We start from the raw sequence: 133,718 nt of genomic DNA, 5'->3' as shown, positions 1-133,718 counted from the left end.
AGCGTTCATGTTGGTGGTAGGGTAGTAGTTTCTTTGATAGAAGTAGGAGCGCTCGTTGTGTTGGTAGGAGGAGTAGTGTCTATGGTAGAGGGAGGAGAGCTCATGGTGTTTCTTGGAGTAATAGTGTCTGGGGTAGAAGTAGGAGCGCTCGTGATGGTGTTAGGCATAGTAGTGTCGGTGGTAGATGTAGTTCGTTCGTGGTGGTGGTAGGAGCAGTAGTTTCTGCAGTAGAAGTAGGAGTGTTCGTTGTGGTGGTTGGAGTAGTGGTTTCTGTGGTAGAAGTAGGAGTGCTCTTGGTGGTGGTAGGAGTCACAGGGTCTGTGGAACTAGTAGGTGCTCTTGTGGTGGAGGTAGGAGTAGTAGTTTCTGTGGTAGAAGGACTGGTGATTGTGTGGTTGGTAGGAGTAGTAATGACTTTCGTAGACATATGTGCAGTCATGGTGGTGGTAGGAATAGTAGTTTCAGTGGTAGTAGTAGTTGCACTCGTGATGGTGGTAGGAGTAGTAGTGTCTGTGGCAGAAGTAGGAGAGCTCGTGGTGGTGGTAGCAATAGTACTGTCTGTGGTAGAAGTTGTTGTACTCGTTCCCGTGGTATTAGTAGTAGTTCCTGTGGTAGAAGTAGGAGCGTTCCTGGTTGTGTTAGGAGTACTAGTGTCTGTTGTAGAAGTAGGGGCGCTCGTGGTGCTGGTGGGAGTTTTTGTTTCTGTGGTTGAATTAGGAGCGCTCATTGTGGTGGTAGGAGTTGCAGTGCCTGTGGTAGAAGTAGGTGCTCTCAGGGTGGTGTTACGAGTAGCAGGTCTCTGTTAGAAGTAGTTTTGCTCGTGGTGGTGGTAGGAGCAGCATGTTCTGTTTGAGAAGTAGGAGCGCATTTGGTGGTGGTAGGAGTTGCACAGTCTGTGGAAGAAATAGGAGCGCTCGTGGTCTTGGTAGTAGTAGTTCCTCTAGTAGAAGTAGGAGAGCTCGTGGTGGTGTTCAGAGTACTAGATACTTTGTTAGAGGTACGAGCGCTCGTGGTGGTGGTAGGGTAATAGTTTCCTTGATAAAAGTAGGAGCGCTTGTTGTGTTGTTAGGAGGAGTAGTGTCTGTGGTAGAGGGAGGAGATCGCTCATGGTGCTTCTTGGAGTAATAGTGTCTGTGGTAGAAGTAGGAGCGCTCGTGATGGTGTTAGGAGTAGTAGTGTCTGTGGTAGATGTAGTTCGCTCGTGGTGGTGATAGGAGCAGTATTTTCTGCAGTAGAAGTCGGAGTGTTCGTTGTGGTGGTTGGAGTAGTAGTTTCTGTGGTAGAAGTAGGAGTGCTCTTGGTGGTGGTAGGAGTAACAGGGTGTGTGGTACAAGGAGGTGTTCTTCTGTTGGTGGTAGGTGTAGTAGTTTCTGTGGTTGAAGGACTGGTGATCGTGGGGCAGGTAGGAGTAGTAAAGTCTTTTGTAGAAATATGCGCACTCGTGGTGGTGGTAGGAGTAGTAGTGTCAGTGGTAGTAGTAGTTGCACTCGTGCTGGTGGTAGGAGTAGTAGTTTATGTGCTAGAAGTACTTGTGCTCGTGGTGGAGGTAGTAGTATTGTCTGTGGTAGAAGTACGGGAACTCGTGGTGGTGGTAGGAATAGTTCTGTCTGTGGTAGAAGTTGTTGTGCTCCTTCCTGTGGTATTGGTATTAGTTTCTGTGGTAGAAGTAGGAGCGTTCCTGTTGGTGGTAGGAGTACTAGAGTCTGTACTAGAAGTAGGGGCGCTCGTGGTGCTGGTGGGTGTTTTAGTTTCTGTGGTTGAATTAGGAGCGCTCATTGTGGTGGTAGGAGTTGCCGTGCCTGTGGTAGAAGTAGGTGCTCTCGTGGTGGTACGAGTAGCAGGGTCTCTGTTAGAAGTAGTTTTGCTCGTGGTGGTGGTAGGAGCAGCATGTTCTGTGTTAGAAGTAGGAGCGCACTTGGTGGTGGTAGGAGTTGCACAGTCTGTGGAAGAAGTAGGAGCGTTCGTGGTCTTGGTAGTAGTCGTTTCTCTAGTAGAATTAGGAGAGCTCGTGCTGGTGTTCAGAGTACTAGATACTTCCTTAGAGGTAGGAGCGCTCGTGGTGGTGGTAGGAGTAGGACTGTCTGTGGTAGAAGTAGGAGCGCTCGTGGTGTTGGTGGGAGTAGTGGTGACTGTGGTAGAAGTAGGAGCACTCATCTTGGTTGTAGGTGTATTAGTGTCTGTAGTAGAAGTTGTTGCGCTCGTGCTGGTGGTAGGAGTAGTAGTTTCTGTGGTAGAAGCAGGAGCGCTTGTGGTGGTGTTAGGAGTAGTTGATTCTGTGGTAGAAGTAGGATTGCTCGTGGTGGTGGTAGGTGTAGTAGTGTCTGTGGTAGAAGTAGGATCGCTCGTGGTGGTGGTAGGCATAACAGGTTTTGTGGTAGAACAAGAAGCACTCGTGGTGTTTGTGGTAGTAGTAGTTTCTAGGGTAGAAGTAGTGGCTCTCGTTCTGGTGGTAGGAGTAGTAGTGCTCTGGTAGAAGTAGTTGTGCTCGTGGGGGTGGGAGAACTAGTAGTTTCTGTGGTGGAAGTAGGAGCACTCTTGGTGGTAGGAGCAGTAGATTCTGGGGTAGAAGTATGATCGCTCGTGATGGAGGTAGGAGTAGCAGGGCCTGTGGTAGAAGTAGGTGCTCTCGTCGTGTTGGAAGGAGTAGCATATTTTGTGGTACAAGTAGTTGCACTCGTGGTGGTGGTAGGAGTAGCAGGTTTTGTGCTAGAAGTAGTATCGCCTGTGGTGGTGCTTGGAGTTGCATGTTCTGTGGTAGAAGTAGGAGTGCTCATGGTGCTGGTAGGGTAGTAGTTTCTTTGGTAGAAGTAGGAGTGCTCATTTTGTTGGTAGGAGTAGTAGTGTCTGTGGTAGATGTAGGAGTGCTCGTGGAGGTGCTTGGAGTAGTAGTGTCTGTGGTAGAAGTAGGGGCACTGGTGGTGGTGGTAAGAGTAGTGTTCTCTGTGGTAGTAGAAGCTGTGCTCGTGGTGGAGGGAGAATTAGTAGTTTCCGTGGTAGAAATAGGAGTGCTCGTGTTGGTGGTAGTAGTAGTAGTTTCTGTGGTAGAAGTAGGAGCGCTCAGGGTGTTGGTAGGAATATCAGGGTCTGTGGTAGAAGTAGGTGCTCCCGTGGTTGTGGTAGAATTAGTAGTGTTTGTGATAGCAGTAGTGGTGGTCGTAGTGGTTCTAGGAGTAATAATGTCTTTGGTAGAAGTATGAGCGCTCGTGGTGGTTGAAGGTGTAGTAGTGTCTTTGGTAGAAGTATGAGCGCCCATGGTGGTGTTACGAGTAGTAGTTTCTGTGGTAGAAGTCGCAGTGCTCGTGGTGGTGATAGGAATAGCAGGGTCTGTGGTACACATAGGTTCTCTCGTGATAGTGGTAAGAGTAGTAGTGTCTGTGTTAGAAGCAGTGGTTCTCGTGGGGGTGGTAGGAGTAGTATTCTGTTTCGTATTTGTATGAGCATTCGTGGTGGTGACAGGAGTTGTAGTGTCTGTGGTAGAAGTAGTTGTGCTCATGGTGGTGGTAGAAGTAGCAGGTATGGTGGTAGAAGTAGGAGGGCTAGTGATGGAGGTAGGCGTAGTAGTGTCTGTGTTAGAAGGAAGAGCGCTAGTCCTCCTGGTAGTAATTGCACGGTCTCTGATAGAAGTAGGAGGCTCATGGTTGTGATAGCAGTAGAAATGTCTGTGGTAGAAGTAGTTGCGCTCGTGGTGGGTGTAGGAGTAGTAGTTTCTGTGGTAGAAGTACTGGCACCAGTGTTGGTGGTAGGAACACTAGTGTCTGTGGTAGAAGTATTTGCACTCGTGGTGGTGGTAAGAGCAGTAGTGTCTGTGGTAGAAGTACTTACACTCGGGGTGGTGGTAGGAGTAGTACGGTCTGTGGTAGAAGTAGTTGCGCTCGTGGTGGTAGTAGGAATAGTAGTTTCTGTAGAAGAAGTAGGAGCTCTCTTCCTGTTGGTAGGAGTAGTAGTTTCTGTTGTAGAAATAGGATCGCTCGTGATGGAGGTAGAGGTAGCAGGGCCTGTGGTAGAAGTAGGTGCTCTCGTTGTGTTGGTAGGAGTAGAAGGTTTTGGGGTACAAGAAGATCCACTCGCGGTGGTGGTGGGAGAAGCAGGTATTGTGGTAGAAGTAGTAACACTTGTGGTGGTGGTATGCGTTGCATGTTCTGTGGTAGAAGTAGGAGCGTTCATGGTGGTGGTAGGGTAGTAGTTTCTTTGATAGAAGTAGGAGCGCTCGTTGTGTTGGTAGGAGGAGTAGTGTCTATGGTAGAGGGAGGAGAGCTCATGGTGTTTCTTGGAGTAATAGTGTCTGGGGTAGAAGTAGGAGCGCTCGTGATGGTGTTAGGCATAGTAGTGTCGGTGGTAGATGTAGTTCGTTCGTGGTGGTGGTAGGAGCAGTAGTTTCTGCAGTAGAAGTAGCAGTGTTCGTTGTGGTGGTTGGAGTAGTGGTTTCTGTGGTAGAAGTAGGAGTGCTCTTGGTGGTGGTAGGAGTCACAGGGTCTGTGGAACTAGTAGGTGCTCTTGTGGTGGAGGTAGGAGTAGTAGTTTCTGTGGTAGAAGGACTGGTGATTGTGTGGTTGGTAGGAGTAGTAATGACTTTCGTAGACATATGTGCAGTCATGGTGGTGGTAGGAATAGTAGTTTCAGTGGTAGTAGTAGTTGCACTCGTGATGGTGGTAGGAGTAGTAGTGTCTGTGGCAGAAGTAGGAGAGCTCATGGTGGTGGTAGCAATAGTACTGTCTGTGGTAGAAGTTGTTGTACTCGTTCCCGTGGTATTAGTAGTAGTTCCTGTGGTAGAAGTAGGAGCGTTCCTGGTTGTGTTAGGAGTACTAGTGTCTGTTGTAGAAGTAGGGGCGCTCGTGGTGCTGGTGGGAGTTTTTGTTTCTGTGGTTGAATTAGGAGCGCTCATTGTGGTGGTAGGAGTTGCAGTGCCTGTGGTAGAAGTAGGTGCTCTCAGGGTGGTGTTACGAGTAGCAGGTCTCTGTTAGAAGTAGTTTTGCTCGTGGTGGTGGTAGGAGCAGCATGTTCTGTTTGAGAAGTAGGAGCGCATTTGGTGGTGGTAGGAGTTGCACAGTCTGTGGAAGAAATAGGAGCGCTCGTGGTCTTGGTAGTAGTAGTTCCTCTAGTAGAAGTAGGAGAGCTCGTGGTGGTGTTCAGAGTACTAGATACTTTGTTAGAGGTACGAGCGCTCGTGGTGGTGGTAGGGTAATAGTTTCCTTGATAAAAGTAGGAGCGCTTGTTGTGTTGTTAGGAGGAGTAGTGTCTGTGGTAGAGGGAGGAGATCGCTCATGGTGCTTCTTGGAGTAATAGTGTCTGTGGTAGAAGTAGGAGCGCTCGTGATGGTGTTAGGAGTAGTAGTGTCTGTGGTAGATGTAGTTCGCTCGTGGTGGTGATAGGAGCAGTATTTTCTGCAGTAGAAGTCGGAGTGTTCGTTGTGGTGGTTGGAGTAGTAGTTTCTGTGGTAGAAGTAGGAGTGCTCTTGGTGGTGGTAGGAGTAACAGGGTGTGTGGTACAAGGAGGTGTTCTTCTGTTGGTGGTAGGTGTAGTAGTTTCTGTGGTTGAAGGACTGGTGATCGTGGGGCAGGTAGGAGTAGTAAAGTCTTTTGTAGAAATATGCGCACTCGTGGTGGTGGTAGGAGTAGTAGTGTCAGTGGTAGTAGTAGTTGCACTCGTGCTGGTGGTAGGAGTAGTAGTTTATGTGCTAGAAGTACTTGTGCTCGTGGTGGAGGTAGTAGTATTGTCTGTGGTAGAAGTACGGGAACTCGTGGTGGTGGTAGGAATAGTTCTGTCTGTGGTAGAAGTTGTTGTGCTCCTTCCTGTGGTATTGGTATTAGTTTCTGTGGTAGAAGTAGGAGCGTTCCTGTTGGTGGTAGGAGTACTAGAGTCTGTACTAGAAGTAGGGGCGCTCGTGGTGCTGGTGGGTGTTTTAGTTTCTGTGGTTGAATTAGGAGCGCTCATTGTGGTGGTAGGAGTTGCCGTGCCTGTGGTAGAAGTAGGTGCTCTCGTGGTGGTACGAGTAGCAGGGTCTCTGTTAGAAGTAGTTTTGCTCGTGGTGGTGGTAGGAGCAGCATGTTCTGTGTTAGAAGTAGGAGCGCACTTGGTGGTGGTAGGAGTTGCACAGTCTGTGGAAGAAGTAGGAGCGTTCGTGGTCTTGGTAGTAGTCGTTTCTCTAGTAGAATTAGGAGAGCTCGTGCTGGTGTTCAGAGTACTAGATACTTCCTTAGAGGTAGGAGCGCTCGTGGTGGTGGTAGGAGTAGGACTGTCTGTGGTAGAAGTAGGAGCGCTCGTGGTGTTGGTGGGAGTAGTGGTGACTGTGGTAGAAGTAGGAGCACTCATCTTGGTTGTAGGTGTATTAGTGTCTGTAGTAGAAGTTGTTGCGCTCGTGCTGGTGGTAGGAGTAGTAGTTTCTGTGGTAGAAGCAGGAGCGCTTGTGGTGGTGTTAGGAGTAGTTGATTCTGTGGTAGAAGTAGGATTGCTCGTGGTGGTGGTAGGTGTAGTAGTGTCTGTGGTAGAAGTAGGATCGCTCGTGGTGGTGGTAGGCATAACAGGTTTTGTGGTAGAACAAGAAGCACTCGTGGTGTTTGTGGTAGTAGTAGTTTCTAGGGTAGAAGTAGTGGCTCTCGTTCTGGTGGTAGGAGTAGTAGTGCTCTGGTAGAAGTAGTTGTGCTCGTGGGGGTGGGAGAACTAGTAGTTTCTGTGGTGGAAGTAGGAGCACTCTTGGTGGTAGGAGCAGTAGATTCTGGGGTAGAAGTATGATCGCTCGTGATGGAGGTAGGAGTAGCAGGGCCTGTGGTAGAAGTAGGTGCTCTCGTCGTGTTGGAAGGAGTAGCATATTTTGTGGTACAAGTAGTTGCACTCGTGGTGGTGGTAGGAGTAGCAGGTTTTGTGCTAGAAGTAGTATCGCCTGTGGTGGTGCTTGGAGTTGCATGTTCTGTGGTAGAAGTAGGAGTGCTCATGGTGCTGGTAGGGTAGTAGTTTCTTTGGTAGAAGTAGGAGTGCTCATTTTGTTGGTAGGAGTAGTAGTGTCTGTGGTAGATGTAGGAGTGCTCGTGGAGGTGCTTGGAGTAGTAGTGTCTGTGGTAGAAGTAGGGGCACTGGTGGTGGTGGTAAGAGTAGTGTTCTCTGTGGTAGTAGAAGCTGTGCTCGTGGTGGAGGGAGAATTAGTAGTTTCCGTGGTAGAAATAGGAGTGCTCGTGTTGGTGGTAGTAGTAGTAGTTTCTGTGGTAGAAGTAGGAGCGCTCAGGGTGTTGGTAGGAATATCAGGGTCTGTGGTAGAAGTAGGTGCTCCCGTGGTTGTGGTAGAATTAGTAGTGTTTGTGATAGCAGTAGTGGTGGTCGTAGTGGTTCTAGGAGTAATAATGTCTTTGGTAGAAGTATGAGCGCTCGTGGTGGTTGAAGGTGTAGTAGTGTCTTTGGTAGAAGTATGAGCGCCCATGGTGGTGTTACGAGTAGTAGTTTCTGTGGTAGAAGTCGCAGTGCTCGTGGTGGTGATAGGAATAGCAGGGTCTGTGGTACACATAGGTTCTCTCGTGATAGTGGTAAGAGTAGTAGTGTCTGTGTTAGAAGCAGTGGTTCTCGTGGGGGTGGTAGGAGTAGTATTCTGTTTCGTATTTGTATGAGCATTCGTGGTGGTGACAGGAGTCGTAGTGTCTGTGGTAGAAGTAGTTGTGCTCATGGTGGTGGTAGAAGTAGCAGGTATGGTGGTAGAAGTAGGAGGGCTAGTGATGGAGGTAGGCGTAGTAGTGTCTGTGTTAGAAGGAAGAGCGCTAGTCCTCCTGGTAGTAATTGCACGGTCTCTGATAGAAGTAGGAGGCTCATGGTTGTGATAGCAGTAGAAATGTCTGTGGTAGAAGTAGTTGCGCTCGTGGTGGGTGTAGGAGTAGTAGTTTCTGTGGTAGAAGTACTGGCACCAGTGTTGGTGGTAGGAACACTAGTGTCTGTGGTAGAAGTATTTGCACTCGTGGTGGTGGTAAGAGCAGTAGTGTCTGTGGTAGAAGTACTTACACTCGGGGTGGTGGTAGGCATAGTACGGTCTGTGGTAGAAGTAGTTGCGCTCGTGGTGATAGTAGGAATAGTAGTTTCTGTAGAAGAAGTAGGAGCTCTCTTCCTGTTGGTAGGAGTAGTAGTTTCTGTTGTAGAAATAGGATCGCTCGTGATGGAGGTAGAGGTAGCAGGGCCTGTGGTAGAAGTAGGTGCTCTCGTTGTGTTGGTAGGAGTAGAAGGATTTGGGGTACAAAAAGATCCACTCGCGGTGGTGGTAGGAGAAACAGGTATTGTGGTAGAAGTAGTAACACTTGTGGTGGTGGTCTGAGTTGCATGTTCTGTGGTAGAAGTAGGAGCGTTCATGTTGGTGGTAGGGTAGTAGTTTCTTTGATAGAAGTAGGAGCGCTCGTTGTGTTGGTAGGAGGAGTAGTGTCTATGGTAGAGGGAGGAGAGCTCATGGTGTTTCTTGGAGTAATAGTGTCTGGGGTAGAAGTAGGAGCGCTCGTGATGGTGTTAGGCATAGTAGTGTCGGTGGTAGATGTAGTTCGTTCGTGGTGGTGGTAGGAGCAGTAGTTTCTGCAGTAGAAGTAGCAGTGTTCGTTGTGGTGGTTGGAGTAGTGGTTTCTGTGGTAGAAGTAGGAGTGCTCTTGGTGGTGGTAGGAGTCACAGGGTCTGTGGAACTAGTAGGTGCTCTTGTGGTGGAGGTAGGAGTAGTAGTTTCTGTGGTAGAAGGACTGGTGATTGTGTGGTTGGTAGGAGTAGTAATGACTTTCGTAGACATATGTGCAGTCATGGTGGTGGTAGGAATAGTAGTTTCAGTGGTAGTAGTAGTTGCACTCGTGATGGTGGTAGGAGTAGTAGTGTCTGTGGCAGAAGTAGGAGAGCTCGTGGTGGTGGTAGCAATAGTACTGTCTGTGGTAGAAGTTGTTGTACTCGTTCCCGTGGTATTAGTAGTAGTTCCTGTGGTAGAAGTAGGAGCGTTCCTGGTTGTGTTAGGAGTACTAGTGTCTGTTGTAGAAGTAGGGGCGCTCGTGGTGCTGGTGGGAGTTTTTGTTTCTGTGGTTGAATTAGGAGCGCTCATTGTGGTGGTAGGAGTTGCAGTGCCTGTGGTAGAAGTAGGTGCTCTCAGGGTGGTGTTACGAGTAGCAGGTCTCTGTTAGAAGTAGTTTTGCTCGTGGTGGTGGTAGGAGCAGCATGTTCTGTTTGAGAAGTAGGAGCGCATTTGGTGGTGGTAGGAGTTGCACAGTCTGTGGAAGAAATAGGAGCGCTCGTGGTCTTGGTAGTAGTAGTTCCTCTAGTAGAAGTAGGAGAGCTCGTGGTGGTGTTCAGAGTACTAGATACTTTGTTAGAGGTACGAGCGCTCGTGGTGGTGGTAGGGTAATAGTTTCCTTGATAAAAGTAGGAGCGCTTGTTGTGTTGTTAGGAGGAGTAGTGTCTGTGGTAGAGGGAGGAGATCGCTCATGGTGCTTCTTGGAGTAATAGTGTCTGTGGTAGAAGTAGGAGCGCTCGTGATGGTGTTAGGAGTAGTAGTGTCTGTGGTAGATGTAGTTCGCTCGTGGTGGTGATAGGAGCAGTATTTTCTGCAGTAGAAGTCGGAGTGTTCGTTGTGGTGGTTGGAGTAGTAGTTTCTGTGGTAGAAGTAGGAGTGCTCTTGGTGGTGGTAGGAGTAACAGGGTGTGTGGTACAAGGAGGTGTTCTTCTGTTGGTGGTAGGTGTAGTAGTTTCTGTGGTTGAAGGACTGGTGATCGTGGGGCAGGTAGGAGTAGTAAAGTCTTTCGTAGAAATATGCGCACTCGTGGTGGTGGTAGGAGTAGTAGTGTCAGTGGTAGTAGTAGTTGCACTCGTGCTGGTGGTAGGAGTAGTAGTTTATGTGCTAGAAGTACTTGTGCTCGTGGTGGAGGTAGTAGTATTGTCTGTGGTAGAAGTACGGGAACTCGTGGTGGTGGTAGGAATAGTTCTGTCTGTGGTAGAAGTTGTTGTGCTCCTTCCTGTGGTATTGGTATTAGTTTCTGTGGTAGAAGTAGGAGCGTTCCTGTTGGTGGTAGGAGTACTAGAGTCTGTACTAGAAGTAGGGGCGCTCGTGGTGCTGGTGGGTGTTTTAGTTTCTGTGGTTGAATTAGGAGCGCTCATTGTGGTGGTAGGAGTTGCCGTGCCTGTGGTAGAAGTAGGTACTCTCGTGGTGGTACGAGTAGCAGGGTCTCTGTTAGAAGTAGTTTTGCTCGTGGTGGTGGTAGGAGCAGCATGTTCTGTGTTAGAAGTAGGAGCGCACTTGGTGGTGGTAGGAGTTGCACAGTCTGTGGAAGAAGTAGGAGCGTTCGTGGTCTTGGTAGTAGTCGTTTCTCTAGTAGAAGTAGGAGAGCTCGTGGTGGTGTTCAGAGTACTAGATACTTCCTTAGAGGTAGGAGCGCTCGTGGTGGTGGTAGGAGTAGGACTGTCTGTGGTAGAAGTAGGAGCGCTCGTGGTGTTGGTGGGAGTAGTGGTGACTGTGGTAGAAGTAGGAGCACTCATCTTGGTTGTAGGTGTATTAGTGTCTGTAGTAGAAGTTGTTGTGCTCGTGCTGGTGGTAGGAGTAGTACTTTCTGTGGTAGAAGCAGGAGCGCTTGTGGTGGTGTTAGGAGTAGTTGATTCTGTGGTAGAAGTAGGATTGCTCGTGGTGGTGGTAGGTGTAGTAGTGTCTGTGGTAGAAGTAGGATCGCTCGTGGTGGTGGTAGGCATAACAGGTTTTGTGGTAGAACAAGAAGCACTCGTGGTGTTTGTGGTAGTAGTAGTTTCTAGGGTAGAAGTAGTGGCTCTCGTTCTGGTGGTAGGAGTAGTAGTGCTCTGGTAGAAGTAGTTGTGCTCGTGGGGGTGGGAGAACTAGTAGTTTCTGTGGTGGAAGTAGGAGCACTCTTGGTGGTAGGAGCAGTAGATCCTGGGGTAGAAGTATGATCGCTCGTGATGGAGGTAGGAGTAGCAGGGCCTGTGGTAGAAGTAGGTGCTCTCGTCGTGTTGGAAGGAGTAGCATATTTTGTGGTACAAGTAGTTGCACTCGTGGTGGTGGTAGGAGTAGCAGGTTTTGTGCTAGAAGTAGTATCGCCTGTGGTGGTGCTTGGAGTTGCATGTTCTGTGGTAGAAGTAGGAGTGCTCATGGTGCTGGTAGGGTAGTAGTTTCTTTGGTAGAAGTAGGAGTGCTCATTTTGTTGGTAGGAGTAGTAGTGTCTGTGGTAGATGTAGGAGTGCTCGTGGAGGTGCTTGGAGTAGTAGTGTCTGTGGTAGAAGTAGGGGCACTGGTGGTGGTGGTAAGAGTAGTGTTCTCTGTGGTAGTAGAAGCTGTGCTCGTGGTGGAGGGAGAATTAGTAGTTTCCGTGGTAGAAATAGGAGTGCTCGTGTTGGTGGTAGTAGTAGTAGTTTCTGTGGTAGAAGTAGGAGCGCTCAGGGTGTTGGTAGGAATATCAGGGTCTGTGGTAGAAGTAGGTGCTCCCGTGGTTGTGGTAGAATTAGTAGTGTTTGTGATAGCAGTAGTGGTGGTCGTAGTGGTTCTAGGAGTAATAATGTCTTTGGTAGAAGTATGAGCGCTCGTGGTGGTTGAAGGTGTAGTAGTGTCTTTGGTAGAAGTATGAGCGCCCATGGTGGTGTTACGAGTAGTAGTTTCTGTGGTAGAAGTCGCAGTGCTCGTGGTGGTGATAGGAATAGCAGGGTCTGTGGTACACATAGGTTCTCTCGTGATAGTGGTAAGAGTAGTAGTGTCTGTGTTAGAAGCAGTGGTTCTCGTGGGGGTGGTAGGAGTAGTATTCTGTTTCGTATTTGTATGAGCATTCGTGGTGGTGACAGGAGTCGTAGTGTCTGTGGTAGAAGTAGTTGTGCTCATGGTGGTGGTAGAAGTAGCAGGTATGGTGGTAGAAGTAGGAGGGCTAGTGATGGAGGTAGGCGTAGTAGTGTCTGTGTTAGAAGGAAGAGCGCTAGTCCTCCTGGTAGTAATTGCACGGTCTCTGATAGAAGTAGGAGGCTCATGGTTGTGATAGCAGTAGAAATGTCTGTGGTAGAAGTAGTTGCGCTCGTGGTGGGTGTAGGAGTAGTAGTTTCTGTGGTAGAAGTACTGGCACCAGTGTTGGTGGTAGGAACACTAGTGTCTGTGGTAGAAGTATTTGCACTCGTGGTGGTGGTAAGAGCAGTAGTGTCTGTGGTAGAAGTACTTACACTCGGGGTGGTGGTAGGCATAGTACGGTCTGTGGTAGAAGTAGTTGCGCTCGTGGTGGTAGTAGGAATAGTAGTTTCTGTAGAAGAAGTAGGAGCTCTCTTCCTGTTGGTAGGAGTAGTAGTTTCTGTTGTAGAAATAGGATCGCTCGTGATGGAGGTAGAGGTAGCAGGGCCTGTGGTAGAAGTAGGTGCTCTCGTTGTGTTGGTAGGAGTAGAAGGATTTGGGGTACAAAAAGATCCACTCGCGGTGGTGGTAGGAGAAACAGGTATTGTGGTAGAAGTAGTAACACTTGTGGTGGTGGTCTGAGTTGCATGTTCTGTGGTAGAAGTAGGAGCGTTCATGTTGGTGGTAGGGTAGTAGTTTCTTTGATAGAAGTAGGAGCGCTCGTTGTGTTGGTAGGAGGAGTAGTGTCTATGGTAGAGGGAGGAGAGCTCATGGTGTTTCTTGGAGTAATAGTGTCTGGGGTAGAAGTAGGAGCGCTCGTGATGGTGTTAGGCATAGTAGTGTCGGTGGTAGATGTAGTTCGTTCGTGGTGGTGGTAGGAGCAGTAGTTTCTGCAGTAGAAGTAGCAGTGTTCGTTGTGGTGGTTGGAGTAGTGGTTTCTGTGGTAGAAGTAGGAGTGCTCTTGGTGGTGGTAGGAGTCACAGGGTCTGTGGAACTAGTAGGTGCTCTTGTGGTGGAGGTAGGAGTAGTAGTTTCTGTGGTAGAAGGACTGGTGATTGTGTGGTTGGTAGGAGTAGTAATGACTTTCGTAGACATATGTGCAGTCATGGTGGTGGTAGGAATAGTAGTTTCAGTGGTAGTAGTAGTTGCACTCGTGATGGTGGTAGGAGTAGTAGTGTCTGTGGCAGAAGTAGGAGAGCTCGTGGTGGTGGTAGCAATAGTACTGTCTGTGGTAGAAGTTGTTGTACTCGTTCCCGTGGTATTAGTAGTAGTTCCTGTGGTAGAAGTAGGAGCGTTCCTGGTTGTGTTAGGAGTACTAGTGTCTGTTGTAGAAGTAGGGGCGCTCGTGGTGCTGGTGGGAGTTTTTGTTTCTGTGGTTGAATTAGGAGCGCTCATTGTGGTGGTAGGAGTTGCAGTGCCTGTGGTAGAAGTAGGTGCTCTCAGGGTGGTGTTACGAGTAGCAGGTCTCTGTTAGAAGTAGTTTTGCTCGTGGTGGTGGTAGGAGCAGCATGTTCTGTTTGAGAAGTAGGAGCGCATTTGGTGGTGGTAGGAGTTGCACAGTCTGTGGAAGAAATAGGAGCGCTCGTGGTCTTGGTAGTAGTAGTTCCTCTAGTAGAAGTAGGAGAGCTCGTGGTGGTGTTCAGAGTACTAGATACTTTGTTAGAGGTACGAGCGCTCGTGGTGGTGGTAGGGTAATAGTTTCCTTGATAAAAGTAGGAGCGCTTGTTGTGTTGTTAGGAGGAGTAGTGTCTGTGGTAGAGGGAGGAGATCGCTCATGGTGCTTCTTGGAGTAATAGTGTCTGTGGTAGAAGTAGGAGCGCTCGTGATGGTGTTAGGAGTAGTAGTGTCTGTGGTAGATGTAGTTCGCTCGTGGTGGTGATAGGAGCAGTATTTTCTGCAGTAGAAGTCGGAGTGTTCGTTGTGGTGGTTGGAGTAGTAGTTTCTGTGGTAGAAGTAGGAGTGCTCTTGGTGGTGGTAGGAGTAACAGGGTGTGTGGTACAAGGAGGTGTTCTTCTGTTGGTGGTAGGTGTAGTAGTTTCTGTGGTTGAAGGACTGGTGATCGTGGGGCAGGTAGGAGTAGTAAAGTCTTTCGTAGAAATATGCGCACTCGTGGTGGTGGTAGGAGTAGTAGTGTCAGTGGTAGTAGTAGTTGCACTCGTGCTGGTGGTAGGAGTAGTAGTTTATGTGCTAGAAGTACTTGTGCTCGTGGTGGAGGTAGTAGTATTGTCTGTGGTAGAAGTACGGGAACTCGTGGTGGTGGTAGGAATAGTTCTGTCTGTGGTAGAAGTTGTTGTGCTCCTTCCTGTGGTATTGGTATTAGTTTCTGTGGTAGAAGTAGGAGCGTTCCTGTTGGTGGTAGGAGTACTAGAGTCTGTACTAGAAGTAGGGGCGCTCGTGGTGCTGGTGGGTGTTTTAGTTTCTGTGGTTGAATTAGGAGCGCTCATTGTGGTGGTAGGAGTTGCCGTGCCTGTGGTAGAAGTAGGTGCTCTCGTGGTGGTACGAGTAGCAAGGTCTCTGTTAGAAGTAGTTTTGCTCGTGGTGGTGGTAGGAGCAGCATGTTCTGTGTTAGAAGTAGGAGCGCACTTGGTGGTGGTAGGAGTTGCACAGTCTGTGGAAGAAGTAGGAGCGTTCGTGGTCTTGGTAGTAGTCGTTTCTCTAGTAGAAGTAGGAGAGCTCGTGGTGGTGTTCAGAGTACTAGATACTTCCTTAGAGGTAGGAGCGCTCGTGGTGGTGGTAGGAGTAGGACTGTCTGTGGTAGAAGTAGGAGCGCTCGTGGTGTTGGTGGGAGTAGTGGTGACTGTGGTAGAAGTAGGAGCACTCATCTTGGTTGTAGGTGTATTAGTGTCTGTAGTAGAAGTTGTTGTGCTCGTGCTGGTGGTAGGAGTAGTACTTTCTGTGGTAGAAGCAGGAGCGCTTGTGGTGGTGTTAGGAGTAGTTGATTCTGTGGTAGAAGTAGGATTGCTCGTGGTGGTGGTAGGTGTAGTAGTGTCTGTGGTAGAAGTAGGATCGCTCGTGGTGGTGGTAGGCATAACAGGTTTTGTGGTAGAACAAGAAGCACTCGTGGTGTTTGTGGTAGTAGTAGTTTCTAGGGTAGAAGTAGTGGCTCTCGTTCTGGTGGTAGGAGTAGTAGTGCTCTGGTAGAAGTAGTTGTGCTCGTGGGGGTGGGAGAACTAGTAGTTTCTGTGGTGGAAGTAGGAGCACTCTTGGTGGTAGGAGCAGTAGATCCTGGGGTAGAAGTATGATCGCTCGTGATGGAGGTAGGAGTAGCAGGGCCTGTGGTAGAAGTAGGTGCTCTCGTCGTGTTGGAAGGAGTAGCATATTTTGTGGTACAAGTAGTTGCACTCGTGGTGGTGGTAGGAGTAGCAGGTTTTGTGCTAGAAGTAGTATCGCCTGTGGTGGTGCTTGGAGTTGCATGTTCTGTGGTAGAAGTAGGAGTGCTCATGGTGCTGGTAGGGTAGTAGTTTCTTTGGTAGAAGTAGGAGTGCTCATTTTGTTGGTAGGAGTAGTAGTGTCTGTGGTAGATGTAGGAGTGCTCGTGGAGGTGCTTGGAGTAGTAGTGTCTGTGGTAGAAGTAGGGGCACTGGTGGTGGTGGTAAGAGTAGTGTTCTCTGTGGTAGTAGAAGCTGTGCTCGTGGTGGAGGGAGAATTAGTAGTTTCCGTGGTAGAAATAGGAGTGCTCGTGTTGGTGGTAGTAGTAGTAGTTTCTGTGGTAGAAGTAGGAGCGCTCAGGGTGTTGGTAGGAATATCAGGGTCTGTGGTAGAAGTAGGTGCTCCCGTGGTTGTGGTAGAATTAGTAGTGTTTGTGATAGCAGTAGTGGTGGTCGTAGTGGTTCTAGGAGTAATAATGTCTTTGGTAGAAGTATGAGCGCTCGTGGTGGTTGAAGGTGTAGTAGTGTCTTTGGTAGAAGTATGAGCGCCCATGGTGGTGTTACGAGTAGTAGTTTCTGTGGTAGAAGTCGCAGTGCTCGTGGTGGTGATAGGAATAGCAGGGTCTGTGGTACACATAGGTTCTCTCGTGATAGTGGTAAGAGTAGTAGTGTCTGTGTTAGAAGCAGTGGTTCTCGTGGGGGTGGTAGGAGTAGTATTCTGTTTCGTATTTGTATGAGCATTCGTGGTGGTGACAGGAGTTGTAGTGTCTGTGGTAGAAGTAGTTGTGCTCATGGTGGTGGTAGAAGTAGCAGGTATGGTGGTAGAAGTAGGAGGGCTAGTGATGGAGGTAGGCGTAGTAGTGTCTGTGTTAGAAGGAAGAGCGCTAGTCCTCCTGGTAGTAATTGCACGGTCTCTGATAGAAGTAGGAGGCTCATGGTTGTGATAGCAGTAGAAATGTCTGTGGTAGAAGTAGTTGCGCTCGTGGTGGGTGTAGGAGTAGTAGTTTCTGTGGTAGAAGTACTGGCACCAGTGTTGGTGGTAGGAACACTAGTGTCTGTGGTAGAAGTATTTGCACTCGTGGTGGTGGTAAGAGCAGTAGTGTCTGTGGTAGAAGTACTTACACTCGGGGTGGTGGTAGGAGTAGTACGGTCTGTGGTAGAAGTAGTTGCGCTCGTGGTGGTAGTAGGAATAGTAGTTTCTGTAGAAGAAGTAGGAGCTCTCTTCCTGTTGGTAGGAGTAGTAGTTTCTGTTGTAGAAATAGGATCGCTCGTGATGGAGGTAGAGGTAGCAGGGCCTGTGGTAGAAGTAGGTGCTCTCGTTGTGTTGGTAGGAGTAGAAGGTTTTGGGGTACAAGAAGATCCACTCGCGGTGGTGGTGGGAGAAGCAGGTATTGTGGTAGAAGTAGTAACACTTGTGGTGGTGGTATGCGTTGCATGTTCTGTGGTAGAAGTAGGAGCGTTCATGGTGGTGGTAGGGTAGTAGTTTCTTTGATAGAAGTAGGAGCGCTCGTTGTGTTGGTAGGAGGAGTAGTGTCTATGGTAGAGGGAGGAGAGCTCATGGTGTTTCTTGGAGTAATAGTGTCTGGGGTAGAAGTAGGAGCGCTCGTGATGGTGTTAGGCATAGTAGTGTCGGTGGTAGATGTAGTTCGTTCGTGGTGGTGGTAGGAGCAGTAGTTTCTGCAGTAGAAGTAGCAGTGTTCGTTGTGGTGGTTGGAGTAGTGGTTTCTGTGGTAGAAGTAGGAGTGCTCTTGGTGGTGGTAGGAGTCACAGGGTCTGTGGAACTAGTAGGTGCTCTTGTGGTGGAGGTAGGAGTAGTAGTTTCTGTGGTAGAAGGACTGGTGATTGTGTGGTTGGTAGGAGTAGTAATGACTTTCGTAGACATATGTGCAGTCATGGTGGTGGTAGGAATAGTAGTTTCAGTGGTAGTAGTAGTTGCACTCGTGATGGTGGTAGGAGTAGTAGTGTCTGTGGCAGAAGTAGGAGAGCTCATGGTGGTGGTAGCAATAGTACTGTCTGTGGTAGAAGTTGTTGTACTCGTTCCCGTGGTATTAGTAGTAGTTCCTGTGGTAGAAGTAGGAGCGTTCCTGGTTGTGTTAGGAGTACTAGTGTCTGTTGTAGAAGTAGGGGCGCTCGTGGTGCTGGTGGGAGTTTTTGTTTCTGTGGTTGAATTAGGAGCGCTCATTGTGGTGGTAGGAGTTGCAGTGCCTGTGGTAGAAGTAGGTGCTCTCAGGGTGGTGTTACGAGTAGCAGGTCTCTGTTAGAAGTAGTTTTGCTCGTGGTGGTGGTAGGAGCAGCATGTTCTGTTTGAGAAGTAGGAGCGCATTTGGTGGTGGTAGGAGTTGCACAGTCTGTGGAAGAAATAGGAGCGCTCGTGGTCTTGGTAGTAGTAGTTCCTCTAGTAGAAGTAGGAGAGCTCGTGGTGGTGTTCAGAGTACTAGATACTTTGTTAGAGGTACGAGCGCTCATGGTGGTGGTAGGGTAATAGTTTCCTTGATAAAAGTAGGAGCGCTTGTTGTGTTGTTAGGAGGAGTAGTGTCTGTGGTAGAGGGAGGAGATCGCTCATGGTGCTTCTTGGAGTAATAGTGTCTGTGGTAGAAGTAGGAGCGCTCGTGATGGTGTTAGGAGTAGTAGTGTCTGTGGTAGATGTAGTTCGCTCGTGGTGGTGATAGGAGCAGTATTTTCTGCAGTAGAAGTCGGAGTGTTCGTTGTGGTGGTTGGAGTAGTAGTTTCTGTGGTAGAAGTAGGAGTGCTCTTGGTGGTGGTAGGAGTAACAGGGTGTGTGGTACAAGGAGGTGTTCTTCTGTTGGTGGTAGGTGTAGTAGTTTCTGTGGTTGAAGGACTGGTGATCGTGGGGCAGGTAGGAGTAGTAAAGTCTTTCGTAGAAATATGCGCACTCGTGGTGGTGGTAGGAGTAGTAGTGTCAGTGGTAGTAGTAGTTGCACTCGTGCTGGTGGTAGGAGTAGTAGTTTATGTGCTAGAAGTACTTGTGCTCGTGGTGGAGGTAGTAGTATTGTCTGTGGTAGAAGTACGGGAACTCGTGGTGGTGGTAGGAATAGTTCTGTCTGTGGTAGAAGTTGTTGTGCTCCTTCCTGTGGTATTGGTATTAGTTTCTGTGGTAGAAGTAGGAGCGTTCCTGTTGGTGGTAGGAGTACTAGAGTCTGTACTAGAAGTAGGGGCGCTCGTGGTGCTGGTGGGTGTTTTAGTTTCTGTGGTTGAATTAGGAGCGCTCATTGTGGTGGTAGGAGTTGCCGTGCCTGTGGTAGAAGTAGGTGCTCTCGTGGTGGTACGAGTAGCAGGGTCTCTGTTAGAAGTAGTTTTGCTCGTGGTGGTGGTAGGAGCAGCATGTTCTGTGTTAGAAGTAGGAGCGCACTTGGTGGTGGTAGGAGTTGCACAGTCTGTGGAAGAAGTAGGAGCGTTCGTGGTCTTGGTAGTAGTAGTTTCTCTAGTAGAAGTAGGAGAGCTCGTGGTGGTGTTCAGAGTACTAGATACTTCCTTAGAGGTAGGAGCGCTCGTGGTGGTGGTAGGAGTAGGACTGTCTGTGGTAGAAGTAGGAGCGCTCGTGGTGTTGGTGGGAGTAGTGGTGACTGTGGTAGAAGTAGGAGCACTCATCTTGGTTGTAGGTGTATTAGTGTCTGTAGTAGAAGTTGTTGCGCTCGTGCTGGTGGTAGGAGTAGTAGTTTCTGTGGTAGAAGCAGGAGCGCTTGTGGTGGTGTTAGGAGTAGTTGATTCTGTGGTAGAAGTAGGATTGCTCGTGGTGGTGGTAGGTGTAGTAGTGTCTGTGGTAGAAGTAGGATCGCTCGTGGTGGTGGTAGGCATAACAGGTTTTGTGGTAGAACAAGAAGCACTCGTGGTGTTTGTGGTAGTAGTAGTTTCTAGGGTAGAAGTAGTGGCTCTCGTTCTGGTGGTAGGAGTAGTAGTGCTCTGGTAGAAGTAGTTGTGCTCGTGGGGGTGGGAGAACTAGTAGTTTCTGTGGTGGAAGTAGGAGCACTCTTGGTGGTAGGAGCAGTAGATTCTGGGATAGAAGTATGATCGCTCGTGATGGAGGTAGGAGTAGCAGGGCCTGTGGTAGAAGTAGGTGCTCTCGTCGTGTTGGAAGGAGTAGCATATTTTGTGGTACAAGTAGTTGCACTCGTGGTGGTGGTAGGAGTAGCAGGTTTTGTGCTAGAAGTAGTATCGCCTGTGGTGGTGCTTGGAGTTGCATGTTCTGTGGTAGAAGTAGGAGTGCTCATGGTGCTGGTAGGGTAGTAGTTTCTTTGGTAGAAGTAGGAGTGCTCATTTTGTTGGTAGGAGTAGTAGTGTCTGTGGTAGATGTAGGAGTGCTCGTGGAGGTGCTTGGAGTAGTAGTGTCTGTGGTAGAAGTAGGAGCACTGGTGGTGGTGGTAAGAGTAGTGTTCTCTGTGGTAGTAGAAGCTGTGCTCGTGGTGGAGGGAGAATTAGTAGTTTCCGTGGTAGAAATAGGAGTGCTCGTGTTGGTGGTAGTAGTAGTAGTTTCTGTGGTAGAAGTAGGAGCGCTCAGGGTGTTGGTAGGAATATCAGGGTCTGTGGTAGAAGTAGGTGCTCCCGTGGTTGTGGTAGAATTAGTAGTGTTTGTGATAGCAGTAGTGGTGGTCGTAGTGGTTCTAGGAGTAATAATGTCTTTGGTAGAAGTATGAGCGCTCGTGGTGGTTGAAGGTGTAGTAGTGTCTTTGGTAGAAGTATGAGCGCCCATGGTGGTGTTACGAGTAGTAGTTTCTGTGGTAGAAGTCGCAGTGCTCGTGGTGGTGATAGGAATAGCAGGGTCTGTGGTACACATAGGTTCTCTCGTGATAGTGGTAAGAGTAGTAGTGTCTGTGTTAGAAGCAGTGGTTCTCGTGGGGGTGGTAGGAGTAGTATTCTGTTTCGTATTTGTATGAGCATTCGTGGTGGTGACAGGAGTCGTAGTGTCTGTGGTAGAAGTAGTTGTGCTCATGGTGGTGGTAGAAGTAGCAGGTATGGTGGTAGAAGTAGGAGGGCTAGTGATGGAGGTAGGCGTAGTAGTGTCTGTGTTAGAAGGAAGAGCGCTAGTCCTCCTGGTAGTAATTGCACGGTCTCTGATAGAAGTAGGAGGCTCATGGTTGTGATAGCAGTAGAAATGTCTGTGGTAGAAGTAGTTGCGCTCGTGGTGGGTGTAGGAGTAGTAGTTTCTGTGGTAGAAGTACTGGCACCAGTGTTGGTGGTAGGAACACTAGTGTCTGTGGTAGAAGTATTTGCACTCGTGGTGGTGGTAAGAGCAGTAGTGTCTGTGGTAGAAGTACTTACACTCGGGGTGGTGGTAGGAGTAGTACGGTCTGTGGTAGAAGTAGTTGCGCTCGTGGTGGTAGTAGGAATAGTAGTTTCTGTAGAAGAAGTAGGAGCTCTCTTCCTGTTGGTAGGAGTAGTAGTTTCTGTTGTAGAAATAGGATCGCTCGTGATGGAGGTAGAGGTAGCAGGGCCTGTGGTAGAAGTAGGTGCTCTCGTTGTGTTGGTAGGAGTAGAAGGATTTGGGGTACAAAAAGATCCACTCGCGGTGGTGGTAGGAGAAACAGGTATTGTGGTAGAAGTAGTAACACTTGTGGTGGTGGTCTGAGTTGCATGTTCTGTGGTAGAAGTAGGAGCGTTCATGTTGGTGGTAGGGTAGTAGTTTCTTTGATAGAAGTAGGAGCGCTCGTTGTGTTGGTAGGAGGAGTAGTGTCTATGGTAGAGGGAGGAGAGCTCATGGTGTTTCTTGGAGTAATAGTGTCTGGGGTAGAAGTAGGAGCGCTCGTGATGGTGTTAGGCATAGTAGTGTCGGTGGTAGATGTAGTTCGTTCGTGGTGGTGGTAGGAGCAGTAGTTTCTGCAGTAGAAGTAGCAGTGTTCGTTGTGGTGGTTGGAGTAGTGGTTTCTGTGGTAGAAGTAGGAGTGCTCTTGGTGGTGGTAGGAGTCACAGGGTCTGTGGAACTAGTAGGTGCTCTTGTGGTGGAGGTAGGAGTAGTAGTTTCTGTGGTAGAAGGACTGGTGATTGTGTGGTTGGTAGGAGTAGTAATGACTTTCGTAGACATATGTGCAGTCATGGTGGTGGTAGGAATAGTAGTTTCAGTGGTAGTAGTAGTTGCACTCGTGATGGTGGTAGGAGTAGTAGTGTCTGTGGCAGAAGTAGGAGAGCTCGTGGTGGTGGTAGCAATAGTACTGTCTGTGGTAGAAGTTGTTGTACTCGTTCCCGTGGTATTAGTAGTAGTTCCTGTGGTAGAAGTAGGAGCGTTCCTGGTTGTGTTAGGAGTACTAGTGTCTGTTGTAGAAGTAGGGGCGCTCGTGGTGCTGGTGGGAGTTTTTGTTTCTGTGGTTGAATTAGGAGCGCTCATTGTGGTGGTAGGAGTTGCAGTGCCTGTGGTAGAAGTAGGTGCTCTCAGGGTGGTGTTACGAGTAGCAGGTCTCTGTTAGAAGTAGTTTTGCTCGTGGTGGTGGTAGGAGCAGCATGTTCTGTTTGAGAAGTAGGAGCGCATTTGGTGGTGGTAGGAGTTGCACAGTCTGTGGAAGAAATAGGAGCGCTCGTGGTCTTGGTAGTAGTAGTTCCTCTAGTAGAAGTAGGAGAGCTCGTGGTGGTGTTCAGAGTACTAGATACTTTGTTAGAGGTACGAGCGCTCGTGGTGGTGGTAAGGTAATAGTTTCCTTGATAAAAGTAGGAGCGCTTGTTGTGTTGTTAGGAGGAGTAGTGTCTGTGGTAGAGGGAGGAGATCGCTCATGGTGCTTCTTGGAGTAATAGTGTCTGTGGTAGAAGTAGGAGCGCTCGTGATGGTGTTAGGAGTAGTAGTGTCTGTGGTAGATGTAGTTCGCTCGTGGTGGTGATAGGAGCAGTATTTTCTGCAGTAGAAGTCGGAGTGTTCGTTGTGGTGGTTGGAGTAATAGTTTCTGTGGTAGAAGTAGGAGTGCTCTTGGTGGTGGTAGGAGTAACAGGGTGTGTGGTACAAGGAGGTGTTCTTCTGTTGGTGGTAGGTGTAGTAGTTTCTGTGGTTGAAGGACTGGTGATCGTGGGGCAGGTAGGAGTAGTAAAGTCTTTCGTAGAAATATGCGCACTCGTGGTGGTGGTAGGAGTAGTAGTGTCAGTGGTAGTAGTAGTTGCACTCGTGATGGTGGTAGGAGTAATAGTTTATGTGCTAGAAGTACTTGTGCTCGTGGTGGAGGTAGTAGTATTGTCTGTGGTAGAAGTACGGGAACTCGTGGTGGTGGTAGGAATAGTTCTGTCTGTGGTAGAAGTTGTTGTGCTCGTTCCCGTGGTATTAGTAGTAGTTTCTGTGGTAAAAGTAGGAGCGTTCCTGTTGGTGGTAGGAGTACTAGAGTCTGTACTAGAAGTAGGGGCGCTCGTGGTGCTGGTGGGTGTTTTAGTTTCTGTGGTTGAATTAGGAGCGCTCTTTGCGGTGGTAGGAGTTGCCGTGCCGGTGGTAGAAGTAGGTGCTCTCGTGGTGGTACGAGTAGCAGGGGCTCTGTTAGAAGTAGTTTTGCTCGTGGTGGTGGTAGGAGCAGCATGTTCTGTGTGAGAAGTAGGAGCACACTTGGTGGTGGTAGGAGTTGCACAGTCTGTGGAAGAAATAGGAGCGTTCGTGGTCTTGGTAGTAGTAGTTCCTCTAGTAGAAGTAGGAGAGCTCGTTGTGGTGTTCAGAGTACTAGATACTTTGTTAGAGGTACGAGCGCTCGTGGTGGTGGTAGGGTAATAGTTTCTTTGATAGAAGTAGGAGCGCTTGTTGTGTTGTTAGGAGGAGTAGTGTCTGTGGTAGAGGGAGGAGATCACTCATGGTGCTTCTTGGAGTAATAGTGTCTGTGGTAGAAGTAGGAGCGCTCGTGATGGTGTTAGGAGTAGTAGTGTCTGTGGTAGATGTAGTTCGCTCGTGGTGGTGATAGGAGCAGTATTTTCTGCAGTAGAAGTAGGAGTGTTCGTTGTGGTGGTTGGAGTAGTAGTTTCTGTGGTAGAAGTAGGAGTGCTCTTGGTGGTGGTAGGAGTAACAGGGTGTGCGGTACAAGGAGGTGTTCTTCTGTTGGTGGTAGGTGTAGTAGTTTCTGTGGTTGAAGGACTGGTGATCGTGGGGCAGGTAGGAGTAGTAAAGTCTTTCGTAGAAATATGCGCACTCGTGGTGGTGGTAGGAGTAGTAGTGTCAGTGGTAGTAGTAGTTGCACTCGTGCTGGTGGTAGGAGTAGTAGTTTATGTGCTAGAAGTACTTGTGCTCGTGGTGGAGGTAGTAGTATTGTCTGTGGTAGAAGTACGGGAACTCGTGGAGGTGGTAGGAATAGTTCTGTCTGTGGTAGAAGTTGTTGTGCTCGTTCCCGTGGTATTAGTAGTAGTTTCTGTGGTAGAAGTAGGAGCGATCCTGTTGGTGGTAGGAGTACTAGAGTCTGTACTAGAAGTAGGGGCGCTCGTGGTGCTGGTGGGTGTTTTAGTTTCTGTGGTTGAATTAGGAGCGCTCATTGTGGTGGTAGGAGTTGCCGTGCCTGTGGTAGAAGTCGGTGCTCTCGTGGTGGTACGAGTAGCAGGGTCTCTGTTAGAAGTAGTTTTGCTCGTGGTGGTGGTAGGAGCAGCATGTTCTGTGTTAGAAGTAGGAGCACACTTGGTGGTGGTAGGAGTTGCGCAGTCTGTGGAAGAAGTAGGAGCGTTCGTGGTCTTGGTAGTAGTAGTTTCTCTAGTAGAAGTAGGAGAGCTCGTGGTGGTGTTCAGAGTACTAGATACTTCCTTAGAGGTAGGAGCGCTCGTGGTGGTGGTAGGAGTAGGACTGTCTGTGGTAGAAGTAGGAGCGCTCGTGGTGTTGGTGGGAGTAGTGGTGACTGTGGTAGAAGTAGGAGCACTCATCTTGGTTGTAGGTGTATTAGTGTCTGTAGTAGAAGTTGTTGCGCTCGTGCTGGTGGTAGGAGTAGTACTTTCTGTGGTAGAAGCAGGAGCGCTCGTGGTTGTGTTAGGAGTAGTTGATTCTGTGGTAGAATTAGGATTGCTCGTGGTGGTGGTAGGTGTAGTAGTGTCTGTGGTAGAAGTAGGATCGCTCGTGGTGGTGGTAGGCATAACAGGTTTTGTGGTAGAAGAAGAAGCACTCGTGGTGTTTGTGGTAGTAGTAGTTTCTAGGGTAGAAGTAGTGGCTCTCGTTCTGGTGGTAGGAGTAGTAGTGTTCTGGTAGAAGTAGTTGTGCTCGTGGGGGTGGGAGAACTAGTAGTTTCTTTGGTAGAAGTAGGAGCACTCTTGGTGGTAGGAGCAGTAGATTCTGGGGTAGAAGTATGATCGCTCGTGATGGAGGTAGGAGTAGCAGGGCCTGTGGTAGAAGTAGGTGCTCTCGTCGTGTTGGAAGGAGTAGCATATTTTGTGGTACAAGTAGTTGCACTCGTGGTGGTGGTAGGAGTAGCAGGTTTTGTGCTAGAAGTAGTATCGCCTGTGGTGGTGCTTGGAGTTGCATGTTCTGTGGTAGAAGTAGGAGTGCTCATGGTGCTGGTAGGGTAGTAGTTTCTTTGGTAGAAGTAGGAGTGCTCATTTTGTTGGTAGGAGTAGTAGTGTCTGTGGTAGATGTAGGAGTGCTCGTGGAGGTGCTTGGAGTAGTAGTGTCTGTGGTAGAAGTAGGGGCACTGGTGGTGGTGGTAAGAGTAGTGTTCTCTGTGGTAGTAGAAGCTGTGCTCGTGGTGGAGGGAGAATTAGTAGTTTCCGTGGTAGAAATAGGAGTGCTCGTGTTGGTGGTAGTAGTAGTAGTTTCTGTGGTAGAAGTAGGAGCGCTCAGGGTGTTGGTAGGAATATCAGGGTCTGTGGTAGAAGTAGGTGCTCCCGTGGTTGTGGTAGAATTAGTAGTGTTTGTGATAGCAGTAGTGGTGGTCGTAGTGGTTCTAGGAGTAATAATGTCTTTGGTAGAAGTATGAGCGCTCGTGGTGGTTGAAGGTGTAGTAGTGTCTTTGGTAGAAGTATGAGCGCCCATGGTGGTGTTACGAGTAGTAGTTTCTGTGGTAGAAGTCGCAGTGCTCGTGGTGGTGATAGGAATAGCAGGGTCTGTGGTACACATAGGTTCTCTCGTGATAGTGGTAAGAGTAGTAGTGTCTGTGTTAGAAGCAGTGGTTCTCGTGGGGGTGGTAGGAGTAGTATTCTGTTTCGTATTTGTATGAGCATTCGTGGTGGTGACAGGAGTCGTAGTGTCTGTGGTAGAAGTAGTTGTGCTCATGGTGGTGGTAGAAGTAGCAGGTATGGTGGTAGAAGTAGGAGGGCTAGTGATGGAGGTAGGCGTAGTAGTGTCTGTGTTAGAAGGAAGAGCGCTAGTCCTCCTGGTAGTAATTGCACGGTCTCTGATAGAAGTAGGAGGCTCATGGTTGTGATAGCAGTAGAAATGTCTGTGGTAGAAGTAGTTGCGCTCGTGGTGGGTGTAGGAGTAGTAGTTTCTGTGGTAGAAGTACTGGCACCAGTGTTGGTGGTAGGAACACTAGTGTCTGTGGTAGAAGTATTTGCACTCGTGGTGGTGGTAAGAGCAGTAGTGTCTGTGGTAGAAGTACTTACACTCGGGGTGGTGGTAGGCGTAGTACGGTCTGTGGTAGAAGTAGTTGCGCTCGTGGTGGTAGTAGGAATAGTAGTTTCTGTAGAAGAAGTAGGAGCTCTCTTCCTGTTGGTAGGAGTAGTAGTTTCTGTTGTAGAAATAGGATCGCTCGTGATGGAGGTAGAGGTAGCAGGGCCTGTGGTAGAAGTAGGTGCTCTCGTTGTGTTGGTAGGAGTAGAAGGATTTGGGGTACAAAAAGATCCACTCGCGGTGGTGGTAGGAGAAACAGGTATTGTGGTAGAAGTAGTAACACTTGTGGTGGTGGTCTGAGTTGCATGTTCTGTGGTAGAAGTAGGAGCGTTCATGTTGGTGGTAGGGTAGTAGTTTCTTTGATAGAAGTAGGAGCGCTCGTTGTGTTGGTAGGAGGAGTAGTGTCTATGGTAGAGGGAGGAGAGCTCATCGTGTTTCTTGGAGTAATAGTGTCTGGGGTAGAAGTAGGAGCGCTCGTGATGGTGTTAGGCATAGTAGTGTCGGTGGTAGATGTAGTTCGTTCGTGGTGGTGGTAGGAGCAGTAGTTTCTGCAGCAGAAGTAGCAGTGTTCGTTGTGGTGGTTGGAGTAGTGGTTTCTGTGGTAGAAGTAGGAGTGCTCTTGGTGGTGGTAGGAGTCACAGGGTCTGTGGAACTAGTAGGTGCTCTTGTGGTGGAGGTAGGAGTAGTAGTTTCTGTGGTAGAAGGACTGGTGATTGTGTGGTTGGTAGGAGTAGTAATGACTTTCGTAGACATATGTGCAGTCATGGTGGTGGTAGGAATAGTAGTTTCAGTGGTAGTAGTAGTTGCACTCGTGATGGTGGTAGGAGTAGTAGTGTCTGTGGCAGAAGTAGGAGAGCTCGTGGTGGTGGTAGCAATAGTACTGTCTGTGGTAGAAGTTGTTGTACTCGTTCCCGTGGTATTAGTAGTAGTTCCTGTGGTAGAAGTAGGAGCGTTCCTGGTTGTGTTAGGAGTACTAGTGTCTGTTGTAGAAGTAGGGGCGCTAGTGGTGCTGGTGGGAGTTTTTGTTTCTGTGGTTGAATTAGGAGCGCTCATTGTGGTGGTAGGAGTTGCAGTGCCTGTGGTAGAAGTAGGTGCTCTCAGGGTGGTGTTACGAGTAGCAGGTCTCTGTTAGAAGTAGTTTTGCTCGTGGTGGTGGTAGGAGCAGCATGTTCTGTTTGAGAAGTAGGAGCGCATTTGGTGGTGGTAGGAGTTGCACAGTCTGTGGAAGAAATAGGAGCGCTCGTGGTCTTGGTAGTAGTAGTTCCTCTAGTAGAAGTAGGAGAGCTCGTGGTGGTGTTCAGAGTACTAGATACTTTGTTAGAGGTACGAGCGCTCGTGGTGGTGGTAGGGTAATAGTTTCCTTGATAAAAGTAGGAGCGCTTGTTGTGTTGTTAGGAGGAGTAGTGTCTGTGGTAGAGGGAGGAGATCGCTCATGGTGCTTCTTGGAGTAATAGTGTCTGTGTTAGAAGTAGGAGCGCTCGTGATGGTGTTAGGAGTAGTAGTGTCTGTGGTAGATGTAGTTCGCTCGTGGTGGTGATAGGAGCAGTATTTTCTGCAGTAGAAGTCGGAGTGTTCGTTGTGGTGGTTGGAGTAGTAGTTTCTGTGGTAGAAGTAGGAGTGCTCTTGGTGGTGGTAGGAGTAACAGGGTGTGTGGTACAAGGAGGTGTTCTTCTGTTGGTGGTAGGTGTAGTAGTTTCTGTGGTTGAAGGACTGGTGATCGTGGGGCAGGTAGGAGTAGTAAAGTCTTTTGTAGAAATATGCGCACTCGTGGTGGTGGTAGGAGTAGTAGTGTCAGTGGTAGTAGTAGTTGCACTCGTGCTGGTGGTAGGAGTAGTAGTTTATGTGCTAGAAGTACTTGTGCTCGTGGTGGAGGTAGTAGTATTGTCTGTGGTAGAAGTACGGGAACTCGTGGTGGTGGTAGGAATAGTTCTGTCTGTGGTAGAAGTTGTTGTGCTCCTTCCTGTGGTATTGGTATTAGTTTCTGTGGTAGAAGTAGGAGCGTTCCTGTTGGTGGTAGGAGTACTAGAGTCTGTACTAGAAGTAGGGGCGCTCGTGGTGCTGGTGGGTGTTTTAGTTTCTGTGGTTGAATTAGGAGCGCTCATTGTGGTGGTAGGAGTTGCCGTGCCTGTGGTAGAAGTAGGTGCTCTCGTGGTGGTACGAGTAGCAGGGTCTCTGTTAGAAGTAGTTTTGCTCGTGGTGGTGGTAGGAGCAGCATGTTCTGTGTTAGAAGTAGGAGCGCACTTGGTGGTGGTAGGAGTTGCACAGTCTGTGGAAGAAGTAGGAGCGTTCGTGGTCTTGGTAGTAGTCGTTTCTCTAGTAGAATTAGGAGAGCTCGTGCTGGTGTTCAGAGTACTAGATACTTCCTTAGAGGTAGGAGCGCTCGTGGTGGTGGTAGGAGTAGGACTGTCTGTGGTAGAAGTAGGAGCGCTCGTGGTGTTGGTGGGAGTAGTGGTGACTGTGGTAGAAGTAGGAGCACTCATCTTGGTTGTAGGTGTATTAGTGTCTGTAGTAGAAGTTGTTGCGCTCGTGCTGGTGGTAGGAGTAGTAGTTTCTGTGGTAGAAGCAGGAGCGCTTGTGGTGGTGTTAGGAGTAGTTGATTCTGTGGTAGAAGTAGGATTGCTCGTGGTGGTGGTAGGTGTAGTAGTGTCTGTGGTAGAAGTAGGATCGCTCGTGGTGGTGGTAGGCATAACAGGTTTTGTGGTAGAACAAGAAGCACTCGTGGTGTTTGTGGTAGTAGTAGTTTCTAGGGTAGAAGTAGTGGCTCTCGTTCTGGTGGTAGGAGTAGTAGTGCTCTGGTAGAAGTAGTTGTGCTCGTGGGGGTGGGAGAACTAGTAGTTTCTGTGGTGGAAGTAGGAGCACTCTTGGTGGTAGGAGCAGTAGATTCTGGGGTAGAAGTATGATCGCTCGTGATGGAGGTAGGAGTAGCAGGGCCTGTGGTAGAAGTAGGTGCTCTCGTCGTGTTGGAAGGAGTAGCATATTTTGTGGTACAAGTAGTTGCACTCGTGGTGGTGGTAGGAGTAGCAGGTTTTGTGCTAGAAGTAGTATCGCCTGTGGTGGTGCTTGGAGTTGCATGTTCTGTGGTAGAAGTAGGAGTGCTCATGGTGCTGGTAGGGTAGTAGTTTCTTTGGTAGAAGTAGGAGTGCTCATTTTGTTGGTAGGAGTAGTAGTGTCTGTGGTAGATGTAGGAGTGCTCGTGGAGGTGCTTGGAGTAGTAGTGTCTGTGGTAGAAGTAGGGGCACTGGTGGTGGTGGTAAGAGTAGTGTTCTCTGTGGTAGTAGAAGCTGTGCTCGTGGTGGAGGGAGAATTAGTAGTTTCCGTGGTAGAAATAGGAGTGCTCGTGTTGGTGGTAGTAGTAGTAGTTTCTGTGGTAGAAGTAGGAGCGCTCAGGGTGTTGGTAGGAATATCAGGGTCTGTGGTAGAAGTAGGTGCTCCCGTGGTTGTGGTAGAATTAGTAGTGTTTGTGATAGCAGTAGTGGTGGTCGTAGTGGTTCTAGGAGTAATAATGTCTTTGGTAGAAGTATGAGCGCTCGTGGTGGTTGAAGGTGTAGTAGTGTCTTTGGTAGAAGTATGAGCGCCCATGGTGGTGTTACGAGTAGTAGTTTCTGTGGTAGAAGTCGCAGTGCTCGTGGTGGTGATAGGAATAGCAGGGTCTGTGGTACACATAGGTTCTCTCGTGATAGTGGTAAGAGTAGTAGTGTCTGTGTTAGAAGCAGTGGTTCTCGTGGGGGTGGTAGGAGTAGTATTCTGTTTCGTATTTGTATGAGCATTCGTGGTGGTGACAGGAGTCGTAGTGTCTGTGGTAGAAGTAGTTGTGCTCATGGTGGTGGTAGAAGTAGCAGGTATGGTGGTAGAAGTAGGAGGGCTAGTGATGGAGGTAGGCGTAGTAGTGTCTGTGTTAGAAGGAAGAGCGCTAGTCCTCCTGGTAGTAATTGCACGGTCTCTGATAGAAGTAGGAGGCTCATGGTTGTGATAGCAGTAGAAATGTCTGTGGTAGAAGTAGTTGCGCTCGTGGTGGGTGTAGGAGTAGTAGTTTCTGTGGTAGAAGTACTGGCACCAGTGTTGGTGGTAGGAACACTAGTGTCTGTGGTAGAAGTATTTGCACTCGTGGTGGTGGTAAGAGCAGTAGTGTCTGTGGTAGAAGTACTTACACTCGGGGTGGTGGTAGGAGTAGTACGGTCTGTGGTAGAAGTAGTTGCGCTCGTGGTGGTAGTAGGAATAGTAGTTTCTGTAGAAGAAGTAGGAGCTCTCTTCCTGTTGGTAGGAGTAGTAGTTTCTGTTGTAGAAATAGGATCGCTCGTGATGGAGGTAGAGGTAGCAGGGCCTGTGGTAGAAGTAGGTGCTCTCGTTGTGTTGGTAGGAGTAGAAGGTTTTGGGGTACAAGAAGATCCACTCGCGGTGGTGGTGGGAGAAGCAGGTATTGTGGTAGAAGTAGTAACACTTGTGGTGGTGGTATGCGTTGCATGTTCTGTGGTAGAAGTAGGAGCGTTCATGGTGGTGGTAGGGTAGTAGTTTCTTTGATAGAAGTAGGAGCGCTTGTTGTGTTGGTAGGAGGAGTAGTGTCTATGGTAGAGGGAGGAGAGCTCATGGTGTTTCTTGGAGTAATAGTGTCTGGGGTAGAAGTAGGAGCGCTCGTGATGGTGTTAGGCATAGTAGTGTCGGTGGTAGATGTAGTTCGTTCGTGGTGGTGGTAGGAGCAGTAGTTTCTGCAGTAGAAGTAGCAGTGTTCGTTGTGGTGGTTGGAGTAGTGGTTTCTGTGGTAGAAGTAGGAGTGCTCTTGGTGGTGGTAGGAGTCACAGGGTCTGTGGAACTAGTAGGTGCTCTTGTGGTGGAGGTAGGAGTAGTAGTTTCTGTGGTAGAAGGACTGGTGATTGTGTGGTTGGTAGGAGTAGTAATGACTTTCGTAGACATATGTGCAGTCATGGTGGTGGTAGGAATAGTAGTTTCAGTGGTAGTAGTAGTTGCACTCGTGATGGTGGTAGGAGTAGTAGTGTCTGTGGCAGAAGTAGGAGAGCTCATGGTGGTGGTAGCAATAGTACTGTCTGTGGTAGAAGTTGTTGTACTCGTTCCCGTGGTATTAGTAGTAGTTCCTGTGGTAGAAGTAGGAGCGTTCCTGGTTGTGTTAGGAGTACTAGTGTCTGTTGTAGAAGTAGGGGCGCTCGTGGTGCTGGTGGGAGTTTTTGTTTCTGTGGTTGAATTAGGAGCGCTCATTGTGGTGGTAGGAGTTGCAGTGCCTGTGGTAGAAGTAGGTGCTCTCAGGGTGGTGTTACGAGTAGCAGGTCTCTGTTAGAAGTAGTTTTGCTCGTGGTGGTGGTAGGAGCAGCATGTTCTGTTTGAGAAGTAGGAGCGCATTTGGTGGTGGTAGGAGTTGCACAGTCTGTGGAAGAAATAGGAGCGCTCGTGGTCTTGGTAGTAGTAGTTCCTCTAGTAGAAGTAGGAGAGCTCGTGGTGGTGTTCAGAGTACTAGATACTTTGTTAGAGGTACGAGCGCTCGTGGTGGTGGTAGGGTAATAGTTTCCTTGATAAAAGTAGGAGCGCTTGTTGTGTTGTTAGGAGGAGTAGTGTCTGTGGTAGAGGGAGGAGATCGCTCATGGTGCTTCTTGGAGTAATAGTGTCTGTGGTAGAAGTAGGAGCGCTCGTGATGGTGTTAGGAGTAGTAGTGTCTGTGGTAGATGTAGTTCGCTCGTGGTGGTGATAGGAGCAGTATTTTCTGCAGTAGAAGTCGGAGTGTTCGTTGTGGTGGTTGGAGTAGTAGTTTCTGTGGTAGAAGTAGGAGTGCTCTTGGTGGTGGTAGGAGTAACAGGGTGTGTGGTACAAGGAGGTGTTCTTCTGTTGGTGGTAGGTGTAGTAGTTTCTGTGGTTGAAGGACTGGTGATCGTGGGGCAGGTAGGAGTAGTAAAGTCTTTTGTAGAAATATGCGCACTCGTGGTGGTGGTAGGAGTAGTAGTGTCAGTGGTAGTAGTAGTTGCACTCGTGCTGGTGGTAGGAGTAGTAGTTTATGTGCTAGAAGTACTTGTGCTCGTGGTGGAGGTAGTAGTATTGTCTGTGGTAGAAGTACGGGAACTCGTGGTGGTGGTAGGAATAGTTCTGTCTGTGGTAGAAGTTGTTGTGCTCCTTCCTGTGGTATTGGTATTAGTTTCTGTGGTAGAAGTAGGAGCGTTCCTGTTGGTGGTAGGAGTACTAGAGTCTGTACTAGAAGTAGGGGCGCTCGTGGTGCTGGTGGGTGTTTTAGTTTCTGTGGTTGAATTAGGAGCGCTCATTGTGGTGGTAGGAGTTGCCGTGCCTGTGGTAGAAGTAGGTGCTCTCGTGGTGGTACGAGTAGCAGGGTCTCTGTTAGAAGTAGTTTTGCTCGTGGTGGTGGTAGGAGCAGCATGTTCTGTGTTAGAAGTAGGAGCGCACTTGGTGGTGGTAGGAGTTGCACAGTCTGTGGAAGAAGTAGGAGCGTTCGTGGTCTTGGTAGTAGTCGTTTCTCTAGTAGAATTAGGAGAGCTCGTGCTGGTGTTCAGAGTACTAGATACTTCCTTAGAGGTAGGAGCGCTCGTGGTGGTGGTAGGAGTAGGACTGTCTGTGGTAGAAGTAGGAGCGCTCGTGGTGTTGGTGGGAGTAGTGGTGACTGTGGTAGAAGTAGGAGCACTCATCTTGGTTGTAGGTGTATTAGTGTCTGTAGTAGAAGTTGTTGCGCTCGTGCTGGTGGTAGGAGTAGTAGTTTCTGTGGTAGAAGCAGGAGCGCTTGTGGTGGTGTTAGGAGTAGTTGATTCTGTGGTAGAAGTAGGATTGCTCGTGGTGGTGGTAGGTGTAGTAGTGTCTGTGGTAGAAGTAGGATCGCTCGTGGTGGTGGTAGGCATAACAGGTTTTGTGGTAGAACAAGAAGCACTCGTGGTGTTTGTGGTAGTAGTAGTTTCTAGGGTAGAAGTAGTGGCTCTCGTTCTGGTGGTAGGAGTAGTAGTGCTCTGGTAGAAGTAGTTGTGCTCGTGGGGGTGGGAGAACTAGTAGTTTCTGTGGTGGAAGTAGGAGCACTCTTGGTGGTAGGAGCAGTAGATTCTGGGGTAGAAGTATGATCGCTCGTGATGGAGGTAGGAGTAGCAGGGCCTGTGGTAGAAGTAGGTGCTCTCGTCGTGTTGGAAGGAGTAGCATATTTTGTGGTACAAGTAGTTGCACTCGTGGTGGTGGTAGGAGTAGCAGGTTTTGTGCTAGAAGTAGTATCGCCTGTGGTGGTGCTTGGAGTTGCATGTTCTGTGGTAGAAGTAGGAGTGCTCATGGTGCTGGTAGGGTAGTAGTTTCTTTGGTAGAAGTAGGAGTGCTCATTTTGTTGGTAGGAGTAGTAGTGTCTGTGGTAGATGTAGGAGTGCTCGTGGAGGTGCTTGGAGTAGTAGTGTCTGTGGTAGAAGTAGGGGCACTGGTGGTGGTGGTAAGAGTAGTGTTCTCTGTGGTAGTAGAAGCTGTGCTCGTGGTGGAGGGAGAATTAGTAGTTTCCGTGGTAGAAATAGGAGTGCTCGTGTTGGTGGTAGTAGTAGTAGTTTCTGTGGTAGAAGTAGGAGCGCTCAGGGTGTTGGTAGGAATATCAGGGTCTGTGGTAGAAGTAGGTGCTCCCGTGGTTGTGGTAGAATTAGTAGTGTTTGTGATAGCAGTAGTGGTGGTCGTAGTGGTTCTAGGAGTAATAATGTCTTTGGTAGAAGTATGAGCGCTCGTGGTGGTTGAAGGTGTAGTAGTGTCTTTGGTAGAAGTATGAGCGCCCATGGTGGTGTTACGAGTAGTAGTTTCTGTGGTAGAAGTCGCAGTGCTCGTGGTGGTGATAGGAATAGCAGGGTCTGTGGTACACATAGGTTCTCTCGTGATAGTGGTAAGAGTAGTAGTGTCTGTGTTAGAAGCAGTGGTTCTCGTGGGGGTGGTAGGAGTAGTATTCTGTTTCGTATTTGTATGAGCATTCGTGGTGGTGACAGGAGTTGTAGTGTCTGTGGTAGAAGTAGTTGTGCTCATGGTGGTGGTAGAAGTAGCAGGTATGGTGGTAGAAGTAGGAGGGCTAGTGATGGAGGTAGGCGTAGTAGTGTCTGTGTTAGAAGGAAGAGCGCTAGTCCTCCTGGTAGTAATTGCACGGTCTCTGATAGAAGTAGGAGGCTCATGGTTGTGATAGCAGTAGAAATGTCTGTGGTAGAAGTAGTTGCGCTCGTGGTGGGTGTAGGAGTAGTAGTTTCTGTGGTAGAAGTACTGGCACCAGTGTTGGTGGTAGGAACACTAGTGTCTGTGGTAGAAGTATTTGCACTCGTGGTGGTGGTAAGAGCAGTAGTGTCTGTGGTAGAAGTACTTACACTCGGGGTGGTGGTAGGAGTAGTACGGTCTGTGGTAGAAGTAGTTGCGCTCGTGGTGGTAGTAGGAATAGTAGTTTCTGTAGAAGAAGTAGGAGCTCTCTTCCTGTTGGTAGGAGTAGTAGTTTCTGTTGTAGAAATAGGATCGCTCGTGATGGAGGTAGAGGTAGCAGGGCCTGTGGTAGAAGTAGGTGCTCTCGTTGTGTTGGTAGGAGTAGAAGGTTTTGGGGTACAAGAAGATCCACTCGCGGTGGTGGTGGGAGAAGCAGGTATTGTGGTAGAAGTAGTAACACTTGTGGTGGTGGTATGCGTTGCATGTTCTGTGGTAGAAGTAGGAGCGTTCATGGTGGTGGTAGGGTAGTAGTTTCTTTGATAGAAGTAGGAGCGCTCGTTGTGTTGGTAGGAGGAGTAGTGTCTATGGTAGAGGGAGGAGAGCTCATGGTGTTTCTTGGAGTAATAGTGTCTGGGGTAGAAGTAGGAGCGCTCGTGATGGTGTTAGGCATAGTAGTGTCGGTGGTAGATGTAGTTCGTTCGTGGTGGTGGTAGGAGCAGTAGTTTCTGCAGTAGAAGTAGCAGTGTTCGTTGTGGTGGTTGGAGTAGTGGTTTCTGTGGTAGAAGTAGGAGTGCTCTTGGTGGTGGTAGGAGTCACAGGGTCTGTGGAACTAGTAGGTGCTCTTGTGGTGGAGGTAGGAGTAGTAGTTTCTGTGGTAGAAGGACTGGTGATTGTGTGGTTGGTAGGAGTAGTAATGACTTTCGTAGACATATGTGCAGTCATGGTGGTGGTAGGAATAGTAGTTTCAGTGGTAGTAGTAGTTGCACTCGTGATGGTGGTAGGAGTAGTAGTGTCTGTGGCAGAAGTAGGAGAGCTCATGGTGGTGGTAGCAATAGTACTGTCTGTGGTAGAAGTTGTTGTACTCGTTCCCGTGGTATTAGTAGTAGTTCCTGTGGTAGAAGTAGGAGCGTTCCTGGTTGTGTTAGGAGTACTAGTGTCTGTTGTAGAAGTAGGGGCGCTCGTGGTGCTGGTGGGAGTTTTTGTTTCTGTGGTTGAATTAGGAGCGCTCATTGTGGTGGTAGGAGTTGCAGTGCCTGTGGTAGAAGTAGGTGCTCTCAGGGTGGTGTTACGAGTAGCAGGTCTCTGTTAGAAGTAGTTTTGCTCGTGGTGGTGGTAGGAGCAGCATGTTCTGTTTGAGAAGTAGGAGCGCATTTGGTGGTGGTAGGAGTTGCACAGTCTGTGGAAGAAATAGGAGCGCTCGTGGTCTTGGTAGTAGTAGTTCCTCTAGTAGAAGTAGGAGAGCTCGTGGTGGTGTTCAGAGTACTAGATACTTTGTTAGAGGTACGAGCGCTCGTGGTGGTGGTAGGGTAATAGTTTCCTTGATAAAAGTAGGAGCGCTTGTTGTGTTGTTAGGAGGAGTAGTGTCTGTGGTAGAGGGAGGAGATCGCTCATGGTGCTTCTTGGAGTAATAGTGTCTGTGGTAGAAGTAGGAGCGCTCGTGATGGTGTTAGGAGTAGTAGTGTCTGTGGTAGATGTAGTTCGCTCGTGGTGGTGATAGGAGCAGTATTTTCTGCAGTAGAAGTCGGAGTGTTCGTTGTGGTGGTTGGAGTAGTAGTTTCTGTGGTAGAAGTAGGAGTGCTCTTGGTGGTGGTAGGAGTAACAGGGTGTGTGGTACAAGGAGGTGTTCTTCTGTTGGTGGTAGGTGTAGTAGTTTCTGTGGTTGAAGGACTGGTGATCGTGGGGCAGGTAGGAGTAGTAAAGTCTTTTGTAGAAATATGCGCACTCGTGGTGGTGGTAGGAGTAGTAGTGTCAGTGGTAGTAGTAGTTGCACTCGTGCTGGTGGTAGGAGTAGTAGTTTATGTGCTAGAAGTACTTGTGCTCGTGGTGGAGGTAGTAGTATTGTCTGTGGTAGAAGTACGGGAACTCGTGGTGGTGGTAGGAATAGTTCTGTCTGTGGTAGAAGTTGTTGTGCTCCTTCCTGTGGTATTGGTATTAGTTTCTGTGGTAGAAGTAGGAGCGTTCCTGTTGGTGGTAGGAGTACTAGAGTCTGTACTAGAAGTAGGGGCGCTCGTGGTGCTGGTGGGTGTTTTAGTTTCTGTGGTTGAATTAGGAGTGCTCATTGTGGTGGTAGGAGTTGCCGTGCCTGTGGTAGAAGTAGGTGCTCTCGTGGTGGTACGAGTAGCAGGGTCTCTGTTAGAAGTAGTTTTGCTCGTGGTGGTGGTAGGAGCAGCATGTTCTGTGTTAGAAGTAGGAGCGCACTTGGTGGTGGTAGGAGTTGCACAGTCTGTGGAAGAAGTAGGAGCGTTCGTGGTCTTGGTAGTAGTCGTTTCTCTAGTAGAATTAGGAGAGCTCGTGGTGGTGTTCAGAGTACTAGATACTTCCTTAGAGGTAGGAGCGCTCGTGGTGGTGGTAGGAGTAGGACTGTCTGTGGTAGAAGTAGGAGCGCTCGTGGTGTTGGTGGGAGTAGTGGTGACTGTGGTAGAAGTAGGAGCACTCATCTTGGTTGTAGGTGTATTAGTGTCTGTAGTAGAAGTTGTTGCGCTCGTGCTGGTGGTAGGAGTAGTACTTTCTGTGGTAGAAGCAGGAGCGCTTGTGGTGGTGTTAGGAGTAGTTGATTCTGTGGTAGAAGTAGGATTGCTCGTGGTGGTGGTAGGTGTAGTAGTGTCTGTGGTAGAAGTAGGATCGCTCGTGGTGGTGGTAGGCATAACAGGTTTTGTGGTAGAACAAGAAGCACTCGTGGTGTTTGTGGTAGTAGTAGTTTCTAGGGTAGAAGTAGTGGCTCTCGTTCTGGTGGTAGGAGTAGTAGTGCTCTGGTAGAAGTAGTTGTGCTCGTGGGGGTGGGAGAACTAGTAGTTTCTGTGGTGGAAGTAGGAGCACTCTTGGTGGTAGGAGCAGTAGATTCTGGGGTAGAAGTATGATCGCTCGTGATGGAGGTAGGAGTAGCAGGGCCTGTGGTAGAAGTAGGTGCTCTCGTCGTGTTGGAAGGAGTAGCATATTTTGTGGTACAAGTAGTTGCACTCGTGGTGGTGGTAGGAGTAGCAGGTTTTGTGCTAGAAGTAGTATCGCCTGTGGTGGTGCTTGGAGTTGCATGTTCTGTGGTAGAAGTAGGAGTGCTCATGGTGCTGGTAGGGTAGTAGTTTCTTTGGTAGAAGTAGGAGTGCTCATTTTGTTGGTAGGAGTAGTAGTGTCTGTGGTAGATGTAGGAGTGCTCGTGGAGGTGCTTGGAGTAGTAGTGTCTGTGGTAGAAGTAGGGGCACTGGTGGTGGTGGTAAGAGTAGTGTTCTCTGTGGTAGTAGAAGCTGTGCTCGTGGTGGAGGGAGAATTAGTAGTTTCCGTGGTAGAAATAGGAGTGCTCGTGTTGGTGGTAGTAGTAGTAGTTTCTGTGGTAGAAGTAGGAGCGCTCAGGGTGTTGGTAGGAATATCAGGGTCTGTGGTAGAAGTAGGTGCTCCCGTGGTTGTGGTAGAATTAGTAGTGTTTGTGATAGCAGTAGTGGTGGTCGTAGTGGTTCTAGGAGTAATAATGTCTTTGGTAGAAGTATGAGCGCTCGTGGTGGTTGAAGGTGTAGTAGTGTCTTTGGTAGAAGTATGAGCGCCCATGGTGGTGTTACGAGTAGTAGTTTCTGTGGTAGAAGTCGCAGTGCTCGTGGTGGTGATAGGAATAGCAGGGTCTGTGGTACACATAGGTTCTCTCGTGATAGTGGTAAGAGTAGTAGTGTCTGTGTTAGAAGCAGTGGTTCTCGTGGGGGTGGTAGGAGTAGTATTCTGTTTCGTATTTGTATGAGCATTCGTGGTGGTGACAGGAGTCGTAGTGTCTGTGGTAGAAGTAGTTGTGCTCATGGTGGTGGTAGAAGTAGCAGGTATGGTGGTAGAAGTAGGAGGGCTAGTGATGGAGGTAGGCGTAGTAGTGTCTGTGTTAGAAGGAAGAGCGCTAGTCCTCCTGGTAGTAATTGCACGGTCTCTGATAGAAGTAGGAGGCTCATGGTTGTGATAGCAGTAGAAATGTCTGTGGTAGAAGTAGTTGCGCTCGTGGTGGGTGTAGGAGTAGTAGTTTCTGTGGTAGAAGTACTGGCACCAGTGTTGGTGGTAGGAACACTAGTGTCTGTGGTAGAAGTATTTGCACTCGTGGTGGTGGTAAGAGCAGTAGTGTCTGTGGTAGAAGTACTTACACTCGGGGTGGTGGTAGGCGTAGTACGGTCTGTGGTAGAAGTAGTTGCGCTCGTGGTGGTAGTAGGAATAGTAGTTTCTGTAGAAGAAGTAGGAGCTCTCTTCCTGTTGGTAGGAGTAGTAGTTTCTGTTGTAGAAATAGGATCGCTCGTGATGGAGGTAGAGGTAGCAGGGCCTGTGGTAGAAGTAGGTGCTCTCGTTGTGTTGGTAGGAGTAGAAGGATTTGGGGTACAAAAGATCCACTCGCGGTGGTGGTAGGAGAAACAGGTATTGTGGTAGAAATAGTAACACTTGTGGTGGTGGTCTGAGTTGCATGTTCTGTGGTAGAAGTAGGAGCGTTCATGTTGGTGGTAGGGTAGTAGTTTCTTTGATAGAAGTAGGAGCGCTCGTTGTGTTGGTAGGAGGAGTAGTGTCTATGGTAGAGGGAGGAGAGCTCATGGTGTTTCTTGGAGTAATAGTGTCTGGGGTAGAAGTAGGAGCGCTCGTGATGGTGTTAGGCATAGTAGTGTCGGTGGTAGATGTAGTTCGTTCGTGGTGGTGGTAGGAGCAGTAGTTTCTGCAGTAGAAGTAGCAGTGTTCGTTGTGGTGGTTGGAGTAGTGGTTTCTGTGGTAGAAGTAGGAGTGCTCTTGCTGGTGGTAGGCGTCACAGGGTCTGTGGAACTAGTAGGTGCTCTTGTGGTAGAGGTAGGAGTAGTAGTTTCTGTGGTAGAAGGACTGGTGATTGTGTGGTTGGTAGGAGTAGTAATGACTTTCGTAGACATATGTGCAGTCATGGTGGTGGTAGGAATAGTAGTTTCAGTGGTAGTAGTAGTTGCACTCGTGATGGTGATAGGAGTAGTAGTGTCTGTGGCAGAAGTAGGAGAGCTCGTGGTGGTGGTAGCAATAGTACTGTCTGTGGTAGAAGTTGTTGTACTCGTTCCCGTGGTATTAGTAGTAGTTCCTGTGGTAGAAGTAGGAGCGTTCCTGGTTGTGTTAGGAGTACTAGTGTCTGTTGTAGAAGTAGGGGCGCTCGTGGTGCTGGTGGGAGTTTTTGTTTCTGTGGTTGAATTAGGAGCGCTCATTGTGGTGGTAGGAGTTGCAGTGCCTGTGGTAGAAGTAGGTGCTCTCAGGGTGGTGTTACGAGTAGCAGGTCTCTGTTAGAAGTAGTTTTGCTCGTGGTGGTGGTAGGAGCAGCATGTTCTGTTTGAGAAGTAGGAGCGCATTTGGTGGTGGTAGGAGTTGCACAGTCTGTGGAAGAAATAGGAGCGCTCGTGGTCTTGGTAGTAGTAGTTCCTCTAGTAGAAGTAGGAGAGCTCGTGGTGGTGTTCAGAGTACTAGATACTTTGTTAGAGGTACGAGCGCTCGTGGTGGTGGTAGGGTAATAGTTTCCTTGATAAAAGTAGGAGCGCTTGTTGTGTTGTTAGGAGGAGTAGTGGCTGTGGTAGAGGGAGGAGATCGCTCATGGTGCTTCTTGGAGTAATAGTGTCTGTGGTAGAAGTAGGAGCGCTCGTGATGGTGTTAGGAGTAGTAGTGTCTGTGGTAGATGTAGTTCGCTCGTGGTGGTGATAGGAGCAGTATTTTCTGCAGTAGAAGTCGGAGTGTTCGTTGTGGAGGTTGGAGTAGTAGTTTCTGTGGTAGAAGTAGGAGTGCTCTTGGTGGTGGTAGGAGTAACAGGGTGTGTGGTACAAGGAGGTGTTCTTCTGTTGGTGGTAGGTGTAGTAGTTTCTGTGGTTGAAGGACTGGTGATCGTGGGGCAGGTAGGAGTAGTAAAGTCTTTCGTAGAAATATGCGCACTCGTGGTGGTGGTAGGAGTAGTAGTGTCAGTGGTAGTAGTAGTTGTACTCGTGCTGGTGGTAGGAGTAGTAGTTTATGTGCTAGAAGTACTTGTGCTCGTGGTGGAGGTAGTAGTATTGTCTGTGGTAGACGTACGGGAACTCGTGGTGGTGGTAGGAATAGTTCTGTCTGTGGTAGAAGTTGTTGTGCTCCTTCCTGTGGTATTGGTATTAGTTTCTGTGGTAGAAGTAGGAGCGTTCCTGTTGGTGGTAGGAGTACTAGAGTCTGTACTAGAAGTAGGGGCGCTCGTGGTGCTGGTGGGTGTTTTAGTTTCTGTGGTTGAATTAGGAGCGCTCATTGTGGTGGTAGGAGTTGCAGTGCCTGTGGTAGAAGTAGGTGCTCTCAGGGTGGTGTTACGAGTAGCAGGGTCTCTGTTAGAAGTAGTTTTGCTCGTGGTGGTGGTAGGAGCAGCATGTTCTGTGTGAGAAGTAGGAGTGCACTTGGTGGTGGTAGGAGTTGCACAATCTGTGGAAGAAATAGGAGCGCTCGTGGTCTTGGTAGTAGTAGTTCCTCTAGTAGAAGTAGGAGAGCTCGTGGTGGTGTTCAGAGTACTAGATACTTCCTTAGAGGTAGGAGTGCTCGTGGTGGTGGTAGGAGTAGGACTGTCTGTGGTAGAAGTAGGAGCGCTCGTGGTGTTGGTGGGAGTAGTGGTGACTGTGGTAGAAGTAGGAGCACTCATCTTGGTTGTAGGTGTATTAGTGTCTGTAGTAGAAGTTGTTGCGCTCGTGCTGGTGGTAGGAGTAGTACTTTCTGTGGTAGAAGCAGGAGCGCTCGTGGTGGTGTTAGGAGTAGTTGATTCTGTGGTAGAAGTAGGATTGCTCGTGGTGGTGGTAGGTGTAGTAGTGTCTGTGGTAGAAGTAGGATCGCTCGTGGTGGTGGTAGGCATAACAGGTTTTGTGGTAGAACAAGAAGCACTCGTGGTGTTTGTGGTAGTAGTAGTTTCTAGGGTAGAAGTAGTGGCTCTCGTTCTGGTGGTAGGAGTAGTAGTGCTCTGGTAGAAGTAGTTGTGCTCGTGGGGGTGGGAGAACTAGTAGTTTCTGTGGTGGAAGTAGGAGCACTCTTGGTGGTAGGAGCAGTAGATTCTGGGGTAGAAGTATGATCGCTCGTGATGGAGGTAGGAGTAGCAGGGCCTGTGGTAGAAGTAGGTGCTCTCGTCGTGTTGGAAGGAGTAGCATATTTTGTGGTACAAGTAGTTGCACTCGTGGTGGTGGTAGGAGTAGCAGGTTTTGTGCTAGAAGTAGTATCGCCTGTGGTGGTGCTTGGAGTTGCATGTTCTGTGGTAGAAGTAGGAGTGCTCATGGTGGTGGTAGGGTAGTAGTTTCTTTGGTAGAAGTAGGAGTGCTCATTTTGTTGGTAGGAGTAGTAGTGTCTGTGGTAGATGTAGGAGTGCTCGTGGAGGTGCTTGGAGTAGTAGTGTCTGTGGTAGAAGTAGGAGCACTGGTGGTGGTGGTAAGAGTAGTGTTCTCTGTGGTAGTAGAAGCTGTGCTCGTGGTGGAGGGAGAATTAGTAGTTTCCGTGGTAGAAATAGGAGTGCTCGTGTTGGTGGTAGTAGTAGTAGTTTCTGTGGTAGAAGTAGGAGCGCTCAGGGTGTTGGTAGGAATATCAGGGTCTGTGGTAGAAGTAGGTGCTCCCGTGGTTGTGGTAGAATTAGTAGTGTTTGTGATAGCAGTAGTGGTGGTCGTAGTGGTTCTAGGAGTAATAATGTCTTTGGTAGAAGTATGAGCGCTCGTGGTGGTTGAAGGTGTAGTAGTGTCTTTGGTAGAAGTATGAGCGCCCATGGTGGTGTTACGAGTAGTAGTTTCTGTGGTAGAAGTCGCAGTGCTCGTGGTGGTGATAGGAATAGCAGGGTCTGTGGTACACATAGGTTCTCTCGTGATAGTGGTAAGAGTAGTAGTGTCTGTGTTAGAAGCAGTGGTTCTCGTGGGGGTGGTAGGAGTAGTATTCTGTTTCGTATTTGTATGAGCATTCGTGGTGGTGACAGGAGTCGTAGTGTCTGTGGTAGAAGTAGTTGTGCTCATGGTGGTGGTAGAAGTAGCAGGTATGGTGGTAGAAGTAGGAGGGCTAGTGATGGAGGTAGGCGTAGTAGTGTCTGTGTTAGAAGGAAGAGCGCTAGTCCTCCTGGTAGTAATTGCACGGTCTCTGATAGAAGTAGGAGGCTCATGGTTGTGATAGCAGTAGAAATGTCTGTGGTAGAAGTAGTTGCGCTCGTGGTGGGTGTAGGAGTAGTAGTTTCTGTGGTAGAGTACTGGCACCAGTGTTGGTGGTAGGAACACTAGTGTCTGTGGTAGAAGTATTTGCACTCGTGGTGGTGGTAAGAGCAGTAGTGTCTGTGGTAGAAGTACTTACACTCGGGGTGGTGGTAGGAGTAGTACGGTCTGTGGTAGAAGTAGTTGCGCTCGTGGTGGTAGTAGGAATAGTAGTTTCTGTAGAAGAAGTAGGAGCTCTCTTCCTGTTGGTAGGAGTAGTAGTTTCTGTTGTAGAAATAGGATCTCTCGTGATGGAGGTAGAGGTAGCAGGGCCTGTGGTAGAAGTAGGTGCTCTCGTTGTGTTGGTATGAGTAGAAGGTTTTGGGGTACAAGAGGATCCACTCGCGGTGGTGGTAGGAGAAGCAGGTATTGTGGTAGAAGTAGTAACACTTGTGGTGGTGGTCTGAGTTGCATGTTCTGTGGTAGAAGTAGGAGCGTTCATGTTGGTGGTAGGGTAGTAGTTTCTTTGATAGAAGTAGGAGCGCTCGTTGTGTTGGTAGGAAGAGTAGTGTCTATGGTAGAGGGAGGAGAGCTCATGGTGTTTCTTGGAGTAATAGTGTCTGTGGTAGAAGTAGGAGCGCTCGTGATGGTGTTAGGCATAGTAGTGTCAGTGGTAGATGTAGTTCGTTCGTGGTGGTGGTAGGAGCAGTAGTTTCTGCAGTAGAAGTAGCAGTGTTCATTGTGGTTGTTGGAGTAGTGGTTTCTGTGGTAGAAGTAGGAGTGCTCTTGGTGGTGGTAGGAATAACAGGGTGTGTGGTACAAGGAGGTGTTCTTCTGTTGGTGGTAGGTGTAGTAGTTTCTGTGGTTGAAGGACTGGTGATCGTGGGGCAGGTAGGAGTAGTAAAGTCTTTCATAGAAATATGCGCACTCGTTGTGGTGGTAGGAGTAGTAGTGTCAGTGGTAGTATTAGTTGCACTCGTGGTGGTGGTAGGAGTAGTAGTTTATGTGCTAGAAGTACTTGTGCTCGTGGTGGAGGTAGTAGTATTGTCTGTGGTAGAAGTACGGGAACTCGTGGTGGTGGTAGGAATAGTTCTGTCTGTGGTAGAAGTTGTTGTGCTCGTTCCCGTGGTATTAGTAGTAGTTTCTGTGGTAGAAGTAGGAGCGTTCCTGTTGGTGGTAGGAGTACTAGAGTCTGTACTAGAAGTAGGTGCGCTCGTGGTGCTGGTGGGTGTTTTAGTTTCTGTGGTTGAATTAGGAGCGCTCATTGTGGTGGTAGGAGTTGCCGTGCCTGTGGTAGAAGTAGGTGCTCTCGTGGTGGTACGAGTAGCAGGGTCTCTGTTAGAAGTAGTTTTGCTCATGGTGGTGGTAGGAGCAGCATGTTCTGTGTGAGAAGTAGGAGCGCACTTGGTGGTGGTAGGAGTTGCACAGTCTGTGGAAGAAATAGGAGCGTTCGTGGTCTTGGTAGTAGTAGTTCCTCTAGTAGAAGTAGGAGAGCTCGTGGTGGTGTTCAGAGTACTAGATACTTTGTTAGAGGTACGAGCGCTCGTGGTGGTGGTAGGGTAATAGTTTCTTTGATAGAAGTAGGAGTGCTTGTTGTGTTGTTAGGAGGAGTAGTGTCTGTGGTAGAGGGAGGAGATCGCTCATGGTGCTTCTTGGAGTAATAGTGTCTGTGGTAGAAGTAGGAGCGCTCGTGATGGTGTTAGGAGTACTAGTGTCTGTGGCAGATGTAGTTCGCTCGTGGTGGTGATAGGAGCAGTAGTTTCTGCAGTAGAAGTAGGAGTGTTGGTTGTGGTGGTTGGAGTAGTAGTTTCTGTGGTAGAAGTAGGAGTGCTCTTGGTGGTGGTAGGAGTAACAGGGTGTGTGGTACAAGGAGGTGTTCTTCTGTTGGTGGTAGGTGTAGTAGTTTCTGTGGTTGAAGGACTGGTGATCGTGGGGCAGGTAGGAGTAGTAAAGTCTTTCGTAGAAATATGCGCACTCGTGGTGGTGGTAGGAGTAGTAGTGTCAGTGGTAGTAGTAGTTGCACTCGTGGTGGTGGTAGGAGTAGTAGTTTATGTGCTAGAAGTACTTGTGCTCGTGGTGGAGGTAGTAGTATTGTCTGTGGTAGAAGTACGGGAACTCGTGGTGGTGGTAGGAATAGATCTGTCTGTGGTAGAAGTTGTTGTGCTCGTTCCCGTGGTATTAGTAGTAGTTTCTGTGGTAGAAGTAGGAGCGTTCCTGTTGGTGGTAGGAGTACTAGAGTCTGTACTAGAAGTAGGGGCGCTCGTGGTGCTGGTGGGTGTTTTAGTTTCTGTGGTTGAATTAGGAGCGCTCATTGTGGTGGTAGGAGTTGCCGTGCCTGTGGTAGAAGTAGGTGCTCTCGTGGTGGTACGAGTAGCAGGGTCTCTGTTAGAAGTAGTTTTGCTCGTGGTGGTGGTAGGAGCAGCATGTTCTGTGTGAGAAGTAGGAGCACACTTGGTGGTGGTAGGAGTTGCACAGTCTGTGGAAGAAGTAGGAGCGTTCGTGGTCTTGGTAGTAGTAGTTTCTCTAGTAGAAGTAGGAGAGCTCGTGGTGGTGTTCAGAGTACTAGATACTTCCTTAGAGGTAGGAGCGCTCGTGGTGGTGGTAGGAGTAGGACTGTCTGTGGTAGAAGTAGGAGCGCTCGTGGTGTTGGTGGGAGTAGTGGTGACTGTGGTAGAAGTAGGAGCACTCATCTTGGTTGTAGGTGTATTAGTGTCTGTAGTAGAAGTTGTTGCGCTCGTGCTGGTGGTAGGAGTAGTACTTTCTGTGGTAGAAGCAGGAGCGCTCGTGGTGGTGTTAGGAGTAGTTGATTCTGTGGTAGAAGTAGGATTGCTCGTGGTGGTGGTAGGTGTAGTAGTGTCTGTGGTAGAAGTAGGATCGCTCGTGGTGGTGGTAGGCATAACAGGTTTTGTGGTAGAACAAGAAGCACTCGTGGTGTTTGTGGTAGTAGTAGTTTCTAGGGTAGAAGTAGTGGCTCTCGTTCTGGTGGTAGGAGTAGTAGTGCTCTGGTAGAAGTAGTTGTGCTCGTGGGGGTGGGAGAACTAGTAGTTTCTTTGGTAGAAGTAGGAGCACTCTTGGTGGTAAGAGCAGTAGATTCTGTGGTAGAAGTATGATCGCTCGTGATGGAGGTAGGAGTAGCAGGGCCTGTGGTAGAAGTAGGTGCTCTCGTCGTGTTGGAAGGAGTAGTATATTTTGTGGTACAAGTAGTTGCACTCGTGGTGGTGGTAGGAGTAGCAGGTTTTGTGCTAGAAGTAGTATCGCCTGTGGTGGTGCTTGGAGTTGCATGTTCTGTGGTAGAAGTAGGAGTGTTCATGGTGGTGGTAGGGTAGTAGTTTCTTTGGTAGAAGTAGGAGTGCTCATTTTGTTGGTAGGAGTAGTAGTGTCTGTGGTAGATGTAGGAATGCTCGTGGAGGTGCTTGGAGTAGTAGTGTCTGTGGTAGAAGTAGGAGCACTGGTGGTGGTGGTAAGAGTAGTGTTCTCTGTGGTAGTAGAAGCTGTGCTCGTGGTGGAGGGAGAATTAGTAGTTTCCTTGGTAGAAATAGGAGTGCTCGTGTTGGTGGTAGTAGTAGTAGTTTCTGTGGCAGAAGTAGGAGCGCTCAGGGTGTTGGTAGGAATATCAGGGTCTGTGGTAGAAGTAGGTTCTCCCGTGGTTGTGGTAGAATTAGTAGTGTTTGTGATAGCAGTAGTGGTGGTCGTAGTGGTTCTAGGAGTAATAATGTCTTTGGTAGAAGTATGAGCGCTCGTGGTGGTTGAAGCTGTAGTAGTGTCTTTGGTAGAAGTATGAGCGCCCATGGTGGTGTTACGAGTAGTAGTTTCTGTGGTAGAAGTCGCAGTGCTCGTGGTGGTGATAGGAATAGCAGGGTCTGTGGTACACATAGGTTCTCTCGTGATAGTGGTAAGAGTAGTAGTGTCTGTGTTAGAAGCAGTGGTTCTCGTGGGGGTGGTAGGAGTAGTATTCTGTTTCGTATTTGTATGAGCATTCGTGGTGGTGACAGGAGTCGTAGTGTCTGTGGTAGAAGTAGTTGTGCTCATGGTGGTGGTAGAAGTAGCAGGTATGGTGGTAGAAGTAGGAGGGCTAGTGATGGAGGTAGGCGTAGTAGTGTCTGTGTTAGAAGGAAGAGCGCTAGTCCTCCTGGTAGTAATTGCACGGTCTCTGATAGAAGTAGGAGGCTCATGGTTGTGATAGCAGTAGAAATGTCTGTGGTAGAAGTAGTTGCGCTCGTGGTGGGTGTAGGAGTAGTAGTTTCTGTGGTAGAAGTACTGGCACCAGTGTTGGTGGTAGGAACACTAGTGTCTGTGGTAGAAGTATTTGCACTCGTGGTGGTGGTAAGAGCAGTAGTGTCTGTGGTAGAAGTACTTACACTCGGGGTGGTGGTAGGAGTAGTACGGTCTGTGGTAGAAGTAGTTGCGCTCGTGGTGGTAGTAGGAATAGTAGTTTCTGTAGAAGAAGTAGGAGCTCTCTTCCTGTTGGTAGGAGTAGTAGTTTCTGTTGTAGAAATAGGATCGCTCGTGATGGAGGTAGAGGTAGCAGGGCCTGTGGTAGAAGTAGGTGCTCTCGTTGTGTTGGTAGGAGTAGAAGGATTTGGGGTACAAAAGATCCACTCGCGGTGGTGGTAGGAGAAACAGGTATTGTGGTAGAAATAGTAACACTTGTGGTGGTGGTCTGAGTTGCATGTTCTGTGGTAGAAGTAGGAGCGTTCATGTTGGTGGTAGGGTAGTAGTTTCTTTGATAGAAGTAGGAGCGCTCGTTTTGTTGGTAGGAGGAGTAGTGTCTATGGTAGAGGGAGGAGAGCTCATGGTGTTTCTTGGAGTAATAGTGTCTGGGGTAGAAGTAGGAGCGCTCGTGATGGTGTTAGGCATAGTAGTGTCGGTGGTAGATGTAGTTCGTTCGTGGTGGTGGTAGGAGCAGTAGTTTCTGCAGTAGAAGTAGCAGTGTTCGTTGTGGTGGTTGGAGTAGTGGTTTCTGTGGTAGAAGTAGGAGTGCTCTTGGTGGTGGTAGGCGTCACAGGGTCTGTGGAACTAGTAGGTGCTCTTGTGGTAGAGGTAGGAGTAGTAGTTTCTGTGGTAGAAGGACTGGTGATTGTGTGGTTGGTAGGAGTAGTAATGACTTTCGTAGACATATGTGCACTCATGGTGGTGGTAGGAATAGTAGTTTCAGTGGTAGTAGTAGTTGCACTCGTGATGGTGATAGGAGTAGTAGTGTCTGTGGCAGAAGTAGGAGAGCTCGTGGTGGTGGTAGCAATAGTACTGTCTGTGGTAGAAGTTGTTGTACTCGTTCCCGTGGTATTAGTAGTAGTTCCTGTGGTAGAAGTAGGAGCGTTCCTGGTTGTGTTAGGAGTACTAGTGTCTGTTGTAGAAGTAGGGGCGCTCGTGGTGCTGGTGGGAGTTTTTGTTTCTGTGGTTGAATTAGGAGCGCTCATTGTGGTGGTAGGAGTTGCAGTGCCTGTGGTAGAAGTAGGTGCTCTCAGGGTGGTGTTACGAGTAGCAGGTCTCTGTTAGAAGTAGTTTTGCTCGTGGTGGTGGTAGGAGCAGCATGTTCTGTTTGAGAAGTAGGAGCGCATTTGGTGGTGGTAGGAGTTGCACAGTCTGTGGAAGAAATAGGAGCGCTCGTGGTCTTGGTAGTAGTAGTTCCTCTAGTAGAAGTAGGAGAGCTCGTGGTGGTGTTCAGAGTACTAGATACTTTGTTAGAGGTACGAGCGCTCGTGGTGGTGGTAGGGTAATAGTTTCCTTGATAAAAGTAGGAGCGCTTGTTGTGTTGTTAGGAGGAGTAGTGGCTGTGGTAGAGGGAGGAGATCGCTCATGGTGCTTCTTGGAGTAATAGTGTCTGTGGTAGAAGTAGGAGCGCTCGTGATGGTGTTAGGAGTAGTAGTGTCTGTGGTAGATGTAGTTCGCTCGTGGTGGTGATAGGTGCAGTATTTTCTGCAGTAGAAGTCGGAGTGTTCGTTGTGGAGGTTGGAGTAGTAGTTTCTGTGGTAGAAGTAGGAGTGCTCTTGGTGGTGGTAGGAGTAACAGGGTGTGTGGTACAAGGAGGTGTTCTTCTGTTGGTGGTAGGTGTAGTAGTTTCTGTGGTTGAAGGACTGGTGATCGTGGGGCAGGTAGGAGTAGTAAAGTCTTTCGTAGAAATATGCGCACTCGTGGTGGTGGTAGGAGTAGTAGTGTCAGTGGTAGTAGTAGTTGTACTCGTGGTGGTGGTAGGAGTAGTAGTTTATGTGCTAGAAGTACTTGTGCTCGTGGTGGAGGTAGTAGTATTGTCTGTGGTAGACGTACGGGAACTCGTGGTGGTGGTAGGAATAGTTCTGTCTGTGGTAGAAGTTGTTGTGCTCCTTCCTGTGGTATTGGTATTAGTTTCTGTGGTAGAAGTAGGAGCGTTCCTGTTGGTGGTAGGAGTACTAGAGTCTGTACTAGAAGTAGGGGCGCTCGTGGTGCTGGTGGGTGTTTTAGTTTCTGTGGTTGAATTAGGAGCGCTCATTGTGGTGGTAGGAGTTGCAGTGCCTGTGGTAGAAGTAGGTGCTCTCAGGGTGGTGTTACGAGTAGCAGGGTCTCTGTTAGAAGTAGTTTTGCTCGTGGTGGTGGTAGGAGCAGCATGTTCTGTGTGAGAAGTAGGAGTGCACTTGGTGGTGGTAGGAGTTGCACAATCTGTGGAAGAAATAGGAGCGCTCGTGGTCTTGGTAGTAGTAGTTCCTCTAGTAGAAGTAGGAGAGCTCGTGGTGGTGTTCAGAGTACTAGATACTTCCTTAGAGGTAGGAGTGCTCGTGGTGGTGGTAGGAGTAGGACTGTCTGTGGTAGAAGTAGGAGCGCTCGTGGTGTTGGTGGGAGTAGTGGTGACTGTGGTAGAAGTAGGAGCACTCATCTTGGTTGTAGGTGTATTAGTGTCTGTAGTAGAAGTTGTTGCGCTCGTGCTGGTGGTAGGAGTAGTACTTTCTGTGGTAGAAGCAGGAGCGCTCGTGGTGGTGTTAGGAGTAGTTGATTCTGTGGTAGAAGTAGGATTGCTCGTGGTGGTGGTAGGTGTAGTAGTGTCTGTGGTAGAAGTAGGATCGCTCGTGGTGGTGGTAGGCATAACAGGTTTTGTGGTAGAACAAGAAGCACTCGTGGTGTTTGTGGTAGTAGTAGTTTCTAGGGTAGAAGTAGTGGCTCAGGTTCTGGTGGTAGGAGTAGTAGTGCTCTGGTAGAAGTAGTTGTGCTCGTGGGGGTGGGAGAACTAGTAGTTTCTGTGGTGGAAATAGGAGCACTCTTGGTGGTAGGAGCAGTAGATTCTGTGGTAGAAGTATGATCGCTCGTGATGGAGGTAGGAGTAGCATGGCCTGTGGTAGAAGTAGGTGCTCTCATCGTGTTGGAAGGAGTAGCATATTTTGTGGTACAAGTAGTTGCACTCGTGGTGGTGGTAGGAGTAGCAGGTTTTGTGCTAGAAGTAGTATCGCCTGTGGTGGTGCTTGGAGTTGCATGTTCTGTGGTAGAAGTAGGAGTGCTCATGGTGGTGGTAGGGTAGTAGTTTCTTTGGTAGAAGTAGGAGTGCTCATTTTGTTGGTAGGAGTAGTAGTGTCTGTGGTAGATGTAGGAGTGCTCGTGGAGGTGCTTGGAGTAGTAGTGTCTGTGGTAGAAGTAGGAGCACTGGTGGTGGTGGTAAGAGTAGTGTTCTCTGTGGTAGTAGAAGCTGTGCTCGTGGTGGAGGGAGAATTAGTAGTTTCCGTGGTAGAAATAGGAGTGCTCGTGTTGGTGGTAGTAGTAGTAGTTTCTGTGGTAGAAGTAGGAGCGCTCAGGGTGTTGGTAGGAATATCAGGGTCTGTGGTAGAAGTAGGTGCTCCCGTGGTTGTGGTAGAATTAGTAGTGTTTGTGATAGCAGTAGTGGTGGTCGTAGTGGTTCTAGGAGTAATAATGTCTTTGGTAGAAGTATGAGCGCTCGTGGTGGTTGAAGGTGTAGTAGTGTCTTTGGTAGAAGTATGAGCGCCCATGGTGGTGTTACGAGTAGTAGTTTCTGTGGTAGAAGTCGCAGTGCTCGTGGTGCTGATAGGAATAGCAGGGTCTGTGGTACACATAGGTTCTCTCGTGATAGTGGTAAGAGTAGTAGTGTCTGTGTTAGAAGCAGTGGTTCTCGTGGGGGTGGTAGGAGTAGTATTCTGTTTCGTATTTGTATGAGCATTCGTGGTGGTGACAGGAGTCGTAGTGTCTGTGGTAGAAGTAGTTGTGCTCATGGTGGTGGTAGAAGTAGCAGGTATGGTGGTAGAAGTAGGAGGGCTAGTGATGGAGGTAGGCGTAGTAGTGTCTGTGTTAGAAGGAAGAGCGCTAGTCCTCCTGGTAGTAATTGCACGGTCTCTGATAGAAGTAGGAGGCTCATGGTTGTGATAGCAGTAGAAATGTCTGTGGTAGAAGTAGTTGCGCTCGTGGTGGGTGTAGGAGTAGTAGTTTCTGTGGTAGAGTACTGGCACCAGTGTTGGTGGTAGGAACACTAGTGTCTGTGGTAGAAGTATTTGCACTCGTGGTGGTGGTAAGAGCAGTAGTGTCTGTGGTAGAAGTACTTACACTCGGGGTGGTGGTAGGAGTAGTACGGTCTGTGGTAGAAGTAGTTGCGCTCGTGGTGGTAGTAGGAATAGTAGTTTCTGTAGAAGAAGTAGGAGCTCTCTTCCTGTTGGTAGGAGTAGTAGTTTCTGTTGTAGAAATAGGATCTCTCGTGATGGAGGTAGAGGTAGCAGGGCCTGTGGTAGAAGTAGGTGCTCTCGTTGTGTTGGTATGAGTAGAAGGTTTTGGGGTATAAGAGGATCCACTCGCGGTGGTGGTAGGAGAAGCAGGTATTGTGGTAGAAGTAGTAACACTTGTGGTGGTGGTCTGAGTTGCATGTTCTGTGGTAGAAGTAGGAGCGTTCATGTTGGTGGTAGGGTAGTAGTTTCTTTGATAGAAGTAGGAGCGCTCGTTGTGTTGGTAGGAAGAGTAGTGTCTATGGTAGAGGGAGGAGAGCTCATGGTGTTTCTTGGAGTAATAGTGTCTGTGGTAGAAGTAGGAGCGCTCGTGATGGTGTTAGGCATAGTAGTGTCAGTGGTAGATGTAGTTCGTTCGTGGTGGTGGTAGGAGCAGTAGTTTCTGCAGTAGAAGTAGCAGTGTTCATTGTGGTTGTTGGAGTAGTGGTTTCTGTGGTAGAAGTAGGAGTGCTCTTGGTGGTGGTAGGAATAACAGGGTGTGTGGTACAAGGAGGTGTTCTTCTGTTGGTGGTAGGTGTAGTAGTTTCTGTGGTTGAAGGACTGGTGATCGTGGGGCAGGTAGGAGTAGTAAAGTCTTTCGTAGAAATATGCGCACTCGTTGTGGTGGTAGGAGTAGTAGTGTCAGTGGTAGTAGTAGTTGCACTCGTGGTGGTGGTAGGAGTAGTAGTTTATGTGCTAGAAGTACTTGTGCTCGTGGTGGAGGTAGTAGTATTGTCTGTGGTAGAAGTACGGGAACTCGTGGTGGTGGTAGGAATAGTTCTGTCTGTGGTAGAAGTTGTTGTGCTCGTTCCCGTGGTATTAGTAGTAGTTTCTGTGGTAGAAGTAGGAGCGTTCCTGTTGGTGGTAGGGTAGTAGTTTCTTTGATAGAAGTAGGAGCGCTCGTTTTGTTGGTAGGAGGAGTAGTGTCTATGGTAGAGGGAGGAGAGCTCATGGTGTTTCTTGGAGTAATAGTGTCTGGGGTAGAAGTAGGAGCGCTCGTGATGGTGTTAGGCATAGTAGTGTCGGTGGTAGATGTAGTTCGTTCGTGGTGGTGGTAGGAGCAGTAGTTTCTGCAGTAGAAGTAGCAGTGTTCGTTGTGGTGGTTGGAGTAGTGGTTTCTGTGGTAGAAGTAGGAGTGCTCTTGGTGGTGGTAGGCGTCACAGGGTCTGTGGAACTAGTAGGTGCTCTTGTGGTAGAGGTAGGAGTAGTAGTTTCTGTGGTAGAAGGACTGGTGATTGTGTGGTTGGTAGGAGTAGTAATGACTTTCGTAGACATATGTGCACTCATGGTGGTGGTAGGAATAGTAGTTTCAGTGGTAGTAGTAGTTGCACTCGTGATGGTGATAGGAGTAGTAGTGTCTGTGGCAGAAGTAGGAGAGCTCGTGGTGGTGGTAGCAATAGTACTGTCTGTGGTAGAAGTTGTTGTACTCGTTCCCGTGGTATTAGTAGTAGTTCCTGTGGTAGAAGTAGGAGCGTTCCTGGTTGTGTTAGGAGTACTAGTGTCTGTTGTAGAAGTAGGGGCGCTCGTGGTGCTGGTGGGAGTTTTTGTTTCTGTGGTTGAATTAGGAGCGCTCATTGTGGTGGTAGGAGTTGCAGTGCCTGTGGTAGAAGTAGGTGCTCTCAGGGTGGTGTTACGAGTAGCAGGTCTCTGTTAGAAGTAGTTTTGCTCGTGGTGGTGGTAGGAGCAGCATGTTCTGTTTGAGAAGTAGGAGCGCATTTGGTGGTGGTAGGAGTTGCACAGTCTGTGGAAGAAATAGGAGCGCTCGTGGTCTTGGTAGTAGTAGTTCCTCTAGTAGAAGTAGGAGAGCTCGTGGTGGTGTTCAGAGTACTAGATACTTTGTTAGAGGTACGAGCGCTCGTGGTGGTGGTAGGGTAATAGTTTCCTTGATAAAAGTAGGAGCGCTTGTTGTGTTGTTAGGAGGAGTAGTGGCTGTGGTAGAGGGAGGAGATCGCTCATGGTGCTTCTTGGAGTAATAGTGTCTGTGGTAGAAGTAGGAGCGCTCGTGATGGTGTTAGGAGTAGTAGTGTCTGTGGTAGATGTAGTTCGCTCGTGGTGGTGATAGGTGCAGTATTTTCTGCAGTAGAAGTCGGAGTGTTCGTTGTGGAGGTTGGAGTAGTAGTTTCTGTGGTAGAAGTAGGAGTGCTCTTGGTGGTGGTAGGAGTAACAGGGTGTGTGGTACAAGGAGGTGTTCTTCTGTTGGTGGTAGGTGTAGTAGTTTCTGTGGTTGAAGGACTGGTGATCGTGGGGCAGGTAGGAGTAGTAAAGTCTTTCGTAGAAATATGCGCACTCGTGGTGGTGGTAGGAGTAGTAGTGTCAGTGGTAGTAGTAGTTGTACTCGTGGTGGTGGTAGGAGTAGTAGTTTATGTGCTAGAAGTACTTGTGCTCGTGGTGGAGGTAGTAGTATTGTCTGTGGTAGACGTACGGGAACTCGTGGTGGTGGTAGGAATAGTTCTGTCTGTGGTAGAAGTTGTTGTGCTCCTTCCTGTGGTATTGGTATTAGTTTCTGTGGTAGAAGTAGGAGCGTTCCTGTTGGTGGTAGGAGTACTAGAGTCTGTACTAGAAGTAGGGGCGCTCGTGGTGCTGGTGGGTGTTTTAGTTTCTGTGGTTGAATTAGGAGCGCTCATTGTGGTGGTAGGAGTTGCAGTGCCTGTGGTAGAAGTAGGTGCTCTCAGGGTGGTGTTACGAGTAGCAGGGTCTCTGTTAGAAGTAGTTTTGCTCGTGGTGGTGGTAGGAGCAGCATGTTCTGTGTGAGAAGTAGGAGTGCACTTGGTGGTGGTAGGAGTTGCACAATCTGTGGAAGAAATAGGAGCGCTCGTGGTCTTGGTAGTAGTAGTTCCTCTAGTAGAAGTAGGAGAGCTCGTGGTGGTGTTCAGAGTACTAGATACTTCCTTAGAGGTAGGAGTGCTCGTGGTGGTGGTAGGAGTAGGACTGTCTGTGGTAGAAGTAGGAGCGCTCGTGGTGTTGGTGGGAGTAGTGGTGACTGTGGTAGAAGTAGGAGCACTCATCTTGGTTGTAGGTGTATTAGTGTCTGTAGTAGAAGTTGTTGCGCTCGTGCTGGTGGTAGGAGTAGTACTTTCTGTGGTAGAAGCAGGAGCGCTCGTGGTGGTGTTAGGAGTAGTTGATTCTGTGGTAGAAGTAGGATTGCTCGTGGTGGTGGTAGGTGTAGTAGTGTCTGTGGTAGAAGTAGGATCGCTCGTGGTGGTGGTAGGCATAACAGGTTTTGTGGTAGAACAAGAAGCACTCGTGGTGTTTGTGGTAGTAGTAGTTTCTAGGGTAGAAGTAGTGGCTCAGGTTCTGGTGGTAGGAGTAGTAGTGCTCTGGTAGAAGTAGTTGTGCTCGTGGGGGTGGGAGAACTAGTAGTTTCTGTGGTGGAAATAGGAGCACTCTTGGTGGTAGGAGCAGTAGATTCTGTGGTAGAAGTATGATCGCTCGTGATGGAGGTAGGAGTAGCATGGCCTGTGGTAGAAGTAGGTGCTCTCATCGTGTTGGAAGGAGTAGCATATTTTGTGGTACAAGTAGTTGCACTCGTGGTGGTGGTAGGAGTAGCAGGTTTTGTGCTAGAAGTAGTATCGCCTGTGGTGGTGCTTGGAGTTGCATGTTCTGTGGTAGAAGTAGGAGTGCTCATGGTGGTGGTAGGGTAGTAGTTTCTTTGGTAGAAGTAGGAGTGCTCATTTTGTTGGTAGGAGTAGTAGTGTCTGTGGTAGATGTAGGAGTGCTCGTGGAGGTGCTTGGAGTAGTAGTGTCTGTGGTAGAAGTAGGAGCACTGGTGGTGGTGGTAAGAGTAGTGTTCTCTGTGGTAGTAGAAGCTGTGCTCGTGGTGGAGGGAGAATTAGTAGTTTCCGTGGTAGAAATAGGAGTGCTCGTGTTGGTGGTAGTAGTAGTAGTTTCTGTGGTAGAAGTAGGAGCGCTCAGGGTGTTGGTAGGAATATCAGGGTCTGTGGTAGAAGTAGGTGCTCCCGTGGTTGTGGTAGAATTAGTAGTGTTTGTGATAGCAGTAGTGGTGGTCGTAGTGGTTCTAGGAGTAATAATGTCTTTGGTAGAAGTATGAGCGCTCGTGGTGGTTGAAGGTGTAGTAGTGTCTTTGGTAGAAGTATGAGCGCCCATGGTGGTGTTACGAGTAGTAGTTTCTGTGGTAGAAGTCGCAGTGCTCGTGGTGCTGATAGGAATAGCAGGGTCTGTGGTACACATAGGTTCTCTCGTGATAGTGGTAAGAGTAGTAGTGTCTGTGTTAGAAGCAGTGGTTCTCGTGGGGGTGGTAGGAGTAGTATTCTGTTTCGTATTTGTATGAGCATTCGTGGTGGTGACAGGAGTCGTAGTGTCTGTGGTAGAAGTAGTTGTGCTCATGGTGGTGGTAGAAGTAGCAGGTATGGTGGTAGAAGTAGGAGGGCTAGTGATGGAGGTAGGCGTAGTAGTGTCTGTGTTAGAAGGAAGAGCGCTAGTCCTCCTGGTAGTAATTGCACGGTCTCTGATAGAAGTAGGAGGCTCATGGTTGTGATAGCAGTAGAAATGTCTGTGGTAGAAGTAGTTGCGCTCGTGGTGGGTGTAGGAGTAGTAGTTTCTGTGGTAGAGTACTGGCACCAGTGTTGGTGGTAGGAACACTAGTGTCTGTGGTAGAAGTATTTGCACTCGTGGTGGTGGTAAGAGCAGTAGTGTCTGTGGTAGAAGTACTTACACTCGGGGTGGTGGTAGGAGTAGTACGGTCTGTGGTAGAAGTAGTTGCGCTCGTGGTGGTAGTAGGAATAGTAGTTTCTGTAGAAGAAGTAGGAGCTCTCTTCCTGTTGGTAGGAGTAGTAGTTTCTGTTGTAGAAATAGGATCTCTCGTGATGGAGGTAGAGGTAGCAGGGCCTGTGGTAGAAGTAGGTGCTCTCGTTGTGTTGGTATGAGTAGAAGGTTTTGGGGTATAAGAGGATCCACTCGCGGTGGTGGTAGGAGAAGCAGGTATTGTGGTAGAAGTAGTAACACTTGTGGTGGTGGTCTGAGTTGCATGTTCTGTGGTAGAAGTAGGAGCGTTCATGTTGGTGGTAGGGTAGTAGTTTCTTTGATAGAAGTAGGAGCGCTCGTTGTGTTGGTAGGAAGAGTAGTGTCTATGGTAGAGGGAGGAGAGCTCATGGTGTTTCTTGGAGTAATAGTGTCTGTGGTAGAAGTAGGAGCGCTCGTGATGGTGTTAGGCATAGTAGTGTCAGTGGTAGATGTAGTTCGTTCGTGGTGGTGGTAGGAGCAGTAGTTTCTGCAGTAGAAGTAGCAGTGTTCATTGTGGTTGTTGGAGTAGTGGTTTCTGTGGTAGAAGTAGGAGTGCTCTTGGTGGTGGTAGGAATAACAGGGTGTGTGGTACAAGGAGGTGTTCTTCTGTTGGTGGTAGGTGTAGTAGTTTCTGTGGTTGAAGGACTGGTGATCGTGGGGCAGGTAGGAGTAGTAAAGTCTTTCGTAGAAATATGCGCACTCGTTGTGGTGGTAGGAGTAGTAGTGTCAGTGGTAGTAGTAGTTGCACTCGTGGTGGTGGTAGGAGTAGTAGTTTATGTGCTAGAAGTACTTGTGCTCGTGGTGGAGGTAGTAGTATTGTCTGTGGTAGAAGTACGGGAACTCGTGGTGGTGGTAGGAATAGTTCTGTCTGTGGTAGAAGTTGTTGTGCTCGTTCCCGTGGTATTAGTAGTAGTTTCTGTGGTAGAAGTAGGAGCGTTCCTGTTGGTGGTAGGAGTACTAGAGTCTGTACTAGAAGTAGGTGCGCTCGTGGTGCTGGTGGGTGTTTTAGTTTCTGTGGTTGAATTAGGAGCGCTCATTGTGGTGGTAGGAGTTGCCGTGCCTGTGGTAGAAGTAGGTGCTCTCGTGGTGGTACGAGTAGCAGGGTCTCTGTTAGAAGTAGTTTTGCTCATGGTGGTGGTAGGAGCAGCATGTTCTGTGTGAGAAGTAGGAGCGCACTTGGTGGTGGTAGGAGTTGCACAGTCTGTGGAAGAAATAGGAGCGTTCGTGGTCTTGGTAGTAGTAGTTCCTCTAGTAGAAGTAGGAGAGCTCGTGGTGGTGTTCAGAGTACTAGATACTTTGTTAGAGGTACGAGCGATCGTGGTGGTGGTAGGGTAATAGTTTCTTTGATAGAAGTAGGAGTGCTTGTTGTGTTGTTAGGAGGAGTAGTGTCTGTGGTAGAGGGAGGAGATCGCTCATGGTGCTTCTTGGAGTAATAGTGTCTGTGGTAGAAGTAGGAGCGCTCGTGATGGTGTTAGGAGTAGTAGTGTCTGTGGCAGATGTAGTTCGCTCGTGGTGGTGATAGGAGCAGTAGTTTCTGCAGTAGAAGTAGGAGTGTTGGTTGTGGTGGTTGGAGTAGTAGTTTCTGTGGTAGAAGTAGGAGTGCTCTTGGTGGTGGTAGGAGTAACAGGGTGTGTGGTACAAGGAGGTGTTCTTCTGTTGGTGGTAGGTGTAGTAGTTTCTGTGGTTGAAGGACTGGTGATCGTGGGGCAGGTAGGAGTAGTAAAGTCTTTCGTAGAAATATGCGCACTCGTGGTGGTGGTAGGAGTAGTAGTGTCAGTGGTAGTAGTAGTTGCACTCGTGGTGGTGGTAGGAGTAGTAGTTTATGTGCTAGAAGTACTTGTGCTCGTGGTGGAGGTAGTAGTATTGTCTGTGGTAGAAGTACGGGAACTCGTGGTGGTGGTAGGAATAGTTCTGTCTGTGGTAGAAGTTGTTGTGCTCGTTCCCGTGGTATTAGTAGTAGTTTCTGTGGTAGAAGTAGGAGCGTTCCTGTTGGTGGTAGGAGTACTAGAGTCTGTACTAGAAGTAGGGGCGCTCGTGGTGCTGGTGGGTGTTTTAGTTTCTGTGGTTGAATTAGGAGCGCTCATTGTGGTGGTAGGAGTTGCCGTGCCTGTGGTAGAAGTAGGTGCTCTCGTGGTGGTACGAGTAGCAGGGTCTCTGTTAGAAGTAGTTTTGCTCGTGGTGGTGGTAGGAGCAGCATGTTCTGTGTGAGAAGTAGGAGCACACTTGGTGGTGGTAGGAGTTGCACAGTCTGTGGAAGAAGTAGGAGCGTTCGTGGTCTTGGTAGTAGTAGTTTCTCTAGTAGAAGTAGGAGAGCTCGTGGTGGTGTTCAGAGTACTAGATACTTCCTTAGAGGTAGGAGCGCTCGTGGTGGTGGTAGGAGTAGGACTGTCTGTGGTAGAAGTAGGAGCGCTCGTGGTGTTGGTGGGAGTAGTGGTGACTGTGGTAGAAGTAGGAGCACTCATCTTGGTTGTAGGTGTATTAGTGTCTGTAGTAGAAGTTGTTGCGCTCGTGCTGGTGGTAGGAGTAGTACTTTCTGTGGTAGAAGCAGGAGCGCTCGTGGTGGTGTTAGGAGTAGTTGATTCTGTGGTAGAAGTAGGATTGCTCGTGGTGGTGGTAGGTGTAGTAGTGTCTGTGGTAGAAGTAGGATCGCTCGTGGTGGTGGTAGGCATAACAGGTTTTGTGGTAGAACAAGAAGCACTCGTGGTGTTTGTGGTAGTAGTAGTTTCTAGGGTAGAAGTAGTGGCTCTCGTTCTGGTGGTAGGAGTAGTAGTGCTCTGGTAGAAGTAGTTGTGCTCGTGGGGGTGGGAGAACTAGTAGTTTCTTTGGTAGAAGTAGGAGCACTCTTGGTGGTAAGAGCAGTAGATTCTGTGGTAGAAGTATGATCGCTCGTGATGGAGGTAGGAGTAGCAGGGCCTGTGGTAGAAGTAGGTGCTCTCGTCGTGTTGGAAGGAGTAGCATATTTTGTGGTACAAGTAGTTGCACTCGTGGTGGTGGTAGGAGTAGCAGGTTTTGTGCTAGAAGTAGTATCGCCTGTGGTGGTGCTTGGAGTTGCATGTTCTGTGGTAGAAGTAGGAGTGCTCATGGTGGTGGTAGGGTAGTAGTTTCTTTGGTAGAAGTAGGAGTGCTCATTTTGTTGGTAGGAGTAGTAGTGTCTGTGGTAGATGTAGGAGTGCTCGTGGAGGTGCTTGGAGTAGTAGTGTCTGTGGTAGAAGTAGGAGCACTGGTGGTGGTGGTAAGAATAGTGTTCTCTGTGGTAGTAGAAGCTGTGCTCGTGGTGGAGGGAGAATTAGTAGTTTCCGTGGTAGAAATAGGAGTGCTCGTGTTGGTGGTAGTAGTAGTAGTTTCTGTGGCAGAAGTAGGAGCGCTCAGGGTGTTGGTAGGAATATCAGGGTCTGTGGTAGAAGTAGGTGCTCCCGTGGTTGTGGTAGAATTAGTAGTGTTTGTGATAGCAGTAGTGGTGGTCGTAGTGGTTCTAGGAGTAATAATGTCTTTGGTAGAAGTATGAGCGCTCGTGGTGGTTGAAGGTGTAGTAGTGTCTTTGGTAGAAGTATGAGCGCCCATGGTGGTGTTACGAGTAGTAGTTTCTGTGGTAGAAGTCGCAGTGCTCGTGGTGGTGATAGGAATAGCAGGGTCTGTGGTACACATAGGTTCTCTCGTGATAGTGGTAAGAGTAGTAGTGTCTGTGTTAGAAGCAGTGGTTCTCGTGGGTGTGGTAGGAGTAGTATTCTGTTTCGTATTTGTATGAGCATTCGTGGTGGTGACAGGAGTCGTAGTGTCTGTGGTAGAAGTAGTTGTGCTCATGGTGGTGGTAGAAGTAGCAGGTATGGTGATAGAAGTAGGAGGGCTAGTGATGGAGGTAGGCGTAGTAGTGTCTGTGTTAGAAGGAAGAGCGCTAGTCCTCCTGGTAGTAATTGCACGGTCTCTGATAGAAGTAGGAGGCTCATGGTTGTGATAGCAGTAGAAATGTCTGTGGTAGAAGTAGTTGTGCTCGTGGTGGGTGTAGGAGTAGTAGTTTCTGTGGTAGAGTACTGGCACCAGTGTTGGTGGTAGGAACACTAGTGTCTGTGGTAGAAGTATTTGCACTCGTGGTGGTGGTAAGAGCAGTAGTGTCTGTGGTAGAAGTACTTACACTCGGGGTGGTGGTAGGAGTAGTACGGTCTGTGGTAGAAGTAGTTGCGCTCGTGGTGGTAGTAGGAATAGTAGTTTCTGTAGAAGAAGTAGGAGCTCTCTTCCTGTTGGTAGGAGTAGTAGTTTCTGTTGTAGAAATAGGATCTCTCGTGATGGAGGTAGAGGTAGCAGGGCCTGTGGTAGAAGTAGGTGCTCTCGTTGTGTTGGTAGGAGTAGAAGGCTTTGGGGTACAAGAAGATCCACTCGCGGTGGTGGTAGGAGAAGCAGGTATTGTGGTAGAAGTAGTAACACTTGTGGTGGTGGTCTGAGTTGCATGTTCTGTGGTAGAAGTAGGAGCGTTCATGGTGGTGGTAGGGTAGTAGTTTCTTTGATAGAAGTAGGAGCGCTCGTTGTGTTGGTAGGAGGAGTAGTGTCTATGGTAGAGGGAGGAGAGCTCATGGTGTTTCTTGGAGTAATAGTGTCTGTGGTAGAAGTAGGAGCGCTCGTGATGGTGTTAGGCATAGTAGTGTCGGTGGTAGATGTAGTTCGTTCGTGGTGGTGGTAGGAGCAGTAGTTTCTGCAGTAGAAGTAGCAGTGTTCATTGTGGTTGTTGGAGTAGTGGTTTCTGTGGTAGAAGTAGGAGTGCTCTTGGTGGTGGTAGGAGTAACAGGGTGTGTGGTACAAGGAGGTGTTCTTCTGTTGGTGGTAGGTGTAGTAGTTTCTGTGGTTGAAGGACTGGTGATCGTGGGGCAGGTAGGAGTAGTAAAGTCTTTCGTAGAAATATGCGCACTCGTGGTGGTGGTAGGAGTAGTAGTGTCAGTGGTAGTAGTAGTTGCACTCGTGGTGGTGGTAGGAGTAGTAGTTTATGTGCTAGAAGTACTTGTGCTCGTGGTGGAGGTAGTAGTATTGTCTGTGGTAGAAGTACGGGAACTCGTGGTGGTGGTAGGAATAGTTCTGTCTGTGGTAGAAGTTGTTGTGCTCGTTCCCGTGGTATTAGTAGTAGTTTCTGTGGTAGAAGTAGGAGCGTTCCTGTTGGTGGTAGGAGTACTAGAGTCTGTACTAGAAGTAGGGGCGCTCGTGGTGCTGGTGGGTGTTTTAGTTTCTGTGGTTGAATTAGGAGTGCTCATTGTGGTGGTAGGAATTGCCGTGCCTGTGGTAGAAGTAGGTGCTCTCGTGGTGGTACGAGTAGCAGGGTCTCTGTTAGAAGTAGTTTTGCTCATGGTGGTGGTAGGAGCAGCATGTTCTGTGTGAGAAGTAGGAGCGCACTTGGTGGTGGTAGGAGTTGCACAGTCTGTGGAAGAAATAGGAGCGTTCGTGGTCTTGGTAGTAGTAGTTCCTCTAGTAGAAGTAGGAGAGCTCGTGGTGGTGTTCAGAGTACTAGATACTTTGTTAGAGGTACGAGCGCTCGTGGTGGTGGTAGGGTAATAGTTTCTTTGATAGAAGTAGGAGCGCTTGTTGTGTTGTTAGGAGGAGTAGTGTCTGTGGTAGAGGGAGGAGATCGCTCATGGTGCTTCTTGGAGTAATAGTGTCTGTGGTAGAAGTAGGAGCGCTCGTGATGGTGTTAGGAGTAGTAGTGTCTGTGGCAGATGTAGTTCGCTCGTGGTGGTGATAGGTGCAGTAGTTTCTGCAGTAGAAGTAGGAGTGTTGGTTGTGGTGGTTGGAGTAGTAGTTTCTGTGGTAGAAGTAGGAGTGCTCTTGGTGGTGGTAGGAGTAACAGGGTGTGTGGTACAAGGAGGTGTTCTTCTGTTGGTGGTAGGTGTAGTAGTTTCTGTGGTTGAAGGACTGGTGATCGTGGGGCAGGTAGGAGTAGTAAAGTCTTTCGTAGAAATATGCGCACTCGTGGTGGTGGTAGGAGTAGTAGTGTCAGTGGTAGTAGTAGTTGCACTCGTGGTGGTGGTAGGAGTAGTAGTTTATGTGCTAGAAGTACTTGTGCTCGTGGTGGAGGTAGTAGTATTGTCTGTGGTAGAAGTACGGGAACTCGTGGTGGTGGTAGGAATAGTTCTGTCTGTGGTAGAAGTTGTTGTGCTCGTTCCCGTGGTATTAGTAGTAGTTTCTGTGGTAGAAGTAGGAGCGTTCCTGTTGGTGGTAGGAGTACTAGAGTCTGTACTAGAAGTAGGGGCGCTCGTGGTGCTGGTGGGTGTTTTAGTTTCTGTGGTTGAATTAGGAGCGCTCATTGTGGTGGTGGGAGTTGCCGTGCCTGTGGTAGAAGTAGGTGCTCTCGTGGTGGTACGAGTAGCAGGGTCTCTGTTAGAAGTAGTTTTGCTCGTGGTGGTGGTAGGAGCAGCATGTTCTGTGTTAGAAGTAGGAGCACACTTGGTGGTGGTAGGAGTTGCACAGTCTGTGGAAGAAGTAGGAGCGTTCGTGGTCTTGGTAGTAGTAGTTTCTCTAGTAGAAGTAGGAGAGCTCGTGGTGGTGTTCAGAGTACTAGATACTTCCTTAGAGGTAGGAGTGCTCGTGGTGGTGGTAGGAGTAGGACTGTCTGTGGTAGAAGTAGGAGCGCTCGTGGTGTTGGTGGGAGTAGTGGTGACTGTGGTAGAAGTAGGAGCACTCATCTTGGTTGTAGGTGTATTAGTGTCTGTAGTAGAAGTTGTTGCGCTCGTGCTGGTGGTAGGAGTAGTACTTTCTGTGGTAGAAGCAGGAGCGCTCGTGGTGGTGTTAGGAGTAGTTGATTCTGTGGTAGAAGTAGGATTGCTCGTGGTGGTGGTAGGTGTAGTAGTGTCTGTGGTAGAAGTAGGATCGCTCGTGGTGGTGGTAGGCATAACAGGTTTTGTGGTAGAACAAGAAGCACTCGTGGTGTTTGTGGTAGTAGTAGTTTCTAGGGTAGAAGTAGTGGCTCTCGTTCTGGTGGTAGGAGTAGTAGTGCTCTGGTAGAAGTAGTTGTGCTCGTGGGGGTGGGAGAACTAGTAGTTTCTGTGGTGGAAATAGGAGCACTCTTGGTGGTAGGAGCAGTAGATTCTGTGGTAGAAGTATGATCGCTCGTGATGGAGGTAGGAGTAGCAGGGCCTGTGGTAGAAGTAGGTGCTCTCATCGTGTTGGAAGGAGTAGCATATTTTGTGGTACAAGTAGTTGCACTCGTGGTGGTGGTAGGAGTAGCAGGTTTTGTGCTAGAAGTAGTATCGCCTGTGGTGGTGCTTGGAGTTGCATGTTCTGTGGTAGAAGTAGGAGTGCTCATGGTGGTGGTAGGGTAGTAGTTTCTTTGGTAGAAGTAGGAGTGCTCATTTTGTTGGTAGGAGTAGTAGTGTCTGTGGTAGATGTAGGAGTGCTCGTGGAGGTGCTTGGAGTAGTAGTGTCTGTGGTAGAAGTAGGAGCACTGGTGGTGGTGGTAAGAGTAGTGTTCTCTGTGGTAGTAGAAGCTGTGCTCGTGGTGGAGGGAGAATTAGTAGTTTCCGTGGTAGAAATAGGAGTGCTCGTGTTGGTGGTAGTAGTAGTAGTTTCTGTGGTAGAAGTAGGAGCGCTCAGGGTGTTGGTAGGAATATCAGGGTCTGTGGTAGAAGTAGGTGCTCCCGTGGTTGTGGTAGAATTAGTAGTGTTTGTGATAGCAGTAGTGGTGGTCGTAGTGGTTCTAGGAGTAATAATGTCTTTGGTAGAAGTATGAGCGCTCGTGGTGGTTGAAGGTGTAGTAGTGTCTTTGGTAGAAGTATGAGCGCCCATGGTGGTGTTACGAGTAGTAGTTTCTGTGGTAGAAGTCGCAGTGCTCGTGGTGGTGATAGGAATAGCAGGGTCTGTGGTACACATAGGTTCTCTCGTGATAGTGGTAAGAGTAGTAGTGTCTGTGTTAGAAGCAGTGGTTCTCGTGGGGGTGGTAGGAGTAGTATTCTGTTTCGTATTTGTATGAGCATTCGTGGTGGTGACAGGAGTCGTAGTGTCTGTGGTAGAAGTAGTTGTGCTCATGGTGGTGGTAGAAGTAGCAGGTATGGTGGTAGAAGTAGGAGGGCTAGTGATGGAGGTAGGCGTAGTAGTGTCTGTGTTAGAAGGAAGAGCGCTAGTCCTCCTGGTAGTAATTGCACGGTCTCTGATAGAAGTAGGAGGCTCATGGTTGTGATAGCAGTAGAAATGTCTGTGGTAGAAGTAGTTGCGCTCGTGGTGGGTGTAGGAGTAGTAGTTTCTGTGGTAGAGTACTGGCACCAGTGTTGGTGGTAGGAACACTAGTGTCTGTGGTAGAAGTATTTGCACTCGTGGTGGTGGTAAGAGCAGTAGTGTCTGTGGTAGAAGTACTTACACTCGGGGTGGTGGTAGGAGTAGTACGGTCTGTGGTAGAAGTAGTTGCGCTCGTGGTGGTAGTAGGAATAGTAGTTTCTGTAGAAGAAGTAGGAGCTCTCTTCCTGTTGGTAGGAGTAGTAGTTTCTGTTGTAGAAATAGGATCTCTCGTGATGGAGGTAGAGGTAGCAGGGCCTGTGGTAGAAGTAGGTGCTCTCGTTGTGTTGGTAGGAGTAGAAGGTTTTGGGGTACAAGAAGATCCACTCGCGGTGGTGGTAGGAGAAGCAGGTATTGTGGTAGAAGTAGTAACACTTGTGGTGGTGGTCTGAGTTGCATGTTCTGTGGTAGAAGTAGGAGCGTTCATGTTGGTGGTAGGGTAGTAGTTTCTTTGATAGAAGTAGGAGCGCTCGTTGTGTTGGTAGGAAGAGTAGTGTCTATGGTAGAGGGAGGAGAGCTCATGGTGTTTCTTGGAGTAATAGTGTCTGTGGTAGAAGTAGGAGCGCTCGTGATGGTGTTAGGCATAGTAGTGTCGGTGGTAGATGTAGTTCGTTCGTGGTGGTGGTAGGAGCAGTAGTTTCTGCAGTAGAAGTAGCAGTGTTCATTGTGGTTGTTGGAGTAGTGGTTTCTGTGGTAGAAGTAGGAGTGCTCTTGGTGGTGGTAGGAATAACAGGGTGTGTGGTACAAGGAGGTGTTCTTCTGTTGGTGGTAGGTGTAGTAGTTTCTGTGGTTGAAGGACTGGTGATCGTGGGGCAGGTAGGAGTAGTAAAGTCTTTCGTAGAAATATGCGCACTCGTGGTGGTGGTAGGAGTAGTAGTGTCAGTGGTAGTAGTAGTTGCACTCGTGGTGGTGGTAGGAGTAGTAGTTTATGTGCTAGAAGTACTTGTGCTCGTGGTGGAGGTAGTAGTATTGTCTGTGGTAGAAGTACGGGAACTCGTGGTGGTGGTAGGAATAGTTCTGTCTGTGGTAGAAGTTGTTGTGCTCGTTCCCGTGGTATTAGTAGTAGTTTCTGTGGTAGAAGTAGGAGCGTTCCTGTTGGTGGTAGGAGTACTAGAGTCTGTACTAGAAGTAGGTGCGCTCGTGGTGCTGGTGGGTGTTTTAGTTTCTGTGGTTGAATTAGGAGCGCTCATTGTGGTGGTAGGAGTTGCCGTGCCTGTGGTAGAAGTAGGTGCTCTCGTGGTGGTACGAGTAGCAGGGTCTCTGTTAGAAGTAGTTTTGCTCGTGGTGGTGGTAGGAGCAGCATGTTCTGTGTGAGAAGTAGGAGCGCACTTGGTGGTGGTAGGAGTTGCACAGTCTGTGGAAGAAATAGGAGCGTTCGTGGTCTTGGTAGTAGTAGTTCCTCTAGTAGAAGTAGGAGAGCTCGTGGTGGTGTTCAGAGTACTAGATACTTTGTTAGAGGTACGAGCGCTCGTGGTGGTGGTAGGGTAATAGTTTCTTTGATAGAAGTAGGAGTGCTTGTTGTGTTGTTAGGAGGAGTAGTGTCTGTGGTAGAGGGAGGAGATCGCTCATGGTGCTTCTTGGAGTAATAGTGTCTGTGGTAGAAGTAGGAGCGCTCGTGATGGTGTTAGGAGTAGTAGTGTCTGTGGCAGATGTAGTTCGCTCGTGGTGGTGATAGGAGCAGTAGTTTCTGCAGTAGAAGTAGGAGTGTTGGTTGTGGTGGTTGGAGTAGTAGTTTCTGTGGTAGAAGTAGGAGTGCTCTTGGTGGTGGTAGGAGTAACAGGGTGTGTGGTACAAGGAGGTGTTCTTCTGTTGGTGGTAGGTGTAGTAGTTTCTGTGGTTGAAGGACTGGTGATCGTGGGGCAGGTAGGAGTAGTAAAGTCTTTCGTAGAAATATGCGCACTCGTGGTGGTGGTAGGAGTAGTAGTGTCAGTGGTAGTAGTAGTTGCACTCGTGGTGGTGGTAGGAGTAGTAGTTTATGTGCTAGAAGTACTTGTGCTCGTGGTGGAGGTAGTAGTATTGTCTGTGGTAGAAGTACGGGAACTCGTGGTGGTGGTAGGAATAGTTCTGTCTGTGGTAGAAGTTGTTGTGCTCGTTCCCGTGGTATTAGTAGTAGTTTCTGTGGTAGAAGTAGGAGCGTTCCTGTTGGTGGTAGGAGTACTAGAGTCTGTACTAGAAGTAGGGGCGCTCGTGGTGCTGGTGGGTGTTTTAGTTTCTGTGGTTGAATTAGGAGCGCTCATTGTGGTGGTAGGAGTTGCCGTGCCTGTGGTAGAAGTAGGTGCTCTCGTGGTGGTACGAGTAGCAGGGTCTCTGTTAGAAGTAGTTTTGCTCGTGGTGGTGGTAGGAGCAGCATGTTCTGTGTGAGAAGTAGGAGCACACTTGGTGGTGGTAGGAGTTGCACAGTCTGTGGAAGAAGTAGGAGCGTTCGTGGTCTTGGTAGTAGTAGTTTCTCTAGTAGAAGTAGGAGAGCTCGTGGTGGTGTTCAGAGTACTAGATACTTCCTTAGAGGTAGGAGCGCTCGTGGTGGTGGTAGGAGTAGGACTGTCTGTGGTAGAAGTAGGAGCGCTCGTGGTGTTGGTGGGAGTAGTGGTGACTGTGGTAGAAGTAGGAGCACTCATCTTGGTTGTAGGTGTATTAGTGTCTGTAGTAGAAGTTGTTGCGCTCGTGCTGGTGGTAGGAGTAGTACTTTCTGTGGTAGAAGCAGGAGCGCTCGTGGTGGTGTTAGGAGTAGTTGATTCTGTGGTAGAAGTAGGATTGCTCGTGGTGGTGGTAGGTGTAGTAGTGTCTGTGGTAGAAGTAGGATCGCTCGTGGTGGTGGTAGGCATAACAGGTTTTGTGGTAGAACAAGAAGCACTCGTGGTGTTTGTGGTAGTAGTAGTTTCTAGGGTAGAAGTAGTGGCTCTCGTTCTGGTGGTAGGAGTAGTAGTGCTCTGGTAGAAGTAGTTGTGCTCGTGGGGGTGGGAGAAATAGTAGTTTCTTTGGTAGAAGTAGGAGCACTCTTGGTGGTAAGAGCAGTAGATTCTGTGGTAGAAGTATGATCGCTCGTGATGGAGGTAGGAGTAGCAGGGCCTGTGGTAGAAGTAGGTGCTCTCATCGTGTTGGAAGGAGTAGCATATTTTGTGGTACAAGTAGTTGCACTCGTGGTGGTGGTAGGAGTAGCAGGTTTTGTGCTAGAAGTAGTATCGCCTGTGGTGGTGCTTGGAGTTGCATGTTCTGTGGTAGAAGTAGGAGTGTTCATGGTGGTGGTAGGGTAGTAGTTTCTTTGGTAGAAGTAGGAGTGCTCATTTTGTTGGTAGGAGTAGTAGTGTCTGTGGTAGATGTAGGAGTGCTCGTGGAGGTGCTTGGAGTAGTAGTGTCTGTGGTAGAAGTAGGAGCACTGGTGGTGGTGGTAAGAATAGTGTTCTCTGTGGTAGTAGAAGCTGTGCTCGTGGTGGAGGGAGAATTAGTAGTTTCCGTGGTAGAAATAGGAGTGCTCGTGTTGGTGGTAGTAGTAGTAGTTTCTGTGGCAGAAGTAGGAGCGCTCAGGGTGTTGGTAGGAATATCAGGGTCTGTGGTAGAAGTAGGTGCTCCCGTGGTTGTGGTAGAATTAGTAGTGTTTGTGATAGCAGTAGTGGTGGTCGTAGTGGTTCTAGGAGTAATAATGTCTTTGGTAGAAGTATGAGCGCTCGTGGTGGTTGAAGGTGTAGTAGTGTCTTTGGTAGAAGTATGAGCGCCCATGGTGGTGTTACGAGTAGTAGTTTCTGTGGTAGAAGTCGCAGTGCTCGTGGTGGTGATAGGAATAGCAGGGTCTGTGGTACACATAGGTTCTCTCGTGATAGTGGTAAGAGTAGTAGTGTCTGTGTTAGAAGCAGTGGTTCTCGTGGGGGTGGTAGGAGTAGTATTCTGTTTCGTATTTGTATGAGCATTCGTGGTGGTGACAGGAGTCATAGTGTCTGTGGTAGAAGTAGTTGTGCTCATGGTGGTGGTAGAAGTAGCAGGTATGGTGGTAGAAGTAGGAGGGCTAGTGATGGAGGTAGGCGTAGTAGTGTCTGTGTTAGAAGGAAGAGCGCTAGTCCTCCTGGTAGTAATTGCACGGTCTCTGATAGAAGTAGGAGGCTCATGGTTGTGATAGCAGTAGAAATGTCTGTGGTAGAAGTAGTTGCGCTCGTGGTGGGTGTAGGAGTAGTAGTTTCTGTGGTAGAAGTACTGGCACCAGTGTTGGTGGTAGGAACACTAGTGTCTGTGGTAGAAGTATTTGCACTCGTGGTGGTGGTAAGAGCAGTAGTGTCTGTGGTAGAAGTACTTACACTCGGGGTGGTGGTAGGAGTAGTACGGTCTGTGGTAGAAGTAGTTGCGCTCGTGGTGGTAGTAGGAATAGTAGTTTCTGTAGAAGAAGTAGGAGCTCTCTTCCTGTTGGTAGGAGTAGTAGTTTCTGTTGTAGAAATAGGATCTCTCGTGATGGAGGTAGAGGTAGCAGGGCCTGTGGTAGAAGTAGGTGCTCTCGTTGTGTTGGTATGAGTAGAAGGTTTTGGGGTACAAGAAGATCCACTCGCGGTGGTGGTAGGAGAAGCAGGTATTGTGGTAGAAGTAGTAACACTTGTGGTGGTGGTCTGAGTTGCATGTTCTGTGGTAGAAGTAGGAGCGTTCATGTTGGTGGTAGGGTAGTAGTTTCTTTGATAGAAGTAGGAGCGCTCGTTGTGTTGGTAGGAAGAGTAGTGTCTATGGTAGAGGGAGGAGAGCTCATGGTGTTTCTTGGAGTAATAGTGTCTGTGGTAGAAGTAGGAGCGCTCGTGATGGTGTTAGGCATAGTAGTGTCAGTGGTAGATGTAGTTCGTTCGTGGTGGTGGTAGGAGCAGTAGTTTCTGCAGTAGAAGTAGCAGTGTTCATTGTGGTTGTTGGAGTAGTGGTTTCTGTGGTAGAAGTAGGAGTGCTCTTGGTGGTGGTAGGAATAACAGGGTGTGTGGTACAAGGAGGTGTTCTTCTGTTGGTGGTAGGTGTAGTAGTTTCTGTGGTTGAAGGACTGGTGATCGTGGGGCAGGTAGGAGTAGTAAAGTCTTTCGTAGAAATATGCGCACTCGTTGTGGTGGTAGGAGTAGTAGTGTCAGTGGTAGTAGTAGTTGCACTCGTGGTGGTGGTAGGAGTAGTAGTTTATGTGCTAGAAGTACTTGTGCTCGTGGTGGAGGTAGTAGTATTGTCTGTGGTAGAAGTACGGGAACTCGTGGTGGTGGTAGGAATAGTTCTGTCTGTGGTAGAAGTTGTTGTGCTCGTTCCCGTGGTATTAGTAGTAGTTTCTGTGGTAGAAGTAGGAGCGTTCCTGTTGGTGGTAGGAGTACTAGAGTCTGTACTAGAAGTAGGTGCGCTCGTGGTGCTGGTGGGTGTTTTAGTTTCTGTGGTTGAATTAGGAGCGCTCATTGTGGTGGTAGGAGTTGCCGTGCCTGTGGTAGAAGTAGGTGCTCTCGTGGTGGTACGAGTAGCAGGGTCTCTGTTAGAAGTAGTTTTGCTCGTGGTGGTGGTAGGAGCAGCATGTTCTGTGTGAGAAGTAGGAGCGCACTTGGTGGTGGTAGGAGTTGCACAGTCTGTGGAAGAAATAGGAGCGTTCGTGGTCTTGGTAGTAGTAGTTCCTCTAGTAGAAGTAGGAGAGCTCGTGGTGGTGTTCAGAGTACTAGATACTTTGTTAGAGGTACGAGCGCTCGTGGTGGTGGTAGGGTAATAGTTTCTTTGATAGAAGTAGGAGTGCTTGTTGTGTTGTTAGGAGGAGTAGTGTCTGTGGTAGAGGGAGGAGATCGCTCATGGTGCTTCTTGGAGTAATAGTGTCTGTGGTAGAAGTAGGAGCGCTCGTGATGGTGTTAGGAGTAGTAGTGTCTGTGGCAGATGTAGTTCGCTCGTGGTGGTGATAGGAGCAGTAGTTTCTGCAGTAGAAGTAGGAGTGTTGGTTGTGGTGGTTGGAGTAGTAGTTTCTGTGGTAGAAGTAGGAGTGCTCTTGGTGGTGGTAGGAGTAACAGGGTGTGTGGTACAAGGAGGTGTTCTTCTGTTGGTGGTAGGTGTAGTAGTTTCTGTGGTTGAAGGACTGGTGATCGTGGGGCAGGTAGGAGTAGTAAAGTCTTTCGTAGAAATATGCGCACTCGTGGTGGTGGTAGGAGTAGTAGTGTCAGTGGTAGTAGTAGTTGCACTCGTGGTGGTGGTAGGAGTAGTAGTTTATGTGCTAGAAGTACTTGTGCTCGTGGTGGAGGTAGTAGTATTGTCTGTGGTAGAAGTACGGGAACTCGTGGTGGTGGTAGGAATAGTTCTGTCTGTGGTAGAAGTTGTTGTGCTCGTTCCCGTGGTATTAGTAGTAGTTTCTGTGGTAGAAGTAGGAGCGTTCCTGTTGGTGGTAGGAGTACTAGAGTCTGTACTAGAAGTAGGGGCGCTCGTGGTGCTGGTGGGTGTTTTAGTTTCTGTGGTTGAATTAGGAGCGCTCATTGTGGTGGTAGGAGTTGCCGTGCCTGTGGTAGAAGTAGGTGCTCTCGTGGTGGTACGAGTAGCAGGGTCTCTGTTAGAAGTAGTTTTGCTCGTGGTGGTGGTAGGAGCAGCATGTTCTGTGTGAGAAGTAGGAGCACACTTGGTGGTGGTAGGAGTTGCACAGTCTGTGGAAGAAGTAGGAGCGTTCGTGGTCTTGGTAGTAGTAGTTTCTCTAGTAGAAGTAGGAGAGCTCGTGGTGGTGTTCAGAGTACTAGATACTTCCTTAGAGGTAGGAGCGCTCGTGGTGGTGGTAGGAGTAGGACTGTCTGTGGTAGAAGTAGGAGCGCTCGTGGTGTTGGTGGGAGTAGTGGTGACTGTGGTAGAAGTAGGAGCACTCATCTTGGTTGTAGGTGTATTAGTGTCTGTAGTAGAAGTTGTTGCGCTCGTGCTGGTGGTAGGAGTAGTACTTTCTGTGGTAGAAGCAGGAGCGCTCGTGGTGGTGTTAGGAGTAGTTGATTCTGTGGTAGAAGTAGGATTGCTCGTGGTGGTGGTAGGTGTAGTAGTGTCTGTGGTAGAAGTAGGATCGCTCGTGGTGGTGGTAGGCATAACAGGTTTTGTGGTAGAACAAGAAGCACTCGTGGTGTTTGTGGTAGTAGTAGTTTCTAGGGTAGAAGTAGTGGCTCTCGTTCTGGTGGTAGGAGTAGTAGTGCTCTGGTAGAAGTAGTTGTGCTCGTGGGGGTGGGAGAACTAGTAGTTTCTTTGGTAGAAGTAGGAGCACTCTTGGTGGTAAGAGCAGTAGATTCTGTGGTAGAAGTATGATCGCTCGTGATGGAGGTAGGAGTAGCAGGGCCTGTGGTAGAAGTAGGTGCTCTTGTCGTGTTGGAAGGAGTAGCATATTTTGTGGTACAAGTAGTTGCACTCGTGGTGGTGGTAGGAGTAGCAGGTTTTGTGCTAGAAGTAGTATCGCCTGTGGTGGTGCTTGGAGTTGCATGTTCTGTGGTAGAAGTAGGAGTGTTCATGGTGGTGGTAGGGTAGTAGTTTCTTTGGTAGAAGTAGGAGTGCTCATTTTGTTGGTAGGAGTAGTAGTGTCTGTGGTAGATGTAGGAGTGCTCGTGGAGGTGCTTGGAGTAGTAGTGTCTGTGGTAGAAGTAGGAGCACTGGTGGTGGTGGTAAGAATAGTGTTCTCTGTGGTAGTAGAAGCTGTGCTCGTGGTGGAGGGAGAATTAGTAGTTTCCGTGGTAGAAATAGGAGTGCTCGTGTTGGTGGTAGTAGTAGTAGTTTCTGTGGCAGAAGTAGGAGCGCTCAGGGTGTTGGTAGGAATATCAGGGTCTGTGGTAGAAGTAGGTGCTCCCGTGGTTGTGGTAGAATTAGTAGTGTTTGTGATAGCAGTAGTGGTGGTCGTAGTGGTTCTAGGAGTAATAATGTCTTTGGTAGAAGTATGAGCGCTCGTGGTGGTTGAAGGTGTAGTAGTGTCTTTGGTAGAAGTATGAGCGCCCATGGTGGTGTTACGAGTAGTAGTTTCTGTGGTAGAAGTCGCAGTGCTCGTGGTGGTGATAGGAATAGCAGGGTCTGTGGTACACATAGGTTCTCTCGTGATAGTGGTAAGAGTAGTAGTGTCTGTGTTAGAAGCAGTGGTTCTCGTGGGTGTGGTAGGAGTAGTATTCTGTTTCGTATTTGTATGAGCATTCGTGGTGGTGACAGGAGTCGTAGTGTCTGTGGTAGAAGTAGTTGTGCTCATGGTGGTGGTAGAAGTAGCATGTATGGTGGTAGAAGTAGGAGGGCTAGTGATGGAGGTAGGCGTAGTAGTGTCTGTGTTAGAAGGAAGAGCGCTAGTCCTCCTGGTAGTAATTGCACGGTCTCTGATAGAAGTAGGAGGCTCATGGTTGTGATAGCAGTAGAAATGTCTGTGGTAGAAGTAGTTGTGCTCGTGGTGGGTGTAGGAGTAGTAGTTTCTGTGGTAGAGTACTGGCACCAGTGTTGGTGGTAGGAACACTAGTGTCTGTGGTAGAAGTATTTGCACTCGTGGTGGTGGTAAGAGCAGTAGTGTCTGTGGTAGAAGTACTTACACTCGGGGTGGTGGTAGGAGTAGTACGGTCTGTGGTAGAAGTAGTTGCGCTCGTGGTGGTAGTAGGAATAGTAGTTTCTGTAGAAGAAGTAGGAGCTCTCTTCCTGTTGGTAGGAGTAGTAGTTTCTGTTGTAGAAATAGGATCTCTCGTGATGGAGGTAGAGGTAGCAGGGCCTGTGGTAGAAGTAGGTGCTCTCGTTGTGTTGGTAGGAGTAGAAGGCTTTGGGGTACAAGAAGATCCACTCGCGGTGGTGGTAGGAGAAGCAGGTATTGTGGTAGAAGTAGTAACACTTGTGGTGGTGGTCTGAGTTGCATGTTCTGTGGTAGAAGTAGGAGCGTTCATGTTGGTGGTAGGGTAGTAGTTTCTTTGATAGAAGTAGGAGCGCTCGTTGTGTTGGTAGGAGGAGTAGTGTCTATGGTAGAGGGAGGAGAGCTCATGGTGTTTCTTGGAGTAATAGTGTCTGTGGTAGAAGTAGGAGCGCTCGTGATGGTGTTAGGCATAGTAGTGTCGGTGGTAGATGTAGTTCGTTCGTGGTGGTGGTAGGAGCAGTAGTTTCTGCAGTAGAAGTAGCAGTGTTCATTGTGGTTGTTGGAGTAGTGGTTTCTGTGGTAGAAGTAGGAGTGCTCTTGGTGGTGGTAGGAGTAACAGGGTGTGTGGTACAAGGAGGTGTTCTTCTGTTGGTGGTAGGTGTAGTAGTTTCTGTGGTTGAAGGACTGGTGATCGTGGGGCAGGTAGGAGTAGTAAAGTCTTTCGTAGAAATATGCGCACTCGTGGTGGTGGTAGGAGTAGTAGTGTCAGTGGTAGTAGTAGTTGCACTCGTGGTGGTGGTAGGAGTAGTAGTTTATGTGCTAGAAGTACTTGTGCTCGTGGTGGAGGTAGTAGTATTGTCTGTGGTAGAAGTACGGGAACTCGTGGTGGTGGTAGGAATAGTTCTGTCTGTGGTAGAAGTTGTTGTGCTCGTTCCCGTGGTATTAGTAGTAGTTTCTGTGGTAGAAGTAGGAGCGTTCCTGTTGGTGGTAGGAGTACTAGAGTCTGTACTAGAAGTAGGGGCGCTCGTGGTGCTGGTGGGTGTTTTAGTTTCTGTGGTTGAATTAGGAGTGCTCATTGTGGTGGTGGGAGTTGCCGTGCCTGTGGTAGAAGTAGGTGCTCTCGTGGTGGTACGAGTAGCAGGGTCTCTGTTAGAAGTAGTTTTGCTCATGGTGGTGGTAGGAGCAGCATGTTCTGTGTGAGAAGTAGGAGCGCACTTGGTGGTGGTAGGAGTTGCACAGTCTGTGGAAGAAATAGGAGCGTTCGTGGTCTTGGTAGTAGTAGTTCCTCTAGTAGAAGTAGGAGAGCTCGTGGTGGTGTTCAGAGTACTAGATACTTTGTTAGAGGTACGAGCGCTCGTGGTGGTGGTAGGGTAATAGTTTCTTTGATAGAAGTAGGAGCGCTTGTTGTGTTGTTAGGAGGAGTAGTGTCTGTGGTAGAGGGAGGAGATCGCTCATGGTGCTTCTTGGAGTAATAGTGTCTGTGGTAGAAGTAGGAGCGCTCGTGATGGTGTTAGGAGTAGTAGTGTCTGTGGCAGATGTAGTTCGCTCGTGGTGGTGATAGGAGCAGTAGTTTCTGCAGTAGAAGTAGGAGTGTTGGTTGTGGTGGTTGGAGTAGTAGTTTCTGTGGTAGAAGTAGGAGTGCTCTTGGTGGTGGTAGGAGTAACAGGGTGTGTGGTACAAGGAGGTGTTCTTCTGTTGGTGGTAGGTGTAGTAGTTTCTGTGGTTGAAGGACTGGTGATCGTGGGGCAGGTAGGAGTAGTAAAGTCTTTCGTAGAAATATGCGCACTCGTGGTGGTGGTAGGAGTAGTAGTGTCAGTGGTAGTAGTAGTTGCACTCGTGGTGGTGGTAGGAGTAGTAGTTTATGTGCTAGAAGTACTTGTGCTCGTGGTGGAGGTAGTAGTATTGTCTGTGGTAGAAGTACGGGAACTCGTGGTGGTGGTAGGAATAGTTCTGTCTGTGGTAGAAGTTGTTGTGCTCGTTCCCGTGGTATTAGTAGTAGTTTCTGTGGTAGAAGTAGGAGCGTTCCTGTTGGTGGTAGGAGTACTAGAGTCTGTACTAGAAGTAGGGGCGCTCGTGGTGCTGGTGGGTGTTTTAGTTTCTGTGGTTGAATTAGGAGCGCTCATTGTGGTGGTAGGAGTTGCCGTGCCTGTGGTAGAAGTAGGTGCTCTCGTGGTGGTACGAGTAGCAGGGTCTCTGTTAGAAGTAGTTTTGCTCGTGGTGGTGGTAGGAGCAGCATGTTCTGTGTGAGAAGTAGGAGCACACTTGGTGGTGGTAGGAGTTGCACAGTCTGTGGAAGAAGTAGGAGCGTTCGTGGTCTTGGTAGTAGTAGTTTCTCTAGTAGAAGTAGGAGAGCTCGTGGTGGTGTTCAGAGTACTAGATACTTCCTTAGAGGTAGGAGCGCTCGTGGTGGTGGTAGGAGTAGGACTGTCTGTGGTAGAAGTAGGAGCGCTCGTGGTGTTGGTGGGAGTAGTGGTGACTGTGGTAGAAGTAGGAGCACTCATCTTGGTTGTAGGTGTATTAGTGTCTGTAGTAGAAGTTGTTGCGCTCGTGCTGGTGGTAGGAGTAGTACTTTCTGTGGTAGAAGCAGGAGCGCTCGTGGTGGTGTTAGGAGTAGTTGATTCTGTGGTAGAAGTAGGATTGCTCGTGGTGGTGGTAGGTGTAGTAGTGTCTGTGGTAGAAGTAGGATCGCTCGTGGTGGTGGTAGGCATAACAGGTTTTGTGGTAGAACAAGAAGCACTCGTGGTGTTTGTGGTAGTAGTAGTTTCTAGGGTAGAAGTAGTGGCTCTCGTTCTGGTGGTAGGAGTAGTAGTGCTCTGGTAGAAGTAGTTGTGCTCGTGGGGGTGGGAGAACTAGTAGTTTCTTTGGTAGAAGTAGGAGCACTCTTGGTGGTAAGAGCAGTAGATTCTGTGGTAGAAGTATGATCGCTCGTGATGGAGGTAGGAGTAGCAGGGCCTGTGGTAGAAGTAGGTGCTCTCGTCGTGTTGGAAGGAGTAGCATATTTTGTGGTACAAGTAGTTGCACTCGTGGTGGTGGTAGGAGTAGCAGGTTTTGTGCTAGAAGTAGTATCGCCTGTGGTGGTGCTTGGAGTTGCATGTTCTGTGGTAGAAGTAGGAGTGTTCATGGTGGTGGTAGGGTAGTAGTTTCTTTGGTAGAAGTAGGAGTGCTCATTTTGTTGGTAGGAGTAGTAGTGTCTGTGGTAGATGTAGGAGTGCTCGTGGAGGTGCTTGGAGTAGTAGTGTCTGTGGTAGAAGTAGGAGCACTGGTGGTGGTGGTAAGAATAGTGTTCTCTGTGGTAGTAGAAGCTGTGCTCGTGGTGGAGGGAGAATTAGTAGTTTCCGTGGTAGAAATAGGAGTGCTCGTGTTGGTGGTAGTAGTAGTAGTTTCTGTGGCAGAAGTAGGAGCGCTCAGGGTGTTGGTAGGAATATCAGGGTCTGTGGTAGAAGTAGGTGCTCCCGTGGTTGTGGTAGAATTAGTAGTGTTTGTGATAGCAGTAGTGGTGGTCGTAGTGGTTCTAGGAGTAATAATGTCTTTGGTAGAAGTATGAGCGCTCGTGGTGGTTGAAGGTGTAGTAGTGTCTTTGGTAGAAGTATGAGCGCCCATGGTGGTGTTACGAGTAGTAGTTTCTGTGGTAGAAGTCGCAGTGCTCGTGGTGGTGATAGGAATAGCAGGGTCTGTGGTACACATAGGTTCTCTCGTGATAGTGGTAAGAGTAGTAGTGTCTGTGTTAGAAGCAGTGGTTCTCGTGGGTGTGGTAGGAGTAGTATTCTGTTTCGTATTTGTATGAGCATTCGTGGTGGTGACAGGAGTCGTAGTGTCTGTGGTAGAAGTAGTTGTGCTCATGGTGGTGGTAGAAGTAGCAGGTATGGTGGTAGAAGTAGGAGGGCTAGTGATGGAGGTAGGCGTAGTAGTGTCTGTGTTAGAAGGAAGAGCGCTAGTCCTCCTGGTAGTAATTGCACGGTCTCTGATAGAAGTAGGAGGCTCATGGTTGTGATAGCAGTAGAAATGTCTGTGGTAGAAGTAGTTGTGCTCGTGGTGGGTGTAGGAGTAGTAGTTTCTGTGGTAGAGTACTGGCACCAGTGTTGGTGGTAGGAACACTAGTGTCTGTGGTAGAAGTATTTGCACTCGTGGTGGTGGTAAGAGCAGTAGTGTCTGTGGTAGAAGTACTTACACTCGGGGTGGTGGTAGGAGTAGTACGGTCTGTGGTAGAAGTAGTTGCGCTCGTGGTGGTAGTAGGAATAGTAGTTTCTGTAGAAGAAGTAGGAGCTCTCTTCCTGTTGGTAGGAGTAGTAGTTTCTGTTGTAGAAATAGGATCTCTCGTGATGGAGGTAGAGGTAGCAGGGCCTGTGGTAGAAGTAGGTGCTCTCGTTGTGTTGGTAGGAGTAGAAGGCTTTGGGGTACAAGAAGATCCACTCGCGGTGGTGGTAGGAGAAGCAGGTATTGTGGTAGAAGTAGTAACACTTGTGGTGGTGGTCTGAGTTGCATGTTCTGTGGTAGAAGTAGGAGCGTTCATGTTGGTGGTAGGGTAGTAGTTTCTTTGATAGAAGTAGGAGCGCTCGTTGTGTTGGTAGGAGGAGTAGTGTCTATGGTAGAGGGAGGAGAGCTCATGGTGTTTCTTGGAGTAATAGTGTCTGTGGTAGAAGTAGGAGCGCTCGTGATGGTGTTAGGCATAGTAGTGTCGGTGGTAGATGTAGTTCGTTCGTGGTGGTGGTAGGAGCAGTAGTTTCTGCAGTAGAAGTAGCAGTGTTCATTGTGGTTGTTGGAGTAGTGGTTTCTGTGGTAGAAGTAGGAGTGCTCTTGGTGGTGGTAGGAGTAACAGGGTGTGTGGTACAAGGAGGTGTTCTTCTGTTGGTGGTAGGTGTAGTAGTTTCTGTGGTTGAAGGACTGGTGATCGTGGGGCAGGTAGGAGTAGTAAAGTCTTTCGTAGAAATATGCGCACTCGTGGTGGTGGTAGGAGTAGTAGTGTCAGTGGTAGTAGTAGTTGCACTCGTGGTGGTGGTAGGAGTAGTAGTTTATGTGCTAGAAGTACTTGTGCTCGTGGTGGAGGTAGTAGTATTGTCTGTGGTAGAAGTACGGGAACTCGTGGTGGTGGTAGGAATAGTTCTGTCTGTGGTAGAAGTTGTTGTGCTCGTTCCCGTGGTATTAGTAGTAGTTTCTGTGGTAGAAGTAGGAGCGTTCCTGTTGGTGGTAGGAGTACTAGAGTCTGTACTAGAAGTAGGGGCGCTCGTGGTGCTGGTGGGTGTTTTAGTTTCTGTGGTTGAATTAGGAGTGCTCATTGTGGTGGTGGGAGTTGCCGTGCCTGTGGTAGAAGTAGGTGCTCTCGTGGTGGTACGAGTAGCAGGGTCTCTGTTAGAAGTAGTTTTGCTCATGGTGGTGGTAGGAGCAGCATGTTCTGTGTGAGAAGTAGGAGCGCACTTGGTGGTGGTAGGAGTTGCACAGTCTGTGGAAGAAATAGGAGCGTTCGTGGTCTTGGTAGTAGTAGTTCCTCTAGTAGAAGTAGGAGAGCTCGTGGTGGTGTTCAGAGTACTAGATACTTTGTTAGAGGTACGAGCGCTCGTGGTGGTGGTAGGGTAATAGTTTCTTTGATAGAAGTAGGAGCGCTTGTTGTGTTGTTAGGAGGAGTAGTGTCTGTGGTAGAGGGAGGAGATCGCTCATGGTGCTTCTTGGAGTAATAGTGTCTGTGGTAGAAGTAGGAGCGCTCGTGATGGTGTTAGGAGTAGTAGTGTCTGTGGCAGATGTAGTTCGCTCGTGGTGGTGATAGGAGCAGTAGTTTCTGCAGTAGAAGTAGGAGTGTTGGTTGTGGTGGTTGGAGTAGTAGTTTCTGTGGTAGAAGTAGGAGTGCTCTTGGTGGTGGTAGGAGTAACAGGGTGTGTGGTACAAGGAGGTGTTCTTCTGTTGGTGGTAGGTGTAGTAGTTTCTGTGGTTGAAGGACTGGTGATCGTGGGGCAGGTAGGAGTAGTAAAGTCTTTCGTAGAAATATGCGCACTCGTGGTGGTGGTAGGAGTAGTAGTGTCAGTGGTAGTAGTAGTTGCACTCGTGGTGGTGGTAGGAGTAGTAGTTTATGTGCTAGAAGTACTTGTGCTCGTGGTGGAGGTAGTAGTATTGTCTGTGGTAGAAGTACGGGAACTCGTGGTGGTGGTAGGAATAGTTCTGTCTGTGGTAGAAGTTGTTGTGCTCGTTCCCGTGGTATTAGTAGTAGTTTCTGTGGTAGAAGTAGGAGCGTTCCTGTTGGTGGTAGGAGTACTAGAGTCTGTACTAGAAGTAGGGGCGCTCGTGGTGCTGGTGGGTGTTTTAGTTTCTGTGGTTGAATTAGGAGCGCTCATTGTGGTGGTAGGAGTTGCCGTGCCTGTGGTAGAAGTAGGTGCTCTCGTGGTGGTACGAGTAGCAGGGTCTCTGTTAGAAGTAGTTTTGCTCGTGGTGGTGGTAGGAGCAGCATGTTCTGTGTGAGAAGTAGGAGCACACTTGGTGGTGGTAGGAGTTGCACAGTCTGTGGAAGAAGTAGGAGCGTTCGTGGTCTTGGTAGTAGTAGTTTCTCTAGTAGAAGTAGGAGAGCTCGTGGTGGTGTTCAGAGTACTAGATACTTCCTTAGAGGTAGGAGCGCTCGTGGTGGTGGTAGGAGTAGGACTGTCTGTGGTAGAAGTAGGAGCGCTCGTGGTGTTGGTGGGAGTAGTGGTGACTGTGGTAGAAGTAGGAGCACTCATCTTGGTTGTAGGTGTATTAGTGTCTGTAGTAGAAGTTGTTGCGCTCGTGCTGGTGGTAGGAGTAGTACTTTCTGTGGTAGAAGCAGGAGCGCTTGTGGTGGTGTTAGGAGTAGTTGATTCTGTGGTAGAAGTAGGATTGCTCGTGGTGGTGGTAGGTGTAGTAGTGTCTGTGGTAGAAGTAGGATCGCTCGTGGTGGTGGTAGGCATAACAGGTTTTGTGGTAGAACAAGAAGCACTCGTGGTGTTTGTGGTAGTAGTAGTTTCTAGGGTAGAAGTAGTGGCTCTCGTTCTGGTGGTAGGAGTAGTAGTGCTCTGGTAGAAGTAGTTGTGCTCGTGGGGGTGGGAGAACTAGTAGTTTCTTTGGTAGAAGTAGGAGCACTCTTGGTGGTAAGAGCAGTAGATTCTGTGGTAGAAGTATGATCGCTCGTGATGGAGGTAGGAGTAGCAGGGCCTGTGGTAGAAGTAGGTGCTCTCGTCGTGTTGGAAGGAGTAGCATATTTTGTGGTACAAGTAGTTGCACTCGTGGTGGTGGTAGGAGTAGCAGGTTTTGTGCTAGAAGTAGTATTGCCTGTGGTGGTGCTTGGAGTTGCATGTTCTGTGGTAGAAGTAGGAGTGTTCATGGTGGTGGTAGGGTAGTAGTTTCTTTGGTAGAAGTAGGAGTGCTCATTTTGTTGGTAGGAGTAGTAGTGTCTGTGGTAGATGTAGGAGTGCTCGTGGAGGTGCTTGGAGTAGTAGTGTCTGTGGTAGAAGTAGGAGCACTGGTGGTGGTGGTAAGAGTAGTGTTCTCTGTGGTAGTAGAAGCTGTGCTCGTGGTGGAGGGAGAATTAGTAGTTTCCGTGGTAGAAATAGGAGTGCTCGTGTTGGTGGTAGTAGTAGTAGTTTCTGTGGTAGAAGTAGGAGCGCTCAGGGTGTTGGTAGGAATATCAGGGTCTGTGGTAGAAGTAGGTGCTCCCGTGGTTGTGGTAGAATTAGTAGTGTTTGTGATAGCAGTAGTGGTGGTCGTAGTGGTTCTAGGAGTAATAATGTCTTTGGTAGAAGTATGAGCGCTCGTGGTGGTTGAAGGTGTAGTAGTGTCTTTGGTAGAAGTATGAGCGCCCATGGTGGTGTTACGAGTAGTAGTTTCTGTGGTAGAAGTCGCAGTGCTCGTGGTGGTGATAGGAATAGCAGGGTCTGTGGTACACATAGGTTCTCTCGTGATAGTGGTAAGAGTAGTAGTGTCTGTGTTAGAAGCAGTGGTTCTCGTGGGGGTGGTAGGAGTAGTATTCTGTTTCGTATTTGTATGAGCATTCGTGGTGGTGACAGAAGTCGTAGTGTCTGTGGTAGAAGTAGTTGTGCTCATGGTGGTGGTAGAAGTAGCAGGTATGGTGATAGAAGTAGGAGGGCTAGTGATGGAGGTAGGCGTAGTAGTGTCTGTGTTAGAAGGAAGAGCGCTAGTCCTCCTGGTAGTAATTGCACGGTCTCTGATAGAAGTAGGAGGCTCATGGTTGTGATAGCAGTAGAAATGTCTGTGGTAGAAGTAGTTGTGCTCGTGGTGGGTGTAGGAGTAGTAGTTTCTGTGGTAGAGTACTGGCACCAGTGTTGGTGGTAGGAACACTAGTGTCTGTGGTAGAAGTATTTGCACTCGTGGTGGTGGTAAGAGCAGTAGTGTCTGTGGTAGAAGTACTTACACTCGGGGTGGTGGTAGGAGTAGTACGGTCTGTGGTAGAAGTAGTTGCGCTCGTGGTGGTAGTAGGAATAGTAGTTTCTGTAGAAGAAGTAGGAGCTCTCTTCCTGTTGGTAGGAGTAGTAGTTTCTGTTGTAGAAATAGGATCTCTCGTGATGGAGGTAGAGGTAGCAGGGCCTGTGGTAGAAGTAGGTGCTCTCGTTGTGTTGGTAGGAGTAGAAGGCTTTGGGGTACAAGAAGATCCACTCGCGGTGGTGGTAGGAGAAGCAGGTATTGTGGTAGAAGTAGTAACACTTGTGGTGGTGGTCTGAGTTGCATGTTCTGTGGTAGAAGTAGGAGCGTTCATGTTGGTGGTAGGGTAGTAGTTTCTTTGATAGAAGTAGGAGCGCTCGTTGTGTTGGTAGGAGGAGTAGTGTCTATGGTAGAGGGAGGAGAGCTCATGGTGTTTCTTGGAGTAATAGTGTCTGTGGTAGAAGTAGGAGCGCTCGTGATGGTGTTAGGCATAGTAGTGTCGGTGGTAGATGTAGTTCGTTCGTGGTGGTGGTAGGAGCAGTAGTTTCTGCAGTAGAAGTAGCAGTGTTCATTGTGGTTGTTGGAGTAGTGGTTTCTGTGGTAGAAGTAGGAGTGCTCTTGGTGGTGGTAGGAGTAACAGGGTGTGTGGTACAAGGAGGTGTTCTTCTGTTGGTGGTAGGTGTAGTAGTTTCTGTGGTTGAAGGACTGGTGATCGTGGGGCAGGTAGGAGTAGTAAAGTCTTTCGTAGAAATATGCGCACTCGTGGTGGTGGTAGGAGTAGTAGTGTCAGTGGTAGTAGTAGTTGCACTCGTGGTGGTGGTAGGAGTAGTAGTTTATGTGCTAGAAGTACTTGTGCTCGTGGTGGAGGTAGTAGTATTGTCTGTGGTAGAAGTACGGGAACTCGTGGTGGTGGTAGGAATAGTTCTGTCTGTGGTAGAAGTTGTTGTGCTCGTTCCCGTGGTATTAGTAGTAGTTTCTGTGGTAGAAGTAGGAGCGTTCCTGTTGGTGGTAGGAGTACTAGAGTCTGTACTAGAAGTAGGGGCGCTCGTGGTGCTGGTGGGTGTTTTAGTTTCTGTGGTTGAATTAGGAGTGCTCATTGTGGTGGTGGGAGTTGCCGTGCCTGTGGTAGAAGTAGGTGCTCTCGTGGTGGTACGAGTAGCAGGGTCTCTGTTAGAAGTAGTTTTGCTCATGGTGGTGGTAGGAGCAGCATGTTCTGTGTGAGAAGTAGGAGCGCACTTGGTGGTGGTAGGAGTTGCACAGTCTGTGGAAGAAATAGGAGCGTTCGTGGTCTTGGTAGTAGTAGTTCCTCTAGTAGAAGTAGGAGAGCTCGTGGTGGTGTTCAGAGTACTAGATACTTTGTTAGAGGTACGAGCGCTCGTGGTGGTGGTAGGGTAATAGTTTCTTTGATAGAAGTAGGAGCGCTTGTTGTGTTGTTAGGAGGAGTAGTGTCTGTGGTAGAGGGAGGAGATCGCTCATGGTGCTTCTTGGAGTAATAGTGTCTGTGGTAGAAGTAGGAGCGCTCGTGATGGTGTTAGGAGTAGTAGTGTCTGTGGCAGATGTAGTTCGCTCGTGGTGGTGATAGGTGCAGTAGTTTCTGCAGTAGAAGTAGGAGTGTTGGTTGTGGTGGTTGGAGTAGTAGTTTCTGTGGTAGAAGTAGGAGTGCTCTTGGTGGTGGTAGGAGTAACAGGGTGTGTGGTACAAGGAGGTGTTCTTCTGTTGGTGGTAGGTGTAGTAGTTTCTGTGGTTGAAGGACTGGTGATCGTGGGGCAGGTAGGAGTAGTAAAGTCTTTCGTAGAAATATGCGCACTCGTGGTGGTGGTAGGAGTAGTAGTGTCAGTGGTAGTAGTAGTTGCACTCGTGGTGGTGGTAGGAGTAGTAGTTTATGTGCTAGAAGTACTTGTGCTCGTGGTGGAGGTAGTAGTATTGTCTGTGGTAGAAGTACGGGAACTCGTGGTGGTGGTAGGAATAGTTCTGTCTGTGGTAGAAGTTGTTGTGCTCGTTCCCGTGGTATTAGTAGTAGTTTCTGTGGTAGAAGTAGGAGCGTTCCTGTTGGTGGTAGGAGTACTAGAGTCTGTACTAGAAGTAGGGGCGCTCGTGGTGCTGGTGGGTGTTTTAGTTTCTGTGGTTGAATTAGGAGCACTCATTGTGGTGGTAGGAGTTGCCGTGCCTGTGGTAGAAGTAGGTGCTCTCGTGGTGGTACGAGTAGCAGGGTCTCTGTTAGAAGTAGTTTTGCTCGTGGTGGTGGTAGGAGCAGCATGTTCTGTGTGAGAAGTAGGAGCACACTTGGTGGTGGTAGGAGTTGCACAGTCTGTGGAAGAAGTAGGAGCGTTCGTGGTCTTGGTAGTAGTAGTTTCTCTAGTAGAAGTAGGAGAGCTCGTGGTGGTGTTCAGAGTACTAGATACTTCCTTAGAGGTAGGAGCGCTCGTGGTGGTGGTAGGAGTAGGACTGTCTGTGGTAGAAGTAGGAGCGCTCGTGGTGTTGGTGGGAGTAGTGGTGACTGTGGTAGAAGTAGGAGCACTCATCTTGGTTGTAGGTGTATTAGTGTCTGTAGTAGAAGTTGTTGCGCTCGTGCTGGTGGTAGGAGTAGTACTTTCTGTGGTAGAAGCAGGAGCGCTCGTGGTGGTGTTAGGAGTAGTTGATTCTGTGGTAGAAGTAGGATTGCTCGTGGTGGTGGTAGGTGTAGTAGTGTCTGTGGTAGAAGTAGGATCGCTCGTGGTGGTGGTAGGCATAACAGGTTTTGTGGTAGAACAAGAAGCACTCGTGGTGTTTGTGGTAGTAGTAGTTTCTAGGGTAGAAGTAGTGGCTCTCGTTCTGGTGGTAGGAGTAGTAGTGCTCTGGTAGAAGTAGTTGTGCTCGTGGGGGTGGGAGAACTAGTAGTTTCTTTGGTAGAAGTAGGAGCACTCTTGGTGGTAAGAGCAGTAGATTCTGTGGTAGAAGTATGATCGCTCGTGATGGAGGTAGGAGTAGCAGGGCCTGTGGTAGAAGTAGGTGCTCTCGTCGTGTTGGAAGGAGTAGCATATTTTGTGGTACAAGTAGTTGCACTCGTGGTGGTGGTAGGAGTAGCAGGTTTTGTGCTAGAAGTAGTATCGCCTGTGGTGGTGCTTGGAGTTGCATGTTCTGTGGTAGAAGTAGGAGTGTTCATGGTGGTGGTAGGGTAGTAGTTTCTTTGGTAGAAGTAGGAGTGCTCATTTTGTTGGTAGGAGTAGTAGTGTCTGTGGTAGATGTAGGAGTGCTCGTGGAGGTGCTTGGAGTAGTAGTGTCTGTGGTAGAAGTAGGAGCACTGGTGGTGGTGGTAAGAATAGTGTTCTCTGTGGTAGTAGAAGCTGTGCTCGTGGTGGAGGGAGAATTAGTAGTTTCCGTGGTAGAAATAGGAGTGCTCGTGTTGGTGGTAGTAGTAGTAGTTTCTGTGGCAGAAGTAGGAGCGCTCAGGGTGTTGGTAGGAATATCAGGGTCTGTGGTAGAAGTAGGTGCTCCCGTGGTTGTGGTAGAATTAGTAGTGTTTGTGATAGCAGTAGTGGTGGTCGTAGTGGTTCTAGGAGTAATAATGTCTTTGGTAGAAGTATGAGCGCTCGTGGTGGTTGAAGGTGTAGTAGTGTCTTTGGTAGAAGTATGAGCGCCCATGGTGGTGTTACGAGTAGTAGTTTCTGTGGTAGAAGTCGCAGTGCTCGTGGTGGTGATAGGAATAGCAGGGTCTGTGGTACACATAGGTTCTCTCGTGATAGTGGTAAGAGTAGTAGTGTCTGTGTTAGAAGCAGTGGTTCTCGTGGGTGTGGTAGGAGTAGTATTCTGTTTCGTATTTGTATGAGCATTCGTGGTGGTGACAGGAGTCGTAGTGTCTGTGGTAGAAGTAGTTGTGCTCATGGTGGTGGTAGAAGTAGCAGGTATGGTGGTAGAAGTAGGAGGGCTAGTGATGGAGGTAGGCGTAGTAGTGTCTGTGTTAGAAGGAAGAGCGCTAGTCCTCCTGGTAGTAATTGCACGGTCTCTGATAGAAGTAGGAGGCTCATGGTTGTGATAGCAGTAGAAATGTCTGTGGTAGAAGTAGTTGTGCTCGTGGTGGGTGTAGGAGTAGTAGTTTCTGTGGTAGAGTACTGGCACCAGTGTTGGTGGTAGGAACACTAGTGTCTGTGGTAGAAGTATTTGCACTCGTGGTGGTGGTAAGAGCAGTAGTGTCTGTGGTAGAAGTACTTACACTCGGGGTGGTGGTAGGAGTAGTACGGTCTGTGGTAGAAGTAGTTGCGCTCGTGGTGGTAGTAGGAATAGTAGTTTCTGTAGAAGAAGTAGGAGCTCTCTTCCTGTTGGTAGGAGTAGTAGTTTCTGTTGTAGAAATAGGATCTCTCGTGATGGAGGTAGAGGTAGCAGGGCCTGTGGTAGAAGTAGGTGCTCTCGTTGTGTTGGTAGGAGTAGAAGGCTTTGGGGTACAAGAAGATCCACTCGCGGTGGTGGTAGGAGAAGCAGGTATTGTGGTAGAAGTAGTAACACTTGTGGTGGTGGTCTGAGTTGCATGTTCTGTGGTAGAAGTAGGAGCGTTCATGTTGGTGGTAGGGTAGTAGTTTCTTTGATAGAAGTAGGAGCGCTCGTTGTGTTGGTAGGAGGAGTAGTGTCTATGGTAGAGGGAGGAGAGCTCATGGTGTTTCTTGGAGTAATAGTGTCTGTGGTAGAAGTAGGAGCGCTCGTGATGGTGTTAGGCATAGTAGTGTCGGTGGTAGATGTAGTTCGTTCGTGGTGGTGGTAGGAGCAGTAGTTTCTGCAGTAGAAGTAGCAGTGTTCATTGTGGTTGTTGGAGTAGTGGTTTCTGTGGTAGAAGTAGGAGTGCTCTTGGTGGTGGTAGGAGTAACAGGGTGTGTGGTACAAGGAGGTGTTCTTCTGTTGGTGGTAGGTGTAGTAGTTTCTGTGGTTGAAGGACTGGTGATCGTGGGGCAGGTAGGAGTAGTAAAGTCTTTCGTAGAAATATGCGCACTCGTGGTGGTGGTAGGAGTAGTAGTGTCAGTGGTAGTAGTAGTTGCACTCGTGGTGGTGGTAGGAGTAGTAGTTTATGTGCTAGAAGTACTTGTGCTCGTGGTGGAGGTAGTAGTATTGTCTGTGGTAGAAGTACGGGAACTCGTGGTGGTGGTAGGAATAGTTCTGTCTGTGGTAGAAGTTGTTGTGCTCGTTCCCGTGGTATTAGTAGTAGTTTCTGTGGTAGAAGTAGGAGCGTTCCTGTTGGTGGTAGGAGTACTAGAGTCTGTACTAGAAGTAGGGGCGCTCGTGGTGCTGGTGGGTGTTTTAGTTTCTGTGGTTGAATTAGGAGTGCTCATTGTGGTGGTAGGAATTGCCGTGCCTGTGGTAGAAGTAGGTGCTCTCGTGGTGGTACGAGTAGCAGGGTCTCTGTTAGAAGTAGTTTTGCTCATGGTGGTGGTAGGAGCAGCATGTTCTGTGTGAGAAGTAGGAGCGCACTTGGTGGTGGTAGGAGTTGCACAGTCTGTGGAAGAAATAGGAGCGTTCGTGGTCTTGGTAGTAGTAGTTCCTCTAGTAGAAGTAGGAGAGCTCGTGGTGGTGTTCAGAGTACTAGATACTTTGTTAGAGGTACGAGCGCTCGTGGTGGTGGTAGGGTAATAGTTTCTTTGATAGAAGTAGGAGCGCTTGTTGTGTTGTTAGGAGGAGTAGTGTCTGTGGTAGAGGGAGGAGATCGCTCATGGTGCTTCTTGGAGTAATAGTGTCTGTGGTAGAAGTAGGAGCGCTCGTGATGGTGTTAGGAGTAGTAGTGTCTGTGGCAGATGTAGTTCGCTCGTGGTGGTGATAGGTGCAGTAGTTTCTGCAGTAGAAGTAGGAGTGTTGGTTGTGGTGGTTGGAGTAGTAGTTTCTGTGGTAGAAGTAGGAGTGCTCTTGGTGGTGGTAGGAGTAACAGGGTGTGTGGTACAAGGAGGTGTTCTTCTGTTGGTGGTAGGTGTAGTAGTTTCTGTGGTTGAAGGACTGGTGATCGTGGGGCAGGTAGGAGTAGTAAAGTCTTTCGTAGAAATATGCGCACTCGTGGTGGTGGTAGGAGTAGTAGTGTCAGTGGTAGTAGTAGTTGCACTCGTGGTGGTGGTAGGAGTAGTAGTTTATGTGCTAGAAGTACTTGTGCTCGTGGTGGAGGTAGTAGTATTGTCTGTGGTAGAAGTACGGGAACTCGTGGTGGTGGTAGGAATAGTTCTGTCTGTGGTAGAAGTTGTTGTGCTCGTTCCCGTGGTATTAGTAGTAGTTTCTGTGGTAGAAGTAGGAGCGTTCCTGTTGGTGGTAGGAGTACTAGAGTCTGTACTAGAAGTAGGGGCGCTCGTGGTGCTGGTGGGTGTTTTAGTTTCTGTGGTTGAATTAGGAGCGCTCATTGTGGTGGTAGGAGTTGCCGTGCCTGTGGTAGAAGTAGGTGCTCTCGTGGTGGTACGAGTAGCAGGGTCTCTGTTAGAAGTAGTTTTGCTCGTGGTGGTGGTAGGAGCAGCATGTTCTGTGTGAGAAGTAGGAGCACACTTGGTGGTGGTAGGAGTTGCACAGTCTGTGGAAGAAGTAGGAGCGTTCGTGGTCTTGGTAGTAGTAGTTTCTCTAGTAGAAGTAGGAGAGCTCGTGGTGGTGTTCAGAGTACTAGATACTTCCTTAGAGGTAGGAGCGCTCGTGGTGGTGGTAGGAGTAGGACTGTCTGTGGTAGAAGTAGGAGCGCTCGTGGTGTTGGTGGGAGTAGTGGTGACTGTGGTAGAAGTAGGAGCACTCATCTTGGTTGTAGGTGTATTAGTGTCTGTAGTAGAAGTTGTTGCGCTCGTGCTGGTGGTAGGAGTAGTACTTTCTGTGGTAGAAGCAGGAGCGCTCGTGGTGGTGTTAGGAGTAGTTGATTCTGTGGTAGAAGTAGGATTGCTCGTGGTGGTGGTAGGTGTAGTAGTGTCTGTGGTAGAAGTAGGATCGCTCGTGGTGGTGGTAGGCATAACAGGTTTTGTGGTAGAACAAGAAGCACTCGTGGTGTTTGTGGTAGTAGTAGTTTCTAGGGTAGAAGTAGTGGCTCTCGTTCTGGTGGTAGGAGTAGTAGTGCTCTGGTAGAAGTAGTTGTGCTCGTGGGGGTGGGAGAACTAGTAGTTTCTTTGGTAGAAGTAGGAGCACTCTTGGTGGTAAGAGCAGTAGATTCTGTGGTAGAAGTATGATCGCTCGTGATGGAGGTAGGAGTAGCAGGGCCTGTGGTAGAAGTAGGTGCTCTCGTCGTGTTGGAAGGAGTAGCATATTTTGTGGTACAAGTAGTTGCACTCGTGGTGGTGGTAGGAGTAGCAGGTTTTGTGCTAGAAGTAGTATCGCCTGTGGTGGTGCTTGGAGTTGCATGTTCTGTGGTAGAAGTAGGAGTGTTCATGGTGGTGGTAGGGTAGTAGTTTCTTTGGTAGAAGTAGGAGTGCTCATTTTGTTGGTAGGAGTAGTAGTGTCTGTGGTAGATGTAGGAGTGCTCGTGGAGGTGCTTGGAGTAGTAGTGTCTGTGGTAGAAGTAGGAGCACTGGTGGTGGTGGTAAGAATAGTGTTCTCTGTGGTAGTAGAAGCTGTGCTCGTGGTGGAGGGAGAATTAGTAGTTTCCGTGGTAGAAATAGGAGTGCTCGTGTTGGTGGTAGTAGTAGTAGTTTCTGTGGCAGAAGTAGGAGCGCTCAGGGTGTTGGTAGGAATATCAGGGTCTGTGGTAGAAGTAGGTGCTCCCGTGGTTGTGGTAGAATTAGTAGTGTTTGTGATAGCAGTAGTGGTGGTCGTAGTGGTTCTAGGAGTAATAATGTCTTTGGTAGAAGTATGAGCGCTCGTGGTGGTTGAAGGTGTAGTAGTGTCTTTGGTAGAAGTATGAGCGCCCATGGTGGTGTTACGAGTAGTAGTTTCTGTGGTAGAAGTCGCAGTGCTCGTGGTGGTGATAGGAATAGCAGGGTCTGTGGTACACATAGGTTCTCTCGTGATAGTGGTAAGAGTAGTAGTGTCTGTGTTAGAAGCAGTGGTTCTCGTGGGTGTGGTAGGAGTAGTATTCTGTTTCGTATTTGTATGAGCATTCGTGGTGGTGACAGGAGTCGTAGTGTCTGTGGTAGAAGTAGTTGTGCTCATGGTGGTGGTAGAAGTAGCAGGTATGGTGGTAGAAGTAGGAGGGCTAGTGATGGAGGTAGGCGTAGTAGTGTCTGTGTTAGAAGGAAGAGCGCTAGTCCTCCTGGTAGTAATTGCACGGTCTCTGATAGAAGTAGGAGGCTCATGGTTGTGATAGCAGTAGAAATGTCTGTGGTAGAAGTAGTTGTGCTCGTGGTGGGTGTAGGAGTAGTAGTTTCTGTGGTAGAGTACTGGCACCAGTGTTGGTGGTAGGAACACTAGTGTCTGTGGTAGAAGTATTTGCACTCGTGGTGGTGGTAAGAGCAGTAGTGTCTGTGGTAGAAGTACTTACACTCGGGGTGGTGGTAGGAGTAGTACGGTCTGTGGTAGAAGTAGTTGCGCTCGTGGTGGTAGTAGGAATAGTAGTTTCTGTAGAAGAAGTAGGAGCTCTCTTCCTGTTGGTAGGAGTAGTAGTTTCTGTTGTAGAAATAGGATCTCTCGTGATGGAGGTAGAGGTAGCAGGGCCTGTGGTAGAAGTAGGTGCTCTCGTTGTGTTGGTAGGAGTAGAAGGCTTTGGGGTACAAGAAGATCCACTCGCGGTGGTGGTAGGAGAAGCAGGTATTGTGGTAGAAGTAGTAACACTTGTGGTGGTGGTCTGAGTTGCATGTTCTGTGGTAGAAGTAGGAGCGTTCATGTTGGTGGTAGGGTAGTAGTTTCTTTGATAGAAGTAGGAGCGCTCGTTGTGTTGGTAGGAGGAGTAGTGTCTATGGTAGAGGGAGGAGAGCTCATGGTGTTTCTTGGAGTAATAGTGTCTGTGGTAGAAGTAGGAGCGCTCGTGATGGTGTTAGGCATAGTAGTGTCGGTGGTAGATGTAGTTCGTTCGTGGTGGTGGTAGGAGCAGTAGTTTCTGCAGTAGAAGTAGCAGTGTTCATTGTGGTTGTTGGAGTAGTGGTTTCTGTGGTAGAAGTAGGAGTGCTCTTGGTGGTGGTAGGAGTAACAGGGTGTGTGGTACAAGGAGGTGTTCTTCTGTTGGTGGTAGGTGTAGTAGTTTCTGTGGTTGAAGGACTGGTGATCGTGGGGCAGGTAGGAGTAGTAAAGTCTTTCGTAGAAATATGCGCACTCGTGGTGGTGGTAGGAGTAGTAGTGTCAGTGGTAGTAGTAGTTGCACTCGTGGTGGTGGTAGGAGTAGTAGTTTATGTGCTAGAAGTACTTGTGCTCGTGGTGGAGGTAGTAGTATTGTCTGTGGTAGAAGTACGGGAACTCGTGGTGGTGGTAGGAATAGTTCTGTCTGTGGTAGAAGTTGTTGTGCTCGTTCCCGTGGTATTAGTAGTAGTTTCTGTGGTAGAAGTAGGAGCGTTCCTGTTGGTGGTAGGAGTACTAGAGTCTGTACTAGAAGTAGGGGCGCTCGTGGTGCTGGTGGGTGTTTTAGTTTCTGTGGTTGAATTAGGAGTGCTCATTGTGGTGGTAGGAATTGCCGTGCCTGTGGTAGAAGTAGGTGCTCTCGTGGTGGTACGAGTAGCAGGGTCTCTGTTAGAAGTAGTTTTGCTCATGGTGGTGGTAGGAGCAGCATGTTCTGTGTGAGAAGTAGGAGCGCACTTGGTGGTGGTAGGAGTTGCACAGTCTGTGGAAGAAATAGGAGCGTTCGTGGTCTTGGTAGTAGTAGTTCCTCTAGTAGAAGTAGGAGAGCTCGTGGTGGTGTTCAGAGTACTAGATACTTTGTTAGAGGTACGAGCGCTCGTGGTGGTGGTAGGGTAATAGTTTCTTTGATAGAAGTAGGAGCGCTTGTTGTGTTGTTAGGAGGAGTAGTGTCTGTGGTAGAGGGAGGAGATCGCTCATGGTGCTTCTTGGAGTAATAGTGTCTGTGGTAGAAGTAGGAGCGCTCGTGATGGTGTTAGGAGTAGTAGTGTCTGTGGCAGATGTAGTTCGCTCGTGGTGGTGATAGGTGCAGTAGTTTCTGCAGTAGAAGTAGGAGTGTTGGTTGTGGTGGTTGGAGTAGTAGTTTCTGTGGTAGAAGTAGGAGTGCTCTTGGTGGTGGTAGGAGTAACAGGGTGTGTGGTACAAGGAGGTGTTCTTCTGTTGGTGGTAGGTGTAGTAGTTTCTGTGGTTGAAGGACTGGTGATCGTGGGGCAGGTAGGAGTAGTAAAGTCTTTCGTAGAAATATGCGCACTCGTGGTGGTGGTAGGAGTAGTAGTGTCAGTGGTAGTAGTAGTTGCACTCGTGGTGGTGGTAGGAGTAGTAGTTTATGTGCTAGAAGTACTTGTGCTCGTGGTGGAGGTAGTAGTATTGTCTGTGGTAGAAGTACGGGAACTCGTGGTGGTGGTAGGAATAGTTCTGTCTGTGGTAGAAGTTGTTGTGCTCGTTCCCGTGGTATTAGTAGTAGTTTCTGTGGTAGAAGTAGGAGCGTTCCTGTTGGTGGTAGGAGTACTAGAGTCTGTACTAGAAGTAGGGGCGCTCGTGGTGCTGGTGGGTGTTTTAGTTTCTGTGGTTGAATTAGGAGCGCTCATTGTGGTGGTAGGAGTTGCCGTGCCTGTGGTAGAAGTAGGTGCTCTCGTGGTGGTACGAGTAGCAGGGTCTCTGTTAGAAGTAGTTTTGCTCGTGGTGGTGGTAGGAGCAGCATGTTCTGTGTGAGAAGTAGGAGCACACTTGGTGGTGGTAGGAGTTGCACAGTCTGTGGAAGAAGTAGGAGCGTTCGTGGTCTTGGTAGTAGTAGTTTCTCTAGTAGAAGTAGGAGAGCTCGTGGTGGTGTTCAGAGTACTAGATACTTCCTTAGAGGTAGGAGCGCTCGTGGTGGTGGTAGGAGTAGGACTGTCTGTGGTAGAAGTAGGAGCGCTCGTGGTGTTGGTGGGAGTAGTGGTGACTGTGGTAGAAGTAGGAGCACTCATCTTGGTTGTAGGTGTATTAGTGTCTGTAGTAGAAGTTGTTGCGCTCGTGCTGGTGGTAGGAGTAGTACTTTCTGTGGTAGAAGCAGGAGCGCTCGTGGTGGTGTTAGGAGTAGTTGATTCTGTGGTAGAAGTAGGATTGCTCGTGGTGGTGGTAGGTGTAGTAGTGTCTGTGGTAGAAGTAGGATCGCTCGTGGTGGTGGTAGGCATAACAGGTTTTGTGGTAGAACAAGAAGCACTCGTGGTGTTTGTGGTAGTAGTAGTTTCTAGGGTAGAAGTAGTGGCTCTCGTTCTGGTGGTAGGAGTAGTAGTGCTCTGGTAGAAGTAGTTGTGCTCGTGGGGGTGGGAGAACTAGTAGTTTCTTTGGTAGAAGTAGGAGCACTCTTGGTGGTAAGAGCAGTAGATTCTGTGGTAGAAGTATGATCGCTCGTGATGGAGGTAGGAGTAGCAGGGCCTGTGGTAGAAGTAGGTGCTCTCGTCGTGTTGGAAGGAGTAGCATATTTTGTGGTACAAGTAGTTGCACTCGTGGTGGTGGTAGGAGTAGCAGGTTTTGTGCTAGAAGTAGTATCGCCTGTGGTGGTGCTTGGAGTTGCATGTTCTGTGGTAGAAGTAGGAGTGTTCATGGTGGTGGTAGGGTAGTAGTTTCTTTGGTAGAAGTAGGAGTGCTCATTTTGTTGGTAGGAGTAGTAGTGTCTGTGGTAGATGTAGGAGTGCTCGTGGAGGTGCTTGGAGTAGTAGTGTCTGTGGTAGAAGTAGGAGCACTGGTGGTGGTGGTAAGAATAGTGTTCTCTGTGGTAGTAGAAGCTGTGCTCGTGGTGGAGGGAGAATTAGTAGTTTCCGTGGTAGAAATAGGAGTGCTCGTGTTGGTGGTAGTAGTAGTAGTTTCTGTGGCAGAAGTAGGAGCGCTCAGGGTGTTGGTAGGAATATCAGGGTCTGTGGTAGAAGTAGGTGCTCCCGTGGTTGTGGTAGAATTAGTAGTGTTTGTGATAGCAGTAGTGGTGGTCGTAGTGGTTCTAGGAGTAATAATGTCTTTGGTAGAAGTATGAGCGCTCGTGGTGGTTGAAGGTGTAGTAGTGTCTTTGGTAGAAGTATGAGCGCCCATGGTGGTGTTACGAGTAGTAGTTTCTGTGGTAGAAGTCGCAGTGCTCGTGGTGGTGATAGGAATAGCAGGGTCTGTGGTACACATAGGTTCTCTCGTGATAGTGGTAAGAGTAGTAGTGTCTGTGTTAGAAGCAGTGGTTCTCGTGGGTGTGGTAGGAGTAGTATTCTGTTTCGTATTTGTATGAGCATTCGTGGTGGTGACAGGAGTCGTAGTGTCTGTGGTAGAAGTAGTTGTGCTCATGGTGGTGGTAGAAGTAGCAGGTATGGTGGTAGAAGTAGGAGGGCTAGTGATGGAGGTAGGCGTAGTAGTGTCTGTGTTAGAAGGAAGAGCGCTAGTCCTCCTGGTAGTAATTGCACGGTCTCTGATAGAAGTAGGAGGCTCATGGTTGTGATAGCAGTAGAAATGTCTGTGGTAGAAGTAGTTGTGCTCGTGGTGGGTGTAGGAGTAGTAGTTTCTGTGGTAGAGTACTGGCACCAGTGTTGGTGGTAGGAACACTAGTGTCTGTGGTAGAAGTATTTGCACTCGTGGTGGTGGTAAGAGCAGTAGTGTCTGTGGTAGAAGTACTTACACTCGGGGTGGTGGTAGGAGTAGTACGGTCTGTGGTAGAAGTAGTTGCGCTCGTGGTGGTAGTAGGAATAGTAGTTTCTGTAGAAGAAGTAGGAGCTCTCTTCCTGTTGGTAGGAGTAGTAGTTTCTGTTGTAGAAATAGGATCTCTCGTGATGGAGGTAGAGGTAGCAGGGCCTGTGGTAGAAGTAGGTGCTCTCGTTGTGTTGGTAGGAGTAGAAGGCTTTGGGGTACAAGAAGATCCACTCGCGGTGGTGGTAGGAGAAGCAGGTATTGTGGTAGAAGTAGTAACACTTGTGGTGGTGGTCTGAGTTGCATGTTCTGTGGTAGAAGTAGGAGCGTTCATGTTGGTGGTAGGGTAGTAGTTTCTTTGATAGAAGTAGGAGCGCTCGTTGTGTTGGTAGGAGGAGTAGTGTCTATGGTAGAGGGAGGAGAGCTCATGGTGTTTCTTGGAGTAATAGTGTCTGTGGTAGAAGTAGGAGCGCTCGTGATGGTGTTAGGCATAGTAGTGTCGGTGGTAGATGTAGTTCGTTCGTGGTGGTGGTAGGAGCAGTAGTTTCTGCAGTAGAAGTAGCAGTGTTCATTGTGGTTGTTGGAGTAGTGGTTTCTGTGGTAGAAGTAGGAGTGCTCTTGGTGGTGGTAGGAGTAACAGGGTGTGTGGTACAAGGAGGTGTTCTTCTGTTGGTGGTAGGTGTAGTAGTTTCTGTGGTTGAAGGACTGGTGATCGTGGGGCAGGTAGGAGTAGTAAAGTCTTTCGTAGAAATATGCGCACTCGTGGTGGTGGTAGGAGTAGTAGTGTCAGTGGTAGTAGTAGTTGCACTCGTGGTGGTGGTAGGAGTAGTAGTTTATGTGCTAGAAGTACTTGTGCTCGTGGTGGAGGTAGTAGTATTGTCTGTGGTAGAAGTACGGGAACTCGTGGTGGTGGTAGGAATAGTTCTGTCTGTGGTAGAAGTTGTTGTGCTCGTTCCCGTGGTATTAGTAGTAGTTTCTGTGGTAGAAGTAGGAGCGTTCCTGTTGGTGGTAGGAGTACTAGAGTCTGTACTAGAAGTAGGGGCGCTCGTGGTGCTGGTGGGTGTTTTAGTTTCTGTGGTTGAATTAGGAGTGCTCATTGTGGTGGTAGGAATTGCCGTGCCTGTGGTAGAAGTAGGTGCTCTCGTGGTGGTACAAGTAGCAGGGTCTCTGTTAGAAGTAGTTTTGCTCATGGTGGTGGTAGGAGCAGCATGTTCTGTGTGAGAAGTAGGAGCGCACTTGGTGGTGGTAGGAGTTGCACAGTCTGTGGAAGAAATAGGAGCGTTCGTGGTCTTGGTAGTAGTAGTTCCTCTAGTAGAAGTAGGAGAGCTCGTGGTGGTGTTCAGAGTACTAGATACTTTGTTAGAGGTACGAGCGCTCGTGGTGGTGGTAGGGTAATAGTTTCTTTGATAGAAGTAGGAGCGCTTGTTGTGTTGTTAGGAGGAGTAGTGTCTGTGGTAGAGGGAGGAGATCGCTCATGGTGCTTCTTGGAGTAATAGTGTCTGTGGTAGAAGTAGGAGCGCTCGTGATGGTGTTAGGAGTAGTAGTGTCTGTGGCAGATGTAGTTCGCTCGTGGTGGTGATAGGAGCAGTAGTTTCTGCAGTAGAAGTAGGAGTGTTGGTTGTGGTGGTTGGAGTAGTAGTTTCTGTGGTAGAAGTAGGAGTGCTCTTGGTGGTGGTAGGAGTAACAGGGTGTGTGGTACAAGGAGGTGTTCTTCTGTTGGTGGTAGGTGTAGTAGTTTCTGTGGTTGAAGGACTGGTGATCGTGGGGCAGGTAGGAGTAGTAAAGTCTTTCGTAGAAATATGCGCACTCGTGGTGGTGGTAGGAGTAGTAGTGTCAGTGGTAGTAGTAGTTGCACTCGTGGTGGTGGTAGGAGTAGTAGTTTATGTGCTAGAAGTACTTGTGCTCGTGGTGGAGGTAGTAGTATTGTCTGTGGTAGAAGTACGGGAACTCGTGGTGGTGGTAGGAATAGTTCTGTCTGTGGTAGAAGTTGTTGTGCTCGTTCCCGTGGTATTAGTAGTAGTTTCTGTGGTAGAAGTAGGAGCGTTCCTGTTGGTGGTAGGAGTACTAGAGTCTGTACTAGAAGTAGGGGCGCTCGTGGTGCTGGTGGGTGTTTTAGTTTCTGTGGTTGAATTAGGAGCGCTCATTGTGGTGGTAGGAGTTGCCGTGCCTGTGGTAGAAGTAGGTGCTCTCGTGGTGGTACGAGTAGCAGGGTCTCTGTTAGAAGTAGTTTTGCTCGTGGTGGTGGTAGGAGCAGCATGTTGTGTGTGAGAAGTAGGAGCACACTTGGTGGTGGTAGGAGTTGCACAGTCTGTGGAAGAAGTAGGAGCGTTCGTGGTCTTGGTAGTAGTAGTTTCTCTAGTAGAAGTAGGAGAGCTCGTGGTGGTGTTCAGAGTACTAGATACTTCCTTAGAGGTAGGAGCGCTCGTGGTGGTGGTAGGAGTAGGACTGTCTGTGGTAGAAGTAGGAGCGCTCGTGGTGTTGGTGGGAGTAGTGGTGACTGTGGTAGAAGTAGGAGCACTCATCTTGGTTGTAGGTGTATTAGTGTCTGTAGTAGAAGTTGTTGCGCTCGTGCTGGTGGTAGGAGTAGTACTTTCTGTGGTAGAAGCAGGAGCGCTCGTGGTGGTGTTAGGAGTAGTTGATTCTGTGGTAGAAGTAGGATTGCTCGTGGTGGTGGTAGGTGTAGTAGTGTCTGTGGTAGAAGTAGGATCGCTCGTGGTGGTGGTAGGCATAACAGGTTTTGTGGTAGAACAAGAAGCACTCGTGGTGTTTGTGGTAGTAGTAGTTTCTAGGGTAGAAGTAGTGGCTCTCGTTCTGGTGGTAGGAGTAGTAGTGCTCTGGTAGAAGTAGTTGTGCTCGTGGGGGTGGGAGAACTAGTAGTTTCTTTGGTAGAAGTAGGAGCACTCTTGGTGGTAAGAGCAGTAGATTCTGTGGTAGAAGTATGATCGCTCGTGATGGAGGTAGGAGTAGCAGGGCCTGTGGTAGAAGTAGGTGCTCTCGTCGTGTTGGAAGGAGTAGCATATTTTGTGGTACAAGTAGTTGCACTCGTGGTGGTGGTAGGAGTAGCAGGTTTTGTGCTAGAAGTAGTATCGCCTGTGGTGGTGCTTGGAGTTGCATGTTCTGTGGTAGAAGTAGGAGTGTTCATGGTGGTGGTAGGGTAGTAGTTTCTTTGGTAGAAGTAGGAGTGCTCATTTTGTTGGTAGGAGTAGTAGTGTCTGTGGTAGATGTAGGAGTGCTCGTGGAGGTGCTTGGAGTAGTAGTGTCTGTGGTAGAAGTAGGAGCACTGGTGGTGGTGGTAAGAATAGTGTTCTCTGTGGTAGTAGAAGCTGTGCTCGTGGTGGAGGGAGAATTAGTAGTTTCCGTGGTAGAAATAGGAGTGCTCGTGTTGGTGGTAGTAGTAGTAGTTTCTGTGGCAGAAGTAGGAGCGCTCAGGGTGTTGGTAGGAATATCAGGGTCTGTGGTAGAAGTAGGTGCTCCCGTGGTTGTGGTAGAATTAGTAGTGTTTGTGATAGCAGTAGTGGTGGTCGTAGTGGTTCTAGGAGTAATAATGTCTTTGGTAGAAGTATGAGCGCTCGTGGTGGTTGAAGGTGTAGTAGTGTCTTTGGTAGAAGTATGAGCGCCCATGGTGGTGTTACGAGTAGTAGTTTCTGTGGTAGAAGTCGCAGTGCTCGTGGTGGTGATAGGAATAGCAGGGTCTGTGGTACACATAGGTTCTCTCGTGATAGTGGTAAGAGTAGTAGTGTCTGTGTTAGAAGCAGTGGTTCTCGTGGGTGTGGTAGGAGTAGTATTCTGTTTCGTATTTGTATGAGCATTCGTGGTGGTGACAGGAGTCGTAGTGTCTGTGGTAGAAGTAGTTGTGCTCATGGTGGTGGTAGAAGTAGCAGGTATGGTGGTAGAAGTAGGAGGGCTAGTGATGGAGGTAGGCGTAGTAGTGTCTGTGTTAGAAGGAAGAGCGCTAGTCCTCCTGGTAGTAATTGCACGGTCTCTGATAGAAGTAGGAGGCTCATGGTTGTGATAGCAGTAGAAATGTCTGTGGTAGAAGTAGTTGTGCTCGTGGTGGGTGTAGGAGTAGTAGTTTCTGTGGTAGAGTACTGGCACCAGTGTTGGTGGTAGGAACACTAGTGTCTGTGGTAGAAGTATTTGCACTCGTGGTGGTGGTAAGAGCAGTAGTGTCTGTGGTAGAAGTACTTACACTCGGGGTGGTGGTAGGAGTAGTACGGTCTGTGGTAGAAGTAGTTGCGCTCGTGGTGGTAGTAGGAATAGTAGTTTCTGTAGAAGAAGTAGGAGCTCTCTTCCTGTTGGTAGGAGTAGTAGTTTCTGTTGTAGAAATAGGATCTCTCGTGATGGAGGTAGAGGTAGCAGGGCCTGTGGTAGAAGTAGGTGCTCTCGTTGTGTTGGTAGGAGTAGAAGGCTTTGGGGTACAAGAAGATCCACTCGCGGTGGTGGTAGGAGAAGCAGGTATTGTGGTAGAAGTAGTAACACTTGTGGTGGTGGTCTGAGTTGCATGTTCTGTGGTAGAAGTAGGAGCGTTCATGTTGGTGGTAGGGTAGTAGTTTCTTTGATAGAAGTAGGAGCGCTCGTTGTGTTGGTAGGAGGAGTAGGGTCTATGGTAGAGGGAGGAGAGCTCATGGTGTTTCTTGGAGTAATAGTGTCTGTGGTAGAAGTAGGAGCGCTCGTGATGGTGTTAGGCATAGTAGTGTCGGTGGTAGATGTAGTTCGTTCGTGGTGGTGGTAGGAGCAGTAGTTTCTGCAGTAGAAGTAGCAGTGTTCATTGTGGTTGTTGGAGTAGTGGTTTCTGTGGTAGAAGTAGGAGTGCTCTTGGTGGTGGTAGGAGTAACAGGGTGTGTGGTACAAGGAGGTGTTCTTCTGTTGGTGGTAGGTGTAGTAGTTTCTGTGGTTGAAGGACTGGTGATCGTGGGGCAGGTAGGAGTAGTAAAGTCTTTCGTAGAAATATGCGCACTCGTGGTGGTGGTAGGAGTAGTAGTGTCAGTGGTAGTAGTAGTTGCACTCGTGGTGGTGGTAGGAGTAGTAGTTTATGTGCTAGAAGTACTTGTGCTCGTGGTGGAGGTAGTAGTATTGTCTGTGGTAGAAGTACGGGAACTCGTGGTGGTGGTAGGAATAGTTCTGTCTGTGGTAGAAGTTGTTGTGCTCGTTCCCGTGGTATTAGTAGTAGTTTCTGTGGTAGAAGTAGGAGCGTTCCTGTTGGTGGTAGGAGTACTAGAGTCTGTACTAGAAGTAGGGGCGCTCGTGGTGCTGGTGGGTGTTTTAGTTTCTGTGGTTGAATTAGGAGTGCTCATTGTGGTGGTGGGAGTTGCCGTGCCTGTGGTAGAAGTAGGTGCTCTCGTGGTGGTACGAGTAGCAGGGTCTCTGTTAGAAGTAGTTTTGCTCATGGTGGTGGTAGGAGCAGCATGTTCTGTGTGAGAAGTAGGAGCGCACTTGGTGGTGGTAGGAGTTGCACAGTCTGTGGAAGAAATAGGAGCGTTCGTGGTCTTGGTAGTAGTAGTTCCTCTAGTAGAAGTAGGAGAGCTCGTGGTGGTGTTCAGAGTACTAGATACTTTGTTAGAGGTACGAGCGCTCGTGGTGGTGGTAGGGTAATAGTTTCTTTGATAGAAGTAGGAGCGCTTGTTGTGTTGTTAGGAGGAGTAGTGTCTGTGGTAGAGGGAGGAGATCGCTCATGGTGCTTCTTGGAGTAATAGTGTCTGTGGTAGAAGTAGGAGCGCTCGTGATGGTGTTAGGAGTAGTAGTGTCTGTGGCAGATGTAGTTCGCTCGTGGTGGTGATAGGAGCAGTAGTTTCTGCAGTAGAAGTAGGAGTGTTGGTTGTGGTGGTTGGAGTAGTAGTTTCTGTGGTAGAAGTAGGAGTGCTCTTGGTGGTGGTAGGAGTAACAGGGTGTGTGGTACAAGGAGGTGTTCTTCTGTTGGTGGTAGGTGTAGTAGTTTCTGTGGTTGAAGGACTGGTGATCGTGGGGCAGGTAGGAGTAGTAAAGTCTTTCGTAGAAATATGCGCACTCGTGGTGGTGGTAGGAGTAGTAGTGTCAGTGGTAGTAGTAGTTGCACTCGTGGTGGTGGTAGGAGTAGTAGTTTATGTGCTAGAAGTACTTGTGCTCGTGGTGGAGGTAGTAGTATTGTCTGTGGTAGAAGTACGGGAACTCGTGGTGGTGGTAGGAATAGTTCTGTCTGTGGTAGAAGTTGTTGTGCTCGTTCCCGTGGTATTAGTAGTAGTTTCTGTGGTAGAAGTAGGAGCGTTCCTGTTGGTGGTAGGAGTACTAGAGTCTGTACTAGAAGTAGGGGCGCTCGTGGTGCTGGTGGGTGTTTTAGTTTCTGTGGTTGAATTAGGAGCGCTCATTGTGGTGGTAGGAGTTGCCGTGCCTGTGGTAGAAGTAGGTGCTCTCGTGGTGGTACGAGTAGCAGGGTCTCTGTTAGAAGTAGTTTTGCTCGTGGTGGTGGTAGGAGCAGCATGTTCTGTGTGAGAAGTAGGAGCACACTTGGTGGTGGTAGGAGTTGCACAGTCTGTGGAAGAAGTAGGAGCGTTCGTGGTCTTGGTAGTAGTAGTTTCTCTAGTAGAAGTAGGAGAGCTCGTGGTGGTGTTCAGAGTACTAGATACTTCCTTAGAGGTAGGAGCGCTCGTGGTGGTGGTAGGAGTAGGACTGTCTGTGGTAGAAGTAGGAGCGCTCGTGGTGTTGGTGGGAGTAGTGGTGACTGTGGTAGAAGTAGGAGCACTCATCTTGGTTGTAGGTGTATTAGTGTCTGTAGTAGAAGTTGTTGCGCTCGTGCTGGTGGTAGGAGTAGTACTTTCTGTGGTAGAAGCAGGAGCGCTTGTGGTGGTGTTAGGAGTAGTTGATTCTGTGGTAGAAGTAGGATTGCTCGTGGTGGTGGTAGGTGTAGTAGTGTCTGTGGTAGAAGTAGGATCGCTCGTGGTGGTGGTAGGCATAACAGGTTTTGTGGTAGAACAAGAAGCACTCGTGGTGTTTGTGGTAGTAGTAGTTTCTAGGGTAGAAGTAGTGGCTCTCGTTCTGGTGGTAGGAGTAGTAGTGCTCTGGTAGAAGTAGTTGTGCTCGTGGGGGTGGGAGAACTAGTAGTTTCTTTGGTAGAAGTAGGAGCACTCTTGGTGGTAAGAGCAGTAGATTCTGTGGTAGAAGTATGATCGCTCGTGATGGAGGTAGGAGTAGCAGGGCCTGTGGTAGAAGTAGGTGCTCTCGTCGTGTTGGAAGGAGTAGCATATTTTGTGGTACAAGTAGTTGCACTCGTGGTGGTGGTAGGAGTAGCAGGTTTTGTGCTAGAAGTAGTATTGCCTGTGGTGGTGCTTGGAGTTGCATGTTCTGTGGTAGAAGTAGGAGTGTTCATGGTGGTGGTAGGGTAGTAGTTTCTTTGGTAGAAGTAGGAGTGCTCATTTTGTTGGTAGGAGTAGTAGTGTCTGTGGTAGATGTAGGAGTGCTCGTGGAGGTGCTTGGAGTAGTAGTGTCTGTGGTAGAAGTAGGAGCACTGGTGGTGGTGGTAAGAGTAGTGTTCTCTGTGGTAGTAGAAGCTGTGCTCGTGGTGGAGGGAGAATTAGTAGTTTCCGTGGTAGAAATAGGAGTGCTCGTGTTGGTGGTAGTAGTAGTAGTTTCTGTGGTAGAAGTAGGAGCGCTCAGGGTGTTGGTAGGAATATCAGGGTCTGTGGTAGAAGTAGGTGCTCCCGTGGTTGTGGTAGAATTAGTAGTGTTTGTGATAGCAGTAGTGGTGGTCGTAGTGGTTCTAGGAGTAATAATGTCTTTGGTAGAAGTATGAGCGCTCGTGGTGGTTGAAGGTGTAGTAGTGTCTTTGGTAGAAGTATGAGCGCCCATGGTGGTGTTACGAGTAGTAGTTTCTGTGGTAGAAGTCGCAGTGCTCGTGGTGGTGATAGGAATAGCAGGGTCTGTGGTACACATAGGTTCTCTCGTGATAGTGGTAAGAGTAGTAGTGTCTGTGTTAGAAGCAGTGGTTCTCGTGGGGGTGGTAGGAGTAGTATTCTGTTTCGTATTTGTATGAGCATTCGTGGTGGTGACAGAAGTCGTAGTGTCTGTGGTAGAAGTAGTTGTGCTCATGGTGGTGGTAGAAGTAGCAGGTATGGTGATAGAAGTAGGAGGGCTAGTGATGGAGGTAGGCGTAGTAGTGTCTGTGTTAGAAGGAAGAGCGCTAGTCCTCCTGGTAGTAATTGCACGGTCTCTGATAGAAGTAGGAGGCTCATGGTTGTGATAGCAGTAGAAATGTCTGTGGTAGAAGTAGTTGTGCTCGTGGTGGGTGTAGGAGTAGTAGTTTCTGTGGTAGAGTACTGGCACCAGTGTTGGTGGTAGGAACACTAGTGTCTGTGGTAGAAGTATTTGCACTCGTGGTGGTGGTAAGAGCAGTAGTGTCTGTGGTAGAAGTACTTACACTCGGGGTGGTGGTAGGAGTAGTACGGTCTGTGGTAGAAGTAGTTGCGCTCGTGGTGGTAGTAGGAATAGTAGTTTCTGTAGAAGAAGTAGGAGCTCTCTTCCTGTTGGTAGGAGTAGTAGTTTCTGTTGTAGAAATAGGATCTCTCGTGATGGAGGTAGAGGTAGCAGGGCCTGTGGTAGAAGTAGGTGCTCTCGTTGTGTTGGTAGGAGTAGAAGGCTTTGGGGTACAAGAAGATCCACTCGCGGTGGTGGTAGGAGAAGCAGGTATTGTGGTAGAAGTAGTAACACTTGTGGTGGTGGTCTGAGTTGCATGTTCTGTGGTAGAAGTAGGAGCGTTCATGTTGGTGGTAGGGTAGTAGTTTCTTTGATAGAAGTAGGAGCGCTCGTTGTGTTGGTAGGAGGAGTAGTGTCTATGGTAGAGGGAGGAGAGCTCATGGTGTTTCTTGGAGTAATAGTGTCTGTGGTAGAAGTAGGAGCGCTCGTGATGGTGTTAGGCATAGTAGTGTCGGTGGTAGATGTAGTTCGTTCGTGGTGGTGGTAGGAGCAGTAGTTTCTGCAGTAGAAGTAGCAGTGTTCATTGTGGTTGTTGGAGTAGTGGTTTCTGTGGTAGAAGTAGGAGTGCTCTTGGTGGTGGTAGGAGTAACAGGGTGTGTGGTACAAGGAGGTGTTCTTCTGTTGGTGGTAGGTGTAGTAGTTTCTGTGGTTGAAGGACTGGTGATCGTGGGGCAGGTAGGAGTAGTAAAGTCTTTCGTAGAAATATGCGCACTCGTGGTGGTGGTAGGAGTAGTAGTGTCAGTGGTAGTAGTAGTTGCACTCGTGGTGGTGGTAGGAGTAGTAGTTTATGTGCTAGAAGTACTTGTGCTCGTGGTGGAGGTAGTAGTATTGTCTGTGGTAGAAGTACGGGAACTCGTGGTGGTGGTAGGAATAGTTCTGTCTGTGGTAGAAGTTGTTGTGCTCGTTCCCGTGGTATTAGTAGTAGTTTCTGTGGTAGAAGTAGGAGCGTTCCTGTTGGTGGTAGGAGTACTAGAGTCTGTACTAGAAGTAGGGGCGCTCGTGGTGCTGGTGGGTGTTTTAGTTTCTGTGGTTGAATTAGGAGTGCTCATTGTGGTGGTGGGAGTTGCCGTGCCTGTGGTAGAAGTAGGTGCTCTCGTGGTGGTACGAGTAGCAGGGTCTCTGTTAGAAGTAGTTTTGCTCATGGTGGTGGTAGGAGCAGCATGTTCTGTGTGAGAAGTAGGAGCGCACTTGGTGGTGGTAGGAGTTGCACAGTCTGTGGAAGAAATAGGAGCGTTCGTGGTCTTGGTAGTAGTAGTTCCTCTAGTAGAAGTAGGAGAGCTCGTGGTGGTGTTCAGAGTACTAGATACTTTGTTAGAGGTACGAGCGCTCGTGGTGGTGGTAGGGTAATAGTTTCTTTGATAGAAGTAGGAGCGCTTGTTGTGTTGTTAGGAGGAGTAGTGTCTGTGGTAGAGGGAGGAGATCGCTCATGGTGCTTCTTGGAGTAATAGTGTCTGTGGTAGAAGTAGGAGCGCTCGTGATGGTGTTAGGAGTAGTAGTGTCTGTGGCAGATGTAGTTCGCTCGTGGTGGTGATAGGTGCAGTAGTTTCTGCAGTAGAAGTAGGAGTGTTGGTTGTGGTGGTTGGAGTAGTAGTTTCTGTGGTAGAAGTAGGAGTGCTCTTGGTGGTGGTAGGAGTAACAGGGTGTGTGGTACAAGGAGGTGTTCTTCTGTTGGTGGTAGGTGTAGTAGTTTCTGTGGTTGAAGGACTGGTGATCGTGGGGCAGGTAGGAGTAGTAAAGTCTTTCGTAGAAATATGCGCACTCGTGGTGGTGGTAGGAGTAGTAGTGTCAGTGGTAGTAGTAGTTGCACTCGTGGTGGTGGTAGGAGTAGTAGTTTATGTGCTAGAAGTACTTGTGCTCGTGGTGGAGGTAGTAGTATTGTCTGTGGTAGAAGTACGGGAACTCGTGGTGGTGGTAGGAATAGTTCTGTCTGTGGTAGAAGTTGTTGTGCTCGTTCCCGTGGTATTAGTAGTAGTTTCTGTGGTAGAAGTAGGAGCGTTCCTGTTGGTGGTAGGAGTACTAGAGTCTGTACTAGAAGTAGGGGCGCTCGTGGTGCTGGTGGGTGTTTTAGTTTCTGTGGTTGAATTAGGAGCACTCATTGTGGTGGTAGGAGTTGCCGTGCCTGTGGTAGAAGTAGGTGCTCTCGTGGTGGTACGAGTAGCAGGGTCTCTGTTAGAAGTAGTTTTGCTCGTGGTGGTGGTAGGAGCAGCATGTTCTGTGTGAGAAGTAGGAGCACACTTGGTGGTGGTAGGAGTTGCACAGTCTGTGGAAGAAGTAGGAGCGTTCGTGGTCTTGGTAGTAGTAGTTTCTCTAGTAGAAGTAGGAGAGCTCGTGGTGGTGTTCAGAGTACTAGATACTTCCTTAGAGGTAGGAGCGCTCGTGGTGGTGGTAGGAGTAGGACTGTCTGTGGTAGAAGTAGGAGCGCTCGTGGTGTTGGTGGGAGTAGTGGTGACTGTGGTAGAAGTAGGAGCACTCATCTTGGTTGTAGGTGTATTAGTGTCTGTAGTAGAAGTTGTTGCGCTCGTGCTGGTGGTAGGAGTAGTACTTTCTGTGGTAGAAGCAGGAGCGCTCGTGGTGGTGTTAGGAGTAGTTGATTCTGTGGTAGAAGTAGGATTGCTCGTGGTGGTGGTAGGTGTAGTAGTGTCTGTGGTAGAAGTAGGATCGCTCGTGGTGGTGGTAGGCATAACAGGTTTTGTGGTAGAACAAGAAGCACTCGTGGTGTTTGTGGTAGTAGTAGTTTCTAGGGTAGAAGTAGTGGCTCTCGTTCTGGTGGTAGGAGTAGTAGTGCTCTGGTAGAAGTAGTTGTGCTCGTGGGGGTGGGAGAACTAGTAGTTTCTTTGGTAGAAGTAGGAGCACTCTTGGTGGTAAGAGCAGTAGATTCTGTGGTAGAAGTATGATCGCTCGTGATGGAGGTAGGAGTAGCAGGGCCTGTGGTAGAAGTAGGTGCTCTCGTCGTGTTGGAAGGAGTAGCATATTTTGTGGTACAAGTAGTTGCACTCGTGGTGGTGGTAGGAGTAGCAGGTTTTGTGCTAGAAGTAGTATCGCCTGTGGTGGTGCTTGGAGTTGCATGTTCTGTGGTAGAAGTAGGAGTGTTCATGGTGGTGGTAGGGTAGTAGTTTCTTTGGTAGAAGTAGGAGTGCTCATTTTGTTGGTAGGAGTAGTAGTGTCTGTGGTAGATGTAGGAGTGCTCGTGGAGGTGCTTGGAGTAGTAGTGTCTGTGGTAGAAGTAGGAGCACTGGTGGTGGTGGTAAGAATAGTGTTCTCTGTGGTAGTAGAAGCTGTGCTCGTGGTGGAGGGAGAATTAGTAGTTTCCGTGGTAGAAATAGGAGTGCTCGTGTTGGTGGTAGTAGTAGTAGTTTCTGTGGCAGAAGTAGGAGCGCTCAGGGTGTTGGTAGGAATATCAGGGTCTGTGGTAGAAGTAGGTGCTCCCGTGGTTGTGGTAGAATTAGTAGTGTTTGTGATAGCAGTAGTGGTGGTCGTAGTGGTTCTAGGAGTAATAATGTCTTTGGTAGAAGTATGAGCGCTCGTGGTGGTTGAAGGTGTAGTAGTGTCTTTGGTAGAAGTATGAGCGCCCATGGTGGTGTTACGAGTAGTAGTTTCTGTGGTAGAAGTCGCAGTGCTCGTGGTGGTGATAGGAATAGCAGGGTCTGTGGTACACATAGGTTCTCTCGTGATAGTGGTAAGAGTAGTAGTGTCTGTGTTAGAAGCAGTGGTTCTCGTGGGTGTGGTAGGAGTAGTATTCTGTTTCGTATTTGTATGAGCATTCGTGGTGGTGACAGGAGTCGTAGTGTCTGTGGTAGAAGTAGTTGTGCTCATGGTGGTGGTAGAAGTAGCAGGTATGGTGGTAGAAGTAGGAGGGCTAGTGATGGAGGTAGGCGTAGTAGTGTCTGTGTTAGAAGGAAGAGCGCTAGTCCTCCTGGTAGTAATTGCACGGTCTCTGATAGAAGTAGGAGGCTCATGGTTGTGATAGCAGTAGAAATGTCTGTGGTAGAAGTAGTTGTGCTCGTGGTGGGTGTAGGAGTAGTAGTTTCTGTGGTAGAGTACTGGCACCAGTGTTGGTGGTAGGAACACTAGTGTCTGTGGTAGAAGTATTTGCACTCGTGGTGGTGGTAAGAGCAGTAGTGTCTGTGGTAGAAGTACTTACACTCGGGGTGGTGGTAGGAGTAGTACGGTCTGTGGTAGAAGTAGTTGCGCTCGTGGTGGTAGTAGGAATAGTAGTTTCTGTAGAAGAAGTAGGAGCTCTCTTCCTGTTGGTAGGAGTAGTAGTTTCTGTTGTAGAAATAGGATCTCTCGTGATGGAGGTAGAGGTAGCAGGGCCTGTGGTAGAAGTAGGTGCTCTCGTTGTGTTGGTAGGAGTAGAAGGCTTTGGGGTACAAGAAGATCCACTCGCGGTGGTGGTAGGAGAAGCAGGTATTGTGGTAGAAGTAGTAACACTTGTGGTGGTGGTCTGAGTTGCATGTTCTGTGGTAGAAGTAGGAGCGTTCATGTTGGTGGTAGGGTAGTAGTTTCTTTGATAGAAGTAGGAGCGCTCGTTGTGTTGGTAGGAGGAGTAGTGTCTATGGTAGAGGGAGGAGAGCTCATGGTGTTTCTTGGAGTAATAGTGTCTGTGGTAGAAGTAGGAGCGCTCGTGATGGTGTTAGGCATAGTAGTGTCGGTGGTAGATGTAGTTCGTTCGTGGTGGTGGTAGGAGCAGTAGTTTCTGCAGTAGAAGTAGCAGTGTTCATTGTGGTTGTTGGAGTAGTGGTTTCTGTGGTAGAAGTAGGAGTGCTCTTGGTGGTGGTAGGAGTAACAGGGTGTGTGGTACAAGGAGGTGTTCTTCTGTTGGTGGTAGGTGTAGTAGTTTCTGTGGTTGAAGGACTGGTGATCGTGGGGCAGGTAGGAGTAGTAAAGTCTTTCGTAGAAATATGCGCACTCGTGGTGGTGGTAGGAGTAGTAGTGTCAGTGGTAGTAGTAGTTGCACTCGTGGTGGTGGTAGGAGTAGTAGTTTATGTGCTAGAAGTACTTGTGCTCGTGGTGGAGGTAGTAGTATTGTCTGTGGTAGAAGTACGGGAACTCGTGGTGGTGGTAGGAATAGTTCTGTCTGTGGTAGAAGTTGTTGTGCTCGTTCCCGTGGTATTAGTAGTAGTTTCTGTGGTAGAAGTAGGAGCGTTCCTGTTGGTGGTAGGAGTACTAGAGTCTGTACTAGAAGTAGGGGCGCTCGTGGTGCTGGTGGGTGTTTTAGTTTCTGTGGTTGAATTAGGAGTGCTCATTGTGGTGGTAGGAATTGCCGTGCCTGTGGTAGAAGTAGGTGCTCTCGTGGTGGTACGAGTAGCAGGGTCTCTGTTAGAAGTAGTTTTGCTCATGGTGGTGGTAGGAGCAGCATGTTCTGTGTGAGAAGTAGGAGCGCACTTGGTGGTGGTAGGAGTTGCACAGTCTGTGGAAGAAATAGGAGCGTTCGTGGTCTTGGTAGTAGTAGTTCCTCTAGTAGAAGTAGGAGAGCTCGTGGTGGTGTTCAGAGTACTAGATACTTTGTTAGAGGTACGAGCGCTCGTGGTGGTGGTAGGGTAATAGTTTCTTTGATAGAAGTAGGAGCGCTTGTTGTGTTGTTAGGAGGAGTAGTGTCTGTGGTAGAGGGAGGAGATCGCTCATGGTGCTTCTTGGAGTAATAGTGTCTGTGGTAGAAGTAGGAGCGCTCGTGATGGTGTTAGGAGTAGTAGTGTCTGTGGCAGATGTAGTTCGCTCGTGGTGGTGATAGGTGCAGTAGTTTCTGCAGTAGAAGTAGGAGTGTTGGTTGTGGTGGTTGGAGTAGTAGTTTCTGTGGTAGAAGTAGGAGTGCTCTTGGTGGTGGTAGGAGTAACAGGGTGTGTGGTACAAGGAGGTGTTCTTCTGTTGGTGGTAGGTGTAGTAGTTTCTGTGGTTGAAGGACTGGTGATCGTGGGGCAGGTAGGAGTAGTAAAGTCTTTCGTAGAAATATGCGCACTCGTGGTGGTGGTAGGAGTAGTAGTGTCAGTGGTAGTAGTAGTTGCACTCGTGGTGGTGGTAGGAGTAGTAGTTTATGTGCTAGAAGTACTTGTGCTCGTGGTGGAGGTAGTAGTATTGTCTGTGGTAGAAGTACGGGAACTCGTGGTGGTGGTAGGAATAGTTCTGTCTGTGGTAGAAGTTGTTGTGCTCGTTCCCGTGGTATTAGTAGTAGTTTCTGTGGTAGAAGTAGGAGCGTTCCTGTTGGTGGTAGGAGTACTAGAGTCTGTACTAGAAGTAGGGGCGCTCGTGGTGCTGGTGGGTGTTTTAGTTTCTGTGGTTGAATTAGGAGCACTCATTGTGGTGGTAGGAGTTGCCGTGCCTGTGGTAGAAGTAGGTGCTCTCGTGGTGGTACGAGTAGCAGGGTCTCTGTTAGAAGTAGTTTTGCTCGTGGTGGTGGTAGGAGCAGCATGTTCTGTGTGAGAAGTAGGAGCACACTTGGTGGTGGTAGGAGTTGCACAGTCTGTGGAAGAAGTAGGAGCGTTCGTGGTCTTGGTAGTAGTAGTTTCTCTAGTAGAAGTAGGAGAGCTCGTGGTGGTGTTCAGAGTACTAGATACTTCCTTAGAGGTAGGAGCGCTCGTGGTGGTGGTAGGAGTAGGACTGTCTGTGGTAGAAGTAGGAGCGCTCGTGGTGTTGGTGGGAGTAGTGGTGACTGTGGTAGAAGTAGGAGCACTCATCTTGGTTGTAGGTGTATTAGTGTCTGTAGTAGAAGTTGTTGCGCTCGTGCTGGTGGTAGGAGTAGTACTTTCTGTGGTAGAAGCAGGAGCGCTCGTGGTGGTGTTAGGAGTAGTTGATTCTGTGGTAGAAGTAGGATTGCTCGTGGTGGTGGTAGGTGTAGTAGTGTCTGTGGTAGAAGTAGGATCGCTCGTGGTGGTGGTAGGCATAACAGGTTTTGTGGTAGAACAAGAAGCACTCGTGGTGTTTGTGGTAGTAGTAGTTTCTAGGGTAGAAGTAGTGGCTCTCGTTCTGGTGGTAGGAGTAGTAGTGCTCTGGTAGAAGTAGTTGTGCTCGTGGGGGTGGGAGAACTAGTAGTTTCTTTGGTAGAAGTAGGAGCACTCTTGGTGGTAAGAGCAGTAGATTCTGTGGTAGAAGTATGATCGCTCGTGATGGAGGTAGGAGTAGCAGGGCCTGTGGTAGAAGTAGGTGCTCTCGTCGTGTTGGAAGGAGTAGCATATTTTGTGGTACAAGTAGTTGCACTCGTGGTGGTGGTAGGAGTAGCAGGTTTTGTGCTAGAAGTAGTATCGCCTGTGGTGGTGCTTGGAGTTGCATGTTCTGTGGTAGAAGTAGGAGTGTTCATGGTGGTGGTAGGGTAGTAGTTTCTTTGGTAGAAGTAGGAGTGCTCATTTTGTTGGTAGGAGTAGTAGTGTCTGTGGTAGATGTAGGAGTGCTCGTGGAGGTGCTTGGAGTAGTAGTGTCTGTGGTAGAAGTAGGAGCACTGGTGGTGGTGGTAAGAATAGTGTTCTCTGTGGTAGTAGAAGCTGTGCTCGTGGTGGAGGGAGAATTAGTAGTTTCCGTGGTAGAAATAGGAGTGCTCGTGTTGGTGGTAGTAGTAGTAGTTTCTGTGGCAGAAGTAGGAGCGCTCAGGGTGTTGGTAGGAATATCAGGGTCTGTGGTAGAAGTAGGTGCTCCCGTGGTTGTGGTAGAATTAGTAGTGTTTGTGATAGCAGTAGTGGTGGTCGTAGTGGTTCTAGGAGTAATAATGTCTTTGGTAGAAGTATGAGCGCTCGTGGTGGTTGAAGGTGTAGTAGTGTCTTTGGTAGAAGTATGAGCGCCCATGGTGGTGTTACGAGTAGTAGTTTCTGTGGTAGAAGTCGCAGTGCTCGTGGTGGTGATAGGAATAGCAGGGTCTGTGGTACACATAGGTTCTCTCGTGATAGTGGTAAGAGTAGTAGTGTCTGTGTTAGAAGCAGTGGTTCTCGTGGGTGTGGTAGGAGTAGTATTCTGTTTCGTATTTGTATGAGCATTCGTGGTGGTGACAGGAGTCGTAGTGTCTGTGGTAGAAGTAGTTGTGCTCATGGTGGTGGTAGAAGTAGCAGGTATGGTGGTAGAAGTAGGAGGGCTAGTGATGGAGGTAGGCGTAGTAGTGTCTGTGTTAGAAGGAAGAGCGCTAGTCCTCCTGGTAGTAATTGCACGGTCTCTGATAGAAGTAGGAGGCTCATGGTTGTGATAGCAGTAGAAATGTCTGTGGTAGAAGTAGTTGTGCTCGTGGTGGGTGTAGGAGTAGTAGTTTCTGTGGTAGAGTACTGGCACCAGTGTTGGTGGTAGGAACACTAGTGTCTGTGGTAGAAGTATTTGCACTCGTGGTGGTGGTAAGAGCAGTAGTGTCTGTGGTAGAAGTACTTACACTCGGGGTGGTGGTAGGAGTAGTACGGTCTGTGGTAGAAGTAGTTGCGCTCGTGGTGGTAGTAGGAATAGTAGTTTCTGTAGAAGAAGTAGGAGCTCTCTTCCTGTTGGTAGGAGTAGTAGTTTCTGTTGTAGAAATAGGATCTCTCGTGATGGAGGTAGAGGTAGCAGGGCCTGTGGTAGAAGTAGGTGCTCTCGTTGTGTTGGTAGGAGTAGAAGGCTTTGGGGTACAAGAAGATCCACTCGCGGTGGTGGTAGGAGAAGCAGGTATTGTGGTAGAAGTAGTAACACTTGTGGTGGTGGTCTGAGTTGCATGTTCTGTGGTAGAAGTAGGAGCGTTCATGTTGGTGGTAGGGTAGTAGTTTCTTTGATAGAAGTAGGAGCGCTCGTTGTGTTGGTAGGAGGAGTAGTGTCTATGGTAGAGGGAGGAGAGCTCATGGTGTTTCTTGGAGTAATAGTGTCTGTGGTAGAAGTAGGAGCGCTCGTGATGGTGTTAGGCATAGTAGTGTCGGTGGTAGATGTAGTTCGTTCGTGGTGGTGGTAGGAGCAGTAGTTTCTGCAGTAGAAGTAGCAGTGTTCATTGTGGTTGTTGGAGTAGTGGTTTCTGTGGTAGAAGTAGGAGTGCTCTTGGTGGTGGTAGGAGTAACAGGGTGTGTGGTACAAGGAGGTGTTCTTCTGTTGGTGGTAGGTGTAGTAGTTTCTGTGGTTGAAGGACTGGTGATCGTGGGGCAGGTAGGAGTAGTAAAGTCTTTCGTAGAAATATGCGCACTCGTGGTGGTGGTAGGAGTAGTAGTGTCAGTGGTAGTAGTAGTTGCACTCGTGGTGGTGGTAGGAGTAGTAGTTTATGTGCTAGAAGTACTTGTGCTCGTGGTGGAGGTAGTAGTATTGTCTGTGGTAGAAGTACGGGAACTCGTGGTGGTGGTAGGAATAGTTCTGTCTGTGGTAGAAGTTGTTGTGCTCGTTCCCGTGGTATTAGTAGTAGTTTCTGTGGTAGAAGTAGGAGCGTTCCTGTTGGTGGTAGGAGTACTAGAGTCTGTACTAGAAGTAGGGGCGCTCGTGGTGCTGGTGGGTGTTTTAGTTTCTGTGGTTGAATTAGGAGTGCTCATTGTGGTGGTAGGAATTGCCGTGCCTGTGGTAGAAGTAGGTGCTCTCGTGGTGGTACGAGTAGCAGGGTCTCTGTTAGAAGTAGTTTTGCTCATGGTGGTGGTAGGAGCAGCATGTTCTGTGTGAGAAGTAGGAGCGCACTTGGTGGTGGTAGGAGTTGCACAGTCTGTGGAAGAAATAGGAGCGTTCGTGGTCTTGGTAGTAGTAGTTCCTCTAGTAGAAGTAGGAGAGCTCGTGGTGGTGTTCAGAGTACTAGATACTTTGTTAGAGGTACGAGCGCTCGTGGTGGTGGTAGGGTAATAGTTTCTTTGATAGAAGTAGGAGCGCTTGTTGTGTTGTTAGGAGGAGTAGTGTCTGTGGTAGAGGGAGGAGATCGCTCATGGTGCTTCTTGGAGTAATAGTGTCTGTGGTAGAAGTAGGAGCGCTCGTGATGGTGTTAGGAGTAGTAGTGTCTGTGGCAGATGTAGTTCGCTCGTGGTGGTGATAGGTGCAGTAGTTTCTGCAGTAGAAGTAGGAGTGTTGGTTGTGGTGGTTGGAGTAGTAGTTTCTGTGGTAGAAGTAGGAGTGCTCTTGGTGGTGGTAGGAGTAACAGGGTGTGTGGTACAAGGAGGTGTTCTTCTGTTGGTGGTAGGTGTAGTAGTTTCTGTGGTTGAAGGACTGGTGATCGTGGGGCAGGTAGGAGTAGTAAAGTCTTTCGTAGAAATATGCGCACTCGTGGTGGTGGTAGGAGTAGTAGTGTCAGTGGTAGTAGTAGTTGCACTCGTGGTGGTGGTAGGAGTAGTAGTTTATGTGCTAGAAGTACTTGTGCTCGTGGTGGAGGTAGTAGTATTGTCTGTGGTAGAAGTACGGGAACTCGTGGTGGTGGTAGGAATAGTTCTGTCTGTGGTAGAAGTTGTTGTGCTCGTTCCCGTGGTATTAGTAGTAGTTTCTGTGGTAGAAGTAGGAGCGTTCCTGTTGGTGGTAGGAGTACTAGAGTCTGTACTAGAAGTAGGGGCGCTCGTGGTGCTGGTGGGTGTTTTAGTTTCTGTGGTTGAATTAGGAGCGCTCATTGTGGTGGTAGGAGTTGCCGTGCCTGTGGTAGAAGTAGGTGCTCTCGTGGTGGTACGAGTAGCAGGGTCTCTGTTAGAAGTAGTTTTGCTCGTGGTGGTGGTAGGAGCAGCATGTTCTGTGTGAGAAGTAGGAGCACACTTGGTGGTGGTAGGAGTTGCACAGTCTGTGGAAGAAGTAGGAGCGTTCGTGGTCTTGGTAGTAGTAGTTTCTCTAGTAGAAGTAGGAGAGCTCGTGGTGGTGTTCAGAGTACTAGATACTTCCTTAGAGGTAGGAGCGCTCGTGGTGGTGGTAGGAGTAGGACTGTCTGTGGTAGAAGTAGGAGCGCTCGTGGTGTTGGTGGGAGTAGTGGTGACTGTGGTAGAAGTAGGAGCACTCATCTTGGTTGTAGGTGTATTAGTGTCTGTAGTAGAAGTTGTTGCGCTCGTGCTGGTGGTAGGAGTAGTACTTTCTGTGGTAGAAGCAGGAGCGCTCGTGGTGGTGTTAGGAGTAGTTGATTCTGTGGTAGAAGTAGGATTGCTCGTGGTGGTGGTAGGTGTAGTAGTGTCTGTGGTAGAAGTAGGATCGCTCGTGGTGGTGGTAGGCATAACAGGTTTTGTGGTAGAACAAGAAGCACTCGTGGTGTTTGTGGTAGTAGTAGTTTCTAGGGTAGAAGTAGTGGCTCTCGTTCTGGTGGTAGGAGTAGTAGTGCTCTGGTAGAAGTAGTTGTGCTCGTGGGGGTGGGAGAACTAGTAGTTTCTTTGGTAGAAGTAGGAGCACTCTTGGTGGTAAGAGCAGTAGATTCTGTGGTAGAAGTATGATCGCTCGTGATGGAGGTAGGAGTAGCAGGGCCTGTGGTAGAAGTAGGTGCTCTCGTCGTGTTGGAAGGAGTAGCATATTTTGTGGTACAAGTAGTTGCACTCGTGGTGGTGGTAGGAGTAGCAGGTTTTGTGCTAGAAGTAGTATCGCCTGTGGTGGTGCTTGGAGTTGCATGTTCTGTGGTAGAAGTAGGAGTGTTCATGGTGGTGGTAGGGTAGTAGTTTCTTTGGTAGAAGTAGGAGTGCTCATTTTGTTGGTAGGAGTAGTAGTGTCTGTGGTAGATGTAGGAGTGCTCGTGGAGGTGCTTGGAGTAGTAGTGTCTGTGGTAGAAGTAGGAGCACTGGTGGTGGTGGTAAGAATAGTGTTCTCTGTGGTAGTAGAAGCTGTGCTCGTGGTGGAGGGAGAATTAGTAGTTTCCGTGGTAGAAATAGGAGTGCTCGTGTTGGTGGTAGTAGTAGTAGTTTCTGTGGCAGAAGTAGGAGCGCTCAGGGTGTTGGTAGGAATATCAGGGTCTGTGGTAGAAGTAGGTGCTCCCGTGGTTGTGGTAGAATTAGTAGTGTTTGTGATAGCAGTAGTGGTGGTCGTAGTGGTTCTAGGAGTAATAATGTCTTTGGTAGAAGTATGAGCGCTCGTGGTGGTTGAAGGTGTAGTAGTGTCTTTGGTAGAAGTATGAGCGCCCATGGTGGTGTTACGAGTAGTAGTTTCTGTGGTAGAAGTCGCAGTGCTCGTGGTGGTGATAGGAATAGCAGGGTCTGTGGTACACATAGGTTCTCTCGTGATAGTGGTAAGAGTAGTAGTGTCTGTGTTAGAAGCAGTGGTTCTCGTGGGTGTGGTAGGAGTAGTATTCTGTTTCGTATTTGTATGAGCATTCGTGGTGGTGACAGGAGTCGTAGTGTCTGTGGTAGAAGTAGTTGTGCTCATGGTGGTGGTAGAAGTAGCAGGTATGGTGGTAGAAGTAGGAGGGCTAGTGATGGAGGTAGGCGTAGTAGTGTCTGTGTTAGAAGGAAGAGCGCTAGTCCTCCTGGTAGTAATTGCACGGTCTCTGATAGAAGTAGGAGGCTCATGGTTGTGATAGCAGTAGAAATGTCTGTGGTAGAAGTAGTTGTGCTCGTGGTGGGTGTAGGAGTAGTAGTTTCTGTGGTAGAGTACTGGCACCAGTGTTGGTGGTAGGAACACTAGTGTCTGTGGTAGAAGTATTTGCACTCGTGGTGGTGGTAAGAGCAGTAGTGTCTGTGGTAGAAGTACTTACACTCGGGGTGGTGGTAGGAGTAGTACGGTCTGTGGTAGAAGTAGTTGCGCTCGTGGTGGTAGTAGGAATAGTAGTTTCTGTAGAAGAAGTAGGAGCTCTCTTCCTGTTGGTAGGAGTAGTAGTTTCTGTTGTAGAAATAGGATCTCTCGTGATGGAGGTAGAGGTAGCAGGGCCTGTGGTAGAAGTAGGTGCTCTCGTTGTGTTGGTAGGAGTAGAAGGCTTTGGGGTACAAGAAGATCCACTCGCGGTGGTGGTAGGAGAAGCAGGTATTGTGGTAGAAGTAGTAACACTTGTGGTGGTGGTCTGAGTTGCATGTTCTGTGGTAGAAGTAGGAGCGTTCATGTTGGTGGTAGGGTAGTAGTTTCTTTGATAGAAGTAGGAGCGCTCGTTGTGTTGGTAGGAGGAGTAGTGTCTATGGTAGAGGGAGGAGAGCTCATGGTGTTTCTTGGAGTAATAGTGTCTGTGGTAGAAGTAGGAGCGCTCGTGATGGTGTTAGGCATAGTAGTGTCGGTGGTAGATGTAGTTCGTTCGTGGTGGTGGTAGGAGCAGTAGTTTCTGCAGTAGAAGTAGCAGTGTTCATTGTGGTTGTTGGAGTAGTGGTTTCTGTGGTAGAAGTAGGAGTGCTCTTGGTGGTGGTAGGAGTAACAGGGTGTGTGGTACAAGGAGGTGTTCTTCTGTTGGTGGTAGGTGTAGTAGTTTCTGTGGTTGAAGGACTGGTGATCGTGGGGCAGGTAGGAGTAGTAAAGTCTTTCGTAGAAATATGCGCACTCGTGGTGGTGGTAGGAGTAGTAGTGTCAGTGGTAGTAGTAGTTGCACTCGTGGTGGTGGTAGGAGTAGTAGTTTATGTGCTAGAAGTACTTGTGCTCGTGGTGGAGGTAGTAGTATTGTCTGTGGTAGAAGTACGGGAACTCGTGGTGGTGGTAGGAATAGTTCTGTCTGTGGTAGAAGTTGTTGTGCTCGTTCCCGTGGTATTAGTAGTAGTTTCTGTGGTAGAAGTAGGAGCGTTCCTGTTGGTGGTAGGAGTACTAGAGTCTGTACTAGAAGTAGGGGCGCTCGTGGTGCTGGTGGGTGTTTTAGTTTCTGTGGTTGAATTAGGAGTGCTCATTGTGGTGGTAGGAATTGCCGTGCCTGTGGTAGAAGTAGGTGCTCTCGTGGTGGTACGAGTAGCAGGGTCTCTGTTAGAAGTAGTTTTGCTCATGGTGGTGGTAGGAGCAGCATGTTCTGTGTGAGAAGTAGGAGCGCACTTGGTGGTGGTAGGAGTTGCACAGTCTGTGGAAGAAATAGGAGCGTTCGTGGTCTTGGTAGTAGTAGTTCCTCTAGTAGAAGTAGGAGAGCTCGTGGTGGTGTTCAGAGTACTAGATACTTTGTTAGAGGTACGAGCGCTCGTGGTGGTGGTAGGGTAATAGTTTCTTTGATAGAAGTAGGAGCGCTTGTTGTGTTGTTAGGAGGAGTAGTGTCTGTGGTAGAGGGAGGAGATCGCTCATGGTGCTTCTTGGAGTAATAGTGTCTGTGGTAGAAGTAGGAGCGCTCGTGATGGTGTTAGGAGTAGTAGTGTCTGTGGCAGATGTAGTTCGCTCGTGGTGGTGATAGGTGCAGTAGTTTCTGCAGTAGAAGTAGGAGTGTTGGTTGTGGTGGTTGGAGTAGTAGTTTCTGTGGTAGAAGTAGGAGTGCTCTTGGTGGTGGTAGGAGTAACAGGGTGTGTGGTACAAGGAGGTGTTCTTCTGTTGGTGGTAGGTGTAGTAGTTTCTGTGGTTGAAGGACTGGTGATCGTGGGGCAGGTAGGAGTAGTAAAGTCTTTCGTAGAAATATGCGCACTCGTGGTGGTGGTAGGAGTAGTAGTGTCAGTGGTAGTAGTAGTTGCACTCGTGGTGGTGGTAGGAGTAGTAGTTTATGTGCTAGAAGTACTTGTGCTCGTGGTGGAGGTAGTAGTATTGTCTGTGGTAGAAGTACGGGAACTCGTGGTGGTGGTAGGAATAGTTCTGTCTGTGGTAGAAGTTGTTGTGCTCGTTCCCGTGGTATTAGTAGTAGTTTCTGTGGTAGAAGTAGGAGCGTTCCTGTTGGTGGTAGGAGTACTAGAGTCTGTACTAGAAGTAGGGGCGCTCGTGGTGCTGGTGGGTGTTTTAGTTTCTGTGGTTGAATTAGGAGCGCTCATTGTGGTGGTAGGAGTTGCCGTGCCTGTGGTAGAAGTAGGTGCTCTCGTGGTGGTACGAGTAGCAGGGTCTCTGTTAGAAGTAGTTTTGCTCGTGGTGGTGGTAGGAGCAGCATGTTCTGTGTGAGAAGTAGGAGCACACTTGGTGGTGGTAGGAGTTGCACAGTCTGTGGAAGAAGTAGGAGCGTTCGTGGTCTTGGTAGTAGTAGTTTCTCTAGTAGAAGTAGGAGAGCTCGTGGTGGTGTTCAGAGTACTAGATACTTCCTTAGAGGTAGGAGCGCTCGTGGTGGTGGTAGGAGTAGGACTGTCTGTGGTAGAAGTAGGAGCGCTCGTGGTGTTGGTGGGAGTAGTGGTGACTGTGGTAGAAGTAGGAGCACTCATCTTGGTTGTAGGTGTATTAGTGTCTGTAGTAGAAGTTGTTGCGCTCGTGCTGGTGGTAGGAGTAGTACTTTCTGTGGTAGAAGCAGGAGCGCTTGTGGTGGTGTTAGGAGTAGTTGATTCTGTGGTAGAAGTAGGATTGCTCGTGGTGGTGGTAGGTGTAGTAGTGTCTGTGGTAGAAGTAGGATCGCTCGTGGTGGTGGTAGGCATAACAGGTTTTGTGGTAGAACAAGAAGCACTCGTGGTGTTTGTGGTAGTAGTAGTTTCTAGGGTAGAAGTAGTGGCTCTCGTTCTGGTGGTAGGAGTAGTAGTGCTCTGGTAGAAGTAGTTGTGCTCGTGGGGGTGGGAGAACTAGTAGTTTCTTTGGTAGAAGTAGGAGCACTCTTGGTGGTAAGAGCAGTAGATTCTGTGGTAGAAGTATGATCGCTCGTGATGGAGGTAGGAGTAGCAGGGCCTGTGGTAGAAGTAGGTGCTCTTGTCGTGTTGGAAGGAGTAGCATATTTTGTGGTACAAGTAGTTGCACTCGTGGTGGTGGTAGGAGTAGCAGGTTTTGTGCTAGAAGTAGTATTGCCTGTGGTGGTGCTTGGAGTTGCATGTTCTGTGGTAGAAGTAGGAGTGTTCATGGTGGTGGTAGGGTAGTAGTTTCTTTGGTAGAAGTAGGAGTGCTCATTTTGTTGGTAGGAGTAGTAGTGTCTGTGGTAGATGTAGGAGTGCTCGTGGAGGTGCTTGGAGTAGTAGTGTCTGTGGTAGAAGTAGGAGCACTGGTGGTGGTGGTAAGAGTAGTGTTCTCTGTGGTAGTAGAAGCTGTGCTCGTGGTGGAGGGAGAATTAGTAGTTTCCGTGGTAGAAATAGGAGTGCTCGTGTTGGTGGTAGTAGTAGTAGTTTCTGTGGTAGAAGTAGGAGCTCTCAGGGTGTTGGTAGGAATATCAGGGTCTGTGGTAGAAGTAGGTGCTCCCGTGGTTGTGGTAGAATTAGTAGTGTTTGTGATAGCAGTAGTGGTGGTCGTAGTGGTTCTAGGAGTAATAATGTCTTTGGTAGAAGTATGAGCGCTCGTGGTGGTTGAAGGTGTAGTAGTGTCTTTGGTAGAAGTATGAGCGCCCATGGTGGTGTTACGAGTAGTAGTTTCTGTGGTAGAAGTCGCAGTGCTCGTGGTGGTGATAGGAATAGCAGGGTCTGTGGTACACATAGGTTCTCTCGTGATAGTGGTAAGAGTAGTAGTGTCTGTGTTAGAAGCAGTGGTTCTCGTGGGGGTGGTAGGAGTAGTATTCTGTTTCGTATTTGTATGAGCATTCGTGGTGGTGACAGAAGTCGTAGTGTCTGTGGTAGAAGTAGTTGTGCTCATGGTGGTGGTAGAAGTAGCAGGTATGGTGATAGAAGTAGGAGGGCTAGTGATGGAGGTAGGCGTAGTAGTGTCTGTGTTAGAAGGAAGAGCGCTAGTCCTCCTGGTAGTAATTGCACGGTCTCTGATAGAAGTAGGAGGCTCATGGTTGTGATAGCAGTAGAAATGTCTGTGGTAGAAGTAGTTGTGCTCGTGGTGGGTGTAGGAGTAGTAGTTTCTGTGGTAGAGTACTGGCACCAGTGTTGGTGGTAGGAACACTAGTGTCTGTGGTAGAAGTATTTGCACTCGTGGTGGTGGTAAGAGCAGTAGTGTCTGTGGTAGAAGTACTTACACTCGGGGTGGTGGTAGGAGTAGTACGGTCTGTGGTAGAAGTAGTTGCGCTCGTGGTGGTAGTAGGAATAGTAGTTTCTGTAGAAGAAGTAGGAGCTCTCTTCCTGTTGGTAGGAGTAGTAGTTTCTGTTGTAGAAATAGGATCTCTCGTGATGGAGGTAGAGGTAGCAGGGCCTGTGGTAGAAGTAGGTGCTCTCGTTGTGTTGGTAGGAGTAGAAGGCTTTGGGGTACAAGAAGATCCACTCGCGGTGGTGGTAGGAGAAGCAGGTATTGTGGTAGAAGTAGTAACACTTGTGGTGGTGGTCTGAGTTGCATGTTCTGTGGTAGAAGTAGGAGCGTTCATGTTGGTGGTAGGGTAGTAGTTTCTTTGATAGAAGTAGGAGCGCTCGTTGTGTTGGTAGGAGGAGTAGTGTCTATGGTAGAGGGAGGAGAGCTCATGGTGTTTCTTGGAGTAATAGTGTCTGTGGTAGAAGTAGGAGCGCTCGTGATGGTGTTAGGCATAGTAGTGTCGGTGGTAGATGTAGTTCGTTCGTGGTGGTGGTAGGAGCAGTAGTTTCTGCAGTAGAAGTAGCAGTGTTCATTGTGGTTGTTGGAGTAGTGGTTTCTGTGGTAGAAGTAGGAGTGCTCTTGGTGGTGGTAGGAGTAACAGGGTGTGTGGTACAAGGAGGTGTTCTTCTGTTGGTGGTAGGTGTAGTAGTTTCTGTGGTTGAAGGACTGGTGATCGTGGGGCAGGTAGGAGTAGTAAAGTCTTTCGTAGAAATATGCGCACTCGTGGTGGTGGTAGGAGTAGTAGTGTCAGTGGTAGTAGTAGTTGCACTCGTGGTGGTGGTAGGAGTAGTAGTTTATGTGCTAGAAGTACTTGTGCTCGTGGTGGAGGTAGTAGTATTGTCTGTGGTAGAAGTACGGGAACTCGTGGTGGTGGTAGGAATAGTTCTGTCTGTGGTAGAAGTTGTTGTGCTCGTTCCCGTGGTATTAGTAGTAGTTTCTGTGGTAGAAGTAGGAGCGTTCCTGTTGGTGGTAGGAGTACTAGAGTCTGTACTAGAAGTAGGGGCGCTCGTGGTGCTGGTGGGTGTTTTAGTTTCTGTGGTTGAATTAGGAGTGCTCATTGTGGTGGTAGGAATTGCCGTGCCTGTGGTAGAAGTAGGTGCTCTCGTGGTGGTACGAGTAGCAGGGTCTCTGTTAGAAGTAGTTTTGCTCATGGTGGTGGTAGGAGCAGCATGTTCTGTGTGAGAAGTAGGAGCGCACTTGGTGGTGGTAGGAGTTGCACAGTCTGTGGAAGAAATAGGAGCGTTCGTGGTCTTGGTAGTAGTAGTTCCTCTAGTAGAAGTAGGAGAGCTCGTGGTGGTGTTCAGAGTACTAGATACTTTGTTAGAGGTACGAGCGCTCGTGGTGGTGGTAGGGTAATAGTTTCTTTGATAGAAGTAGGAGCGCTTGTTGTGTTGTTAGGAGGAGTAGTGTCTGTGGTAGAGGGAGGAGATCGCTCATGGTGCTTCTTGGAGTAATAGTGTCTGTGGTAGAAGTAGGAGCGCTCGTGATGGTGTTAGGAGTAGTAGTGTCTGTGGCAGATGTAGTTCGCTCGTGGTGGTGATAGGTGCAGTAGTTTCTGCAGTAGAAGTAGGAGTGTTGGTTGTGGTGGTTGGAGTAGTAGTTTCTGTGGTAGAAGTAGGAGTGCTCTTGGTGGTGGTAGGAGTAACAGGGTGTGTGGTACAAGGAGGTGTTCTTCTGTTGGTGGTAGGTGTAGTAGTTTCTGTGGTTGAAGGACTGGTGATCGTGGGGCAGGTAGGAGTAGTAAAGTCTTTCGTAGAAATATGCGCACTCGTGGTGGTGGTAGGAGTAGTAGTGTCAGTGGTAGTAGTAGTTGCACTCGTGGTGGTGGTAGGAGTAGTAGTTTATGTGCTAGAAGTACTTGTGCTCGTGGTGGAGGTAGTAGTATTGTCTGTGGTAGAAGTACGGGAACTCGTGGTGGTGGTAGGAATAGTTCTGTCTGTGGTAGAAGTTGTTGTGCTCGTTCCCGTGGTATTAGTAGTAGTTTCTGTGGTAGAAGTAGGAGCGTTCCTGTTGGTGGTAGGAGTACTAGAGTCTGTACTAGAAGTAGGGGCGCTCGTGGTGCTGGTGGGTGTTTTAGTTTCTGTGGTTGAATTAGGAGCGCTCATTGTGGTGGTAGGAGTTGCCGTGCCTGTGGTAGAAGTAGGTGCTCTCGTGGTGGTACGAGTAGCAGGGTCTCTGTTAGAAGTAGTTTTGCTCGTGGTGGTGGTAGGAGCAGCATGTTCTGTGTGAGAAGTAGGAGCACACTTGGTGGTGGTAGGAGTTGCACAGTCTGTGGAAGAAGTAGGAGCGTTCGTGGTCTTGGTAGTAGTAGTTTCTCTAGTAGAAGTAGGAGAGCTCGTGGTGGTGTTCAGAGTACTAGATACTTCCTTAGAGGTAGGAGCGCTCGTGGTGGTGGTAGGAGTAGGACTGTCTGTGGTAGAAGTAGGAGCGCTCGTGGTGTTGGTGGGAGTAGTGGTGACTGTGGTAGAAGTAGGAGCACTCATCTTGGTTGTAGGTGTATTAGTGTCTGTAGTAGAAGTTGTTGCGCTCGTGCTGGTGGTAGGAGTAGTACTTTCTGTGGTAGAAGCAGGAGCGCTCGTGGTGGTGTTAGGAGTAGTTGATTCTGTGGTAGAAGTAGGATTGCTCGTGGTGGTGGTAGGTGTAGTAGTGTCTGTGGTAGAAGTAGGATCGCTCGTGGTGGTGGTAGGCATAACAGGTTTTGTGGTAGAACAAGAAGCACTCGTGGTGTTTGTGGTAGTAGTAGTTTCTAGGGTAGAAGTAGTGGCTCTCGTTCTGGTGGTAGGAGTAGTAGTGCTCTGGTAGAAGTAGTTGTGCTCGTGGGGGTGGGAGAACTAGTAGTTTCTTTGGTAGAAGTAGGAGCACTCTTGGTGGTAAGAGCAGTAGATTCTGTGGTAGAAGTATGATCGCTCGTGATGGAGGTAGGAGTAGCAGGGCCTGTGGTAGAAGTAGGTGCTCTCGTCGTGTTGGAAGGAGTAGCATATTTTGTGGTACAAGTAGTTGCACTCGTGGTGGTGGTAAGAGTGGCAGGTTTTGTGCTAGAAGTAGTATCGCCTGTGGTGGTGCTTGGAGTTGCATGTTCTGTGGTAGAAGTAGGAGTGTTCATGGTGGTGGTAGGGTAGTAGTTTCTTTGGTAGAAGTAGGAGTGCTCATTTTGTTGGTAGGAGTAGTAGTGTCTGTGGTAGATGTAGGAGTGCTCGTGGAGGTGCTTGGAGTAGTAGTGTCTGTGGTAGAAGTAGGAGCACTGGTGGTGGTGGTAAGAGTAGTGTTCTCTGTGGTAGTAGAAGCTGTGCTCGTGGTGGAGGGAGAATTAGTAGTTTCCGTGGTAGAAATAGGAGTGCTCGTGTTGGTGGTAGTAGTAGTAGTTTCTGTGGTAGAAGTAGGAGCGCTCAGGGTGTTGGTAGGAATATCAGGGTCTGTGGTAGAAGTAGGTGCTCCCGTGGTTGTGGTAGAATTAGTAGTGTTTGTGATAGCAGTAGTGGTGGTCGTAGTGGTTCTAGGAGTAATAATGTCTTTGGTAGAAGTATGAGCGCTCGTGGTGGTTGAAGGTGTAGTAGTGTCTTTGGTAGACGTATGAGCGCCCATGGTGGTGTTACGAGTAGTAGTTTCTGTGGTAGAAGTCGCAGTGCTCGTGGTGGTGATAGGAATAGCAGGGTCTGTGGTACACATAGGTTCTCTCGTGATAGTGGTAAGAGTAGTAGTGTCTGTGTTAGAAGCAGTGGTTCTCGTGGGGGTGGTAGGAGTAGTATTCTGTTTCGTATTTGTATGAGCATTCGTGGTGGTGACAGGAGTCGTAGTGTCTGTGGTAGAAGTAGTTGTGCTCATGGTGGTGGTAGAAGTAGCAGGTATGGTGATAGAAGTAGGAGGGCTAGTGATGGAGGTAGGCGTAGTAGTGTCTGTGTTAGAAGGAAGAGCGCTAGTCCTCCTGGTAGTAATTGCACGGTCTCTGATAGAAGTAGGAGGCTCATGGTTGTGATAGCAGTAGAAATGTCTGTGGTAGAAGTAGTTGTGCTCGTGGTGGGTGTAGGAGTAGTAGTTTCTGTGGTAGAGTACTGGCACCAGTGTTGGTGGTAGGAACACTAGTGTCTGTGGTAGAAGTATTTGCACTCGTGGTGGTGGTAAGAGCAGTAGTGTCTGTGGTAGAAGTACTTACACTCGGGGTGGTGGTAGGAGTAGTACGGTCTGTGGTAGAAGTAGTTGCGCTCGTGGTGGTAGTAGGAATAGTAGTTTCTGTAGAAGAAGTAGGAGCTCTCTTCCTGTTGGTAGGAGTAGTAGTTTCTGTTGTAGAAATAGGATCTCTCGTGATGGAGGTAGAGGTAGCAGGGCCTGTGGTAGAAGTAGGTGCTCTCGTTGTGTTGGTAGGAGTAGAAGGCTTTGGGGTACAAGAAGATCCACTCGCGGTGGTGGTAGGAGAAGCAGGTATTGTGGTAGAAGTAGTAACACTTGTGGTGGTGGTCTGAGTTGCATGTTCTGTGGTAGAAGTAGGAGCGTTCATGTTGGTGGTAGGGTAGTAGTTTCTTTGATAGAAGTAGGAGCGCTCGTTGTGTTGGTAGGAGGAGTAGTGTCTATGGTAGAGGGAGGAGAGCTCATGGTGTTTCTTGGAGTAATAGTGTCTGTGGTAGAAGTAGGAGCGCTCGTGATGGTGTTAGGCATAGTAGTGTCGGTGGTAGATGTAGTTCGTTCGTGGTGGTGGTAGGAGCAGTAGTTTCTGCAGTAGAAGTAGCAGTGTTCATTGTGGTTGTTGGAGTAGTGGTTTCTGTGGTAGAAGTAGTAGTGCTCTTGGTGGTGGTAGGAGTAACAGGGTGTGTGGTACAAGGAGGTGTTCTTCTGTTGGTGGTAGGTGTAGTAGTTTCTGTGGTTGAAGGACTGGTGATCGTGGGGCAGGTAGGAGTAGTAAAGTCTTTCGTAGAAATATGCGCACTCGTGGTGGTGGTAGGAGTAGTAGTGTCAGTGGTAGTAGTAGTTGCACTCGTGGTGGTGGTAGGAGTAGTAGTTTATGTGCTAGAAGTACTTGTGCTCGTGGTGGAGGTAGTAGTATTGTCTGTGGTAGAAGTACGGGAACTCGTGGTGGTGGTAGGAATAGTTCTGTCTGTGGTAGAAGTTGTTGTGCTCGTTCCCGTGGTATTAGTAGTAGTTTCTGTGGTAGAAGTAGGAGCGTTCCTGTTGGTGGTAGGAGTACTAGAGTCTGTACTAGAAGTAGGGGCGCTCGTGGTGCTGGTGGGTGTTTTAGTTTCTGTGGTTGAATTAGGAGAGCTCATTGTGGTGGTAGGAGTTGCCGTGCCTGTGGTAGAAGTAGGTGCTCTCGTGGTGGTACGAGTAGCAGGGTCTCTGTTAGAAGTAGTTTTGCTCGTGGTGGTGGTAGGAGCAGCATGTTCTGTGTTAGAAGTAGGAGCACACTTGGTGGTGGTAGGAGTTGCACAGTCTCTGGAAGAAGTAGGAGCGTTCATGGTCTTGGTTGTAGTAGTTTCTCTAGTAGAAGTAGGAGAGCTCGTGGTGGTGTTCAGAGTACTAGATACTTCCTTAGAGGTAGGAGCGCTCGTGGTGGTGGTAGGAGTAGGACTGTCTGTGGTAGAAGTAGGATCGCTCGTGGTGGTGGTAGGCATAACAGGTTTTGTGGTAGAACAAGAAGCACTCGTGGTGTTTGTGGTAGTAGTAGTTTCTAGGGTAGAAGTAGTGGCTCTCGTTCTGGTGGTAGGAGTAGTAGTGCTCTGGTAGAAGTAGTTGTGCTCGTGGGGGTGGGAGAACTAGTAGTTTCTTTGGTAGAAGTAGGAGCACTCTTGGTGGTAAGAGCAGTAGATTCTGTGGTAGAAGTATGATCGCTCGTGATGGAGGTAGGAGTAGCAGGGCCTGTGGTAGAAGTAGGTGCTCTCATCGTGTTGGAAGGAGTAGCATATTTTGTGGTACAAGTAGTTGCACTCGTGGTGGTGGTAGGAGTAGCAGGTTTTGTGCTAGAAGTAGTATCGCCTGTGGTGGTGCTTGGAGTTGCATGTTCTGTGGTAGAAGTAGGAGTGCTCATGGTGGTGGTAGGGTAGTAGTTTCTTTGGTAGAAGAAGGAGTTCTCATTTTGTTGGTAGGAGTAGTAGTGTCTGTGGTAGATGTAGGAGTGCTCGTGGAGGTGCTTGGAGTAGTAGTGTCTGTGGTAGAAGTAGGAGCACTGGTGGTGGTGGTAAGAGTAGTGTTCTCTGTGGTAGTAGAAGCTGTGCTCGTGGTGGAGGGAGAATTAGTAGTTTCCGTGGTAGAAATAGGAGTGCTCGTGTTGGTGGTAGTAGTAGTAGTTTCTGTGGTAGAAGTAGGAGCGCTCAGGGTGTTGGTAGGAATATCAGGGTCTGTGGTAGAAGTAGGTGCTCCCGTGGTTGTGGTAGAATTAGTAGTGTTTGTGATAGCAGTAGTGGTGGTCGTAGTGGTTCTAGGAGTAATAATGTCTTTGGTAGAAGTATGAGCGCTCGTAGTGGTTGAAGGTGTAGTAGTGTCTTTGGTAGAAGTATGAGCGCCCATGGTGGTGTTACGAGTAGTAGTTTCTGTGGTAGAAGTCGCAGTGCTCGTGGTGGTGATAGGAATAGCAGGGTCTGTGGTACACATAGGTTCTCTCGTGATAGTGGTAAGAGTAGTAGTGTCTGTGTTAGAAGCAGTGGTTCTCGTGGGGGTGGTAGGAGTAGTATTCTGTTTCGTATTTGTATGAGCATTCGTGGTGGTGACAGGAGTCGTAGTGTCTGTGGTAGAAGTAGTTGTGCTCATGGTGGTGGTAGAAGTAGCAGGTATGGTGGTAGAAGTAGGAGGGCTAGTGATGGAGGTAGGCGTAGTAGTGTCTGTGTTAGAAGGAAGAGCGCTAGTCCTCCTGGTAGTAATTGCACGGTCTCTGATAGAAGTAGGAGGCTCATGGTTGTGATAGCAGTAGAAATGTCTGTGGTAGAAGTAGTTGTGCTCGTGGTGGGTGTAGGAGTAGTAGTTTCTGTGGTAGAGTACTGGCACCAGTGTTGGTGGTAGGAACACTAGTGTCTGTGGTAGAAGTATTTGCACTCGTGGTGGTGGTAAGAGCAGTAGTGTCTGTGGTAGAAGTACTTACACTCGGGGTGGTGGTAGGAGTAGTACGGTCTGTGGTAGAAGTAGTTGCGCTCGTGGTGGTAGTAGGAATAGTAGTTTCTGTAGAAGAAGTAGGAGCTCTCTTCCTGTTGGTAGGAGTAGTAGTTTCTGTTGTAGAAATAGGATCTCTCGTGATGGGGTAGAGGTAGCAGGGCCTGTGGTAGAAGTAGGTGCTCTCGTTGTGTTGGTAGGAGTAGAAGGTTTTGGGGTACAAGAAGATCCACTCGCGGTGGTGGTAGGAGAAGCAGGTATTGTGGTGGAAGTAGTAACACTTGTGGTGGTGGTCTGAGTTGCATGTTCTGTGGTAGAAGTAGGAGCGTTCATGTTGGTGGTAGGGTAGTAGTTTCTTTGATAGAAGTAGGAGCGCTCGTTGTGTTGGTAGGAGGAGTAGTGTCTATGGTAGAGGGAGGAGAGCTCATGGTGTTTCTTGGAGTAATAGTGTCTGTGGTAGAAGTAGGAGCGCTCGTGATGGTGTTAGGCATAGTAGTGTCGGTGGTAGATGTAGTTCGTTCGTGGTGGTGGTAGGAGCAGTAGTTTCTGCAGTAGAAGTAGCAGTGTTCATTGTGGTTGTTGGAGTAGTGGTTTCTGTGGTAGAAGTAGGAGTGCTCTTGGTGGTGGTAGGAGTAACAGGGTGTGTGGTACAAGGAGGTGTTCTTCTGTTGGTGGTAGGTGTAGTAGTTTCTGTGGTTGAAGGACTGGTGATCGTGGGGCAGGTAGGAGTAGTAAAGTCTTTCGTAGAAATATGCGCACTCGTGGTGGTGGTAGGAGTAGTAGTGTCAGTGGTAGTAGTAGTTGCACTCGTGGTGGTGGTAGGAGTAGTAGTTTATGTGCTAGAAGTACTTGTGCTCGTGGTGGAGGTAGTAGTATTGTCTGTGGTAGAAGTACGGGAACTCGTGGTGGTGGTAGGAATAGTTCTGTCTGTGGTAGAAGTTGTTGTGCTCGTTCCCGTGGTATTAGTAGTAGTTTCTGTGGTAGAAGTAGGAGCGTTCCTGTTGGTGGTAGGAGTACTAGAGTCTGTACTAGAAGTAGGGGCGCTCGTGGTGCTGGTGGGTGTTTTAGTTTCTGTGGTTGAATTAGGAGTGCTCATTGTGGTGGTAGGAATTGCCGTGCCTGTGGTAGAAGTAGGTGCTCTCGTGGTGGTACGAGTAGCAGGGTCTCTGTTAGAAGTAGTTTTGCTCATGGTGGTGGTAGGAGCAGCATGTTCTGTGTGAGAAGTAGGAGCGCACTTGGTGGTGGTAGGAGTTGCACAGTCTGTGGAAGAAATAGGAGCGTTCGTGGTCTTGGTAGTAGTAGTTCCTCTAGTAGAAGTAGGAGAGCTCGTGGTGGTGTTCAGAGTACTAGATACTTTGTTAGAGGTACGAGCGCTCGTGGTGGTGGTAGGGTAATAGTTTCTTTGATAGAAGTAGGAGCGCTTGTTGTGTTGTTAGGAGGAGTAGTGTCTGTGGTAGAGGGAGGAGATCGCTCATGGTGCTTCTTGGAGTAATAGTGTCTGTGGTAGAAGTAGGAGCGCTCGTGATGGTGTTAGGAGTAGTAGTGTCTGTGGCAGATGTAGTTCACTCGTGGTGGTGATAGGTGCAGTAGTTTCTGCAGTAGAAGTAGGAGTGTTGGTTGTGGTGGTTGGAGTAGTAGTTTCTGTGGTAGAAGTAGGAGTGCTCTTGGTGGTGGTAGGAGTAACAGGGTGTGTGGTACAAGGAGGTGTTCTTCTGTTGGTGGTAGGTGTAGTAGTTTCTGTGGTTGAAGGACTGGTGATCGTGGGGCAGGTAGGAGTAGTAAAGTCTTTCGTAGAAATATGCGCACTCGTGGTGGTGGTAGGAGTAGTAGTGTCAGTGGTAGTAGTAGTTGCACTCGTGGTGGTGGTAGGAGTAGTAGTTTATGTGCTAGAAGTACTTGTGCTCGTGGTGGAGGTAGTAGTATTGTCTGTGGTAGAAGTACGGGAACTCGTGGTGGTGGTAGGAATAGTTCTGTCTGTGGTAGAAGTTGTTGTGCTCGTTCCCGTGGTATTAGTAGTAGTTTCTGTGGTAGAAGTAGGAGCGTTCCTGTTGGTGGTAGGAGTACTAGAGTCTGTACTAGAAGTAGGGGCGCTCGTGGTGCTGGTGGGTGTTTTAGTTTCTGTGGTTGAATTAGGAGCGCTCATTGTGGTGGTAGGAGTTGCCGTGCCTGTGGTAGAAGTAGGTGCTCTCGTGGTGGTACGAGTAGCAGGGTCTCTGTTAGAAGTAGTTTTGCTCGTGGTGGTGGTAGGAGCAGCATGTTCTGTGTTAGAAGTAGGAGCACACTTGGTGGTGGTAGGAGTTGCACAGTCTGTGGAAGAAGTAGGAGCGTTCGTGGTCTTGGTAGTAGTAGTTTCTCTAGTAGAAGTAGGAGAGCTCGTGGTGGTGTTCAGAGTACTAGATACTTCCTTAGAGGTAGGAGCGCTCGTGGTGGTGGTAGGAGTAGGACTGTCTGTGGTAGAAGTAGGAGCGCTCGTGGTGTTGGTGGGAGTAGTGGTGACTGTGGTAGAAGTAGGAGCACTCATCTTGGTTGTAGGTGTATTAGTGTCTGTAGTAGAAGTTGTTGCGCTCGTGCTGGTGGTAGGAGTAGTACTTTCTGTGGTAGAAGCAGGAGCGCTTGTGGTGGTGTTAGGAGTAGTTGATTCTGTGGTAGAAGTAGGATTGCTCGTGGTGGTGGTAGGTGTAGTAGTGTCTGTGGTAGAAGTAGGATCGCTCGTGGTGGTGGTAGGCATAACAGGTTTTGTGGTAGAACAAGAAGCACTCGTGGTGTTTGTGGTAGTAGTAGTTTCTAGGGTAGAAGTAGTGGCTCTCGTTCTGGTGGTAGGAGTAGTAGTGCTCTGGTAGAAGTAGTTGTGCTCGTGGGGGTGGGAGAACTAGTAGTTTCTTTGGTAGAAGTAGGAGCACTCTTGGTGGTAAGAGCAGTAGATTCTGTGGTAGAAGTATGATCGCTCGTGATGGAGGTAGGAGTAGCAGGGCCTGTGGTAGAAGTAGGTGCTCTCGTCGTGTTGGAAGGAGTAGCATATTTTGTGGTACAAGTAGTTGCACTCGTGGTGGTGGTAGGAGTAGCAGGTTTTGTGCTAGAAGTAGTATTGCCTGTGGTGGTGCTTGGAGTTGCATGTTCTGTGGTAGAAGTAGGAGTGTTCATGGTGGTGGTAGGGTAGTAGTTTCTTTGGTAGAAGTAGGAGTGCTCATTTTGTTGGTAGGAGTAGTAGTGTCTGTGGTAGATGTAGGAGTGCTCGTGGAGGTGCTTGGAGTAGTAGTGTCTGTGGTAGAAGTAGGAGCACTGGTGGTGGTGGTAAGAGTAGTGTTCTCTGTGGTAGTAGAAGCTGTGCTCGTGGTGGAGGGAGAATTAGTAGTTTCCGTGGTAGAAATAGGAGTGCTCGTGTTGGTGGTAGTAGTAGTAGTTTCTGTGGTAGAAGTAGGAGCGCTCAGGGTGTTGGTAGGAATATCAGGGTCTGTGGTAGAAGTAGGTGCTCCCGTGGTTGTGGTAGAATTAGTAGTGTTTGTGATAGCAGTAGTGGTGGTCGTAGTGGTTCTAGGAGTAATAATGTCTTTGGTAGAAGTATGAGCGCTCGTGGTGGTTGAAGGTGTAGTAGTGTCTTTGGTAGAAGTATGAGCGCCCATGGTGGTGTTACGAGTAGTAGTTTCTGTGGTAGAAGTCGCAGTGCTCGTGGTGGTGATAGGAATAGCAGGGTCTGTGGTACACATAGGTTCTCTCGTGATAGTGGTAAGAGTAGTAGTGTCTGTGTTAGAAGCAGTGGTTCTCGTGGGGGTGGTAGGAGTAGTATTCTGTTTCGTATTTGTATGAGCATTCGTGGTGGTGACAGAAGTCGTAGTGTCTGTGGTAGAAGTAGTTGTGCTCATGGTGGTGGTAGAAGTAGCAGGTATGGTGATAGAAGTAGGAGGGCTAGTGATGGAGGTAGGCGTAGTAGTGTCTGTGTTAGAAGGAAGAGCGCTAGTCCTCCTGGTAGTAATTGCACGGTCTCTGATAGAAGTAGGAGGCTCATGGTTGTGATAGCAGTAGAAATGTCTGTGGTAGAAGTAGTTGCGCTCGTGGTGGGTGTAGGAGTAGTAGTTTCTGTGGTAGAGTACTGGCACCAGTGTTGGTGGTAGGAACACTAGTGTCTGTGGTAGAAGTATTTGCACTCGTGGTGGTGGTAAGAGCAGTAGTGTCTGTGGTAGAAGTACTTACACTCGGGGTGGTGGTAGGAGTAGTACGGTCTGTGGTAGAAGTAGTTGCGCTCGTGGTGGTAGTAGGAATAGTAGTTTCTGTAGAAGAAGTAGGAGCTCTCTTCCTGTTGGTAGGAGTAGTAGTTTCTGTTGTAGAAATAGGATCTCTCGTGATGGAGGTAGAGGTAGCAGGGACTGTGGTAGAAGTAGGTGCTCTCGTTGTGTTGGTAGGAGTAGAAGGCTTTGGGGTACAAGAAGATCCACTCGCGGTGGTGGTAGGAGAAGCAGGTATTGTGGTAGAAGTAGTAACACTTGTGGTGGTGGTCTGAGTTGCATGTTCTGTGGTAGAAGTAGGAGCGTTCATGTTGGTGGTAGGGTAGTAGTTTCTTTGATAGAAGTAGGAGCGCTCGTTGTGTTGGTAGGAGGAGTAGTGTCTATGGTAGAGGGAGGAGAGCTCATGGTGTTTCTTGGAGTAATAGTGTCTGTGGTAGAAGTAGGAGCGCTCGTGATGGTGTTAGGCATAGTAGTGTCGGTGGTAGATGTAGTTCGTTCGTGGTGGTGGTAGGAGCAGTAGTTTCTGCAGTAGAAGTAGCAGTGTTCATTGTGGTTGTTGGAGTAGTGGTTTCTGTGGTAGAAGTAGGAGTGCTCTTGGTGGTGGTAGGAGTAACAGGGTGTGTGGTACAAGGAGGTGTTCTTCTGTTGGTGGTAGGTGTAGTAGTTTCTGTGGTTGAAGGACTGGTGATCGTGGGGCAGGTAGGAGTAGTAAAGTCTTTCGTAGAAATATGCGCACTCGTGGTGGTGGTAGGAGTAGTAGTGTCAGTGGTAGTAGTAGTTGCACTCGTGGTGGTGGTAGGAGTAGTAGTTTATGTGCTAGAAGTACTTGTGCTCGTGGTGGAGGTAGTAGTATTGTCTGTGGTAGAAGTACGGGAACTCGTGGTGGTGGTAGGAATAGTTCTGTCTGTGGTAGAAGTTGTTGTGCTCGTTCCCGTGGTATTAGTAGTAGTTTCTGTGGTAGAAGTAGGAGCGTTCCTGTTGGTGGTAGGAGTACTAGAGTCTGTACTAGAAGTAGGGGCGCTCGTGGTGCTGGTGGGTGTTTTAGTTTCTGTGGTTGAATTAGGAGTGCTCATTGTGGTGGTAGGAATTGCCGTGCCTGTGGTAGAAGTAGGTGCTCTCGTGGTGGTACGAGTAGCAGGGTCTCTGTTAGAAGTAGTTTTGCTCGTGGTGGTGGTAGGAGCAGCATGTTCTGTGTGAGAAGTAGGAGCGCACTTGGTGGTGGTAGGAGTTGCACAGTCTGTGGAAGAAATAGGAGCGTTCGTGGTCTTGGTAGTAGTAGTTCCTCTAGTAGAAGTAGGAGAGCTCGTGGTGGTGTTCAGAGTACTAGATACTTTGTTAGAGGTACGAGCGCTCGTGGTGGTGGTAGGGTAATAGTTTCTTTGATAGAAGTAGGAGCGCTTGTTGTGTTGTTAGGAGGAGTAGTGTCTGTGGTAGAGGGAGGAGATCGCTCATGGTGCTTCTTGGAGTAATAGTGTCTGTGGTAGAAGTAGGAGCGCTCGTGATGGTGTTAGGAGTAGTAGTGTCTGTGGCAGATGTAGTTCGCTCGTGGTGGTGATAGGTGCAGTAGTTTCTGCAGTAGAAGTAGGAGTGTTGGTTGTGGTGGTTGGAGTAGTAGTTTCTGTGGTAGAAGTAGGAGTGCTCTTGGTGGTGGTAGGAGTAACAGGGTGTGTGGTACAAGGAGGTGTTCTTCTGTTGGTGGTAGGTGTAGTAGTTTCTGTGGTTGAAGGACTGGTGATCGTGGGGCAGGTAGGAGTAGTAAAGTCTTTCGTAGAAATATGCGCACTCGTGGTGGTGGTAGGAGTAGTAGTGTCAGTGGTAGTAGTAGTTGCACTCGTGGTGGTGGTAGGAGTAGTAGTTTATGTGCTAGAAGTACTTGTGCTCGTGGTGGAGGTAGTAGTATTGTCTGTGGTAGAAGTACGGGAACTCGTGGTGGTGGTAGGAATAGTTCTGTCTGTGGTAGAAGTTGTTGTGCTCGTTCCCGTGGTATTAGTAGTAGTTTCTGTGGTAGAAGTAGGAGCGTTCCTGTTGGTGGTAGGAGTACTAGAGTCTGTACTAGAAGTAGGGGCGCTCGTGGTGCTGGTGGGTGTTTTAGTTTCTGTGGTTGAATTAGGAGCGCTCATTGTGGTGGTAGGAGTTGCCGTGCCTGTGGTAGAAGTAGGTGCTCTCGTGGTGGTACGAGTAGCAGGGTCTCTGTTAGAAGTAGTTTTGCTCGTGGTGGTGGTAGGAGCAGCATGTTCTGTGTTAGAAGTAGGAGCACACTTGGTGGTGGTAGGAGTTGCACAGTCTGTGGAAGAAGTAGGAGCGTTCGTGGTCTTGGTAGTAGTCGTTTCTCTAGTAGAAGTAGGAGAGCTCGTGGTGGTGTTCAGAGTACTAGATACTTCCTTAGAGGTAGGAGCGCTCGTGGTGGTGGTAGGAGTAGGACTGTCTGTGGTAGAAGTAGGAGCGCTCGTGGTGTTGGTGGGAGTAGTGGTGACTGTGGTAGAAGTAGGAGCACTCATCTTGGTTGTAGGTGTATTAGTGTCTGTAGTAGAAGTTGTTGTGCTCGTGCTGGTGGTAGGAGTAGTACTTTCTGTGGTAGAAGCAGGAGCGCTTGTGGTGGTGTTAGGAGTAGTTGATTCTGTGGTAGAAGTAGGATTGCTCGTGGTGGTGGTAGGTGTAGTAGTGTCTGTGGTAGAAGTAGGATCGCTCGTGGTGGTGGTAGGCATAACAGGTTTTGTGGTAGAACAAGAAGCACTCGTGGTGTTTGTGGTAGTAGTAGTTTCTAGGGTAGAAGTAGTGGCTCTCGTTCTGGTGGTAGGAGTAGTAGTGCTCTGGTAGAAGTAGTTGTGCTCGTGGGGGTGGGAGAACTAGTAGTTTCTTTGGTAGAAGTAGGAGCACTCTTGGTGGTAAGAGCAGTAGATTCTGTGGTAGAAGTATGATCGCTCGTGATGGAGGTAGGAGTAGCAGGGCCTGTGGTAGAAGTAGGTGCTCTCGTCGTGTTGGAAGGAGTAGCATATTTTGTGGTACAAGTAGTTGCACTCGTGGTGGTGGTAGGAGTAGCAGGTTTTGTGCTAGAAGTAGTATTGCCTGTGGTGGTGCTTGGAGTTGCATGTTCTGTGGTAGAAGTAGGAGTGTTCATGGTGGTGGTAGGGTAGTAGTTTCTTTGGTAGAAGTAGGAGTGCTCATTTTGTTGGTAGGAGTAGTAGTGTCTGTGGTAGATGTAGGAGTGCTCGTGGAGGTGCTTGGAGTAGTAGTGTCTGTGGTAGAAGTAGGAGCACTGGTGGTGGTGGTAAGAGTAGTGTTCTCTGTGGTAGTAGAAGCTGTGCTCGTGGTGGAGGGAGAATTAGTAGTTTCCGTGGTAGAAATAGGAGTGCTCGTGTTGGTGGTAGTAGTAGTAGTTTCTGTGGTAGAAGTAGGAGCGCTCAGGGTGTTGGTAGGAATATCAGGGTCTGTGGTAGAAGTAGGTGCTCCCGTGGTTGTGGTAGAATTAGTAGTGTTTGTGATAGCAGTAGTGGTGGTCGTAGTGGTTCTAGGAGTAATAATGTCTTTGGTAGAAGTATGAGCGCTCGTGGTGGTTGAAGGTGTAGTAGTGTCTTTGGTAGAAGTATGAGCGCCCATGGTGGTGTTACGAGTAGTAGTTTCTGTGGTAGAAGTCGCAGTGCTCGTGGTGGTGATAGGAATAGCAGGGTCTGTGGTACACATAGGTTCTCTCGTGATAGTGGTAAGAGTAGTAGTGTCTGTGTTAGAAGCAGTGGTTCTCGTGGGGGTGGTAGGAGTAGTATTCTGTTTCGTATTTGTATGAGCATTCGTGGTGGTGACAGAAGTCGTAGTGTCTGTGGTAGAAGTAGTTGTGCTCATGGTGGTGGTAGAAGTAGCAGGTATGGTGATAGAAGTAGGAGGGCTAGTGATGGAGGTAGGCGTAGTAGTGTCTGTGTTAGAAGGAAGAGCGCTAGTCCTCCTGGTAGTAATTGCACGGTCTCTGATAGAAGTAGGAGGCTCATGGTT

This window comes from Balaenoptera ricei, chromosome 16, assembly GCF_028023285.1.
Source record: "Balaenoptera ricei isolate mBalRic1 chromosome 16, mBalRic1.hap2, whole genome shotgun sequence".
NCBI lineage: Eukaryota > Metazoa > Chordata > Mammalia > Artiodactyla > Balaenopteridae > Balaenoptera > Balaenoptera ricei.
Note: the sequence above shows the minus strand (reverse complement) of the source record.